This window comes from Chanodichthys erythropterus, chromosome 23 (assembly GCF_024489055.1).
Source record: "Chanodichthys erythropterus isolate Z2021 chromosome 23, ASM2448905v1, whole genome shotgun sequence".
NCBI lineage: Eukaryota > Metazoa > Chordata > Actinopteri > Cypriniformes > Xenocyprididae > Chanodichthys > Chanodichthys erythropterus.
Genome location: NC_090243.1, coordinates 12010942 through 12150267, shown reverse-complemented (window position 1 = coordinate 12150267; position 139326 = coordinate 12010942). Strand labels below are relative to the sequence as shown.

Genomic DNA, 139326 nt, shown 5'->3' with positions numbered 1-139326 from the left:
ACAGAACAAAAAATATGACTTTATTTAACAATATCTTTTCTCATCTGTCTTTCTGCCGAGCTGTTCACGTCCAGCGCTTCCAGGTTCTACATCAGAATGCTGGCTTCATTTGAGTTTCGAAGATGAACAAAGGTCTTACGGGTTTGGAAGTGGGGTGAAGCGTGTATCAAACTGCCAAAGTCACGCCCCCCAGTGGTGAACCATTGAAATTTCGAAACACTTATGACATAACGAAGCCTTGTTTACTGAAATCATGTGACTTTGGCAGTTTGATACACGCTCCAAACTGCTGATTCGAAACAAAAGATTAGTAAAGCTTTGAAGCTTCATGAAGCAGTGTTTTGAAATCACCCATCACTATTGTTGAATAAAGAATAACGTTTTTTTGGCACACAAAAAGTATTCTCATCGCTTCATAACATTACGGTTGAACCACTGTAGTCACATGAACTGTTTTAGATGTTTTTAATAGCTTTCTGGGCATTGAAAGTGTTAATTATCTTGCTGGTAATGGAGGCCTCACTGAACCATCGGATTTAATCAAAAATATCTTAATTTGTGTTCCAAAGATGAACGAAGGAATGTTCAATAAAATACCTCACCTGTTGAATAATAAAAATGCCATCTGTGCATTGCTTTACAACATTTAAAATCCCTCAGTTCTCGCCATCACCGATAAGCAAAGCCAATGTTGATTCTTGTTTTATTACGAGCTCTAGCAGACACTCTTCTGTTCTGTGTTTAAAAAAAGCCCTTTAACTACATTTAAAATTAGTAGCATCACCCTCATTGTTAATTTGGCATTTATAATCATTAAATTATATAATTGGAGTTATATTTTTATTTATTAAAAAACATTGCCCCTTAAATAACCTGTTATTAGCTACTGTAATGTGGCAAAGCTGAAGATTTAATGGATAATCAGCATAACTGTGCATTTTCACAAAGGTGAATAAATACCCGATCCACTGCAAAAATCAAGGACACTGCTCCTACAACAAATGAATGCCATTACTGTACATCTGCAATTGCATGTTGATCTCAAAGCTAATTCACAAATGAGCCTACAGGACTCGAAATTTTAGCTTGAGAGCTGGTGAAAGAGAACGGACATGTATCTGATACATGTATCTTCCCTCAATGGCTCCACTATCTGTGGTGTTTCTGTTTGTAAACCTGCTGGGCTAATGACTCCTGCCGAAGCTAATGAAGAGTAAATCACGGGAAGATTCATCAGCGCTGATTGTGCTTATCAAACACTATTGGATTAATGTGGTCCATTCAGCTGCCCATGTCTGCAATCTGCAGTCCCACTTATTCAAGAGGAATTTTAAGCTTAAAGCCACATATAACAGAAACTGTGATAATGCTTTCATTTTCATAAACCTTGGATAGTGATTTAAATGTAATCTGGCCACATCAGGTAACTAATAAATGAATGGGCTTTCATGTAACTGTTAACAAGCATTAAATGTGAGTCAGTTTAAGTGCAATTAGAGTATTCAGTAAAAAACGGTAGTGAATAACTTGAGTGACATTTACATGCAAAAATCCATTACCATGATGCTAGGATGTTGTGTGTGGTTTCCAGGGCGTTAGTTCATGGTTACTAATGTGTTTGAGTGTTATTTAGCATGTTGATTTGAGGTTGCTATGGTGTTACTTACTGGCAAAAGTATGAAGTGCGTTATTGTGGTACTTAGGCCCCATTTACACACAAGACAAGAATTTATGATCAGGCCAGAGCCTACGTTAACAATTTTAAGCTCTTAACTGTAGTAGTAGTTCACTTCTTTTCTCCATTCTGTTATGGAATACTGGCATAAACATGTAGCAGGATAATAATGGCAAAACATTGGTAAAATCTTTCTAGACTGGCAGTAGCTGATATATTCTGGTCAAACGTGTAATAGTGCTGTAAGAGCTCGCCTCAGCACTTACCTCTGAATTCAGACCCGCATTGCTCACATTTCAATTACAGATCACATTACTCCCATCATACCTTGCTAGAATACCAATTCATGGGATGATTACCTTTCTTCCTCCCTATCATCTGGAAAAAAATGAGACTTTCAGACCGAACATCTCATGGAGTTTCTTGTCTCTTGAGTGTTGAATGGTTTAGCATTTAGATAGCAGCCATGAAAGAAATTAAAGATGAGGGACAGAATGAGAGAGAGAGAAAGAGAGAGTATGTGCTGTTAAGGATTTTATTCCTAATACTTCATTCTGGCTGAGACTGAATCTCCTCAGAGAACTGAATTACAATGAAACCTACAGAATAAAAGTAATGTAGAATTGTGTAATATTACAGTATCAAGAACAGGATTTCTTGGGCAAAGATAAACACATACCTCATGTTGAATCGAACTGGATCTAATGGACCTATAAAAACATTCAAACAAAACTGTATCATAAAGTTTTCCATTATATATATATTTTTTTAAATGGTTGAATTTAAAGAAAACAATTCAAAAGCACTGTTCCAGACCATATTGTGGTGCCAAATGTATAAAATGTTGTGCATGCCCAGTCAAATACCTAAATGCTCATCAGAGAATCCAGAAAAAAAGTATCATGGTTTCCACAAAAAATATTATGCTTGTGCTGCTTAATATTTTTGTGGAAGCTGTGATGGGTTTATTTTCAACATTGATTTAAGAAATGTTTCTTGAGCAGCAAATCAGCATATTAGAATAATTTCCGAAGGATCATGTGACACTGAAGACAGGAGTAATGATACTGAAAATTCAGCTTTGCCAACACAGGAATAAATTACATTTTAAAATATTCTGCAATGGTGAGCATAACCCAGATAGCAAGCAATGATTGAAATAATGTTAAATCAATGTTAATGTGTCAACGTTAACCTCATTGAATCAATATCACTTTTGCACCTGCAATTAATGTTGAAAAAACATTGACATTTCAACCAAAAGAAATCAATGATAATGGTATCGAATCAGTGTTACAGTTCAACATCATGTTTGCACTCTCAGAAAATGAAACACAACTACAACTGATTAAAGCCACACAGCCTGAAATCAATTGAAAATAAAAGAAGACATTAAATCTCTCAAGAGATTTTACATCATGGGAAAAAAAAAAAAATACTTTGACTCACACAGACATCAAGAATCAGCATATGAACCTCAACAATGGTGACATCTTTCATGCTGCAATGCATGCTGGGAGCCACCAACTCATAGACTGCATCCGAAAACTGGAAAATGCTGCCTTCCAAGGACACATTTCAAGGTAGTAAGACATCAAGGCACATCCGAATCCAATGTTAGCTTCACTTCCTGTCTCATGAGATACCTTCCTCAGATCGATTTTTGAAAGAAGCATAGATGTATCCTTAGCTGCCTTTGATATCCCACAATCCTGTGCTTTCCATTCTGTGACAGTTGAGCTAGAAAAATAAAGATGGCATCCAAAAGTTGCGTTTGATTGCTGCTCAGTTTGTGTATAAATGTACGATTTTGATCAACATATTTCAATTTTGATATCATTTCTATCGAGAAATTACTACTGTAGTAATTAAATATTTGTTTAGTTCTCACCAAAGCTCACGCTATATTGCTGTAGATCATTAAACTGTTACACTTTCTCAGAAGTCTGTCCGAAATCAATTTCGTCAGGTACCTTCATGCACAAATGCTGCCGTACAAGTCATTCTCTTATAAGATAGTGAGACAGCAAGAACTAAGTTTTCGGACGCAGCCATCGTATACAACTCATGGCTCCCAGGATGCATTGCAGCATGAAGCATGTCACCATTGTTGAGATTCATTTGCTGATTCTTGATGTCTGTGTGTCTAACATTTAAAAAGACTTTTACACTTTAAAAGTCAAGATTCTGAATGTCTGATCTGCAGCAGGAAAATATTGTTGGTGAATGTAACCTATTAAAAACAAATATACACCTTGGGTCAGGAGTACAATTAGTAAATGATTTTGCTTTATCATCATCATCATCATCATCATCATCATCATCATTTCTGGTTTCTTTGCAACAAATTATGTTTTGTTAAACACTGTTACAAAGACCACAAACTCACACAAAAAGCCAAGAGTCAAACTGCCCAACTAAAGGAAACACTGACCACCAAAATGGTGACCAAATATTTTCAATAAAACATTAACATTACCTCTGTTAATTCTCAAAGAACTTCTGTTGAGATCTTGAGAAATATATTATCTTTTATTTTCAGTTGATTTCAGGCTGTGTGGCTTTAAGTCAGTTGTAGTTGTGTTTCATTTTCTGAGAGTGCAAACACTGATTCAATGCCATTACTGTTGATTTTGATTTTTTCCACATTAATTGAGGGTGCAAAAGTGATATTGATTCAATGAGGTTAATAGACTTTAAAATATTAAAAACCAAACCTGGGGCCTCATTTATAAAATGTTGCACAGAAACCATCCTAAATTTGATCTTAGAATGCGAGATGCAAGAATAGCTTAGATTTTGAAACAGAATTTGTTTCAAACTTCAACTTGGTTGCTCCATTCAAAAAAACAAAACAATAGAACATAAAAAAATTGTAAATAACGCAGTGTAATTGAAATTAAAAGAATTAAAGGGGGAAAAAAACCTGAAAATAACACATACTTGATTGTTAGAGAGCCAAGTAAGATCAAGCTATCAAACTGAAAAAACAAATAATAGAACTATAATAAAGAACAAAAGTCAAGTTTCCTTTAGGATTAATAATAATGTTAATAAATAATGAACATGAAATATTAGGGGACAAAAAACTAACTGAACTGAATTCAAAACTTCAACATTTTAAGTCAGAAAGTGATATTGATAATGTTGACACATTAACATTTATTTAACATTATTTCGATCATTGCTTGCCATCTGAGACTTTAAAATATCAAAAACCAAACCTGGGCCCTCATTTATAAAATGTCGCGCAGAAACCGTCCTAAATTTGATCTTAGAATGGCGAGCTGCAAGTAACCTGCAGTAATCTGACAAGAAAAAGCACGTCTGCACGGACCCTGACACGGCTCGAAGCACTTTTCCATGTCAAAAACAGCTTTTATAAATATGAGCGTTGGCGTGGATTTAAGCGTACGCACACTCTAAGATCAAATCTGTGCGTATGCACGCTTTATAAATGAGGCCCCTTGACTCTAAATGTTTGTGTAAAGTAAGCTTGCATGAAATCAAAAAGTTTGCTTCTGAGGCATTCCTCTGCACCAAAAACTCAAAATATTTAAGGCAATATTAGAGGAATTAGTGAGTGACAGCAAGACATTTCAAAGAGATTCTCCTTGAAATTAAGGCACAAAAGAAGACATTCTTGAAGATGACTGTTGTTGAACAAATACTAAGGGAGGATGTGCAGGGTGTCAAGTATGTCACATACAGTGCATGCTCATGTTGATGGTGGTGACAGGTCAGAAAATGAACGTTCAGTGTGTGTGTGTGAACAGCAGGTGGGTTCATGTTGAGGTCAGGGTCAGCTCACTGTCTCTCAATGGAGAGCTTAAGTTTGCCTTTGGGGACAGCACAAATCTCTCCAGAACCCCACTTACATTTTACATAACTCATTCATTCTGACATGAAATGCCCTTCTGGAAGACACTGAAAACATCTGACACTGCTGCAGGTGTGGGTTTTGTCTATTTGTGACGTGCGTGATTATTTTCAGTTAGAATTACAAAAACTCAGTTGCTTATATGATAAATAATATATGAAATGGATGGAGGGATTTCATTGCCAAAAAAGAATAGATCTATAGACAACCAAACAAACAAACTACATTTGTTTGGTTTCCTCAAAGTCAATCAAGTCTTGAGGATTCTGTGTTTGCCATGTTTTCAGAAGGTTTTAAAATTGTTCTTTGGTCCACTGGGGAATATTTGACCGTCATATCACCTCTGTGGTGAATTATTTACTTAATCTGACTTCACACCAAATTCTGCACCGCTTGCAGATTGAGAAAGAGCTTGTGTTCTCTCTCTCTCGTTTGTGTTTCTGTTTCTGTCTTTTTGACATTGATATGCTCAATAATTTGGTGCTGTCTTTTTTTTAAATAGTTTTTAGTACACAGTATAAATAATGTGCACAGATTGGTATATGAATATTATTAATCTAGTTCACATATCCGGTTTTCTATTCCTTTTATTCTCCATTTAGAATTTGTTTTAAACTTCAACTTGGTTGCTCCGTTCAAAAAAAAAAAAAAAAAAAAAGAACATAAAAAATGTGTAAATAACGCAGTGTAATTGAAAGTAATTAAAAGAATTAAAGGGAAAAAAACTGAAAATAACACATACTTGATTGTGAGAGAGCCAAGCAAGATCAATCTGTCAAACTGAAAACCAAATAATAGACATATAATAAAGAACATATAATTACTAATAATGTTAATAAATAATGAAGATGAAATATTAGGGGAGAAAACAAAGTCATTTAAGTCAGAAAGTTTTGAGACAGGCACTAACATAAGAGGCCATGCAGTATTTGATTCAGAATGAAGTGATGCATGTCTTTTCAATGGATGAATCTAGCAAATTCTCATATGAGAAATTAAAGCTCTGCACCCTGCAAAGCAGAAGATGTTCGCTTTGTTCACATTTATGTTCACTTTCAAATGAAAATCGCCTAAAATCTCAAAACTACTCATTAGACACCCACCTCCTCTCAAAAGTCATCTAACCCCCACGTAGAGCAAATTATAAAACAAAAACCCAAACATTTTCTCACACTATATCCCTCTCTAACCCTTTTCTTGTTGTTGTTGCCAAACTGCCCTTACCTTTCACATGATGAATGTCAAAATTGTATTCCTGCAATGGCAAATTCCATCTTATCAGTATTCCACATTCTGTATAAGAAAACTATAGGCCTGGTCTGTAAATACTATAATCCGTACAGGATGAAACCTTGAAATGCTGAAGGGCAAGAATAAGGTCAAAGCCCCATTTTCCAAGGTGGAGTATCACTGTTGTTTAGAATTACACTTCTATGAATATAATAAATAACCACCTTTCCATACCAACAGAATCTGTCTGCAACACAGCAGCACCTACACTGAAACAAGTTGCTGGTTCAGACATAAGGGGTTGCTTCAGGATTGTCGAATTAATACCCAGCTAACAATTTTTAGTTGCCAGAATGTTCCCAAAATGTTAGTTTTTGGTTCTCAGACCGTTTTTTTAAGGTTTGTTTTTGGTTAGGTAAGAAAGTTTTCATAACGGAAATAGAATGTTAGTCTATTAGTTATTTTAACGTTCCTATAACGTTATTCTAGCGTTCTCCTAATGTTATCCTAACATTCTTGTATTTGTTTCAAACTTTAGCTCGGTTGCTCCATTCAAAAAAGAATAATAAGAAGAACTAGAATAATGTTAGAATACTGTAAGGGGAACATTAGCGGAATGTTTGTAGAACGATAGAAAATCAGAATAACGTTAAAATAATATTAGAATAACGTTAGAATAAGGTTAAAATAACGTTAGGAGAATGTTATAATAATGTTATTGGAACGTTAAAATAACATTAGGGGAATGTTAGAATAATGTTAGGAGAACATTAGAAAAATGTTAAAATAACGTTATGGGAATGTTAGAATAACATTAAAATAACATTAGAATAACATTAGAATAAGGTTAAAATAACATTAGAATAACATTAGAATAAGGTTAAAATAAAGTTATTCTAAAGTTGTCCTAACGTTATGGGAACGTTAAAATAACACTAAAATAACATTAGAATAACATTAAACGTTAGAATAACGGTAAAATAACATTATGATAACGTTAGAATATGGTTAAAATAATATTAGAATAACGTTAGAATAACGTTAGGGGAACATTAGGGGAACGTTTGGAGAACGATAGAAAAATGTTAGAATAATGTTAAAATAATATTAGAGTAATGTTAGAATAAGCTTAGAATAACGTTATAGGAACATTAGAATAACGTTAAAATAACATTAGAATAACGTTAGAATAAGGTTAAAATAATGTTAGGAGAACGTTAGAATAACGTTAGGAGAATGTTGGAATAACGTTAGGGGAACATTTGGCAAATGAAAAACGTTAGAATAACGTTAAAATAATATTAGAATAACGTTAGAAAAATGTTAAAATAACGTTAGGAGAATGTTAGAATAATGTTATAGGAATGTTAAAATAATGTTAGGAGAACGTTAGAATAACGTTAATATAACATTAGAATAATGTTAGAACAAGGTTAAAAATAAAGTTAGAATAACGTTAAAATAACATTAGAATAACCTTAGAATAAGGTTAAAATAACGTTATTGTAACGTTCTCCTAACATCCGAATAACGTTAGGAGAATGTGAGAATAACATTAGAATAAGGTTAAAATAGGTTATTCTAATGTTGTCCTAACGTTATAGGAACGTTAAAATAACATTCGAATAACATTAACGTGAGGTCGAATTTATTTTTTAACGTGCGAAAGTTTCGCATGCGAATTTCGGACTCAGTGTGCAATGACCTTAAGGTTAAAATAATGTTAGGAGAATGTTAGAATAACGTTAGGAGAATGTTAGAATAACGTTAGGAGAACGTTAGAATAACATTAGAATTATTATTTTTCATTATTCTAACATTGTCCTAACGTTAAAATACCGCTAAAAATAACACTAAAATAACATTAGAATAACGTTATAGGAATGTTAGAATAACGTTAGAATAAGGTTAAAATAATGTTAGAATAACGTTAGAATAATGTTAGGGGAACATTAGGGGAATGTTTGGATAACGATAGAAAAACGTTAGAATAACATTAAAATAATATTAGAGTAATATTAGAATAAGGTTAGAATAACGTTATAGGAACGTTAGAATAACATTAGAATAACCTTAGAATAAGGTTAAAATAACATTATTGTAACGTTCTCCTAATGTTACAGGAATGTTAAAACAGTGTGGTTCTCAACTCCAGTCCTCGGGACCCACTGCTCTGCACATTTTGTATGTTTCTCTTATCTGACACACTCAGTTCAGTTCATGCAGTCTCTCCTAATGAGCTGATGATCAGGTGTGTTAAATAAGGGATACATACAAAATGTGCAGAGCAGTAGGTCCCGAGGACTGGAGTTGAGAAACACTGTGTTAAAATAACATCCGAATAACGTTAGGCAGAGGTGGGTAGTCCAGGGGTCAGAAAGTAAAAGTCCTGCCATATTTTTATTCCACCCACTGAAGCATTAATGAGATAAATAAGTGATTAATTGAGTGATGATTGAGCATTATTGAAGACACCTGATGATGACAAGCAGAATCACCAAAGGAGAAAATCTCAATTTTTAAGTTTCGAGGTCATGGTTTGTTTTAGTTGAGCTCTTGACCCTTGACTTTTTTAATATTAAGTTTTGTTTGGGAAATTTTAACTTCATTAAAACCAACCAGACAAACAAAGTTAAAAGATGATCAGGTGGTGTTGGTTATGTTTTCACATAATCATTATTTGATCTGAATCATTGAATTAATTTAGAGCCCAACCTCTGAGTTAGATTTACATTATTGATTACAGCAGAACTGTGATTCTACAGCACAAGATCAACTTTATCAATACTTTTTTTTTTTTTTTTAAGTTGTTCTGATAAAAAAAAAAAAAATCATTTAAACACTCAAACATCAAGAATCAGTCTGTGAATCTCAACAGTGGTGGCCATCATAAAGCATGTTGCAGGGCATTCTGGATGTCACCAATCAAAATTCATCCATGTCTCCCATCATGCATTGCTGCATGAATAAATTATGAGCTGAATTGTCTTAGTAATTTTCTTTATTCTCACTATTTTCATTTTGCTGTTTTTCTGTGACTTTTTAGTAGCTTGTTTTCTGATTCAGAGTTGATCAGTTTATCAGAATATGTTGTTTGTCACCGTTGTTGAGATTCATACGCTGATTCTTAATGTCTGTGTGTGCCTATTTTTTTTCTTTTTGTGAGAAGGACAACTTTTAAAAAAGATCTTCTGCTGTAGAATCACACTACTGTAACCAATAATATAAATCTAACTCAGAGATTGAGCTCTAAATGGGTTCAGTGATTCAGATCAAATAATGATTAAGTAAAAACATAACCAACACCACCTAATCATCTTTTCTCTTTGCTTGTCTGGTTGGATTTAATTCAGTTAAAACTGCCCAAACACAATCTAATAATAAAAAGTCAAGGTCAAGAGCTCCTACCCACCTCTGACGTTAGGAGAACATTAGAATAACATTAGAATAAGGTTAAAATAGGTTATTCTAACGTTGTCCTAAAGTTATAGGAACGTTAAAATAACAATCAAATAACATTAGGAGAATGTTCGAATAACATTGTAGGAATGTTTAAATAATGTTAGGGGAATGTTAGAATAACGTTAGGAGAATGTTAGAAAATCGTTACAATAACGTTAAAGGAACGTTAGAATAACGTTAGAATAATGCTAAAATAACATTAGAATAACGTTAGAATAAGGTTAAAATAATGTTAAAATAATGTTAGGAGAACGTTAGAGTAACGTTAGAATAACGTTAGAATAACAATAGAATAAGGTTAAAATAACGTTATTCTAGCGTTGTCCTAACGTTATAGGAACGTTAAAATAACGCTAAAATAACATTAGAATAAAGTTATAGGAATGTTAGAATAACGCTAAAATAACATTAGAATAACGTTAGAATAAGGTTAAAATAATGTTAGAATAAAGTTAGGGGAACATTAGGGGAACGTATGGAGAACAATAAAAAAACGTTAGAATAATGTTAAAATAATAGTAAAGTAATGTTAGAATAAGGTTAGAATAAGGTTAGGAGAACGTTAGAATAACGTTAGGGGAATGTTTGGAGAATGATAGAAAAATGTTACAATAACTTTAAAATAATATTAGTATAACGTTAGAAAAATGTTAAAAATAACATTAGGAGAATGTTAGAATAACATTATAGGAACGTTAAAATAATGTTAGGAGAACGTTAGAATAATGTAAGAATAATGTTAATATAAAATTAGAATAAGGTAAGAACAAGGTTAAAATAAAGTTAGGAGAACTTTATAGGAACATTAGAATAATGTTACCAGAACGTTAGAAATTCAGGAAACCAAGCATTACATGATGATTATTATAACAAAAACATAACCAACACCACCTAAGCACAACTTTTCTTGTTTTTTCGGCAACATCAAATGTGTTTTAAATACACACGGTTACAGCAGCCAAAAAAAAAAATGTCAAGGGTGAAGAGTCCAATTACAGCAAACACTGATCTCCATCATGGTAATGTCAAATGAAACAAAACAACATCTGAAGTTAATTCTCAGTAAGAACTTTTGTAGACATCTGACAGAAATAAAGTCAATCTGGTTTGTAACAAGTGAAGCTATTTTATTGTTTAACCCTCCTCTGCTGAGATCTTGAGAGATTTAATGTCTTTTGATCACTTGATTTTTTAGCTAAAGCTGTGGCTAGAAGCCAGTTGTAGTTATTGCGTTTCTGTAGTCTTTTTTCTGTTCGTGTTGTTTTTTTCTTCTTCAGTGATTCTGCTTGTTAACAGCAGGTGTTTATCACTAATTCTCAATTATCACTTAATTAATAACTTAATTATCATTAACTTCAGCACTGCTTCTGTGTTACTGTACAGTGTGGACACATACAAGTGTTCATTTAAAACGGAAGACTTTGCTGTGGGGTTAAAAGGGTTAAAATTGTAAGATTAAGAAAAACAGAGTGAAACAATATAACAGTCATCAACTGTAAATTAATTTACGGCAACATACTGTAAAAAACAGCAATTTATTGGCAACCACAGCTGCCAGTAGATTACCGTAAAATGAAGGGGGAAAAAAAACAGTAATATTCTGTAAAAAAAAGAAAAAAAAGAAAAAAAAGTCAGATTTTCTAAACAAAACAAGTTAATTTCACTGAAATATTAGTGAAAGTTAATAGAAAAAGTTATGAAGTAAATAACTGATAAGGAGAGTAAATATTGAACTGTAGTTTTTTTATGTTTTTGTACAAGATTTAACCAGAGGTGGAGATTCCAGGGGTCAGAAAGTAAAAGTCCTGCCATATTTTTATTCCACCCACTGAAGCATTAATGAGATAAATAAGTGATTAATTGAGTGATGATTGAGCATTATTGAAGACACCTGATGATAACAAGCAGAATCACCAAAGGAGAAAATCACAATTTTTAAGTTACCATCATCGAGATCAGGGTTTGTTTTAGTTGAGCTCTTGACCCTTGCCTTTTTAATATTAGATTTTGTTTGGGCAGTTTAAACTGCATTAAAACCAACCAGACAAGCAAAGTTAAAAGATGATCAGGTGTTGGTTATGTTTTCTCAAAATCATTATTTGATCTGAATCACTGAACTCATTTAGAGCCCAATCTCTGAGTTAGTTTTACATTGACTACAGCAGCACTGTGATTCTGCAGAAGATCAGCTTATACAATACAGATTTTTATTTTAGGCACACACAAACATCAAGTATCAGCCTGTGAATCTCAACAACGGTGACAAGCAACATATTCTGATCAACAGATCAACTCTGAACATTAGAAAACAAGCTACTAAAAAGTCACAGAAAAACAGCATAATTTTAATAGTGAGAATAAATGAAATTACTAAGACAGTTAAGCTCATAATTTATTCATGCAGCAATGCATGATGGGAGCCATGGATGAATTTTGATTGGTGGCTCCCAGAATGCACTGCAACATGCTTTATGATGGCCACCACTGTTGAGATTCACAGGATGATTCTTGATATCTGTGTGTTTAAATGAGCTCTGCTTTTTTTTTTTTAAATCAGAACTCTTTAAAAAAAAAAAAAATTCTGTATTGTAAAAGCTGATCTTGTGCTGCAGAATCACAGTGCTGCCGTAATCAATAATGTAAAACTAACTCAGAGATTGAGCTCTAAATGAGTTCAGTGATTCAGATCAAATAATGATTTTGAGAAAACATAACCAACACCTGACCATCTTTTAACTTTGCTTGTCTGGTTGGTTTTAATGCAGTTTAAACTGCCCAAACAAAATCTAATACTAAAAAGTCAAGGATCAAGAGCTCAACTAAACAAACCCTGACCTCGATGATGGTAACTTAAAAATTGTGATTTTCTCCTTTGGTGATTCTGCTTGTTATCATCAGGTGTCTTCAATAATGCTCAATCATCACTCAATTAATCGCTTATTTATCTCATTAATGCTTCAGTGGGTGGAATAAAAATATGGCAGGACTTTTACTTTCTGACCCCTGGAATCTCCACCTCTGGATTTAAAAGTCCAATCCGAATGAAAATGTTCCATATAAACACTTCATTCGGAATAAAAATGCCCAAACCGAATGAAATTGTAATTGGTTTGAAAGGGGTGGGATAAACCGAACTAAAAAGCCTGTGATTTAAATGCGTTAAACCGATTACATTGCGTCTACGTCATCACGTCAAGCGATCAGGGGTCGTCAGAATGCACAGTGGTGGCGGCAAAGTAAAAATTATGTGTTTGCAGTTAAGAAATATTCCTTTTTCAGTTGACGCAAATGAAATAAGTTCACAGTACTAACACTGTATAAAGTTTTTAAACTCAACTGTTTGAAGCAATCGGTTTCCCAAATGAAATAAGTTAATTGCCATGGTAGTATTACGATAACATACTGTAAAAAAAAAGAGGGCTGTAAATTAACAGTACATTACTGTCAACCACAACTGCAAGTAGATTACCGTTATTTTACAGCACAATTTTTTACAGTGATTAGGGAGCATTCTGTAAGTCATTTCTTGGTTGTTTAAAAATAACCTCCCTGCAACGTTCTGGGAATGTTATTTTATGGTTGCAAAAAATAAAACCTAAAAAGAACATTCCCAGGACATTGTTATTTGGTTCTCAAAAAAACAAAACAAACAAACGGCAGCCAAATACTAATGTTAGGGGAATGTTCTGTGTTTGCTGGGTAAGTAGACTTAGATAAAAGCAAATTGACATAATAGCATTTATACATATATATAATTTAAAAAAAACTGAACTCATCTCTTTTATAAAACATTCATATAACTCTAGATCATGTTAATGGCACAAATTATCAACATTATATTGAAAAGTTCCTTGAAAGAATCTGTAAGTATATAAAGAATTAAAAAAAACACACACACATAGGAAATAGGAAATAGTAATCAGACTCTCTAATTTTAGAAAACTGTATGGAATGGGCGTCTGCCAACTTTCCAACAAGATGGAATTTCACCAGCAAGTGGCAATTGTCTTTGTTCAGTCATGACCCGACAAGCCCCACGAAAATGGTTTTAAATTACAACATACATGAACAACCTGTGAAAAAGAGGTGAGCTGGATGACAGCAATTTTATCAGCATGGTTCCTTCTCCGCGGTTCCTCGCAGAGACCTTATTGCATTGAAGAGCATGTGGCAGAGAGAGTGGACTCGGCAGGCGGCCCCATCTGAGAGGAGGATGGGTGGCAGGGATGCCCATCCATTGAGATGAAAGCCACTGCTTTACTGATTAAACTTTGCAGGTTCCAGTTCAGTCTCAGTGACGCCATGTCAATTACTCACAACTCTTTCCACCACCTGCTGTCTTCTATCCTCAAATTGCTTGTAATTAATGCAATTTTCCTCATCTGGCACAATAAGGGTTGAGCTGAGGAAGCCTCACATCATTAGCTCACGCTCAGAGAATTGGGCAGTGGATTTAGGTAACGTGCCCTTTGTGACTAGATTTGCTATTCAGTCATGCTGTGTTGCCTATATGCCTAACAAAAGTAATTTAATCAGTCGAACACATCATTGTTTGGTCGTTTTTCCACTCTTTGTTGTTAGAAGCTGACCTAAAGCCTGTATTGATTTGGAAGCTGATGACTGTTTATTATGCCACATTGTCTAATGGGCATCACAGCTGTTTGGCATCTTGCGTTTTAGAATGACATGTAAAACACATTGATCACAAGCTTATTGATCTTGTTTGATTACTTTGCCCAACAAAGCAAAGCAAAAAGTAGCACATGCTGTTATATTTAAATGAGCAGTATTGGAATTACAACACCAGGAGAACAGCTTGGGTTTTTCTGTGCCTACAGGATGACCTATGACCCTGGCCTTGCGTTGCTGTGTTTCAATGCACTAGCATTTGCATAAGTTGCATATGTCCTTTACAGGCCAGTGATCTCAATACTCATCTAACTTGGGTCAGTCAAACAATAAATCAGGAGCAAGATTATTAAACTGTTATTAAACTGTAATAAACTGTTTCTATAGCTAGAAAGTTTGAGCATGGCACCAGCGATGCCAAGGTCATGAGTTTGATTCCAAGAGAATGCATGAACTGATGAAATGCTTTGAATGCAATGGAAGTCACTTTGGATAAAAGTGTTTGTCAAATACAATACCGTTGAAAATGTAGGCTCAGTAAGATTTTATTTTTTAAAAGAAATTAATACTTTTATTTAGCAAGTATGCATTCATTTGATAAAAAGTAACAGTGAAGACATAATGTTACAAAAGATTTTCATCAAAGAACCTTGAAAAAAGTATCAAGGTTTCCACAAAAATATTAAGAGTAGTAAACATTTATAATAATCAGAAATGTTTCTTGAGCATCAAATCAGCATATTAGAATGGTATTAGAAAAATATTAGAAAAAATATTGATAGATTGTGCGTACTAATTTGTTCCCCCGATTTACTAAATCGTGCGCATAATTTACTAATTCATTCCCTCGATTTACTAATTCGTTCCCTCGATTTACTAAATTGTGTGCACAATTTACTAATTCGTTCCCTCGATTTACTAAAACGTGAGCATGATTTAATATCTTGTTCCCTCGATTTACTAAACCGTTCCCTCGATTTACTAATTTGTTCCCTCGATTTATTAAATCGTGCGCACAATTTACTAATTCATTCCCTCAATTTACTAATTCGTTCCCTCGATTTACTAATTCGTTCCCTCAATTTACTAAAACATGAGCACGATTTAATATCTCGTTCCCTCGATTTACTAATTCGTTCCCTCGATTTACTAATTCGTTCCCTCGATTTACTAAATCGCACACACAATTTACTAATTCATTCCCTCAATTTACTAAATCGTTCCCTCGATTTACAAATTTGTTTCCTCGATTTACTAATTTGTTCCCTCGATTTACTAAATTGTGTGCACGATTTACTAATTTGTTCCCTCGATTTACTAAAACGTGAGCACGATTTAATATCTCGTTCCCTCGAGTTACTAAAACGTGAGCATGATTTAATATCTCGTTCCCTCGATTTACTAAATAGTTCCCTCGATTTACTAATTTGTTCCCTTGATTTACTAAAACGTGAGCACGATTTAATATCTCGTTCCCTCGAGTTACTAAAACGTGAGCATGATTTAATATCTCGTTCCCTCGATTTACTAAATAGTTCCCTCGATTTACTAATTTGTTCCCTCGATTTACTAAATCGCGCGCACAATTTACTAATTCGTTGCCTTAATTTACTATTTTGTTTCCTCGATTTACTAAAATGTGAGCACGATTTAATATCCCGTTAACCTGATTTACTAAATTGTTCCCTCGATTTACTAAATTGTTCCCTCGATTTACTAAATCGTGTGCACAATTTCCTAATTAGTTCCCTCGAGTTACTAATTCGTTCCCTCAATTTACTAAAACATGAGCACGATTTAATATCTCGTTCCCTCGATTTACTAATTCATTCCCTCGATTTACTAATTCGTTCCCTCGATTTACTAAATCGCACACACAATTTACTAATTCATTCCCTCAATTTACTAAATCGTTCCCTCGATTTACTAAATCGCGCGCACAATTTACTAATTCTTTCCATCAATTTACTTATTCGTTCCCCCGATTTACTAAAACGTAAGCACAATATAATATCTCGTTCCCTCGATTTACTAATTCATTCCCACGATTTACTAAATCGCGCACACAATTTACTAATTCGTTCCCTCAATTTACTAAAACGTGACCACGATTTAATATCTCGTTCCCTCGATTTACTAATTCGTTCCCTTGATTTACTAAATCGCGCGCACAATTTACTAATTCTTTTCCTCAATTTACTAATTCGTTCCCTCGATTTACTAAAACGTGAGCACGATATAATATCTCGTTCCCTCGATTTACTAATTCATTCCCACGATTTACTAAAACGTGAGAACGATTTAATATCTCATTCCTTCGATTTAATATCTCGTTCCCTCGATTTACTAATTTGTTCCCTCAATTTACTAATTTGTTAATTTAACGAGATATTAAATCGTGCTCACGTTTTAGTAAATAGAGGGAACAAATTAGTAAATGGTGCGCACGATTTAGCGTACTATTTTTTTCTTGCATGTCATGTCCAGGGCTCTGTACTTAAGAGGCCGTATGAACTGAGACTTAATCAGTGGAGGGTATTTTCACAAACCGCCTCTCTTAGATCTGCAGAGACAATGGGCGCATTTACCAGACTGAGATGAAGGATTCCCTCTGAGCTGTCTCAGATGACAAATCAGGTTTAGACATACTCCATGGGGCCAGACATGAAGCACTTCATCATGCCAAGAATTACAGAACATAACAAAACGAAGAGAAAAAAAAAAAAAAAAAAACAGAGTGAAAGGACAATAGCATATTCAAAACCAAATATAAAGTGAGCTGTTAAGACACTTTAGTGTAGGCTGCACTATCCATAAAAGATGTCACACAAAGCGACATTCTTTTTTAGATGTGTAAGCTCTCATTTTTAACATCAAAAAGAACAAATAGAGAAACTAATTGCTTGTAATCCCCTTCCTAAAATGTTGGATTAATAGGGCATATAACCCTTTTCATATAACCCTTTTAATCTTTCACCTCATAAGTATTTTACAGCAGCAAAACTGTCAGGATCATTCTGAGATGATTATGTTGATTTGGGCTCCCATTGAAGACTATCTTTCATGTAAAGTAATGAGGTTTCATTGACACATAATGTGTTTCTGCATTCAAATACATATGGACGGAACATAACTGAATAGACACATTTTTAAAAGAAAAAAGAAAAATCACATTACAATGACCAAAGGTTTCTAATTTACAAACGATTCAGTTCAGAAAAACAAAACCATTAGCAATATAAAAAAATGGCCTAAATGAACACTGCAACAATATTACAGTAATATCCGAGTCCTCCGAGGTCATTTTCATAACAATCGATGACGCATAAAGACGCCAGCAGCGTTTTTATAAAACGAGAGAGTGAGTCAACGGAGTGATAGGAGAGACATTACATTATTTATATATAGTGATAATGACGGCGATTGTTATGAAATGCCAGACTACTGAATGGCTACTGGGTATTCCAGAGAGCTATGTAAATAGTGTACATATGTCCATCCTTATTTATTTATCTTGTTTTCCCTTGTTACTCCAAACATGCACACATTTCTTCCTCTTATACATATCCTCATTCACATTCATGATGTTAGAGCGACTGATAACCATCTGTAGCCATGTCAGAAGGAAATGTATTGCATTTTACCGCTTGATAAATGCAGCCCTGCATTACATTTCTATGCTTATATCTCAAAGACAGAAAACTATTACACATCAGCACAAGGTATCAAGGGATGAGAATGTAATTTCAGAAGGGGTAAATGTCTGGCATTATCCAAGCTTATCCAAAGGGGTTCATCTACAGAGGGAATAGAAGCCCTTCAAAAAACAGAAAGCAAATATTGATATTTTCAAGGGAAAACACTGATGATGGTTGTCCAGGTGTTTGATTTATGCTTGACTTGCCTCTGATCAATGTGAGATGTCCCCTGTGTCTCTGTGCTTTGATTCCAGATATATGCCATGGTGACTTCCAGCACCAGTCACAAATTTATTGTGTTTTCAGAACCAGCTAGATTATTTTTAGAGAGGACCTATTTTTCTTAAGAGTGTAATGTTGAGCATGAAAAAGGTCTACAAAGTTACAAAGGACAAAGTGCACTCCAAAGGGTGTTCTCTACATCAGTAAGCACCATTTCTGAACTCCCTGAAACATCTCTGTTGTAGTCTTGAGTTTTCTTCCGGGGACGAACATGTCACAATGTTCCTCATTTAAAAAATCTCCGCCCCGTACACTGTAAAAAAAAATCCCGTTGTTTCTACGGAAAAATACCGGCAGCTGTGGTTACCAGAACAATACTGTAAAAATGACATCAAACCGTAAACATACTTACGGAGTTACATGTGAATTTTACATTTTAAATCTGTTAAATTTACGGTAAAATAATGTATTTCATTAACTGATATAATGCTAATTTACCAACCTAATGAAGTACTAATATCTGTTTTGTAACTTTATAATACACTGACAGTCACCAAACCCGGTGGTGATGAGAATCACATGATGAATCAAAGTTCATCACAAGCAGCTTTTCCACAAGCTGAGGAGGACAATACTAATATATAGAAGGAGCACACAGTGTCATTCACACACACACTAAACACCATCATGGTAACATACATGAAATTTTAAAAATGCAAAAAAAATTAATTTAACAACATTAGATGTAACATAAAACCCTAACGTACATAACTGATTAGAAAAAAAATGAGAACAAATAATAAGAAAGAGTTATTTCAACGAAAATATATCAAATGTGAAGTATCACGCAGGGAATTGTGGGAATGTCAATATACGGTTTTTCACTGTAAATTTTACAATGAATTGTTATTTTTCACTTTCAAAAACTGTGAATTTAACGGTATTTTACCGTAAAATTACATTAAATGTACCATTAGATCTATTACAGTTATTCACCGTATATAGTACGGAAACTTTCTGTAAACCAATCAACAGTTTTTCACCGCAGCATTTTTACAGTCTTTTACTGTTAAAATCACGGTCATTTTTTACAGTGTATAAGCAAATAAAGAAGGCAAAGCCTGGTTGAGTTGTGTTAATAGTATGTTGTCGCTATGTTCAAGAGATGCTGCTTTTATCACCCCGGATCTAACGTAGTTCTGGTAAGGGGCATGATGTTTCCAAAACATGCTCGAAGCAGTTGACCAATCACAACACACTGATCCAGCCATCCAATCAGAGCACATTGTACTTTTCTGAAGTAGGGGCTGCACTGAGACAGAAACTAAACAGTGTTCCTGACAGACTGGGAAGAGAGGTGCTGCAACAATGTAAAATATGTGAAAAATCAAGCGTGCTGTACAAGTCCTGAAAGTGAAGCCAAAGCATCTCGATCGCCCCCAGGTGGTTGGTCCCAGTATAGGTCCTAAACCCCACCCTCTTTATGTAATTTAATGGGACGTGAGACAAACTAAACAAATAAATTACATGTCAAATAATTTTTTTCCAAAGATGGTTTCTGTCATTTTATGTAATTTTCATCATGCTGATGAAAGTTCAAGTGTTTTTTTTTTTTTTTTTAAATAAGTTAAATTTAGTTAGATATTTGATACTATAAAAATGGGGGTGTGACATCATGATTGACAGCTGTGATTGACAGCAAAGTAGTCACTGAGGCATCAACTGACTTTTTTTCAGGAGTAGATTGGAGCTTTAACTTTAATTTCTACATTTCCATAACCGTTTATTTAGCACCGACATAACGAGCTGTTCTGCAGTAAACCTTAGGATTCTGCGGGAACGTGGGCGGGACCTTGATAGCGTGCACCTTCACTTCATGCTGGACTGCAACTGCTTTCATGTTGCTTGTAATGCCTGGAAATGCCATTTGGAGCAAAAACATTTTATTTTGTTTAATGTGAGCATGAGATTCCCCATGCAAATATGGGTTCAGTTTAAAGCAAATCCACCGCTTCCAAACATGGCTTGAACATATTGTGGACAATATTATGTCCTGTCTTCAGAGAAAGCATGATGAAAAAGCCGATCCAGGACAACAGACTGATGAGGTTCCTCCCACAGGTTCCCATCAGCTCCTTGGAAACGCTTTTATCAGACAGTGCACCGGCGGTCTGACAGCGACAGACAGCACTTCGGCAGTCAGCCTGGGAGGCTGATGAAAAGGTTTGTGAGATGACAAAGGCAGCGGAATAATATTTGATGTGCTAGTGACAGCCCACAGTGTGTCCTGGTGAGATTTCAAGGTGATTTCTGCAAATGAGGATTGACCGAGAATTTCTCCATCTTGAAATAGACCAGCGACCAAGCCCATGGCTGTTGGTTAGCCAGTTATCCGAACACCTGACACACACTTGATATATATGAATACAAATTGACCAGCCTGTTTTAGTGCATCATGTATACAAATAGCATTTGCATACACATGACAAACTTGCTGACTCTCTGTCTCGTGTATCTACAGGTGGTGATATATCAGTCTGTCTGCAATAATGTGGTTCATCCATTGAGGCCAGATACACCAGTCTGAGACAGAAGATGTAATCAGATACCTTCCATGTGCACTGATGGACTGAATAAGCAGAATGGATCAGCTCCAAATGGAAAGCACAGGGATGGAATAAACCTGTCAGCCCTGCACCCATCAGATCTGGAGCCAGCACATTATGATAAGGCTTGGACATAGACACATACAGACAGAATGGCAAGGCCTACAAAATGTGTCCTTCGGTGATGAACCCAAGAGATAATAACAGAACATTTCCTGCATATTTATCTATACCTCTCTGTGCATGTAGATGTAGCATTGTCCAAACTCCTTGCAATATTAAATACATTTAGACTTTTCTGTCATAAAAATTTCAAGAAACACTATATAAAAGGCATTTTCCAAAATCTTACAGTTTATTAAGGAATATGAAATGGTTTCTTTATATTGTTTTGCACATATGAAATTGAATTTGCTATTGATTTTTAAATTATTTTGTTTTCTTTGGTTTAGCATTAGTGCAAAGTCTAACAAGTGTGAAAAAAGCAAAACAAAATAAGACATTAATAATATAAATAATTAAAAAAAAGGTGTTATCAAGGTTAAAAAACTCATGAAAACTAAAAAAGGGAATATACTGTGATGTACTTTCAATGTCAAACTTCAGAGTAGTAAGAGGCTGTTAAAATGTGCATGTTTTAGCATATGGTTTATGAAAAATGTTTCTGGTGTTATGCTGTTAAATGTTCATGTAAAAATTTCCTTTGGAAAAATGATAATTTATTGAATTTAATCTGAACAGTACGGATCCCCTTAAGGGACATGATGGAAAAAATATATTTCAAAACTTTTGCGTTCTCTCGCAAAAACTATTGCGTTCCCCTGAGAAGCTTTGCGTTCGGTTGCAAACAATATATATATATATATATATATATATATATATATATATATATATATATATATATATATATATATATATATATATATATATGTAATTTTTTTTTTTTTTGTCCAACACCATGTCCCTTTAGGGGCTCCGTAGAACAGTATTATTTTATTTGAACAAAACATATACCAAAGACCAAAAATTTAGGATTGGTAATGTCAACTGTTAAATAGTATTATATAAAATAATTAGCATTTAAAATAAGATTTAAAAATTAAAGAAAAAAAAAAAAAAGAGTTGAATCCAAAATTTCTAAATTGCCACTTTTTTTTTCCACAATTTTTTTTTTTTTTTTTTTTTGAGGATGACCCTTATATTACTAGTCAGAGTTTGGACACCAATCATTGTTTATTTTTACTATTTTTCACATTTTGAAACAGAGCAGCCAACATAAACCCTTTTCACTAGATACAGACAGAAGTGATAAAAATCACATTCGGATTAAGATTCCATCTCTAGCTAACGAGTTTAATATAAACCCCGGCAGAGGAAAGATCTATGTGTGAAAGCCCTGATCTCTGCACTGGACCGGGCCGAAGGCCTCCCATCTCGCCCCTCTAATTGCCATCAGTTTTTTTATAATCACGTTTAATGGGCTGTAGAGAGAGTCCTGTCACTGACCCTTCTCAGACCTCCCTTTTCTCATTAAAGCAGACAGAGGAAGAATAGCCAAGTCTCTCCTCTTCTCCAACACACTCTGCCAACAGCTAAATTTATCAGAATGTTATTAAATCCTGTCATTCAAGTACACTGTTTGTTTTTAGAACTGCATTTCCATTAATACTGCTGACATAATGATATTACATTATCACTGAGGTAACAAAATTGTTGTAGACTTTATCATGTTTGTAATCCAAACAAGAGGACGTATGTCTTGAGAATCACGCTAATTGTGAATAGCAGCTGCTGAAACAGTGATTTATTGCCAACTGTGGAAGACCACATAACAATAACTGCCATAACCACGGCTCCTGCCGATTTTATGGAAGACACAAAACATGTTCTCTACATTTATAGGGATCTTGTAAAAACACATTCACCTTTAGAACACTTGTTATTCACACAGAAGCAATATTCTGATTTTATATGCTCACATTCACCAGTTATGTAAGCAAAACCAGGGCATAGTTGTCAAATTTTTAATCCACTGAATTAAATAATACAAAATAAAACACTATTTTTATTAAATGTATTTATTTGGCATAATATTATACATAATATTATACATATATACAGTACAGTCCAAAAGTTTGGAACCACTAAGATTTTTAATATTTTTAAAAGAAGTTTCGTCTGCTCACCAAGCCTACATTTATTTAATTAAAAATACAGTAAAAACAGTAATATTGTGAAATATTATTACAATTTAAAATAACTGTTTTCTATTTGAATATATTTCACAAAGTAATTTATTCCTGTGATGTTCAAAAGAACAGTGTTTATCTGAAATCTAATCTTTTGTAACATTATAAATGTCTTTACTGCCACTTTTGATTGATTTAATGCATCTTTGCTGAATAAAAGTATTCATTTCTTTAATTTCTTTTCAAAAAAATCAAAATCAAAATTCTTACTGACCCCAAACGTTTGAACGGTAGTGTATAATGCTACAGAAGCTTTGTATTTCAGATAAATGCTGTTCTTTTGAACTTTCTATTCATCAAGGAATCCTGAAAAAAAAAAGTACACAACGGTTTTCAACATTGAAAATAATCAAAAATGTTTCTTGAGCAGCAGATCAGCATATTAGAATGATTTCTGAAGGATCATGTGACACTGAAGACTGGAGTAACGATGCTGAAAATTCAGCTTTGCATCACAGGAATAAATCACTTTGCCAAATATATTTAAATAGTACAAAGTTATTTTAAATTGTAATAATATTTCACAATATTACTGTTTTTTACTGTATTTTTAATTAAATAAATGTAGCCTTGTGAGCAGACGAAACTTCTTTTAAAAACATTATAAATCTTATACTGTATATATATATATATATATATATATATATATATATATATATATATATATATATATATATATACACACATACATACATGCGGAAAGTATTCAGACCCCTTTAAATTTTTCACTCTTTGTTATATTGCAGCCATTTGCTAAAATCATTTTTGACATTTTTGCAGATTTATTAAAAAAGAAAAACTGAAATATCACATGGTCCTAAGTATTCAGACTCTTTGCTGTGACACTCATATATTTAACTCAGGTGCTGTCCATTTCTTCTGATCATCCTTGAGATGGTTCTACACCTTCATTTGAGTCCATCTGTGTTTGATTATACTGATTGGACTTGATTAGGAAAGCCACACACCTGTCTATATAAGACCTTACAGCTCACAGTGCATGTCAGAGCAAATGAGAATCATGAGGTCAAAGGAACTGCCTGAAGAGCTCAGAGACAGAATTGTGGCAAGGCACAGATCTGGCCAAGGATACAAAAAAATTCTGCTACGCTTAAGGTTCCTAAGAGCACAGTGGCCTCCGTAATCCTTAAATGGAAGACGTTTGGGACGACCAGAACCCTTTCTAGAGCTGGCCGTCCTGCCAAACTGAGCTATCAGGGGAGAAGAGCCTTGGTGAGAGAGGTAAAGAAGAACCCAAAGATCACTGTGGCTGAGCTCCAGAGATGCAGTTGGGAGATGGGAGAAAGTTGTAGAAAGTCAACCATCACTGCAGCCCTCCACCAGTCGGGGCTTTATGGCAGAGTGGCCCGACAGAAGCCTCTCCTCAGTGCAAAACACATGAAAGCCCGCCTGAAGGACTCCAAGATGGTGAGAAATAAGATTCTCTGGTCTGATGAGACCAAGAATGAACTTTTTGGCCTTAATTCTAAGCGGTTTGTGTGGAGAAAATCAGGTACTGCTCATCACCTGTCCAATACAGTCTCAACAGTGAAGCATGGTGGTGGCAGCATCATGCTGTGGGGGTGTTTTTCAGCTGCAGGTACAGGACGACTGGTTGCAATCGAGGGAAAGATGAATGCGGCCAAGTACAGGGATATCCTGGACGAAAACCTTCTCCAGAGTGCTCTGGACCTCAGACTGGGCCGAAGGTTTACCTTCCAACAAGACAATGACCCTAAGCACACAGCTAAAATAACGAAGGAGTGGCTTCACAACAACTCTGTGACTGTTCTTGAATGGCCCAGCCAGAGCCCTGACTTAAACCCAATTGAGCATCTCTGGAGAGACCTAAAAATGGCTGTCCACCAACGTTTACCATCCAACCTGACAGAACTGGAGAGGATCTGCAAGGAGGAATGGCAGAAGATCCCCAAATCCATGTGTGAAAAACTTGTTGCATCTTTCCCAAAAAGACTCATGGCTGTATTAGATCAAAAGGGTGCTTCTACTAAATACTGAGCAAAGGGTCTGAATACTTAGGACCATGTGATATTTCAGTTTTTCTTTTTTAATAAATCTGCAAAAATGTCAACAATTCTGTGTTTTTCATGATATTTTTGATATATTTTTACTAGTAGTTGCAGGACACTATAGTTCGTTTATGTAAGTGAGGATAGCTAAATAAAGTAAACTGTGACAAATACCCAACAATTCGTCATACATATAAAAATTTGGAACCAAAAATTATTCAGATGACCTGACCATATATAATATATATATATATATATATATATATATATATATATATATATATATATATATATATATATATATATATATATATATATATATATATATATATATATATATATATATAATATTCTAATTAATAAATATAAAAATTAAACTAATAATGTAATTAATAAGTAAAATTAAAAGTACTTTTTTTGCGTTCACGTTTTTTTTTTTTTTATCAGATAATGCATTCCTTGGGATCTGAAACCATTACATCGCTGTTTTTAGTGCCATGCTCTACTATTTGAGCTACAGGAATGAAATAAAAAAATAATAATTTTTTAAACATGACAAAGTTCGCCTATAACAATATAAAAATACATGCAATTGCATGATTAGACATTTGACTCAAAACAACCTATACTTACTAAAATATATGTTTATGTAATATATGTAACAACTAGCTCCAGTCTTTAACTGGTAGAGCATAGCACAAGGGCAAGGTCATGGGTTTATAATATGATTAATCAAACTTATTTCACCCTGTGCAACTAATTGAGGGTTGTCTGCCAACTTGCTTGGGTGTCTAACTAATACTCAGAGCATCATGTTCGTTTTTGAAGACACATTAGCTCAAATGGGCCTTTTTTTTATGGGTAATTGCTTTCTGGCAAGCTCAGCAGGCCGATCCACTAAAAACCCGCACACTTTCATCCATCACATATCACAGTCAAGATCCCAGTTTATTATTCCACTTTTCTAATTTTCCCTACACCTGAGGGGTTAATCTCTTTCCGTAGTCATAATGGAATCCTTACAATTACACACTCTGCCCCCTACCAACAGCCACCTCTGTGTTTAACACTTCATGGCTTCAAGGTGACTGTTGATTATTTTCTGTATTTTCCCCCCTTCCAGCCTTTTCTTTTATGTGTGCGTCAGGGCGAGGAGAGAAAAGTGTCTATCATATGAAATCAGTTTTCCTCCTCCAAGCTTGCGGGTCAGCAGTCCCACCGGAGCGGGCATATTACATAAATTAAGTTTAGGCTCAATTTTCTTTGCCCTACAAAGAATAGGTCACCTTGAACAAATTCAGCTCAAACTAGCATGCAAGCTAATAATCGGCGTGTCTTCCCAAGAAAAATGGAACGCCAGTAAAGTCGACTTTATCCATTTCACCACCGGTCATAATTCCTCAGCCTGGGTTTACCACCCGAGGTCCTGTCTGACATTATCTTCCTTTTATGATGACTGAGTATTCAGGTTGTGAGCTACACCGACGTAGGAAGGATGAGATTTCCAGATGTGTCATATATTTGTGCTGTTTGCTCATGGGTCTTGGAAACCTGAGACCTTCTCATTAATTTTGGAAATACCAAGTAAATCAGCTGGGCAGCCCGGAAGTTGCAGTAGGGGACAGAGAAATCCAACTGACCTTTATAGTCACCATGCTTCACTGCAGTGAATGACTTGTGACATTAATCTGCCGAAAGTCTGCTAGGGAAAAATTGGATGAGGTAAATCATTAAAAGCTTAAGGTGATGGATTTCTGAAGGGGCTTAACTCTGATTCGTCACACTAGTAGAGCCTCCTTGCCTTGGTAAACACGTTAAAAAGTGAGCGAGATAAAGAGAGCGATGGTCAACAGGAAGAGATGAAAGCTTGTGTACGCGCCTCTTTGTTTTACTCAAATGTCTTTACGGATCAATTTTTATATATATAAATATATATATATATATATGTGTGTGTGTGTGTGTGTGTGTGTGTGTGTGTGTGTGTGTGTGTGTGTGTGTGTGTGTGTGTGTCAAATACGTGCTGCACAGGATGTAAGATTACCCTTTTTCCTTTAATAAAGTGAACATCCCTACTTTATTACATTCATTCTCAAAAGGCAAATGGTCTGCCTTACACCTGGAGCGAGTCAGAAAATGTATGAGAAATATATTATTTATTTGTTTTGAAAGATAACTGTAATTTCAGAACAGGTACAATAAAACTGATATGGGAAAAAACAAATCCAAGACAATAATATTACAAAGCAGTGACTAAATCCCCTCTGCTGTAAACAAGACCCGGACAATGAAATTTTAGTGCCGTCAGTGGATTATGAAGAACAGATATTGCATTTTACAGTGTTTACAAGAGGACAGTGCTGTTTATTATTTCCATAAATATATCTCAAAGAGGTCACTGTCGTATTGAATGAGGAGAAATTTTACTCTCGTGCCTTAGAATGTACAACTGCCTCTGGCCAGCACATGTAACTTCACTACAAGTTTCGATCAACAAGTAATACTTAGAATGAAAATGCTGCAGGGCGCATCACAGCCGCAGCCAATCAGAACATATCTGATGAATTCATTTGGGCCAATGAGATTATTGTGGGTAGGGAAATAGAAACCAAATTGAACTTTGTTGTGTGCTGTAAAAAATGTTTGTGCAGTTACACTAAATGAGCTCCTATATGTTGAGTTCAAATGATATCGTAGCCAGCTATAGATTCATTAAAGGGTTAGTTCACCCCAAAATTTAAATTCTGTCATTAATTACTCTCCCTCATGTCATTCCACTCTGTAAGACTTTCATTCATCTTCAGAACACAAATGAAGATCTTTTTGATGAAATCTAAGAGCTTTCTGTCCCTCCGTAGACACAACTGACACTTTGATGCTTCAAAAAGTTCATAAAGAGATCGTAAAACTAATCCATATGAATTGAGTGGTTTAGTCCACATTTTCTGAAGAGACTCGATTGCTTTATATGATGAACAGATTTAATTTAGTCTTATATTTGCATATATAAACATTCATCAACTCATGCATCAGTTGTGGTAAACTCAAGCATGTTTGCTTGACATGCGAGAACCAATGAGGTTTATTCTTGTATGTTAAGCAGCATGTTTTTCTTTTGCAAGAACCAATGAGGTTTGTTCTCGTGCATCAAGGCACATTCTGATTTTGTAGAGTTAAACACGTTCCTGGGTCAATATATTTTGCTGATCCTGGAACAATATTCTAGTTCAAAAATTTAGTCTTAACCCTATCGCCACTCCTAACCCTAACCATAAGTTATCACTAAAATCAGAGAGAATTGGGTGAATAACATTAATGTAGAAGCACCTAACCCTGATTTTAAGCCTAAACTTGACAAACAGTAAAATTGTCCCTCAAATCTGATTGGTTGATTGGAATGTTGTTCCAGGATCAATAAAGATGTTGATTCAAGTTCTTCATTTGTGTTCCAAAGATGAACGAAGGTCTTATGACATGAGGGTAAGTAATTAATAAGAGAATTTTCATTTTTGGGTGAACTAACCCTTTAAGTGTAACTAATTTTAATTTAAACAGTAGTTTTTGCTTTAAACATTTGCTCTAGCATGATAGTTGTTGACGTGCAAAAAAACTGACTGTAAAAAAAGGCAATCAGAGCTAATGCTCACTAAAGTGACCCATGCAACAGCAATGAGAAAGTGAGCTTTCCGCTCTCCCATTATTAATGGATGTGACAAGCAGGGCCAGTGGTGTGATTGCTAAAGACACCGGTCTCGTATCTCTCATGGAGGAGCTCCGGAAGCATAAAAGGAGGAGCCACAACAGTGAAGGACGAGAGAGGACCAGGCCTGGATTTTATGTTAGGTTTTTTTATGTTTGTGTGGCCGGCAGTCCCTCATGACATTTTACTTTCATTTTGTTGTTGATTTATTTTATATTATTAAAGTGTTTGAGCGTTTGCCGGTTCCCGCTTCCTTCTTCCCGTATATATGAACTGTGTCACAATGGGGTTGTGTTAGCAAATAAATCAATATATTTGAATGAATCATAATTCATTTTTTTAGTTCACTTGTATGCACTGAGTCATATTATTCGTTCACTGAACCAAACCGAACAAATGGCAACATCTCATTTGTCAAAAAACTGGGAAATATTGGGTCTCAGTCACTAATAATTGAGTGGATTATTCCATATTCTGGAGATCTTCTCATAAAAAATGTCCGCCTGGAATTTGTTCTCAACCTCATTCTAATGTTAAAGGTGTTACGTTCAGTAAAAATGACATACAGTGAGTCTCAAACTCCATTGTTTCCTCCTTCTTATATAAATCTCATTTGTTTAAAAGACCTCCGAAGAACAGGCGAATCTCAACATAACACCGACTGTTACGTAACAGTCGGGGTGTACGCCCCCAATATTTGCATATGCCAGCCCATGTTCAAGGCATTACACAAGGGCAGAACGTCTGGATGAGCACAGCTGAATCATCAGACTAGGTAAGCAAGCAAGAACAACAGCGAAAAATGGCAGATGGAGCAATAATAACTGACATGATCCATGATAACATGATATTTTTAGTGATATTTGTAAATTGTCTTTCTAAATGTTTTGTTAGCATGTTGCTAATGTACTGTTAAATGTGGTTAAAGTTACCATCGTTTTTTACTGTATTCACAGAGACGAGCCGTCGCGATTTAACACAATTCATAAACACAACTTCATTCTTTATAAATCTCTCCAACAGTGTAGCATTAGCCCGTTAGCCACGGAGCACTATCAAACTCATTCATAAACAAATGTAAACATCCAAATAAATACTATACTCACAGGAATCGATGTATGCATGATGAACACTTTGTAGAGATCCATTTTGAGGGTTATATTAGCTGTTTGAACTTTTTGTTTGCTGTTTAAGGCAGTTGAGAGCTCGCGGGGGCGGGGGAGCGGGAGATTTAAAGGGGCCGCACACTTAATCGGTGCATATGTAATAATGGCTCAAAATAGGCAGGTAAAAAAAATTAATTAAAAAAAAATCTATGGGGTATTTTGAGCTGAAACTTCACAGACACGTTCAGGGGACACCTTAGACTTATATTACATCTTTTGAAAAGGCACCTCTAGGGCGCCTTTAAAGAATTTGGAGTATTCTACATAAATGAGCGACTGTGTGGCTGAGGTTAGGCATTTACATAAAACTTACCCAAATAATCTCCACCTTTCCTAAATTTAGAATAAACTTTGGTACGAAAGTACACAGTATGCATACTTGTGAATAACACCCATTGAACGTGAATGAACGGGATGAACCGCGGTATCTCGTTTATGAAGGAATCAAATCAATCAGGCATCTGTTATGGTCGAATATCTACATAAAACTTATTTTCTCAGCCTCAGTGCATTCACACAGAAAAACACCAGTTCTAGTGCACTGAACAGCCATGGTACATCTATATCGAATTGTGAGAACTGATATTTGACGGACAGGTCAAGATGTAAACAGGCTTGATATTTGCTCATGATTCATTCTTCAATGCTGATACCAACAGCTTGTGATTTTTAGCAAGCCACCAGTCGTCTTGGACACAATCGCTGCCTTGCACATATACAGACCCCTGATCATGAAAGCGCTGTGCCATGTCATATCCGAAGCAAAGGCAGCCACACAGACGCAGCCGCATGCCTCAGTGGCGTATGAGAAGGGTGTTTAAAATGCAAACTTTAAAAAGGGCAGCACAGTAAATATCCTCTGCGGAGCGCTGATAAGGTCAACTGTCAGTCTTCAGGCACCATGAGGCAGAGAATGTGAAAATGGGACAATTCATATCCCCTCTTTAAGCTGTCATAGCAGGGCTTGTCATGCATGCCATTACATGGGGCCGGACTGTAACAAGCTCCCTGGGATGTAAAAAGATATGCACATAATAAAAGCGCCCTCGCCAGTCTGCCAGTGATTGACTGTGAGTGCAGCCGTGGGCGACACAGGGCTGTGCCCACCTATGGCTTGTGAATAGTTTTTCTATTTATAAAGATATGGAGCCTGCTGTTTTATGGCTGTGTAGAGATGAGATTTAGGGCAGGATAGCACACAAACACTCTCAAGAACGTCTCGCAGGAGCCGTGAGAGAGATTTTGATCCACAGAGGGAGAAGGGGCAAGTTCTCACTTGAAAACTTTCACTTCTTTTGCCCTTTTAAATACACACTCTCAATGTGTGCTGTAAACATGCATTGTTAGAGAGTGTTCAAGCAAAAGTGAACATGATTTAGCTGCTAGATTCCCTCAAACCATGCCTGAAGCCAGCTTGTCCAGCTGTGGTTATGAAGTATGAAGGCCAGAGATCTGTGTTTTCTAACAGTGCAAAGCTGTTTGAGGCATCGCTGATTCCTTCTTTACTCCTGCCCTCTCACAAGGCCGCAGCATGGCATTTTCTTCGAAAACGGCACAATAGCATTGTAAAAAAAAATTAAAAAAAATTAAATTGTAAAATTTTGAGTTCATTGAAATAAAAAAAAAAATTAGTTAATACAATGAAGGCGATTGACTTAATCAACAGAAACTTAAAATATTATGTTATCTGAACCATATTAATTATGTAAGTTGATTTGACAAAAATGTTTTGATAAATCATGAAAATAATTTTTTAACAGTATATGTTTTACAAGAAAATAGTATTTTCTACTCAGTTCAATGTTGCTTGCTGTTTCTTTCTAATTATTTGTGAAATTTACTGGAAAAATCTGAGTGAAAAGTATTTCCTACACCATTTTTTCAATGAACAGTACCTCAAACTCATTGCTTCTTTCGTGCACTTGTCCTCTGCCTTTTAATCTTAAAAACAACATAAAATGGCCTTCAAAATGCATTTAGCTTGTATGACTCTTTTTTTCAGAGAGAAATCATATCCATTGTATTTCAAATGTATATTTAGCGACAATAATCTAATAATAATTACAAATATTAATTTATTACTAATAGACCATTGTGGAGGGAAAACTACTAATTCAAATGTGTCAGCAACAGGACTGGCCAAAAAATGTGTGCACTGATGCCCAGGAAATCTAAACAGACATGAAGCCAGCCAATCACAGTAGAGTTTGAGAAAGTTCTTGGCTGCAACCAAATATGCATATTTTATGTTCCCAGAACATTCTCAAAGTTCCTAGAACGTTCAGAGACGGTCACGATGTGGTTCATTTAAGGGTTGGGGGACGTTATTTGGTGGACCTTCAGGGAACATTCAGGACATTCTGGGAATGTTTAGGGGACTATTACTATAGAACGTTCTGGTAACTTTTCAAAAGTTCTCTTTGTAACGTTCTTGCGTGACCATAAAATAACCAAAATAGAACGGCCCCCTAAACTCATATCGGGAACGTTATTAAATGACCATGAGGACCATGTGGGAACGTTCTGTTAATGTCCCAAATATCCTCTTTGTAACATTCTTATGTGACCATAAAATAACCAAAATGGAACGTACCTCTGAAGTCATATAAGGAACCTTGAACTGCAGCACTTGCATTACCAAAAGAGGATGTTTTAGGAACATCCCTAATGTTCTGTAAAGGTTTGGAATTTTCATCACCTTTAGAGAACTTTTAGGGAATGTTGCGTAAGGTCATGAAAATGTCGCCTTCTACGTGGGTACTTCCCTAATATATAGTAGCAAAACAGTACGTGAAAGGAATAAAACTATGGGCGAAAAGTGCCCAGATTTTTTGCGAGATTCTGAAGTTCGCATATAGAATATTCTTTTTAATAGTCGCAAAGCAAGAACTTTTTCAAAAGAATTACCTACTCATGCGACTTCTGATGCAGCTCTTGCTAGTTTTCAATGCAGTATCCATTGGAAGATCAGCAAATGGACTGTGGGGTCAAGAAGTTAAAGTTTAAATGGTTAGAATGGCTTTGTTAGCACACCCTAATGGTAAAAGCTGCTGAAACTATATCATCAGGTTTTAAAAAGCATTTTGTCTATTGACAACCATTTAAAATTAGCCATTCACATTTACATTTGGCAGACTTTTTATCCAAAGTGACTTATATTGAATTCAAAATAGAGCGCTGAAGACTTGGCCGACTAATAGTGGAATTATCATTTACATTCCGGTCTCTGGTTTCTAGTCAAAGTTGCGTATTTTCAGAGCTGATAATGTAATGTTAAACTTATAAAAAATTACAATACTCCCCATGAAAGGTTAAGTGCTGCAAGCCATGATTGTGTTCTAATCAGTCTTTGGCATAAAATTCAAGGCATATGGCGCTGTATACGAACATGCTTTTCAGATTTGCTGGTGCTCAAAATACACACTTTCCAGGAATTATTTAAGTTTATTGCTGTTGTTGTGGCAGCAGAAAGTTTTTGTTGTGGCAACAAAAGCACAACTTAACCCTGCACTGTAATGTTCAAAAAGTTTCTGTTTAATTCATTCAGTCGCTCTTTTTACCCCGTTTTAACAATAAGTTCCTTTGGAGACCAGAACAGAATAGCATACAAATGGAAGTTAGAATCCATCGTGGCGACGCTCATTGTTTTCTTATGAAAAAGGTGGATACCTAGAAATCAAACCATGTGAAAAACTGTTTGTTTTCTCATTGAATAATTGCATCACTATTGCTAACATTTCATTATATTATGGTAGATGTTTTACCAGTGCCTGATTCTTTTTTAAGGCTCTTAAATGAAGCATAGTTTTTACATCATGATGGTTATGAAAATAGCATATTTTGAATATGCTTAATTTTTTAGAATAGCATGCCCTAATGAACTGTGCACAACAACATGAGGGACATAGTATATTAAAGTAAATATGGTCAATTTTGATTTCACAATGTCTTTAAATTTGAACTTTTGACTAACGGTACAGTGTCAGATTTGCACGTTCAGGCTCAATTGTTATGCAGAGGCACAATCTGTTAATGTGAAAACAGCTCCTGTGTGGCATCAGACCCCATACATTTCATTAAACTGTCATCAGGCTTGAAACACAAGCCTGAATCGCAAGGCGCCACAGTCTAATTCTGCCCCCCTCCCACTGTCTACACTCACTGTCACTGATATTAAACAAATATTTTCACTCTGGTGGGGGGAAATCTAGCAGCAGCAGGCAGAATTCAATGTGCCTTTGTCTTGGAAGAACAAAAGCCAAAAGAGGGGAAATTAGTTTTTAGGTGTAAAAACAAGACAGAGTGAATTGGCTTCCAAGGATAACTGTTTAAGTTTGTGCAATGGTAGATTTATATGATAAAATGGACCTTGGATTGGTAGTAACAAAAAAGGTGTTTGCTCTTTTTTATTAGAGCTGCCAATCAATATAAATCGAATTAATTACATGGCTGATATATATAATATATATGATTCAAAGACATTTCATTACTGGAATGGACAATGTGATTTTACAGTATTATTTTTTATAATAAATGCTATGATTAATACTTCTAAATATTAAATTGGCACGTCCTAAATTATATATCTCCATCTTTGTTGATGCCAAACGGCGTAACTTAATCCAGCATCCGTCTTGAGACGCCCTCCAGCAGTCTTCCTCACGCTGTGCATCACAAGCAGACGATTGTGGCCCTATCTTTGTTATTTGTTTAAGCCTCATAATGAATTCTCGGATGGAAGAGACACAAATGATGATAAATTCCTGTCTCTGACTTTGTGGTAATGCCGTATTTACTAGAAGTCAATCAATTTGCCATAGCAGCGCGTCTCGGAGGGAATGCATTGTGGGAGAAGGAGCAGAAATGGAGATTGATTCTTTAAGGGTGACGCTCTCTCAATCACCCAGCTGTTGCAGATACAGACTAAAGGATGATGGATGACGCTGCGTCGTTGGTTGGCCGGTATGTCCAGTTAGGGCTAAAGAAGCACACCTGTTCTATTTTCAATCCTTCCTGTTCAAGGAAATTGATTGTGAGGTTTTCTGTTTATCCTAGTAGACCATGAGCACATATGACCTCGAAATGGTGGTCAGCCTCCATCCTCAGTATGTCTAACTAGGATTTCTGACCTTTTCGTTTCATATAAATAAACTAAAAGGCATTTATATGACAGGTTTAGTTATTAGTTATTTGAAAAATATCATTTTCTTTTACCGTCTCTGCAAAATGTTTGATAAACAGATTTTTTTTTATATCATCATGCAACAGTGGTGGCCAAAAGTGATGTCTGGAGGAGGGGATATTTGTTTTAATGACCCTACAAGTTTGATTAAACCATGAAAATATGGGGAAAATATTTGTTTAAGAAATATTAAAATATGAGGAAAATATAAACAAAGACTATAGAATAACACAAGACGTGTCACTCGTATTGTTTTGAATGGGAGAAAGTGTAACGCGCAATATAGCGGAATAAGTCCCGCCTTCTAAATAAGAGCCAATCGCCGACTGGTAAAGTCATCGCGTCACTTCAGCGGCCGTTAGAATCACCGGTTTCTATAGAAACAGTCAGACGCGCGCCTCCGAAGAGACGCGCATTTAGATCTGCGCATGCGCATTAGCTTGATCCAGCCTGAAAAATACATTTTTTTTGGTCATGATTCGAGTGTTTAGAAATTAAATTTATGAGCCGGTTGTTGTTAAATTTCATTGGTGATTTCAAATATGAAATTTTATAGTAAGGTTGGCGAACAGTTTTGGAGAATTTGATGTTTCCCCATTCAAAGAGATTGCATGATGCCCAGGATGCCCGAGAGGCATTTCAAAGATGGCCGCCGATTGAAATGACTTGTCTTAAAGGGACTTTGATATAACCAATCCCATATATTTCACTTCAATCCCATATAACTCACTGCAGAATTAAATGCGCACCTTGACTCTCGTTTCCACCAAAACTCAAAACTTTTGATGCCAAATGTCGGTTTCAATGGTGCAAAATTAGTGGAAATCTTGGACTGAAGACAATGTGAAACATGTATTGTTCTCTGATGAGTGTGAAGAAGCCCCAAAAATGCTTAACATCCGGACTGTTGCGTGCCCAGAGTGAAGCATGGTGGTGGATCAGTGATGCTTTGGACTGCAATATGGCATTTCCTACTGTGCTTGATGGGCACGTCACTGCCAAGGAATACCGAACCATTCTGGAGGACCATGTGCACTTAATGGGGGTGCCGATTTCAGCATGATAATGCACCAATACACATGGAAAGACTTGTGACAGTATAGTTTGATGAACATGAGAGTAAAGTTGAACATCTCCTATGGCCTGCACAGTCAACAGATCTAACTATTTTTGAGCCACTTTGGGGCATTTTGGAGGAGCAAGTCAGAAAATGTTTTCCTCCACCAGCATCACATAGTGATGGTCACTTTTTTCAATATGTTCTTTTGTGTTCCACAGAAGAAAGAAAGGTGGTTACATTTAATTTTGATGGTCCACTTTAGACATTCTACTAACTATAAGTAACTTTGCAACTACAAGTCAACTAACTCTCATTAGAGGATTAGTAGTAGACTGTTAGATTAGGGTTAGGTGATTAGTAGAATTAGTATAATTTTCAATGTAGTTGAAAAGTTACTTATAGCCAGTAGAATGTCAGTTGGGGACCATTAAAATAAAGTGTTAGCAGATATTAAGCAGACAGTCTACTAATACTCTAATGAGAGTTTGTTGGCATATAGTTGTATTTAGTAAAATGTCTAAAGACCATCGAAATAAAGTGTTACCAGAAAGTCAGGTTTTGGTGAGTAAAATATGAGGGAAAGCCAAAAGGAGCAGAAAATATCACATGGCAGAGAAAGACAGACTCTAATGAGGGAAAATATGATCAATATGTCCGACCTCGCGTCAATTCGGAAAGGTCAGAGATCAAGTAGGCTTAAGTTCTCTCATTAGCACTTTAAGTGGAGCATCATTTTCTTGTGTCTCTCTATTTCTTTAAGGTTAATTGAGTGAGGGCATGTCCTGTCACTGAGCTCAACATTAACATATTCTTTTCTTAAAACCGCAAATCTCTTGAGGCAGAGGGTTGGCCCCCCAGCACACATTTTAATTATATTAGAATAACTGTGATTGATGCTTTTTTTCTTTTTTTTTATCTGAGACCCACGTCGAGACTTAATGTCAACATTCATTAAGCAGCCCTGCATTTCAATGAGCAAATATTTAACCTGGGCTACGCTTTCATTATTAACTGATTCTGCCAGATCTTATGAGACCTTCTTTTTCCTTTCTCCTCCTTTGTAAATTTTTTATGTTTTCAGGACACTGAAGCATCTACCTCTCCAAGTTCTTCAGTTGTACGCCCTGGATTTGTGGTCTAGTCCTGCCTTTAATGGCAGCAGTAACAGAGGTAGCCTAAGGGATCACAGATGCGTTATAAGCAGCTCCAGATAGTCAGACTACTGTCAGAACCCACCCAGCCCGCAGGTGCACATCCACGGACATACAGCTGCCAGAGAGAACTGTCATTATGAGAGAAAAGGGAAAGCAAGAGAGATACAGACAAAGAGACAGAGGAGAAAACTGTCTATGTTCACAATGGAACTGCATCCTTTTTACAATGGTATGCTTTGGAATACCATTGAACATTAAGAAATAAATGATAAAAGTGAAATAACTATTTCTTACTAATATTAAAATGTGTTAATATTGTATATATAAAATGTTTAAATGTTCTAAAATGTTTATGCATATGGCTATTTTTATATGCACCCACTTTTACATTTTAAATCAGTTAAAAAGTAGTGCACTACTGAAATAGGGAGATGATACACCCAAAGAAAATAATAAACATGGTTATTTAGGGCCTGAGCACAGATGGTGTGAGGACCCTATTGGAATTTATTTGCATTTTAAATTGACGTTTGTGTAAAAAGTGCCTACACTTTGGGCAATTTAATCAAATGAAAACTTTTGGCAATTTAATCAAATGCAGATAACATTGAGGTATTCTGAGCAGTGTGTTTTGTAGTATACAGAGAATACACAATATATACAAAAAATGCATATATAGGCCTATTGCAGAAATGGTTCAAATTTATTTTGACCATAGCCAAAATATAGAAGATTTAGTATTCTATGAACAAACTTTATTTTCTCCAGTTCTAAATTAAACATAGGAAATTGTGTTTTCTCTCAGACTAGACAAATGAAATACAAATCGTTACCAGACATTTCAGTCTGATGCAATTTTATGCAATGTGTGTATGTGTGTACTCAGCAGTCATGGAGAGCTTTTTGTGTCACCTGTGAGGACAAAGAGTAGACTGCTTAGCTCACGCTTCGAAGAAAAATGATATCGGTTTTAATCCCCACGACTTGACAGATGCTGCGAGATGAAGGCAGCTCTCACATACACAAGAACACCATTGGATACAAAACACACTATCATAAATCAAGAGGTCTCAGGGTGCTTTTTTCAGCTAATCCTAGCCTATTCTCACATTTGTATTCCCTTGCAGGAACACAAACTGAATTTATTCATTTGGTTCTTGCCATACAAGGAGTTGCTACGGATTGAAAAATGAGCGACTTGTCTGGTGTGGGTGTCTTTGTTGTAACCATGGTAACATGTACATGTCCATGCTGTTAACATGTGCTCTTCTTGTGCTTGTTATAGTTCAGGCAACCATGTCTTCTTTTCAAAGTAACACTCTCTTAAATTTCCACTTACAAAATGCTTTTTGCAAATTTTACCCAAAAGGTTAAAATATTTCTTATCATAACTGCTACTTCAACTGAAATCCTTGAACACAAAAACATTTAACCCAAAATCATGCATTTTCAGACTGAATTTACATTAATAGGCCACAAAGTATGTAAAAAAAAAGTACACTTATAGGCCTCAACATGATAAATAGCATAACTCACCGTTCTAAAACCAATGATCTGGCTGACAAGACATCATTTTAAGGCATCATATAGGCATACTTCGAATTCAAAGCCTGTTCCAAGCACTTCTTTTGAACTGAAAGGCAGCACCACATGTATGCTTTGAGGTTAAAACAATCCCAGAACGCACTGCAACAAGCTCATTAAAAAGTGATTTTTCTATTACGAATATATCACTGTTTAATTCAGTACAGCAAAGTATGAGTAAATTATCTGTATCTAATCACAAAGTGGTCTATTTCACTCAAAATGTGTACTTTGTGGGGGGGTTTTTTTGTGCTAACTAGAGTGTGTTGTTGTTGTTAGCTTAGCAACATGCTAACATTAGCCACTACAGCTGTTCTGTTTGTAATCCTAAAATAAGAAAGACAATCAGCATTTTCCAGTCTGGATACTCTGGGTTTTCAGTTGTTTATATTTTATAGCGGCTAATGTTAGCATGCTACACACCTTAACCATGAATTTTGAAGCTGCTGTATTAAAAAAAAAAATTGCTAACAAGTTGCTATGAAAAGGACTAGCCTACAATTACCACAATAAATATGTTTACAGCTGGGTGAATCAAGCATTGTAGTCAGAGTTTATAGCAGCAACCTACGCATACAATTCAGTTTTAAGTGATTAGGATGCCGCCTTACAAGGTCGCTGAATATATTTGGTTTTGGAACAGAGATATTGACTCTAGCTGTTGGTTTTATTCTGCAGGATTAATTAAACACTGTGCTGTAATAAAATGAAAGGTGGGAATCTTTGGCTGCAGTACAGCTTGACTGTTGGCTTGCCTCCATGACTGTCTGTCCTTGAAGCAGCTTCAAAGAGGATAAATAATAGCAAAATATGTTCATTAAGTTCAACTAAAGTAGGTTAGAAGCAGATGCTTGGATTACTAAAGACTGGTCATGAGGAAAAATCATGCTATTTTCTCCAAGAATAAAACCTTGTTCTCATTTGACTCTTTTGCAAAAGTTTCTGCTTTTCTTCTTATGTCATCACACCGTTGATTAAGATCAAATGCTTGCCGTTTTTCAGTACACACACCCACACATATTATTTTTATTCCATTCATACATACAACAAAACCTGAATCAATCTTTGCTTGAATTTAATTATAAAGAACCTAGCCAAGGTAGCTGAATTTAGAGAACAAGCTCTAATAAAAACAGCTGTGGAGGAGCTTAAACTGGGAGCTGTATTTAAGGAGGCGAAACCCTCACTGCCATTCAACGAAGCCCCTCCAGATGGTGGCCCACTGTTTGAGCAGAGCATGATGGGAATAGCAAAGACCTCTGCTGTGTTTGTTTTCAGTTAGCATGGATCTCACGAGCATCTACTGGAAGAGGTAGAAGGGAAGGGAGAGAGACGAGCGTCTGACAGTCTGTTTACCTGTGTGTTGATTCACTGTCGCTCTGGGGAGTCTAGGTTCAGGAACCATTTTCTGGTGACAGATGTTCAATGTTTTCCTTGGAACGGACCTTTCGTTCCTGATATTTCTGGATTGGTGATGCTTCAAATAAAACTTAACGTATTAGTCCACTTTAAAATGAAAATTACTTTACTCACCCTCAAGTCATCCTAGGTGTATATGACTTTCTTCTTTCTGATGAACACAATCAGAGTTATATTAATAAATATCCTGACGCATCCAAGTTTTATAATGACAGTGAACGGGACCAACGAGTATGAAGCTGAAGAAAGTGCATCCATCCATCATAAACGTACTTCACGCGGCTCCAGGGGGTTAATAAAGTCCTTCTGAAGCGAAGCGATGTGTTTGTGTAAGAAACATATCCAGAACAAGTTATAAAGTAAAATATATAGCTTCCGCAAGACCGCCTTCCGTATTCAACTTACGAAAAAAGGGTTGAGTTACATTTTTTTTTCGTAAGTTGAATGCTGAAGGCGTAGGACGTATCATAAGCATTTTGAACTGTGAGAGGTGTTACACTTTCTTCTTAAGTTGAATACGGAAGGCGGTCTGGCGGAAACCTGATATTTTATAACTTCTTAAATATAGATATTTTTCTTACACAAATGCATCGCTTCAGAAGGACTTTATTAACCCCCTGGAGCCATGTGGAGTACGTTTATGATGAATGGATGAATGGATGGATGGATGGATGGATGGATGGATGGATGGATGGATGGATGGATGGATGGATGGATGCACTTTCTTGAGCTTCATACTCTCTGGTCCCATTCATTCCCTTTATAAAGCTTGGATGCATCAGGATATATATTAATGTAAGAAAGAAGAAAGTCATATACACCTAAGATGGCTTGAGGGTGAACTAATCCTTTAAAGCAATTTATTGTATGAAATAGTAATGCTATGTATAGTTTAATATTTTATAATGTTATATTATATATTATAATATACAGTATTTTTAATTTTTTTTTTCAAGTTAATGTAAAAAAAACAAACATTTTAAAAAGTGCTTGTGTAGTAATATATATATATATATATATATATATATATATATATAAAATATCAAAATTAATGTGAATTTATTAATTAGTATATATATATATATATATATATATATATATATATATATATATATATATAAAATTTTATAAATAAATTCACATTAATTTTGTTATAGACACAGACGAGAACAAAAGGCTAAAAATATTAACATATTTATTGGACACAATGTTCAAAATGCATACAATTCAACAAGAGCTTTATGAAATAATAACCAAACCGGTACACTAATCATCACAATGTTGAAAACTCAAAACAAAAGATACACAGAAATTTAGAGGTAACATCTTCAGGTACTGACCGAGGACCTGGTTTGCTAAAGTCAATGACTCCGTGACCCTTCATCGAGTTATCTAATCATGTATCCATTACTGACCTTGTACAAGCCAAAGAAGCTTTTTACACTCAGGCCTGAAGTACTTCAGTTTAGAAGTGGGTGGCAAAGTGCCTCAACATAAGTATACCAGATATGATTTAATTATGTAATGCACAGTGCGGTTACCCGTACAACAAAACAACAGTCCTGACTGGCTAAGTACAGACTGAGTTACAGAGGCCGACTGCAAAACCGTCCAACAATTTTGTAACACTGATGCTTTCGGCCACAAGAGAGTGGCTTCCTACAGTTTAATTGATCATTTCCATACGCATCATTAATATTTTCCATACAACACTACTCGTTTCGTCCACCAAGTGACATATATTTATTCTCAGTGCTAATCCTGGCTGATATACAAACCTGGCAATCAAAGTTTAAGAAGTTGTGTGTTCACTCACGGTGATGTATCCTGGCTAAAAATGTCTAGCCAAGGTCCTGATGCAATGTGCAGTAACTCAGTAACAGGTAGTGTGGACTTTGTAAACTGCCAGACCAAAGTTTGCATGATAATAACAGTACTTCACAAAATGGAACACAAACAATTTGCGTTTATTATTTCTGAAAAAATCAAAAGGAATGTCAAAAATGTTTCAAGATAATGTTTACTGCATTGAACTGTGAGTGTTTGTGTTGTGTAAATAGTGAGCTAGAAACTAAAAACAAGAAAAATGAGAACTCACAAGAAACCCAGGATTCAAAGTGAATCATTTTGGGGTGGAAGATGCTTTTTGCAGTGCTTCATTAAATTATCGCTGTTAATGTTGCCGCATGGGAAATTACAAATCTGAATAGGCACATATGTTTCAGTAATCTGACAATTAGGAATAGCTCCTAATTAAGAATTACTAAAAGCACAGAGCAGATGTGCCCATTATTACAATTATAACCTTGACTTTCATCAATAAATATTCGGAAGAAATAAACATTCTTCGTTATGGTTTCAATTAAATTTAACTCAATGAACTGAAGGAACACTTTCCCAGAGAAGTCACAGAATGAGAGAACAACACTGTTTTTGTTGCTTCTGCATAATTTAGAATGTGTCTGCCAACATTATAATACTGCGTATGAAAAAAAAAATCATGTTTGATCATTTTTATTTAGCATTTTACTTACAATAATGCTAAAGTTGTGCTTATTAAATCACCCAAATAGTTTGGCAACTGCCAAAAAAACAAACACACACACACACACACACACACACACACAAAAGAGGGTTCGGGGGACAGTATTGTCTTGTTTTCCAATAAATTGCTTTTTTTTTTTATTATTATTATTATTTTTTTTTTTTTACATCCTTAAAACAAGATATATTCATAAATATAAAATAAGATACACTACCATTCAAAGGTTTGGGGTCAGTAACATTTTTATATTTAGAGTCTTATACTCACCAGGGCTGCATTTATTTGATCAACAATACAGTAAAAACATTAACATTGTAAAATTAATACAATTAAAAAAAAAAAAAAAAAAAAAAAAAACTTTTTTTAATATATGTTAAAATGTAGTTTTGATCAATTTAACACAACATATTGGAATATGAGTATTTCTTTAAAAAAAATCTTATTGACCAGTAGTGTAGTGTACAGTAGTGTAGTAGATTGTAGAAAATATTACTTGTTTTAAAGAATATATCACAACCATTTTTTACCCCCTTCGCCGGGAGTTTGGTTGACAAGCGATCTAACCAATCATAACGCCGAATCCGCCATTTTGTCCGACAAAGCAGTCAGGAGTTAGAAGATTAACCTCGGTGGACTTGAACTTGAAAATGGTGTGTATTTACATATTTTTCGCGTTTTAAACATCATTCTTTCTCATGTTCATTCATGTTTATTTGATGCTATAAATGAACTAGTAGGAAGAGATGATCGGTTCACGAGCTGCTAGAGCTCAAGCAATCTGTCACGACACATTAAAGAGCCACAAATCGTTTTTTATTGCTCGAATTTCTTAAAAAAAATTACACAATTTGGAAGCTGGGACTTTGTTTAATATCATAAGTAACCTGCTCTATCTTGTCTGTCGACGTGTTGTCAGTGCTTTGCTCCGCGATATATTTTTCACTCTGTGTGGCCTGACAGCGCCATGGTTTGTCGGACAAAGCAACAGTAACTAAGGCATCCAAACCCCTGAACCTTTCTCACCCGCGAACTCGTACTAGATCGATGTACTCCCAGTTACGGGTTCTGACGTCACATAGCCCGCGAAACAACAATGGCAGCCCCTACGGATGCGATGTTTATGCAAGTGTATGGTAAAATAAAAGGTATAACAGCTTCTCTTGCCTTATGCGCCGTTTTCCTCCTCTGTTTCCATCAAATAAGCAAGGAGTAAGCACCTTTGGCGATAGAAATAATTGTTAATGAGCATAAGCCCCGTACGGTCCGCCATGTTGGTTTGTTTACACTTTTACGCGTGACTTTACTGGAACGCTACAAAGTCATGAGTCGTGATTTGAAGTTGTGACTTACGGGCTCAAAAACCTGCCTAGAACGCAGCATAAATTGACAAACTTTATGTATAGACCCCATTAAAGTTTCTTAGAATCCTGTCAGGAAAATAAAAGTATTATGTCATATATTTAGATATTTAGATACTTTTCTTACGTTTACTGGAAAACAAGACAAATGTAAAAATACTGAAAGAAAATGTTTTTGCAGCATGTAAATGAAGGACTTGTGATGACAAAACATAAATAAGAACACTGAAACTGAAAGGCATCTAACAGGAAGTGAATCCGTAGACGACAGAACTGAGTAGGCTGTTCTGTCTGATCTGCTGCCATTTTGAATCGTGTATCAGTGAGAAAAAAACAATCCTGAGAATGCTTAGCTTTCCCCAACACCATAAAGCTAAATTATCCATTACATTCTACAGCCACACAATCCTTGTCTGTTCAAAGCTAGAGTTGAAGGTTAAAATAAGAGTTACCACCTTGCCTTAATTTACAACTGACAAAAACCTTCAAAACACTAAGTCATTACTGTACAAATACAATAACCAACACTGTACAATGTCTCAATTTCTACTGCAATACAATCTTTTCTTCTTCAATCACACCATTTCCAAGTGCAAAACAAAGCACTGCCAAGAAACATGGGGCGAGAAACCAGAAAATGGAGGATGAACCAGCATCTGTTGTGGACAACTTTCTACACGGGATTGTGAACATGGTGCATGGAAATTGTATGCTAAAATGTTTAAGCTCCACCATTTTGTTATCAGATCATATGGAAATGTAATCTGAAGGTACCTAGTGCTCTGTAACCATCAGAGCGCTATGCTAAAGGGGGTCCAACACAAATATAGATTCAACAGTCCACCGAGTGCAGCTCCATCAACACCAAGACGATTTAGGGATAAAGTCTCCCTCGTTAAATGCTCAACACATATCTCCTTCCAACAAAGACGCCCATAGCGGCTCACGTTCGTGGTGAAACGCTTGTAATGATGCGAGATACTTTAAATATGCAATGAAATTAGAAGAAAAGCCACATCAAATGGAGTGGCTCCACATAAACGTGTCCGAAAGTTGCTGCCAGTGTGAAGGAAGGACGACATCTGCCCTCTTCGTGACATCGTCACGCTCTCCTGCCTCTGAAGCAACAATTGCTTTTCATTCCTTAAACGTCTCTCGTTTCTCTGTTGCTGCACATCGGATGTCAGAACTTGTCAAAAGTGACAAGCGTGGGCTCTCCAAACTCTGGGATCTCCACGGTGGAATTGACGTATTCCAAAGACGCTGCTGAGGGCTTGACGGGAGCAGGCCGGAGAGGCATTTGGGGTCAAGGAGCGGCCCTTCTATGTACGGTTTAAATGCGTATGTGTGAAAGAGAGATCAGTGCTTCTAAAGGCGAGCTGTCTCTTGCTGAACGTTTCTAAACTATTTCCACATACACAAGTTTTCAAGGACATCTCGCTGAAGGTTTTCTCATCCTCGCTGTTCACGTTAAGTCTCTTACTGAAGAAAATCATACTTGTATCGCTCGCAAAACAGTTAAAAGATTCACAAGACACAATCGGTGTTTCTTCTCAAGGTCTTTCTTCTGTACAATGAGGAGTGGAGCGTGATGTTCACAGTGCTGTGATGTCACATGGTGTTGATTCTTGTCCTTACTTCACTTGGATCGATTAATATCCACTTTTAAAGTCCACAATCTTTGAGCATCCAGAGCAATCTACTGCTTTAGAAGATTTCTGGATGCTGATCACAAAAGGGAAGGTACTCGCCCATTCTTCTGTAGGGCTGAGGAACTTCAGTGCTGGTAGAGAGATAAAACAGAGTCATTTTGCAGCAAGACGCTTCCATGTGGAAAGAACGCTCCCAATCTCCTCTTCGGTGGAAGCGGAACAGGTCGAGGCCGTTGAGGTGAGGCGCTATACCTGAACTTGAGTCCCATGCTGTGCCTGAAGACACTGGATACTAGACAGAATCTTTTTCTGATGGCCTGCCAGTGCTACACCCATCTTATCCAGCTCACTGTGAGAGAAATGAAGAGACAGAAGAAAATGCCTTAGCAAACGGTGGCTTTGTTTGCAATAGCATACTACTCAAACTATTTGTACAGTATGCAGATATATTGTGCATACACTCTTAAAAATAAAAGGTTCTATATTGGCATTTATGGTTCCATGAAGAACCTTTAACATCTATGGAAACTTTCCATTAATCAAAAGGTTCTTTAGATTTTTAAAATGTTCTTTACACTAAGAAAAAAAAAAAACTTCTCTGAAAGGTTCTTTGGGGAACCAAAAATGGTTCTTCTATGGCATCGCTGCCTCATTTTGGAATTTTAATTTTTGAGAGTGTAGCTGGAAGCAGATCACACATATTGTACTGAACAATACAATGTACTCCACTCAACTTTCCATTTCCAGTGTGATTAAACATAACTACAGCAATATAAACCATTTATTGATGGACTCAATATTTGATTAGACTGCCAAAATGTATATTTTTACACAAAATTGAATTAAAATCGATAACTTCCAAGTTCCTAGTAACTTGTAATGAGGTCATATGACAATGTAGCATACTACTGTTGCATACTTATTTTGATCATACTGCCAAAATGTAAATAATTTTGCGAAAATGCAAAACAATTCTATTTATTTCTGAGATAAATTAAACATGCCAAGCAATGAGCCCATATGACAACATTATAGCATACTATTGTTTGTAGCATTTAACATTGCAAACTGCATACTCTTTTACATACTTTTTAGAAAATAGTAGGCAGTATACAGTGTATAATGAGCAGTAAGCATTAATCTAGTATTAAATTTCAAACATATCTTGTCTTTTCGGAACGCCATACTACCGTACTATTTTTTCCCGTATATAAATGCTCAGTTTTATTCTCAATATGCAGTAAACTAATATACCGTTGTGAACAGTGTCTTGAAATGCAACCAAACATCTCATACTAATATAAACGTGAGGTTAATATGTAGCTGTTGTTTACCTGCTGCTGACGTACAGAACCGAGTCCAGGGTGACGTAGCCGGCGCTAGAGAAGTGTTCTTTGTACTGACCCATTTTAATCAAGTCCAGCCAGTCTTCCACTGTGCTGACCCCAGCATCAGGAGTCACTGGGTCCTCCCTGTGGATGGAGGAGGAAGTGCAGTCAGAATAGCAGCCTTATATAACCATGTCATTTCACATCTAGTATGACATGTCAGAATTGTCTTGAAGAAAGCTTTCTGTATTGCTGTGTGGGGATGTCTGATGTACACTACCAGTTTAATGTTCCTAAAAGAAGTCTCTTATGCTCACAAAGGCTGCATTTATTTGATTAAAAATACAGTAGTATTGTGAAATATTATAACAATTTAAAATAACAGTTTTCTATTTTAATATACTTTAAAATGTTCCAGTGATGGCTAAGCTACATTTTCAGCCTCATTACTCCAGTCTTCAGTGTAACATGATCCTTCACAAATCATTTCAAAACAATTGAAACATTCAAACAAATGTAATTATTCCAAACTCTTGATCGGTAGTGTACGTATCCATTTTTTCTTGTGTTTTTGGTAAAATTCCATTTTACCAAATTTATTCAAAACTCATGCTGTTTTATCAGCTTATACTTTTAACATAAGTGTTGCCATAATGTGATCATTGTAAAATCGCTCAAAAAAAAACAAATGAGTAAGAAACCAGCTTCTTTTATATGTTCAAATCTGTGTACAAGCTTATCAGAAGCTTATCATTGTCTGGACATATGAGGCTTTCCAGATCCAGAAGAGAGGCAGATTGCACCACCAAACCACATCTCTGTCACTCTCTCCCTCTCTGCTGCATAGCGTCCATTATAACACACACAATCCTGAGTAATTTAGATCTAAACCCATTGTATTTAATGGCAGGGACATGGGGCAGGGGCTTCCCAGTGATTTTTGGGAAAATTCAGTTTGCACATTTGGCTTTAACTGTGGCATGCAAAGTCTAAACAATCCAGCGCCCATCTGCCTCCTATTTGGCAGCCTTCAAAATGCAGCAGAGGGATAGACAAGCAATCAGATATCAGCCAATATCACCTCAAACCCCCCTCTCCACTGAGGGAAACATGCTCTGGAAGTAAGAAATTCGTACAGATGTACATCTGGCTTCAATCTAGATTAGCCGGATATCTGTTTCATTATTGGATTATTGTAAAAAACACCTCCGATTTTATCACACACCTGAGAAACATCATAAAGCTCTTCATGAGCTATATATTACAGGCCGTTCGTGCCGAACAAACCACCGTACACATCCCAACGGATCACCTCTATTGAATTCAGATCTAATCCGAGGAGGGCATTTGGCTCACCAGACTGCAGTGTTGGCCAGCTGCTTAAGGCTGCTTGGGTTCCGTATCAGCCTGTCCAGGGTGTTGACAATCTGCCCAAATTTGGGCCGATCGCTGCGGTTCTTTTCCCAGCAGTCTAGCATGAGCTGGTGAAGCACCACCGGACAGTCCATTGGAGCCGGTAGCCTGTAGCCTTCATCTATAGCTTTTATCACCTGGAGGGAAGAAGATTCCACATTAAAAATCATACATTTATTAGTAGCGTATAAGCTTCATGAATACTGAGCAGATTTATTCATTCGCTTAATGCATTTAGCTTTTGTGTGGGGTTAGATTAATTCATTTTTTTTTACCCATCTGTGACTGTGAAGTGAGAATGAGATTTCGGGTGAGACGGTCTTTGTTAGCGTAAAGGAGAGCTGTTTAATTTTGTCCCTTTTATGAAATGATATCGCCGTAAGGGAAAGAATAAACTAGCCTGATGGAAACATTTGTATTATCTTAACTCTTGCCTTGAAGACTGTAACCGTCGAAACGCACCATTGCCTGTTACCATGGCAAAGGAAGGAAGACAGATGGATTTTGTGGTTTACGCCATGAATGGAACTTTCGAATTCCGTTCCCTCGACTCAATAAAAGTGCATCCGCTAACAAGCATGCAAATGTTTTCGTGCTCCAGTTTAACATGACGAGTCTCGAATCATTCCCAAATGTCTCAATCTCTCTCCCGAGCAGCCTCTTTCCAAATCCCAAGCAAAGATCTCTTCCCAAGGTGAAGATAAATAAATGAAAATGGTTTCTGGTGTGGAAAATCTGCCAAGAACCCACTGACACGGATTCAAATTCCCTCTTTTAAAGCGGCCTGTGAATTGAAATCTGGAAATGTTCACCCTCCAGATGCATTTAATCTTTTTACCTTTGTTAGCCTGGGAGTTTTTTTTTTTTTAATTCCAGTCCCACAGAAGTGCTCTGGCAAAGGTATTTTATAACAAATCGATGAGGATTCTCACATTAAAAAATAATAATGCTGGCCAATGGCAATGATTACCAGTGTTGTTATTGTTAACTAAAATTAAAACTAGTAAAAATCCTTTTCACTAATTGAAAGAAATATAAATAGTCTATATGAAAAACTTCATCTTAAAAAAAACTAGAAATGAAACTAACTGAAATAAAATAAGTTTATTTCAAAATTATTAAAACTAAATAAAAAAAATATCTAATAAAAAGGCAAAAAAAATTAGGACTATTCCAAAAAGTGAAAAATATTTAAAAAATAAAAGCTTATTTAAAATAATAATAAATATTATAACATTATATAAAAAAATTGTAAAATAACATTTAAGGTTATACCTCACACAATTCATTCTTAGAGGGTAAGTTCACCCAAAAATGAAAATTCTGTCATTTATTACTCACCCTCATGCCGTTCTACACCCGTAAGACCTTCGTTAATCTTCGGAACACAAATTAAGATATTTTTGTTTTAATCCGATGCCTCAGTGAGGCCTCCATTGCCAGCAATGACATTTCCTCTCTCAAAATCCATTAATGTACTAAAAACATACTTAAATCTGTTCATGTGAGTACAGTGGTTCAATATCAATATTATAAAACGACAAGAATATTTTTGGTGCGCCAAAAAACAAAAACAAAATAACAACGCTGATGGCTGATTTCAAAACACTGCTTCAGGAAGCTTCGGAACGTTATGAATCAGTGTGTCGAATCAGCTGTTCGGAGCGCCAAAGTCACGTGATTTCAGCAGTTTGGTAGTTTGACACGCGATCTGAATCATGATTTAACACGCTGATTCATAACGCTCCAAAGCTTCATGAAGCAGTGTTTTGGATTTGTCATCGGATTTCAACAAAAATGTCTTAATTTGTGTTCCGAAGATTAACGAGGGTCTTACGGCATGAGGGTGAGTAATAAATTACATTGTTTTCATTTTTGGGTGAACTAACCCTTTAAAACCTCCTGATGTTTCTATTTAATTTGAGACCTTTGTGCAATGCAACTGTGGTAATATTTAAATTCAGAATTTACTCACATCCTGATTGGACATTTCCCAGTATGGTCGTTCCCCGTAGGATATCACCTCCCACATGACAATGCCGTAACTCCACACGTCACTGGCTGATGTGAATTTCCTGTAGGTGATTGCCTCAGGGGCTGTCCATCGAATGGGAATCTTACCCCCCTAAAGCACAAAATCAGATGTTAGCAGTGTTAGGAATTAGCATCACTACAAATTGCAAAACTATTAAGTGATCACCAACAAGCTACTAGCATTGCTACTTTTAAAATCATGTAGCTTTACAGTAGTGACGCTATTTAAGTTCTAGAACAGCTTAAACAAAGTAAGCTATTTTTCAATGCAATTTGGTGGAAGTCCAGTCTTTCAAATAAAGGGGTCTTTTTCATGCTCAAACAGCAACATTACACACTAAAGAAAGATTCTTGGTTGAGATGCGATTGAAACTTGTGGTAAAAAATGGTTGACCAATCACAACACACTGGTCCAGCCGACCAATCAGAGCACACTGTGCTTTTCAGAAGGAGGGGCTTCATGGAGACCAGAACTAGACACTAGTGTTACTGACAGACTGAGAAGAGAGGTGCTGCAACAATGTAAAATATGTGGAAAAATAAGGTGTTTTTTGAACATTCAAGCAAGAAAACCTATTCTAGTAGACCCCAAAAACAAAATCAAGACTTTTTAAAAAAAAAATTTAGCCTTTAAAAGATCCGTTGATCTGGTAATTTTGCTCTAAAAAGCTGGTCCAAACTTTTTTTAATTTTATACTGATCATCCAGCAAAACCATTTACAAATGCATTTATAGGCAGGGAGTAACACACACACACTCTGAGTGAATGTTTAGCCATCCATCAGTCTGGATAGCTGCTATGACAGTCCTGCGTGACCTCATTTCCAAACTACGGGTCAGCAAGAACACATCTCGCAGTGTCAGATTTTTTGTCTACACAATCAAATTATATTTCTTGTTTAAAAAACAACAGGCTAAACCAATTAACATATCACAACAAAAAATGTTGCATTGTAAATCCAGTTAAAATAAGACCAGAGACCCAAAAGTGCAAACATCCTGAGCAGAAGCGTGATCTCTCACCCGTGTAGTATACGCCGCCTCTGGATCGTCCTCTAGCACACGCGACAGCCCGAAGTCAGACACTTTACACACCAGGTTTCCGTTCACCAGAATGTTCCGTGCTGCCAAATCCCGGTGCACGTAGTTCATCTCTGAGAGGTACTGCATCCCCGCGGCTATCCCACGCATCATTCCCACCAGCTGGATCACCGTGAACTGCCCGTCGTGTTTCTGAACAAAATGAAGAGTTCTCATGTCAAAATCTCATCCCTGCGGCCTTATTTTCTGCCATGTTCAACCTCTGTGAATCCTGGCACAGTCGGTCAGGTTTGAATTTGTCTCATGAGTAATTCATAATTCATTGGCTTCCTAATTAAAAGTGTTGCTCACATGTTGCAGGGCACGAGCTATTAACTGCAATGACTGTATAATCATTCAGGCTTTTTATGCGAGCAATGGCAAGTAAGTAACCAACTAACCAAATTATGATGTTTCATTATACCCTCTGGCATGAAAACAAAATGTTTTGATTTTTAACTGCTGTTGTATAGTAATATTGAGGCAATAACGGGATGCTGGTGTGTTAGTGCAGGGTTGTTTTCAAATCAAAGAGAGAGAGAGAGAATATTTAACAGAATTTTTTATTGGCATTATGACTTCATTCTGCTTTTTAAAGATGGGTATTTAATTTAGGCAATTAGGCAATTATTTAATTTCAGAAATAATGTTGCCTTTATAATATCATTCTTAAAGGTGCCGTAGAACGTGTTTTCAAAAGATGTAATATAAGTCTAAGGTGTCCCCTGAATGTGTCTGTGAAGTTTCAGCTCAAAATACCCCATAGATTTTTTTTATTCATTTTTTTAACTGCCTATTTTGGGACATCATTAACTATGTGCCAATTCAGGCTGCGGCCCCTTTAAATTCTCGTGCTCCCCGCCCCCGGAGCTCGCACTTGCCTTAAACAGCATAAACAAAGTTCACACAGCTAATATAACCCTCAAAATGGATCTTTACAAAGTGTTCGTCATGTCTAATCACGTAAGTATAGTATTTATTTGGATGTTTACATTGATTCTGAATGAGTTTGATGGTGCTCCGTGGCTAAAGCTAACATTACACACTGTCCGAGAGATTTATAAAGAATAAAGTTGTGTTTATGAATTATACAGACTGCAAGTGTTTAAAAAATGAAAATAGCGACGGCTCTCATCTCCGTGAATACAGTAAGAAACGATAGTAACTTTAACCACATTTAACAGTACATTAGCAACATGCTAACGAAACATTTAGAAAGACAATTTACAAATATCACTAAAAATATCAAGTTATCATGAATCATGTCAGTTATTATTGGTCCATCTGCCATTTTTCGCTATTGTCCTTGCTTGCTTACCTAGTCTGATGATTCAGCTGTGCACATCCAGACGTTCTGCCCTTGTGTAATGCCTTGAACATGAGCTGGCATATGCAAATATTGGGGGCGTACATATTAATGATCCCGACTGTTACGTAACAGTCAGTGTTATGTTGAGATTCGCCTGTTCTTCGGAGGTCTTTTAAAATAATGAGATTTATATAAGAAGGAAGAAACAACAGTGTTTGAGACTCACTGTATTTCATTTCCATGTACTGAACTCCTGTTATTTAACTATGCCAAGGTAAATTCAATTTTTAATTCTAGGGCACCTTTAACATTTTTCTTTCATAGTATACAAGGGTTCACATACAAGGAAAACATATCTGCCTTAATATTTTAGGAAAGGACAGTATTTGGCATCAAAAAGTTTAAAAAAATCCTGTGGCTAGTGTCTCCTATCTTCTAATCTAGCTTGACCAGCTTTATCAGAAAGTCCATGCTGGTCGACTATCTCCACCAGATAAGAACATCATGGTGCACCAGCAACACGAACACCAAACCAGCAAAAATCATGGTGGTCTGAACTGGGTAGGAGGACACAAAGAAAAAACAGGCGTTGAGAGGTGTGAACACACGAGCTGTCAAACCAGATCTGGAAGAGCCAGACAATTTCTTTGTGTTCCTGTGATATTTCACAGCATTTCCTTTGGTGCAAATTGGCCTTCATCATTGGCAGCAAAATAGAGCATGCTCACCTTCAAAAAAGTGTCCAGAGATCCATTTTCCATGTACTCTGTCACTATCATCACAGGCTTACCTAAGGGACAGAAAACAAGGAGACAAAACGGGAAGTGTGAAATATTGCTGAAAATAGAGAGAGAGAGCCGAAGCGAGAGAAAGACGTTTCTTTTTTTTCTTTTTTTTCACAGGCAAACAAGAAAAGACGCAGCAGAGAGGCAGAAAGAGGCTGGCGCTTTGTGTCCTATATTTAATTAATTTCCAAGTTGACAGAGAAAAACATGCAGATAAAGAGAGCGGACACCTCCCCCACTTCTCGCGACTTCACAGACCCTCGTCCCAGCTTTCCTTTTCCTCTACCTGCTGCCTGTTACTCATAGTGACAGCCCCTAATCAAAGCTCTCAATAACAGTCAGGCAGATAATTAGAGCGAGCTGTCCACTGAGAATATCTTTGTCCAGAAATACCTAAAATGGTAATGAGTTCCTTTAGGAGGAGGGATGATGAAGGGGGTGTGGGGGGAGGTTTTTAGGGGGTGCTGTGATTAATTGCCCTGGGGGTGGTGGTGGGGAGGGGTTGAAGAAGACGAAGGGGTGTAAAGATCTGCTAATGGGAAAAGTGTTCACCTCTCCACTGCTTCAGACACAGCTGCAAGAGGCACATATGGGAGCTTGCACCTGCGTAGCTCAAAGTGATTAAAAATTCTCCCCTGATTCCACCCAAATAGCACACTGTCAATCAGAAAGACTCCCTTCTCACCTCACATGTGACAGGGAAGAGTACATGCTAATTCATCCTGATTATCAGAGATGCTTGATGGATGTAACGTACGGCAGGAACTTTCACCTCGGGGCACCAGACACACGTCAACATGAGAGGACGTTTACCCCTAGAGATGTTCACTATTTCCTTGAGGAGCCCTTTATGTTGTGCTGAGCCTAGCAGCTAAAAATTTGGACTGGCAACGAAAAAGGTTATACAGTTGGTTTAAACTGCAGAAAAGGTGATCCTTGAGACGTGATATCGAGGGAACAAACCTCAATTTGCTCCATGGGGATAGTTGCTGTAAATTATCAGTGTAAATAAAATTTTTACTTTTATATAAATAATAATAAACAAAATATTATCTATATTATATGTAATATATATTGTATTATATTGTTTCTGTAAAATTACAGGGTATTTTTTAATTTAAAGTTTTGTTTTTCTTTTGGCTTAAAATACTATAAATGAAATAGAATGAAAAGAAAAAAACTGAAAAAAAAAATCATGATGGCCCGGTTAATATGCGTGCATTTTCTTATTAACTAAATAAATTCTCATTTTATACATTATTATATATCTTATATTTTATCATATTTTGATATTTTTAGCAGCGGTGCTTAAATTATTACATTATGCTTTTTATGGAGTGCCTCAAGGATCGGTGTTTGGCCCTCTGCTATTTTCAATTTAAATGCTGCCACTTAGTAATATTATAAGAAAACATGGACTTAGTTTCCACTGCTATGCTGATGATACTCGGTTATATATTTCATCACGAACAGATGAAATCTGTGTGATCAGAGTGTGGTAAAGATATAAAATATTGGATGACCAGTAATTTTCTTCTATTAAATTCAGATAAGATTGAGGTGTTACTTATTGTACCAAAAACTTGTACACAGAATCTCTTAGACTACATTTTGCATTTAGAAGGATTACTGTTACAGCAACTTGTACTTCGAAAATCATATTTCAAATGTTACAAAAACAGCCTTCTTCCACCTCAGAAACATCGCTAAGCCACGGAATATGTTATCTGTTTCTGATGCAGAAAAGTTTACTGTAGATTACTGTAATGCATTACTAGCCAGTTGTCCTGCATCCTCAATAAACAAGCTACAATTAGTCCAAAATTCAGCTGCTATATTTCTTGCTAGGTCAAGAAAATATGATCATATATCACCAAATTTATCATCTCTACACTGGTTACCTATTACTAACTTCCGTATCAATTTTAAAGTATTGCTACTGACCTATAAGGCACTAAATGGTTTAGCTCCTGTGTATTTAACCAATCTTCCACCGCCCTACAATCCTTCACGCTCTTTAAGATCACAAAACTCTGGACTTCTAGGATATCTAAGTCCACTAAAGGAGGGAGAGCGTTTTCACATTTGGCTCCTAAACTCTGGAATAGCCTTCCTAATAATGTTCGGGGCTCAGACTCACTCTCCCAGTTTAAATCTAGATTAAAGACGCATCTCTTTGGCCAAGCATTGACATAATTCATCTCATAACCATATACTTGAGTTATATCAGATCAAATGCACATGACTATCTTTGCTTAAGGTTATGAACAGCAGCTATGCTAATTATTTTCCATTTGCTTTTCATGTTTTATCTCGGGATGCCCGTCCCGAGGTGACTAGAGAATACATCAACTTCAGCTTGGATCCAGCCTCTTATGAAGGCTTCAGATGACCAACATCTGTGAAGAGATGACCCCAACTTCTGCAAGGACTTCAGATGACGCAAACTCATCCCAACATGCACCATTTCAAATTTTGCTATATATCCTAATCATTGTTAACATGTATTCATTACTTGAATGAGCTCATTGTTTCTGCCTTAAAGGTGCCCTACAACTTTTTTTTAAAAATATGTAATATAAGTCTAAGGTGTCCCCTGAATGTGTCTGTGAAGTTTCAGCTCAAAATACCCCATAGATATTTTTTTAATTCATTTTTTTAACTGCCTATTTGGGGCATCATTATAAATGAGCCGATTCAGGGCTACTGGCCCTTTAATTCTCATGCTCCACGCCCACGGAGCTCGCGCTTGCCTTGAACAGTGCATAAACAAAGTTTACACACCTAATATTACCCTCAAATGGATCTTTACAAAGTGTTCGTCATGTATGCGTCGGATTACATTTACATTTACATTTACATTTATTCATTTGGCAGACGCTTTTATCCAAAGCGACTTACAAGTGAGGAAATACAACAAGCGAGTCGTCATGACGAGGCAAATAGACAAGAAGTGCTCATAATACAAGTTATAGGCAGTGCTCAGATTATCCTAAGCTACAATAGAGAGGGATTAGAGGAAGTGAAAGGATAGGAATAAGAAGTTTTTTTTTTTTTTTTTTTAAGAAAAATTATGTGAGTATTGTATGATTATGTGAGTATTGTATACTGTTATATTGTTTACATTGATTCTGAACGAATTTGAGGCTGTGCTCCATGGCTAACGGCTAATGCTACACTGTTGGAGAGATTTATAAAGAATGAAATGAAGCTCTAGCGCAAGTTCTGCTGGGAAGACTCAAATGTTACGTCACTTATCAATTCAGATCTAACCAATCATTATCTAACACTTGGAGTATAAAAGATCAGCACTTACGCTTGTCTGAGTTCGCAGATGCTGACGGAAACTTTCAGTTAACGGAGCGTCAGTCGCAAACCAATTTGCTATGTCTTCTAACAGATATACCGTGTGCGATTATTCAGATTCCGAGGAGGATTTCGTTCCACCATCTCCTCTTCCCCTGCGTCGTAGTACGCGCATTCAGTGCCGCGACACCTCATGGGTTCAGTGGCCCTCGGACAAAATAATCAACACTCTCGAGGCTGTCGGAATCCCGGTCAGCCAAGGATTATCCAGAGAAGACTTGCTTCTCATGGCCCAAAATACCCTAGGCAGTCCACCTATCACGGCCGACACCGCTGCTTCAACTTCAGCGCCGTCAGGCCACACCAAACAAGTCGGAAAGAAGAGGGCCGCCAAGTCGTCTTCTCCACATTCAGCCAAAAGATCCTCGCAGTCTGCACGGATAACATCTCCTCCGACCGTTTCCGGACCTGTGGATATTAATTCGCAGCTCATTCAGGTTGTTCAAAGCCTTTCTGACACCGTTAAAGGCTTAGAATCAAAGGTTTCGAAATTTGAAAATTCCTTTGCGTCCTCTAACCTTTCAGCAAATTCTTTTCCAAGCGCTCTAGCAACTCCAACGGATTTTCCTCCACCTGCCGGATTAAACTTTTCATCGTGTGTGCCTTCGACCTCTTCTGCCTTGCCAGCTTCTCTTACGATCCAGACGCCATTCCAACATGCTTCGGCCGTGCCCGCTACGCCAAACTTCAGTCTCTCCACGGCTGTTCCAGCTCAAGAGTTTGGTAGGAGTTTTGTTTCACCTGCTGCAGTAACGGTGTCACCCCAAATAAGAGCTAACATCATCCAAGGTAAGAACATAAACCTGGCAACCTTATTGCTTCCTTCACCTGCAGCTGACAGACAAATGGTTGACTGTGGTGACGTGGCAGTCTTTCTCAAAACGTCCGATCCCAGATTACAACGAAATCTCTCATTTGGCGAATTCGTTATTGCTTTCAGCATCTACCGAGACATTCTGTGCCAAGTGTTCCCAGATCGAAGGGAAGAGCTCGATCTTTACCTAACCATGATGGCGGATTTTAATCAAAGATATGGAGGAACTCTATTTTACGAATATCACAAATCTTTTTCTGCCAAATCCGCTTCTTACATTTGCCTGTACAACACAAAACTGAACTGGTCAGTTACCGACACCGAACTGCTCGTCCGTCATTTTGGCGGTCAAAAGATCTTAGCATGCACTATATGTAGCGCTCACGGACACTCGGCTTCATTCTGCCCTAAAGCATTCGCTACTAAAGACCCGGCCGCTGTCCATAGTGCTGAAAACGTAAGCGCTCCTCTCGACCGTAAAGGTCGCCCTATTGTGGAGTTTAACGGCATTAGCCTATGTAATAATTTCAATGAGTCTGTGTGTTCCTTTTCTCAATGTAAATTTGCTCATATTTGTAGCTTTTGCAAGGATCCACACCCGAAATCAGTCTGCCCTCGCCGGTACAGGCCAGCAACCCGAGGGAAGACCCAAATTCAGAAAAAATTCTGAACAGACACCCATCAACACCTATTAATATTCCAGTCCTCTCTAGCTACCTCTCTTCTCACCCCGATCCAACTTTCGTTGATTACTTAATCACCGGTCTGTCTCAAGGGTTTCGGGTGGGCATCCTTTCCCATCTTACATCTTCTTTTGTGACAAAAAACCTTCGATCCGCTTTATCAGAGCCTGATGTGGTTTCAGCTCTGTTAGAGAAGGAAGTAAATAAAGGTTACGTTATTGGCCCTTTTGCTTCTCCTCCCTTTTCTCCTTTTCGGATCAATTCTATCGGCGTTGCTACTCGTAAATATTCTGGTAAAAAACGTCTCATCTTCGACATGTCTTCTCCTCATTCTATTCATACCGCAAGTGTTAACGAACTAATCCCTTTAGCTCCGTTTTCTCTGCATTATGCTTCAGTCGACCATGCCATTCATTTAATCAAGATAGCCGGTCAAGGCGCTTGGCTGGCTAAAGCCGACATTACTGATGCTTTCAAGACTATGCCCATTCACCCCTCCGACTGGCCATTATTCGGCGTTAGATGGGAATCAAAATTTTACTTTGCAGTGAGGCTCACGTTCGGGTGTAGAAGTAGTCCCCATATTTTTAATTCTCTTTCTGAAGCCCTGTGTTGGATCCTGCTAAACGCCTGTAAACTTCCATTCGTTTTACATTTGCTCGACGATTTTCTGCTGATCGATTTTCCTTCTTCCCAATCTTCAATTCTCGACACGCTTAAGCAAGTTTTTAGTGATATCGGCGTTCCCCTTTCAGAGGAAAAAACCATGGGCCCCTCAACTTCGCTAGAATTTCTCGGCATCTTACTCGATACTGTCAACATGCAAGCCTCTCTTCCAAACGAGAAGCTTTTACGAATTAGGGAGTTTCTGGAAACTTTTTCTTCGTTACCTTCCGTATCTAAGCGCGACATGCTTTCTCTGCTCGGTCACTTAAATTTCGCTATGAGTATTATTCCTCAAGGCAGGACATTTATTTCTCGGCTGTTAACTCTCGCGCACTCCGTGCCAAAATTAAGCGACCCAATTCAGGTAGACGAAGGGTGTTTGTCTGATCTCAGCTTTTGGTCTCGCTTAATAAATCATTGGAACGGTATTTCCTTTTTCTATAATGATGTTCCTGAATCATCCATAGATTTGCAATTGTTCACTGACGCTGCCCCCTCTATCGGTTTCGGGGGTTTTTTAAAGGGCAATGGTTTGCCGAGGAATGGCCAAAAGCATTTCCCAAGCCTGAATCAGGTTCCGTCTCTTCCGCTCTTCATGAAATCTACCCTTTGGCGGTAGCCAGTGTTCTCTGGGGCTCCGAGTGGTCTCGCAAACGTATTATGATGTTTTGCGATAACGAAGCCACGGTCGCTATCATCAACAAAGGTAGATCTTCCTCTCTGTTGATCATGCCAGTTCTAAGACGTTTAATTTGGCAATCCGTCGTTCATAATTTTATTATTTTGGCCGCGCACATTCCTGGTCACCGTAATATCATTGCGACTCTCTTTCTCGCTTTCGTTTCCAGGCTTTCAGACGGCTCTGCCCTTCAGCCAATCAGGATCCAACACCATGCCCTCCACTAGCAAGGATCATATTAAATTAGACCAATTGCTCAAATCGGCTAGTCACTATATCTCCAAAGGCGTGGCTCCTTCCACACTTAAAGCTTATACTTCAGCATGGTCTTCATTTCTTATGTTTTGTTTTTCCCTTCAGATTTCTTTATTTCCCATTCTAATATCGACCGTCTGTGCTTTTCTAGTTCACAATTTTGAAAATCGCAAACTTAAAATTTCTTCCATCCGTAGGTCGCTCGCAGGCATTCAATTTTATGCAAGATATTTTAATCCTAATTACCCAAGTCTTTTCTCCGTGCCATCCATTCGCTTATTACTCAAAGGGATGGCTAACTCGTCCAGCAAACCTCCAGATCACCGCCTTCCAATTACTTTGTCTATTTTACAAAGATTAATTCTTTCCATCCGCAATGGTCTCTTTTCCCCTTATATTAACATTTTGCTGGAAGCAGTGTTTCTATCAGCCTTCTACGGTTTCATGCGCCCAGGGGAATTTACTTCAGATTCTAAACATTTCAATCCTGCCCTTGGTCTGTCTTTTTCTGATTTAGGTTTTTCACCCAATTTCTTTACTCTTTTTCTGAAGCATTCTAAGAATGATTCTCAAGGATCTGGTGTCACTCTAACCTTTTCTAAACTTAATAACAGCTTCTGTCCTTTCAATTCCATGATCAAATATCTCAAAGTCCGGCCTAAAACTCTCGATCATTTTCCCCTTTTCCTCTTACCTGATGGAGCACCCCTCACTAAAGCTTGGTTCAGGACTCATTTAGCTACCACCATAGAAAGCTGCAGCCTTTCCCCCTCGCTATATACTGGTCACTCTTTTAGGATCGGGGCTGCCACCACAGCAGCCCAACGAGGAGTTTCATCTTCAGCCATCAAGCTCCTGGGCAGATGGTCCTCCTCTGCATTCGAATCCTATATTAGACCAGATTCTAAAACCATCCTCGAAGCTCAACAAGCTCTCTCAAGTCAAGTTTAAGGTAAAATCATGCAAATACTGGTGGTGGTGTTTTCGTATTTCATTTAATCATTTCCAGCTTCTATAGCTGTTCAATTTTTGGGGGCTCGTGCGGCCTCATCTCTGTGTGGCCTATCGTGGCCGTGTGACCCATTGCGGCTTTGTCTCTGTGTGGCCGATCGCGGCCTCGTCTCTGTGTGGCCTATTGTGGCTGTGTGGCCCATTGCGGCCTTGTCTCTGCGTGGCCGATCGTGGCCTTGTCTCCGTGTGGCCTATCGTGGCTGCGTGGCCGATCACGGCCTTGTCTCTGTGTGGCCTATCGTGGCTGTGTGGCCGATCGCGGCCTCGTCTCTGTGTGGCCTATCGTGGCTGTGCGGCCGATCGCGGCCTTGTCTCTGTGTGGCCTATCGTGGCTGTGTGGCCGATCGCGGCCTTGTCTCTGTGTGGCCCATCGTGGCCGTGTGGCCGATCGCGGCCTTGTCTCTGTGTAGCCTATCGTGGCTGCGTGGCCGACTGCGGCCTCCTCTCCGTGTTGCTTGTTTTCCTTGTCGCTCTCTTCCTTTTACGTTTTAATATGTTTTTCTCTGTTTCAGGAACTGCAAGATTCTTCTCGGGTGGGTATTCATTCCCCCTCACAGTTTTGAGGGGAAGTGGGCTCCGTCCCGGCAGTCACGTCTCACCACCATTTTTGGGGGTTGGCTACGCCCCTGCCTTCAGCTTCAGGCAGGATACGCAACGTCTGCAACCCTCAGTATCGTGAGCTACGGACGGGGCCTACGCCAAAGATCATAAACTTTCTATATATTCTGCTTACCGTTTGGTAATAAATATCAGTGTTACGTCATTTTGCCTCCTGAGTCTTTCTGGTAGAAATGAAGCTCTAGCGCAAGTTCTGCTGGGAAGACTCAAATGTTACGTCACTTATCAATTCAGATCTAACCAATCATTATCTAACACTTGGAGTATAAAAGATCAGCACTTACGCTTGTCTGAGTTCGCAGATGCTGACGGAAACTTTCACCTCCATCCTCCCCACCACCACCAGGATGGTCCCTGTCCATACTCCTCGGGGGTTGGCTACGCCCCTGCCTTCAGCTTCAGGCAGGATACGCAACGTCTGCAACCCTCAGTATCGTGAGCTACGGACGGGGCCTACGCCAAAGATCATAAACTTTCTATATATTCTGCTTACCGTTTGGTAATAAATATCAGTGTTACGTCATTTTGCCTCCTGAGTCTTTCTGGTAGAAGTTGTGTTTATGAATTATACAGACTGCAAGTGTTTAAAAATGAAAATAGTGACGACTCTTGTCTCCATGAATACAGTAATAAACGATGGTAACTTTAAACACATTTAACAGTACATTACCAACATGCTAACGAAACATTTAGAAAGACAATTTACAAATATCACTAAAAATATCATGATATCATGTCAGTTATTATTGCTCCATCTGCCATTTTTTGCTATTGTTCTTGCTTGCTTACCTAGTCTGATGATTCAGCTGTGCACAGATACAGACGTTAATACTGGCTGCCCTTGTCTAATGCCTTTCAAAATGTTGGGAACATGGGCTGGCATATGCAAATATTGGGGCGTACACCCCAACTGCTGCGTAACAGTTGGTGTTATGTTGAGATTCACCTGTTCTTCGGAGGTCTTTTAAACAAATGAGATTTATATAAGAAGGAGGAAACAATGGAGATTGAGACTCACTGTATGTCATTTCCATGTACTGAACTCTTGTTATTTGACTATGCCAAGATAAATTCAATTTTTCATTAGAGGGCACCTTTAAATTAATACATTATTAGTTAACTGCGTGATTTGTATATGTACATTTCTGAAATTACATAACTAAATAATTGTACATGCATTTTCTGTAAAGCTGCTTTGAAATGATATGTACTGTGAAAGGTACTATACAAATAAATGTGATTTGAATTGAATTCTTTAGCCTCTTTAATTCAATTAGACAGTTTTGCATGGTAAAACCTTGAAAACATTGCATCCCCTTTAAAGCACTGTTGTTACCGCCATTGCGTTGTGACTTTTGCCCATTTCGAGCTGCAATACACAAAGTAAAAAGAAAATGTGAGTAGACGACCTTGAGGACAAAGGTAACAAGACATCTGCCCTCTCAATTTCAAGATACAATTTAAGCCTGCAGACTGGCGATTTACGGGTGAGGCTACAAGCAAAGAGTCAATTGGTGTCATTATGGTTTTGTAATCTCTACTTCAGCAAAGCACAAAGAAATTGAATCCAGTAAAATCCTCATTCAGCCTAACAAGCTATCTAAAGCACATAGCCCTAAGAGATGTTACTGTTTGTGGTTTGAAACGAATAGAGCTAGCAATGTGTCCTAGCTGTCACTGTAAGTAAATCACAAATGTATTGGTCACGCCCTTTAGAAATGATGTCACACGACAAGCGTGGTGAAGGATATCCGAACAGATCGCGCATTAGCTTATCAACGTGGGACAAATTGCTTTGACAGTGAGCTAGTTGGATAACGTGGCCTCCCTGCCCTCAACCTACAAAAATGAAATACAGAACGCATTCAAACAAACCACAACATCTCCCTGACACTGCAGATGTTCGCATTATCAGATCAAATCGACATGCATTTCCGTACTCTAGCTGTTTGGCTTCTTAAGAGATGGCTGACGGTTCTACTGATAAGTTTGTTAATTAAATTACCTAGCTACTTATCCATGCATTCACATTTAAGTGAGATTGATGCTGAAGCAGTTTTAGGAGAGATCCAATTAGAAAGCATTCACACACACACACTCAAACGTCCATGATTAAAACAAGGCAATGAGTATATTACGTCCTGCTATGGCCCGATCTATTCTAAGCGCCTAACTGCTGTTGAAAGGTTGTAATTATGGTCATTATCACAAGAGCAAGGAATGCATGTATTTAAGGCAATCTGAAAAAGGTGATTTACATTAAAAGAGCTGCAACTTCTGCATGTACTCTGTACTTCATCTGCAATCTCATGCTGCGGGGGCTTTTGATGAAATGACAGCAATTTGTCGTGAAATATCAGAGGATAAAGGAATGTTCCGGTTCAAAACAAGTTAAGCTCTAGCTTAAAAGCACACATTACTCTGAACAAAGCAATACTTTCAATGATTTAGAAATGACATTCTCTTATCTATTGTTCGAGCTGTTGACGGCACAAAAAACTTTTCTTGAGGACTCAGCTGGAATGAACCTGAAAATACAGCCGTAGATAGCGAACGTTATCAGATAGTAGACCGTAGTCCGCTAATCTGATGGTTAGATGTACAATGGGTTTATAATAGAGACGATGACAGCTCTGTGTTTTTGTAAAGATGGGGGATAAAGAACTGAATGGGGCATTAAGGTCTATTCGGATTCCATTCTCTGAGCTGCTGACACATTTGCATTACAAAAAGCTCAATCACGGTCTAATTTTTTCCGTCTGAGGTGGTAATGATAGAGCGCCTCTCCGAAAGCTGTGTTACGTGACAGATGCTTTTCATATTACAGCGCAAAACTCTTTGTCTATCTCGCCGTCGCTCCATCAGGCAGCATAAACACTCCTCAGCCTCTTTAATGCATCTCCGCTCGGCTCCATCAGCACCGTGATTAGTCTGCGTGTACGAGGAGGGGGCAGGATTGACAGCTGCTTCTGTAATGCAGTGCGAGAGGTCGCTGACCTCTCCTGTCCCCATCCCCTACGCCATCAGGCTGATCTGTGACCTGTGAAATTACTCCAGCTATCAAATCTCACCCAATCAGTGGTGGAAGAAGACACGTTCGCGAACAGACACACGCACACACGTGTGTTATATTACTTTAGTGGAAAAAAAAGAGCAAGATGGAAGATACGTAATCTGATAGTTTCATTGAGTGTGTTTACATATGTGCGTAGAAAAGGTTCTCGTGCAACTCTCCACAGGTAAATTCATACATAATCACACCTAACATTAATGTTTTTTATATACATTTATATTGTAATAATTTCACATTTAATCTCCAAATTAGTGTAGAAACAACAAAGACAGTATATTTTAAATATTTGATCTAATTGAATAAAGTTATCAAACACAGTCTTCACTGCATAAATTATAAATTAAATATAGAATAATCCTTATTAAAGCTATAAAAGCCATTTAGTCAAGAGCAGGGAGTGATTCTCTTTTTCATTTGTTGTTTGATTAACCTTAATGACAGACTGCAGCAGGTTTATTAGGCTGCTGTCACTTTAAAGGAACACTCCACTTTTTTTGAAAATATGCTCATTTTCCAACTCCCCTAGAGTTAAACAGTTGAGTTTTACCGTTTTCGAATCCATTCAGCCGATCTCCGGTTCTGGCGGTACCACTTTTAGCATAGCTTAGCATAGTTCATTGAATCTGATTAGACCGTTAGCATCGCGCTTAAAAATGACCAAAGAGTTTTGATATTTTTCCTATTTAAAACTTGACTCTTCTGTAGTTAAATCGTGTACTAAGACCGACGGAAAATAAAAAGTTGCGATTTTCTAGGCTGATATGGCTAGGAACTATACTCTCATTCCGGCGTAATAATCAAGGAACTTTGCTGACGTTCCATGGCTGCAGCAGTGCAATGATATTACGCAGCGCCTGTGAGCCCCTGCTTGCACAGGGAACGTGCCTTGCAACCATGGAGATGTTTGTGAGAGACGCTGCTTAATATCATTGCGCCTACTGCAGCCATGATACGGCAGCAAAGTTCCTTGATTATTACGCCTGAATGAGAGTATAGTTCCTAGCCATATCAGCCTAGAAAATCGCAACTTTTCATTTTCTGTCGGTCTTAGTACACGATTTAACTAAAGAAGAGTCAAGTTTTAAATAGGAAAAATATCAAAACTCTTTGGTCATTTTTAAGCGCGATGCTAACGGTCTAATCAGATTCAATGAACTATGCTAAGCTATGCTAAAAGTGGTACCGCCAGAACCGGAGATCGGCTGAATGGATTTGAAAACGGTAAAACTCAACTGTTTAACTCTAGGGGAGTTGGAAAATGAGCCTATTTTCAAAAAAAGTGGAGTGTTCCTTTAAGACCTGACATGGATCTGACACGCATCCTATTTCCTCACAACTCTTTACGTTCATTTAAGACAGAGGATAAAACAGCCATTTTGGTATAATTTTGTGTTTTTGTCCGTTCAAGCTCAATGCGGCGAGACAGCACACCACTGATTTCTCTTTTATTTGTCACGCTTGAATGGTTATTCATGCAAAAAGCGTGATCATAAAATGTAACTCTAACTAAAGGATCATGGAAAAAATGGATGCTGCAATAATTGCATTAAATATTTTTAACGCATTAAACTGAAAAAATTAACGGAGTGTGAGTGGAGACACTATTTACACTAGCTCTGCCCACCAATGTCTGGTTGGGCCACTCATGTTTTAAAAAATACGCACAGAATTTAACAACTTCAGTGGTGCAGCAGTAATGAGTAAGGTTCACAGACCTGGCTTTTAACACGATCGACGCGGGTTCGAATCCGCCTTTTGCAGAGCTTGCTCTTCTCCATTTTCCCATCACATATCACATCAGAAATGCATTTGTTTACATCAAAAATTAAAATAATGTTCTAAAAGTGGAAATAAACTGCCTAACGGGTGTTTAATAATAGTAAAAGTATTTATTGGATAGGGTTTGGGGAAGGTGTTTGGAAGGTTTTTATACTCTTAATAAAGCAGCAGCATCCATTTAATCATTTTAATAAATATAATCATTTACACTATGATATTATTGCATCCTGTTAATGTACAAAAATACTGAGCTGCAAATAGTATCTGCCAATATAAAGTATAGATAATCTATCGCTATTTTCAGCGTGTAAATAGCATATCGCTAAGAAAAATGCTCCTATTGTCACTTAGTGTAAATAGAATATATTGCTATTTTCACTTAGTTTCTTTTTTTTTTTTAAATATAATTATTTTTTTAAACTAACCACTCCAGCTGCAACCCTCTGACATACTGTCAAATAAAAAGAAAATAAAATAAAAAATAAAAAAAGAAGAAGAAACACTTTTCATAAATTCCTATTTCTATGTAAAACTCACAAACAAATATGTTGGCATATGGTTAGTGAATGAGACCTATTGTGAGAGCCAAGTCTGTGTACCTTTGAACATTCCAAGCCTACAAAAATTAAAATGTCTTACCGACATATTTGTTAAATGAAGACTTTCATAACATCATAATTATGTTCTAACAGCACAGAATTAAAAAGAAGAAAATTACTGTATTTTTTACATAATCAGAGGTGAAAAGCTGCTCTCTACCACCAACATTAATATTAACTATTTGAACCGAATCAAACTAAAGGCCACCATTAGCATTTTGCGCATGTAAGAGGAACTGGGAGGAAACGTCGAGAGGATTAATGTTAATATTTGTGACATTGAATATTCATGATCCCTCCCAAAACTCACATCCAATTACATGTTTGTATTATCGATATTCATGCAGCTGGCATGAATATGGATGGTCCTTTTGTTACAGCGCCTGCCAGTCTAATCCACAGAGGCTTGAAAGAGGAAAAAGATCTGTAGAGGAAATTACCACTCAATAGTGACCAAAACACCTGTTGCAAGACACTGCTTTTTTTAAACACAGACAATAGGAGCCCTGAAACACACACAATGGCGACAGCATTCTCAATAAGTTGGCAAATTATAATGAGCATCCTCATTATCATCTGGGAGCAGCGAGCATCAATTTCAGGTTCTCAGTAGTGGCGATACAAGCAATCAGAGGTAATACAGACCCAATATGCCTTCATGAACAGTGAGAATGAACGGTTTTTTCCATTTATTTTTCCTCCAAAAAAATTAAGCTAACTCTCTCTCAATGATAATGTGTTATCTATGACCTTTTTGAAGACATTATCTCACCAGCTAGTGTGATAATGCATTGCGATAAAAGCATATTCAAAAGCATATTGTCATAGCACATTTGTATTCTGAAGAAGTAGGGCAGAAAATCACAGATATAAACATTGGCATACATATTTATTCGAATGAATATTCATGATCCTTGCTATTTTGTTTTTGTTGAAGATAAGATTGTAAGGTCAATTATCTCGGTGTGGAAAACACAGGGGGTACAAACTATTTCCAGCAACAGACTTTGCATGCGTTTCGAATGTGAATGCTTACATCTGGTGACGACTCCCTCCAGTCGAATGATGTTGGGATGGTCGAACTGGCCCATGATGCTGGCTTCACTCAGAAAGTCACGTCTTTGCTGCTCAGAGTATCCGGCTTTAAGACTCTTGATGGCCACCTGGATCTCCCTTTTACTGGGCAGCCTCAGACGCCCACTACAAACCTCTCCGAACTCACCTGGGAGTCAAACAAGAGCCTGTCAACAAATTGAATTTAACCCTAAATCCCTTATTTAATTTCATTACATTCCCCTGGTGAGCAGTTCAGTTGGTTTACACAAGTAGGGCATGTTCTTGAGCAATTCATTTCACTTACCAGCCCCAATAACTCTCTCAATTCGGATGTTGGAAACTTCGATTTCTTTGGCGAAGTCTCGCACCGCCTGGTTCGGGTCCTCATACGTGTGCGGGTGAATGTACGTGCGGGTTTCAGGAAGTTTGACTGCAATGCAAAATTGTAGGATAACGGTTGGGTTGTTTTACAGTCACTTTAGTTACCTAGACTGAACCATCCATTTTCCTAAAAGGAGGGGAGTGCCGCATTTTCAACCTCATTAAACATTGTCTCTGGCAGGCAAGAAAAGTGTCATTAGAGAAAACACACATTAGGCAACTAGAGCGATCAGTGACATCATTTATCAGCAGATGCATTAGAGACTCTGCTCACTAACCAACAACTTGCTGGAAAAGCATTCACTTTCTTTATCCATCCATCCAGAATTATGTTCGCCGTCTGACTGGCCAAAGAGACATACAACCCCTATTTCAGGGGTTCTTAACTCTGGCCGTCGAGGTCCATTTTCCTGCAGCTTGATCAAACTCACCTGCCTATAACTTTTTAGTAAACCTAAAGACTTTGATGAGCTTGTTCAGGTGTGTTTGTTTTAGGGCTCGAGGGCTAGAGTTGAGAACCCCTGGCCTATTTGTTGAGATTTCTACTATTTTCTTCAAATGAACTACATTAGACTTAGAAAAAAGTTCAGGTTTTCAACATTTGCCAGATATTTTGCTGATTACTCTTAAAAAGATTTCTTTTCCAATACCAAAAAACCTGCATGCATTACCTCGTCCATGCTGAAACTGCATTTTCTCTTCCTCAGGGTCTTGCTTTGCTTTAATATATCCACAGCGCCTGGAACAATAGGAAAAGCACAATTAAAACAGACAGACACAATGGAATACATGCTTTCTCTCACATTAATTCAACCAACCAATTCCCCAAGACAAAGAAAATGTTGATAACTGTAGAATCAAATCTACAGCGGCCTGGTCGGGTCACATATATCATATTTTTACAGTGTAGGTTAACCATAATGTGTCTTTAGAGTCCAGTTTTCCCACCTAGTAAAGATTTCACGGATCTAATCCACTCTTTAGCTCTGGGAAAATGCAATCCTGTTACCTCTGACTTTATCATTAACTACATCATTCCTCTCACAGTGGGATCATGAATAAGGAAATGCCCCAGATAATGAATATTCCAATACACTGGGGAGGAAAGGTGGCCAATGTAGGACTGATAATTATGTTCATTATTCATTTAATCCTCTTAGTGACACACGCTCACACATTCCCTTTTTCTGTCATGTCTTTAACAAGAACGTATTGCCAAAAATGTAATGTCACAGGCTGACTAGCCGTAGTAATTATTCATTATGTTGAAATGTGGAGAATGGCTGCAGAATGTCTAAAGACTGGAACATCTGATGGAGACCAGGTGGAAAAAGCTTTCCTAAATGGGTTTCTAGGGGACCCTGGCTCAATAATACAGGTAAATATCCACGTATGAATAGAAATACATGCTGGATTCTCTATTGTGCTATAGCTGATGACAAAATGCAAGGCATTTCTTCTAACTACAGAAAAAGAAAGCTAAGTGGTCCGCAGCAGAGAGAAAGTGTTATGAATTATCACATCAAGGGTATAATCCAGCTAGAGTTGAAAGCCTTTGGGGGGAATTCACACAGGATTCTTTCTTGCATCCAAAACCAGCTAGAGTGCAACAGAATTAAACAGATCGCAGGGGTCTTGAGGTGCATTTTTAAAAGTTAACATTTTAAAAGTTAGACATTTTTAACTTGACAACAAGCAGCGAGATAAGACATAGTGGATAAAATTGCTCGTCTGATGATTGTGTACATAGATCACCAGTACAAAACCGGTGTGAATCCACCTATATAAAGCCTATAATTCAGGAATAAGCACCATTCAGAACTGAATTGAGAATGCTCTCTAATTTGTGATGAGCTAGCAAACAGGAAGCAAAATGGCCATTTAATTTTGGATTTAAATTAGACTTAAAAGTCAGACAGACAAAACAATAGATAGAATGACAGAAAAAAAGAATGACAGATATATAAAAAGATAACCAGAAAGACAGAATGATAGATAGATCAAATCATATGATAGATAGATAGATAGATAGATAGATAGATAGATAGATAGATAGATAGATAGATAGATAGATAGATAGATAGATAGATAGATAGATAGATAGATAGATAGATAGATAGATAGATAGATAGATAGATAGATAGATAGATAGATAGATAGATAGATAGATAGATAGATAGATAGATTTGCCCTGCAATTAGACCATAATGACAATGCAAAATCATAAAATCTCTGCAATCAAACCGCTAAGCCAGTAATACTCCTGTAGAAGCTGTGGGGAAACGATCATGTGTCAGTGTTACCAGTATTTTGGTTCTTGTATTGATTTTATGCAAAGTTAACAATTCTAATCAATACAGGATACAGAGTCCCTCTCTTTCAAGAGCCAAAGCATACTCAGCTGCCCCAGAGCAGTCAAACCATCAGGGCCTGAGGCCAGGGTTGGGGCAAGAGCAGACCTGGGGGTCTATTACATAATGGGAAGGCCGCTGGGTTCATTCATGCCCCCTCTAATCCGCTATGTTGCATCTCCCTGTGGATCAGCGGGGGGTAAATCTTTCCCTTTCAGCTGTTGTACATCCCCGTCTGGTGGGGGGTTCAGACGTACATGTGTGTCGTTTCCTCTCTGCTGCTTTTAATGAGACTGGGGGTCTCAGGAGAGACCCCACCTGTTCATCAGACACACATACACCCACACCCCCCTAAATAAATGCTTGGGGCCTAGTGTGCATCTGTGCACAGGTACAACCCCCTCAACCCCTTCGATCTTTAACCATCCCATGTGCAAAACACAGTCTATTAAGCGTAACATGCTTGCAGAGCTGGAGGGGTTAGCGGAGGTGGGTCGCCCGACTGAAGCATGTGGTAATCAGGGAGAGTAAATCGACGCTCCCGAAACCAACCCCACTTGCTCTCTAACCTGCCCCGCCATCCCTTGAGGTCCCGCAGACGGATCCCTCCCCCTTGCACCTGCTGCAGCGCCGCTCAACACGCCGATGAAACACTTCCAGTGCCGCTGTGGGACACCCAGGAGCTTCTAAAGTGAAGCGTGATCCCACCCTTCAACCTTCCTGTCGCTCATTTAAATGCAATATGCACGTTGTGCCGCTATTTGCATATTCTGTTGTAACGGTGTATAAAAAGGAAAAAACGTGACAGACTAGTGTCTAGAACTCTGCAATTAACGCATTTTTCAACTCCGAAGCATTCCTCAAATCCCTTTTGTGCGGTGATAAAGACGTTTCGCAGCCCTACACCGCTGGAAGCCCTTTTGTCTATGACCCAGTTTCTTTTCCCTTTCTTCTTCCTCTCTTTTGTTTTTCTCTTGCTCTCACAGTGTGAAGCTTGTATCTGCAGGTGACAGTGCAGCGGTGCAGCTTTGTATCTGCTGACAGGGCTCACATCTTTCTCTGTGCCTTTTAGAGAAGGACACTGAGAAGAACGGTGCAAAATTAGAGGGATTCCTAAACTGTCTGGACTGCTTGAGGGAACTATGAGTGTGAGCTGACTCAAATAGTCTGTCATAAGCATTAAGAGAAAGATGTACTGGAGAGAATGAGGAAATAGACATATTTAGTGCTTGTCAAGAAAATAATATTAGCTTTACAGTGCTTCGCTTTCTCTGTAAATACCGGGTCATTCATGTCACCCTCCATGCCTATCCATTGCGGTGTTCAACAGGGATATATTTTCAGCCCTCTTTTATTCTCCCTCTACATGCTCCCTTTAGGTTCAATATTCCAAAAATCTAACATAAATTATCATTGTTATGCTGACAACCTCCAACTATATCTTCCAATCAAACAAGGAAATGACTTTTCATTAGATCATCTCTTCTCACTTCAATAAAGTCAAGACCTGGATGACAATTAACTCACTGCAACTGAATGAAAATAAAACCTAAGGGCTTCTACTGGGTCCTGCTGCAACCAACAACTCCATTAAAACACAGTTAGGTTCCTTAAGTAACAACCTGTACAATCATGCAAACATTTTTTTGCTATGGATACACTATCAGAAAAAAAAAAATAGCATATCATTGGGGCAGTAAACTCAACGGGACATCTTTGTACCTTGTTTAACCCTAAAAGGTTCATAGTAGTACCTTGAGTACATATTGCTCTAAGGTACTATTATGCACCTTTTAGAGGTAGATAAGGTACAAAGTTGTCCCTTTAATGGTTCTGCCCCAGTGGCAAGCTGTTGTACCCTTATAAGTACATTTGTTTTTCTGACAGTATCGTTTGCCAGCTTTTTCTTTCCCTGCAACTGATATTTTGACCCTATATGCACAGAAATTATGTTGATATATAAACTACATACCATCAGACAAAGATACTATGAAAAAGAACCAAATAGCAATGAGTTAATGAGGTACGAGCATAAAACAGTGTTGTTTTAATGTGGTAACTGTCTCCTCTGACCCTCAAACTAGTTCATTACATAATGATACTCCAGTTCATTGAGCTAATGAGGTAAAGCAGCTTCCAGCTGGGTCTTGAGATCTGTTCAGCATGCAGCGGATGGCAGGCCAGCTCCGGCTTTCACCTGCTACAAGGACATGCCAAGCCACTGGCATGGTCAGTACATCCCAGTAGGGTGGCGTGCACAACAGAACAAAATTTAACTGATGTCCTTGCATGTTGCCATGTTCTCCCAAAGGAAAGTTCTAATTTGGCATGATTCACTGAAGCATGTATTTTATCTAGAAAAACTGTAAACAAAGAGTTGATGCATATGCAAGCCCTGACGCTTGCTGTCAACATCATAGATTAAGATCAAGAACTAATAATGACAAAACAAGTGTATATACTTTTGGAATTCCTCCTAAATATACTGCAAATAGTGATTTTCACATTGAGGGGCATGGCAGTCTCAATTCACAACTACATGAAGAAAATGGTAAAGAAAAAATGGAACCTGACATAAATCTTAAGGTAAAAAATGTAAACTTTCAATGTTAAATGTTGCTTTAAATGTTAAATGCTACATGTGATAATTCATGATTTTCTTAAGAATCCTTTTTCCTTTGTCCCACTTTACCAGAGGCATATTGGCAAAATGGAAGCAGGTGATACTGGTAAAGTTGTACAGCTTATAACATAATCTTAAGAGGAATCCTGAGTTTATTATTTAAGGGTTAGTTCACCCAAAAATGAAAATTCAGGTAAAACCACTTGTGACAAATGGATTACTTTTATGATGATTTTACTATCTTTCTGGGGGTTGAAAGTGGTAGTTGTGTAGGCTGTCAATGGAGGGACAGAAAGCTCTCAGATTTCATTAAAAAGATCTTTAGTTGTGTTTTGAAGATGAATGAAAGTTTTACAGGAAATTAAATTAATTAATTTCTTTCTTCTGCCTAACACAAAAGAAGATATTTTGAAGAATGTCAGTAATCAAACAGTTAATGGGACCCCATTGACTTCCATAGTATTTTTTTTCCCATACTATGGAAGTCAATGGGGTTACCTGCTTGGTTACCCATACTCTTCAAAATACCCTTTTCATACAGGTTTGGAACAACTTGGTGTGTAAATGATAACAGAATTTTCATTTTTATTAAAACAAGTTTGATGAGCTCACAAAAAATGACAATGTGGTCCCTAGAGACATATCTGTAAAACGTAAAAAAATAGATTTACAATCAAGCTAATTATAAAAAGAGGAAATGATTGTGTGTTTGGAGGAAATGGACAGACATAAATTCTGAGCTCCTCTGACAGGTGTTTTAAAAACACTGACTCCATCAGTTTAGGGTTCATTACGCTAATTGAAATCCAGAAGAAAATCGAGCTGATTGATGGCGCATCCTGGTCTCATCTCTATCCATTGCACACGCATCCACCTCTATATTCTGGAATGTTCCGCTGACGCGTCCAGACACATCTACAGCTGGCCTGCCATCAAACGAATGGAAATGAAATACTAAGTGAAGCTGCATGCTGAGAGAGAGCGATGTGCTCAGGGGCTACACGGCCAGCTATTTCTGCTTGGAAATGCGTTGGAACAGCCAGATGGAACTGTTTGGAAGAAAACGAACACGCTCATGCAACCATTTCGGAATGGCACAGTAATTCCATGTTGTGTGTGTACTTGGATGTGTTGCTATATTTCTCTGTTAACCCACATGCAAATTGACTGACTAAACAGTCATGGTATGGTATCAAACCCAAGGGTGAGATAGAGGTAATGTCTGCACTAAATCAACCGAACAAGACCCATTAAGCCCTCGGCTGTGCCTCTAAACCATGATCTACACTACTCAAACACAGCCTACAGTACATTCACTCAATTTGGTACAATGATGACACTAGCGGGAAGTAGATTTCATTCAGAGTTACACAACACTGTGGGATTTACTACACAGAGAGAAACCTCTCAGTGTGAAACCTCTTTCTGATTGTGTCTTTCTGTTTTCAGTTCCTTTATCGCAATGGTTGCAAAAACTATTCATATCAAAACTATTCAAATCCAGCTGGAAAGACCCACAGCCTGGATCATTTTGTGGTTGTAATTTGACAGAATTTAATAATTTACTCAGCCATTATGTTTTATAAGAGTCCCTTAGAATGTTCAACCATCAGAGAGCAACTGATAAATGGTGTGTATTTATTTTGTTATGTAATATATCATTTATTTTCCTTCTTGCATGCTTTAGCACACTACAAATCTGCCTAAACTTAATGTGATTGAGTAAAACAGACAGGGGGGAAAAGCATAAACACATAACCACTAATCAAAAATGCATTAAACCCAATAATAACCAATGAATTCAAAATTCCTGCAGAAAACAGGCTTGTGGCTTCTTGATTTCATCATTAAGCTGCAATAATTTCATGCAACATGAGCATTAGTGTTAGGTTTGGTGGCAGTCCAACAGGAAGTCAAGGGAACTGATTCAATATCAGAAGCCTGAGGTTTTCAGATCATTTTCATGGCTGACACACAATGCTCCTCAGACTTGCAAATGTGCACGTATTTGGTTAGTAGGCACCTGCTAGATATACTACGGCATCTGTCATTGTGCTGAAATGTTCCACAGACACAATCATGAGGATCTTTAAAGTCTTTAAAGTGTGTCCACCATTTTTAATTGCTTTTCTGGATATAAGCAGAAAATATGGGGGGAAATGAAAGACAAAGGAAGACCATCTGCCAGCATCTTCACCAGCCAATCATAGCATTTTTCTTTTCCATCAAGCACTAGAACACTGGCCAACTCCAAATCGCTGCCAGCCCAATTTGGTGCAAAAACAAAGTTGAACACACTAAACATGCCTGAACTCTTCATATTTCTCTGACCAACCTAAACTTTGGTGGGCAAACATATGGGCCAGAGTTCCCATTGCTTCTAAACAAAGCATTTCTGAGTTTTTTCAACCTGCATGAACAAATAACTAAAAGAGACTAGACTAGAGCTAGATATGATGAATAGAAATTTCGGTAACACTTTATTTTAGGGTCTTTTAACTAATTGCTTATTAGCATGCATATTACTAGAATATTGGCTATATGTTAGTACTTATTAAGCACATATTAATGCCTTATTCTGCATGACCTTCTTCTACATTCTTAATTAATCTTACCCAATACCTAAACTTACCAACTACCTTACTTACTATTAATAAGCAGGAAATTAGGGGTTTATTGAGGGAAAAGTCGTAGTTAATAGTTTATATGTGTTCCCTATACTAAAGTGTTACCGAAATTTCTTTAACGATTTCCACATTTCTAAGCCTGAAAATCACAAATGTAAAATTCCTTGACTTTTCCAGGTTTTCCAAGACCCTGACTGGTCACAAATCTGAGTTGCTGTATAATTTCTGTCAAGAAAAAACATCTCTTCAGACTCTCCCATGACCCTTCTCAATCTAAGCATTTGAAACCCTAACATCTTGCTTAAGAATCCCACTAGAGTTAAACTTGGCAAAACGACTGATGTATGTTTTCAGCTCAGCGAGAGAATCAGAAATCAATGACCTCAAACTGTCTATAATGGAAAGGCGTCCCTCTGTCAAAGCTCAGCTGAGGTTCTGAAAGCAGTTAAAAGACCCGTTGGTACTGTGAACTGAATACCTTGTTAAGTCCAGTATATATAGCACAGTATAATCCAATGCCAAGGGACTGAATGCAATTAGAGAGTTTAGCTTCACTCACCATTACGATTCATTGGCCTCCACACCACACTAGAAGCACGTCATTCAAGATCAGCATCAAAACTGTTTTTATTGCTTCCATGAGGGTCTTCCCACAAGCAGTCACACATGCATTGAGATGGGGGTTTTGGAAACCATGAATAAGAGGTGGCAGCACCAAGGTTTTGGCTTGCAGGCATAAACTTGGCCGACATAACACATCCTACGGGACCTTTCTGTCACAGTGCATTATGGGTTACAAATTGCAAAGCAGACGGAAATCTCATTCTGTGTTACAACATACTGGATCATATAGCATCCAACAGTCAAAAAATCCCTACTAAATCAGCCTTTGAAATAGGAATGTGAGTACAAGTCAATAATAATAAAAAAGATGTAACGATGCCAGTCTTTATGTAGTATTGTTAGTACAGAATAAATTTGGTACAGTGTAGCTGCCTGATTGGCCATTCTGACATGTAACCTTCTTGGTCAAAATGCCCAACTTGTATTACATGTTTTGCAAACAGACAGGACAACTAACTTAACTTTTATTTTTATAATTATTTATAATATAATTAATAATAGTACATTCATTTTTGCCCTGGTACTGAAACAATCTACAGGAAGGTCAAAAGGGTCTTCACCTACACAAAGATCAGCTCATGACTCATTCTGACCATTTCATGTCATCAAGAGGGTTTATTTTCTGCTTTCTGTTCCTTGTCTCCTCTGATCCACCCATTCCTTTCATTTCCATTTCATTAGCTGCCTCACTCTCAGCCATACAGCGCATCTACTCTTGCTTTTCTCCCTCATGTCTGTCTCTTCAATTGTTCTCTCAAGTGTTTGCTTTCATCTCTACAGATCACGCTATGCAATCAGAGGGCTAAACAATTTTGTGTCCTTTTGATTTTGTGTAAATGCACACATGCACTCATACAAAGGCATACACACAGTGACAGAGGCACAACAACATCTCATTTGCTCAATTCTGTCTTTTTATATTCACAGTTCAGTTCCTCTCTGATTAAATGAAACATGGTTTCTTCATCCTTCATATGGATTTGTTGACAGCTGAACAACTCAGATTAGCAATGATTCATCCAAGTCTGCCAATGTAGAAGTCGCCAATTAACTGCGCTTTCATCATACAGTAGATTCCATACTTTGGATCTGAATATTTATAAAGAATATGGTGCGGTCTAAATCTATAAGAGGAGAAAGATTAAAGAAGAGTAGAGAATTGCTCTTACCGTCCGCTCACAACAAAACATGCCACCAGCAAGACCAGAAGCACTGCACCTCCAGCCACCGAGATGGCCAGTATGGTTTGTTGGTTGGGATCTCCAACTGCCAGCATATCTAAGAGGAAGAAAGAGAAACCCACATTAAAGCAGATATTATCTTCTCTTGTTCTTACAATTATGAAAATTATTATTATTAAGTTATTTTCACAGTTGTTCAATCAATGTATCATCAAGATTTTTTCATGAATGTATAAAGGAAAGTGTATATTTTATGCTGAAGGTCACCATTTCTTCCAACAATTTTTCACATTTTTTTTTTTTACAGCTAACTGAAAATATAGTACAAATAGAACAACATGCAATGTAGTTTTAAAATTAATTAATAAATCATATTTCCAGTTGTCATATTTTCAGTCTATCAATCTATGCCCTTATACAACTACCTATGCTATTTAAGAGTAGCACATAGTAAACACATTTAGAAACTTTATTGACACAATGGCACATTTCATAACCATTTTCAACTATTCTGGCATCATTAACTCTTTCCCTGCCACTGACGGAATTTTCCGTCATTTATGAGATAACGCTTCCCTGCCATTGACAGAATTTTCCATCATTTATAAGAAAACGCTTCCCCGCCATTGATGAAATTTTCCGTAATTTATGAGACAACGCTTCCCCGCCATTTACGGAATTTTCCATAGTTTATGAGACATCGCTTCCCCGCCATTGATGGAATTTTCCGTAATTTATGAGACAATGCTTCCCCGCCATTGACGTAATTTTCCGTAATTTATGAGACAATGCTTCCCTGCCACTGACAGAATTTTCTATAATTTATGAGACAATGCTTCCCCGCCATTGACGGAATTTTCCATAGTTTATAAGACATCGCTTCCCCGCCATTGACGGAATTTTCCGTAATTTATGAGACAATGCTTCCCTGCCATTGATGGAATTTCACGTAATTTATGAGACAACGCTTCCCCGCCATTGACGGAATTTTCCATAGTTTATAAGACATCGCTTCCCCGCCATTGACGGAATTTTCCGTAATTTATGAGACAATGCTTCCCTGCCATTGATGGAATTTCACGTCATTTATGAGACAACGCTTCCCCGCCATTGACGGAATTTTCCATAGTTTATAAGACATCGCTTCCCTGCCATTGACGGAATTTTCCGTAATTTACGAGACAACGCTTCCCCGCCATTGACGGAATTTTCTGTAATTTATGAGACAATGCTTCCCCGCTATTGACGGAATTTTCCATAGTTTATAAGACATCGCTTCCCCGCCATTGACAGAATTTTCTATAGTTTATAAGACATCGCTTCCCCGCCATTGACAGAATTTTCTATAGTTTATAAGACATCGCTTCCCCGCCATTGACGGAATTTTCCATAATTTATGAGACAATGCTTCCCCGCCATTGACGGAATTTTATGAGACAATGCTTCCCTGCCATTGATGGAATTTTCTGCAATTTATGAGACAATGCTTCCCTGCCATTGACGGAATTTTCCATAATTTATAAGACAATGCTTCCCCGCCACTGACAGAATTTTCTGTTATTTATGAGACAACGCTTCCCTGCCATTGACGGAATTTTTCCGTAATTTATGAGACAATGCTTCCCTGCCATTGACGGAATTTTCTGCAATTTATGAGACAATGCTTCCCTGCCATTGACGGAATTTTCCATAATTTATAAGACAATGCTTCCCCGCCACTGACAGAATTTTCTGTAATTTATGAGACAACGCTTCCCTGCCATTGACGGAATTTTTCCGTAATTTATGAGACAATGCTTCCCTGCCACTGACAGAATTTTCTGTAATTTATGAGACAACGCTTCCCTGCCATTGACGGAATTTTTCCGTAATTTATGAGACAATGCTTCCCTGCCATTGACGGAATTTTCTGTAATTTATGAGACAACGCTTCCCTGCCATTGAAGGAATTTTCCGTAATTTATGAGACAATGCTTCCCTGCCATTGAAGGAATTTTCCGTAATTTATGAGACAATGCTTCCCTGCCATTGACGGAATTTTCCATAGTTTATAAGACATCGCTTCCCCGCCATTGACGGAATTTTCCGTAATTTATGAGACAATGCTTCCCCGCCATTGACGGAATTTTCTATAGTTTATAAGACATCGCTTCCCCGCCATTGACGGAATTTTCCGTAATTTATGAGACAATGCTTCCCCGCCATTGACGGAATTTTCCATAATTTATGAGACAATGCTTCCCCGCCATTGACGGAATTTTCCGTAATTTATGAGACAATGCTTCCCTGCCATTGACAGAATTTTCTGCAATTTATGAGACAATGCTTCCCCGCCATTAACGGAATTTTCCGTAATTTATGAGACAACGCTTCCCCGCCATTGACGGAATTCTCCGTCATTTATGAGACAATGCTTCCCTGCCATTGACAGAATTTTCTGCAATTTATGAGACAATGCTTCCCTGCCATTGACAGAATTTTCTGCAATTTATGAGACAATGCTTCCCCGCCATTGACGGAATTTTCCGTAATTTATGAGACAATGCTTCCCTGCCATTGACAGAATTTTCTGCAATTTATGAGACAATGCTTCCCCGCCATTAACGGAATTTTCCGTAATTTATGAGACAACGCTTCCCCGCCATTGACGGAATTCTCCGTCATTTATGAGACAATGCTTCCCTGCCATTGACAGAATTTTCTGCAATTTATGAGACAATGCTTCCCTGCCATTGACAGAATTTTCTGCAATTTATGAGACAATGCTTCCCCGCCATTGACGGAATTTTCCGTAATTTATGAGACAATGCTTCCCTGCCATTGACAGAATTTTCTGCAATTTATGAGACAACGCTTCCCCGCCATTGATGGAATTTTCCATCATTTATGAAACAATGCTTCCCCGCCATTGACGGAATTTTTGGCTTTCTGTAGTTTCACTGTTATATGGTATCCGCTATTATGGATATTACAGACGTCTGAAAGAGTAGAGAATCTCCGGATCAAAACACAGGCAAAAAAGGAGCAGAAGTAAGCAATAAAAGCACAGTTTATGCAAGTTGTAGTCTTTTTTTTTTTATTATTAGACACCCAAATTCAAGTGTTGATATATAAAAATAAAAAAAGAATGCATGAAGCTGGAATACAACTGTTTAAAAGCAAAGCTGTGTTCTTTCTTTTGATTTCTTTAGATGAATGGATGTTCAGATATTCATACAACAAAATATTCTAAGGGCCATAACGTTTTTGTGAAAAAGATAAAAAAAATGCTGGCAGTGGCTGGCAACTTAAAAAAAAAAAAAAACGCTGGCGGAGAAAGAGTTAGCGTGTGTTATCACAAAAAGAAAAAAATCCTTACTAATATTTTAGTAGTGAAACAAAGAGAAGCAATGTAAAATAAGCTGAATATCTGCAGATAATGTTACGATAAAAAGATTTAAGAAAGCGTCTTCTTCTAATTATGTGCACAGAACTGTGGCGTGTACCATATGGTACACAAACAATGAGACAAACACAGCGGGGCATCTGCCTACTCTGAGCTGATACTGCTCACACTTCAGAGGAACACTGACAGAAAATCTACATGCTCAGACTTCAAACACTGCAGCAAGAGAGCAAACTGCAGTGCGAGAGGAGCCTCGTCTATCTCAGGGGACTAATTGAACGTGTTCACATGTATGAATATTTCACAGCCTCTTTCTACGCACGCGGCGGATCGGAAATTCAATCAGCGGCATGTGATGGAGAAATACACAGGTGTGACACAGGTTAGAGTTTCGCCAAAGCAAAGTCCATTCCCAGAATGTCCTTGAAAATGTGAAAATATTCTGCTGTGAATGAAAAATTGTGGGTTTGGTGGCACTTGCACAGTCCGAAGTTATAGAGAGATCTAAAATCAAGGACATTCTGAATGGGTTTCAATAAAGCTAAAAGCCACAAAGCAATGTGCATAAAACTCACTTAACGATGGTAAAATTGTAATGCACAGACTTGAGTAGCTTATTATTTTACAAAATATCAAAATATAATAAAAATGGAAATGTTCAACAAATAATTATATGTTATTAATAATCACAATAAGAAATTCTTACATCAAGCTAGCAACGAAGTTCAATTGATGTGTCTAATTGATTTTATACAATAGTTACTTTTATAAATATTAAAGATATTTTTTAATGAAATCTGAGAGATTTCTGCCCCTCCAACTACTGCTTTGACGCTGATCAATATTTATATGTGAATAAAAGCCTAAATTCAATATATTCATCATATAAAGTGAGTCTCTTCAGAAAATTTGGACTGAACCACTTAATTCATATGGATTAGTTTTACGATCTCTTTAAGCACACTTTGAAGCAACAAAGTAGTAGTTGCGTAGGCTGTCAATGGAGGGACAGAAATCTCAGATTTCATTAAAAATATCTTCATTTGTGTTTCGAAGATGAACAAAAGTCTTAAGAGTTTGGAACGACATGAGGGTGAGTAATCAATGACAGAATTTTCATTTTTGAGTGAATTAACCATTTAAGCAATATCCTTTCGCTACTGGATATTGTCTGCGACATGTTCAGCTGTACAGTGATATGGAGAACAACCACAACCACTGTGGCATGCATGGTATTGATCAATCGGCATACAGGACCAGAACTGTCCATTTCAAAATGAGAATTTTAGTGTCCGATTTTACAGTTAGTTTTCTGAGACTAAAGGAGAATATTGTGGCTAATCGCCAGGAACTTCCAAAGGGCTTCACTTCACTGTTGGATGCTTATACAAGTAAAATATTTCTGGTTTCTGGACGGTTCAAGAAAGATGGTTTTCCACTCACCTTCATGGCTTGTCTCCAACTCAATCTCTCCCCTGTAGTTCCCATAGCCACCATCCGTACGTGCTCGAACCCGGAAGATGTATGTGGTTCCTGGCTTGAGTCCATCCACCGTCATGCTGTTGGATTTGGTCTTCAGGACAGTGTAGTTCTGATCCTGCTGGTTCTATAGTGGGAAAGAACAGAATGATAAACGAACAAGGCAGCTTTCTATGAAGATGAATGTCTCGATCTATCACAATGATACCTGAATCCCTTTCTGTCCTGCAAACCCCAGGAGGCTGCGTGAACTTTGTCGGATCATCCATAATGGATTGACTCACATTCACAGAAACAAACGAAGAACAAGAGAACAAAGCATGCAGATCGGATTCAAATCAGTCAATTAGCAATTAGCTCAGATGGAATTTAGTGTTCATTCAAGCACCTCCTGCCAACAGCTAACACAATGCTTTTCACATAGATGGATTGAACTGAAAAGAAACCGTATATTTCTGAATTTTTTTTTTAAGGGCCTAACAGCTTTTCAGCTTCCAGTAACTGGAATTTATCCAGATAAATTACATCAATCCTACTGACTCAGAGCTGTCGCCCCATTGTCCAATTCTCATTGTCCAATCCTAAGGAGAATTACATACAGTGTGCTCATGTTAATATTTCACAGCTTATCGATATCCATTCATCTTCCTTCATGTAAACCTTCCACTAAAGTGGCACGTGGCGTCTCGCTTAGGGAAATTTAACGTTCCAGACAGGAACGCCACGCCCTGCGAGAGAGGGACTGACATATTTCCTGTGGTGCTATTAAATCTAAGATGGGCCAAACAGGCGGCATCAAACGGATCGCGGACACAGCGGCAGCCAAGCCTGTCCATCTGTGCGCTCCATCTAAAAGCCACATAGCCCATAATCACCTGAATAAATCATCATAATTACTCATCACCCTGTCTTTATGCCACACAGCCAAATACTGCAGTACAGGAGGGTGTCCCCGAGGGATCTAAACAACTAACTGCACAAAATCACGTACTCCATGTATAGAAATGTTACTGCTGAAAGCAGGTCACACTAGAGATGTGCGACACATCTGTACTATATAATAGAGATATTTTAACTGTGCATGCTCATTTCTGCTATCTTTACATTTAGATTAGTTTTGCCGTCATCTAATGCTCACTTCATATTTAAACAGAGTAATAAATGTAATCTAAACCAAAATGTATTCAGAAACCTTGAACATTTCATTCATTAATATAGTTTTTTCACTATAGTTTCAATAATGGTAATAAAATATGACAAAATGAAAGAAAATAATCTTAATTATGTCAGATAACACTTAAGCAAAACATGGTCAGGTCAAAGTGTCTGAATAATTTTTGGTTCCAAATGTTTTCATCAGTTTTACTCGTCGTCCACTGTATGAAGAATTTGTGTGTATAATGTCACAGTTTGCTTTATTTTGCTATCCTCACTTACATACATGAACTTTAATGTCCTGCACACCCTAGTAAAAAAATATATTAAAAAAAATTATAACTAGTGTCTGAATAAGTTTTGGTTATGTATTTTTGACATAATATTGTGATATTGTGTTTACAAATGATTTATTCATTATTTTAGATATATTTTTAAATGTATTTATGCACAATACATTGTATTTTAATATAAGAGTTTTAATATATATATATATATATATATATATATATATATATATATATATATATATATATATATATATATATATATATATATATATATATATATATACGGAACTTGGAATTTTGCCTTACTATATAGTAAATGTCACATACAACATTGCACACTTAATGACATTATTTAATCATCATGTCTCAAATGACAAAAAAATACCTGAAATCAGATTTCACCATTCATAATGAGAATTGGATTTCGAATCACATATGGATGAGATTTTAATTAGATTTCAAACATAATCGCATATGGATTTGTAAATATATCAGATTTCATGTGTTTTTTTTTTATCTGTCCACAAAACAAAATCTGAACAGATTTGAATTGGATGAGGTAAAAATGGATTTTGGCTGCCTGTCTGAACAAAGCCTAAGTGATTTGTTCAGGACAATAATGCCATCAAGTCTAAAATGTGACAGCCTCAAAGGTTTTTGGCAGGCGGGATGCCTATGAATGTTAATTGAGACCGAATGAAGCATGTCTGTGTTAACATTACAGCCTCTCTCCAGGGTACAATAAAAGTGAGCTGCCATATGTCCAATCAGTGCAAGAAGGACTCAAATAGGGCCAAAAGGTCATGGAGATTTGGGTGTGCTGAGGAAAGACAGAAGCGTCTAACCTTTTCATAATAGGTGACTTCATATTCCACCACGGTCCCGTCGGCAGGTTCTGGACCCTGCCATGCCAGCGTTACGCTGTCGGTGCCCTTCCTTTCCTTTAAGATGACGCTCACTGAAAAAGAAAGAGAGAGAGATGAATTGAGATTGATTTCCATGTTAAAGAGGAGGATTAATTACATTTCTAATTAAAGAGTGTGAGAGGGCTGGCGGAGCACGTCTTGTCTTTTTTGGGAGTGATAAATTATTCTGCGTGTGTAGTGAGTCATTTTCACCCGTACTACATAGCTGGCACACAGCCAGAGCACCTCAGCCCATCTACTTACACAACAGCAGCGTTCACAAGCTGCCCTGAGCGGAGAGAGACAGAGGTGCTAATGATGGTGTCAGATTGAGAGTACAAACGAGGGCCTCCCGTTTTAGGCCCCGGCAGCTAGTGATGAATGAAGGAGCTGACGTTTCGATCTTTAATGAGCTGTGTGAGTCTTAACTCTGCGTACACCGTTCTGATCTGCCACGCAGCTCTGACACAGTGACATTGCTAACTGCCGTACACACAAACACTCTTAAACTGATAAACAAACAGCTACGCTGATATCTCAGCATGTGTTTGGTTCACTGATAACGAACAGACGCGCTTCAGGTCAGAGAAATGAAAAGAAAGTCACAGGAGAAGACAGCAGGTGAGTCAAACAGCTAAAAAAAGCATTTATATATAGACAATATGATCTGATGATCATGTAAACACATTAATTTGAAATAAACTGATGTAGGTCAATTTGACTGAAAGAGGTGGAGCAGATCTTCAATAATCCTTTAAAAAACATGGCAGTATGTATGAAGAACTAGAAGGTACTCAAGAAACATACAGACACCAAACTTTTGAATGGTGGTGTAATTTTTATTAGTGTAATAATTTTATTAAGAAATTAATAGAGGAGATTAACGTAAATACTTTCTGCATCAACTAACTAACTAAGCATTATACATTCATAAATGTAGCATTACAACACTTTGCATTCAGTTCTTATGAAGTCATAAATCTGTCAGCTTTATTTGATGTTTTCGTCATTTTATGTTTCCTTAGAATTTGCATTTATAAATATTCTGTTTGCTATCACTAGCGCACCTGGTGATGAAAGATGTGCGCTGAAACATCAGTCAATATCCGCATCATGCAAAACATGCAAATACAGGCACTTCATCATCCCAGAAGCCTGCTCTCGACACACGGTGGATTGTCTCTTGAATATTTCAAGCGGTGTGGACCAGAGGCCAAGTACTCGAAATATAGACCAATCACAGTTACGTATACCTCAATCCCTGCCCACCCACAGTGGCGTTTCCACGGTTACAGGCATGTCAGCTCTCATAAGAGCGAAGGGCTGTTGATCTGGGCATCCTGGGTGACTCTCCTCTCAGGCTTCTCATTACGCTGCCTCTCGCTCCTGTCTATCTCTCTCGCTCTTGTTCTCTGAGGGGCTGAATCATTCTTAACCACAGGATCAGGAGAGCTCGTCTCTCCTCTAGACCAATGACAGGCTTCGAGCCGCACACACAGAGTACGGGTTTAAAGGTCAGATGAGATATAAGAGGACCCATTGAAGCACAGCAGACCAGTGTAAAATTCAAAAGCAGGAAGCAGTAGACAAAAATTGTGACTAAAGCTTCAGAGATTTAAGAGCACAGGCAGAAGTATGTGTAACTAAGGAAGTTTAAAGCTGTTGAAGGGCTGCATAACCCTGACCCTTCTGACAGAGAGTTATAAAATAAATCTACATCACATATCATACCAAGGCCGAAAAAGGAAATGAAAATTGTATGTGTTCATTACATTTAGAACAAAGGGTTTCAAACTTTGCAAAGGACCCATTTTTCTAATGTTATTCTAATATTATTTAATGTTATTTTAACGTTTTTTTATCTTTCTCCAAACGTTCCCCTAACGTTACTCCAACGTTCTACTAACGCTATTCTAACGTTCTCCTAACATTATTTTAACCTTACTCTAACGTTATTCTAATGTTATTTGAACATTATTCTAACGTTCCTATAACGTTATTCTAACCTTATTCTAACATTACTCTAATATTATTTTAACATTATTCTAATGTTTTTCTATTGTTCTCCAAATGTTCCCCTCATGTTCCTCAAACCTTATTCTAACATTATTTTAACCTTATTCTAATGTTATTCTAATGTTATTTTAGCGATATTCTAACATTCCTATAACATTATTCTAATGTTATTTTAGCGTTATTTTAACGTTCCTATAATGTTAGGACAACGTTAGAATAACGTTATTTTAACCTTATTCTAATGTTATTGTAATGTTATTTTAACATTATTCTAACGTTCCTATAAGGTTATTCTAACCTTATTCTAACATTACACTATTATTTTAACATTATTCTAACATTTTTCTATTGTTCTCCAAACGTTCCCCTAATGTTCCCCTAACGTTATTCTAACATCATTATAACCTTATTCTAATGTTATTCTAATGTTATTTTAGCGTTATTCTAATGTTATTATAGCGTTATTTTAACGTTCCTATAACGTTAGGACAACGTTAGAATAACGTTATTTTAACCTTATTCTAATGTTATTCTAATGTTCTCCTAACGTTATTCGGACACACACAAAACTACAAAGATTTGGTTTCTATGTCTAATGTTAAAACTCAATAGTCAACAGAATTAAAACAAAAAAGTAATTGCAATTAATCATATTTCTCAAAAAAAAAAAAAAAAAAACTGCATTACAGTTGCGTTTGCCGCATTTCCACCACAGAAACCAGGGTCTAAATGAAGTTCCAGGTAAAAATTTCCCCCTGCTCACAAGCTAGTACTTTTTCAAAGTTCAGGAACTTTCGGGGGGTGGGACTTGGACGCTGAACATGCTGATTGGTTGAATTCACATAGAATTTTAATTAGGTGACTCCACGCAGCATTTTATTTCAACCACCATTTTAAAAGTCTGTTGTGGTGCGGGCTTCGAATCAACAATGGAGTCGACCGATGGATCGACGACGAGATTCAGGCTTTATTAAGCTTATATGTGGAGGACGAAATCCAGCGGGAACTGGAAAGTCGCACGCAGTCCTACGTCACCGGACCTAATCATCACGGTACTTTAGACCTCGATCGAAACGTAGACAGCAACAGGTCTGGGGGGAAATAGTTCCTGGGACAAACTGTTCCGGGTAATTTTGGTGGAAAAGCGGCTATTCAGAGGCTTCTACATAAAACACAGAGAAAAACCCTTCTTGAATAAACACTGAATGTAGACGTGTGTCATCTCACCTGTCTGGCTGGTGGTGACATTGACAGACACCAGTTGGCGTGGACTGGGGCTGAGATCTGAGACTCCGTTCAGAGCTTCTATGCTGAAGGTGTAATTGGTGTGAGGCTGCAGTTCTGTGACCAGAACCCTGGGGTGTGTCAAGCCAAACTGCCTGGGGTTAAAATGTGGACCGCTGCCGCAGGGAACACACTTCTCACTGTCCCCTGCAGCCCCTGTTTCTCCCGAACACTTCCTGCAGTGGACACTATAGGTAACATCTCCACGTCCGCCACTGTCACGAGGAGGACTCCATTCTAGAGTGACTGCCGTCTCGTTCACCATTGAAATAGGGTTGCCGGGCGCCGAGGGGGGTCCTGATGAACGCACACACAAGTAAAGCGCATTAACTGTACAGTTGTCCAAATAAAATCATTGTTTCATTGATTTCATTTTGTTTAGAAAAGCCACAAAAACACTCAGCTTACTTGTGCACGCCATGGAGCGAGGGTCCGATTCCGCCCTGTAGAAGCCTCTCTCACACACACACTCGGAGGCTTTGTCCTGGTGAGAGTAGCTGTGCGGGGGGCACTTCACACAGTACGCATCCATGGCAGAGGCCTTGTAAAAGCCTGAACGACAAGCTATCAAAGAAGAAAAAATATTTTAAAACTTGTTTTATTGTCAGAAAGATTATTATTATTGTAATAAATTACTTGAATTATAAGAGAAATGTTGATGAGTTCTCATTATATATTTTTTTCTTAAAGGTGCCCTAGAATCAAAATTTGAATTTACCTCGGCATAGTTAAATAACAAGTGTTTAGTACATAGAAAAGACATACATTGAGTTTCAAACCCCATTGCTTCCTCCTTCTTATGTAAATCTCATTTGTTTAAAAGACTTCTGGAAAACAGGCGGATCTCAACATAACACAGACTGTTACGCAACAGTCGGGATCATTAATATGTATGACCCCAATATTTGCATATATGCCAGCCCATGTTCAAGGCATTAGACAAGGAAAGGCAGTATTAAGGTCTGGATCTGTGCACAGACTAGGTAAGCCAGCAAGAACAACAGCGAAAAATGGCAGATGGAGCAATAATAACTGACATGATCCATGATAGCATGATATTTTTATTGATATTTGTAAATTGTCTTTATAAATGTTTAGTTAGCATTTTGCTAATGTACTGTTAAATGTGGTTAAAGTTACCATTGTTTCTTACTGTATTCACGGAGACAAGAGAGCCGTCGCTATTTTAATTTTTAAACATGTGCAGTCTGTATAATTCATAAACACAACTTTATTCTTTATAAATCTCTTCAACAGTGTAGCATTAGCCGTTAGCCACGCAGCATAGCCTCAAACTCATACAGAATCAAATGTAAGCATCAAAATAAATACTTTACTCACATAATTCGAAGCATGCATACAGCATGCATGAGGAACATCTTGTAAAGATCCATTTGAGGGTTATATTAGCTGTGTGAATACACTGTACTATAGTCGAGAGCTAGTGTGGCAGGGAGCAGGCGAATTAAAGGGGCGGTGCGCTGCCAAAATCAGTGTATAGTTAATGATGCCCCAAAATAGGCAGTTAAAAAAATTTATTAAAAAAAATCTATGGGGTATGTTGAGCTGAAACTTCACAGACGCATTCAGGAGACACCTTAGACTTATATTACATCTTGTGAAAAAGCATTCTTGGGCACCTTTAATGAAAAATATTTTATTTTCAGAAACATTTATATTACTATGGAGCCCTGCACATGATGTAGGGAAAATCCATCCATCCATCCATCCATCCATGCATCCACCAACAATAATAGAGCATGAAACATTATACTTGACTTGTGTAAAAATGACTTGAATTGAAATGGAAAAAATGAACAAAAAAATACTATTAAAGAAGCTAAGCGAAGAGAGGAGTTTTGTGAGGTTATGAGGGAGGTTTCCCCTCAGCTCTCGTCACATTCTTCAGCGAGGCATATCTAACATCCCACTGCAGCATTAGCACGACTGGAGGCACGTGGCAGCCGTGTTTGTGTGTGTGTGTCGGGGATGAGTTAAGTTGGAGCTGAGTGAGTCAGTGATTGGTGTGTGTGTGTATGTGTGCATTAGAGCACTTCCCCTCAGGGACGCCGTGCCAGACTCCCATGTTGCCCCTGAACTAAAAGCAAACCCTATATTTCTGCAAACACATCCCAAACATGTCAGTTCTTATCAGCCACAGCACAATGCCTCCAACATATTTCTCTTTTCAGAGCAACTAATACTGAACTTTAGACCGTGCTAATGGAGTGTAGAGTGATGGCAGCTTTGAGAAGCAGTTAAAGGTGGATGTAGTTTTGAGAGGTGTTGCTTGTAAATTTAACTGCACTAAGTGATTCAACCTGTGCTGTAATTAATAACTCAAACACTGAGAATGTCTTGGGCTCCATGGAAACTTCATTAGAGAAGTCATGCTGTAATTCCTACATGTACCATAACAGAAAAATAAAAATGGATCATTTATTTTTCTCCTTTTTTTAATAAACTCTTTACACTGCATCAGAGCCGTGGCAAATGTGGTAAATGTGGAGAACCTTTGAGTCTAACTTGCAACATTTCCTGCTTCCATTTCCTTAGGGTACTTTCCATATCAATACAACTGGCAAAAAACATATTATAAAGGTTATAATCATATCATATTAAAGTTTTTTTTAATATGTATTGTGATGAAATAGTATTATATAATTAATTCAGGATAAATGATACATTTTTTCCCAGTCATCTCAATGGTAAAAAGTGTCCCACTTTACATGTATTCCCCCTAATAATATTTCATTACAATATAATGTGTGTAGGGCTACGCATGAGCCAGAAGAATCACATTTATAATCATTATAAGTAGAATATGCATTACATTGCACACTTTATAATTTACACTCACAACCACATCAACCTCCTCAATCCATTAACAGACACTCTGATTTACCACCACATTAACATTAATTAATGGCCGGAGATGAATCATGATCGATAAGACAGCCGTCCCTCTTAATTAATTAATCAACATCTTTCAGTTCCGCACCAACCAATCAACTGTGGTTTATTGCACTGTTATGGAGCTTAAAAGGTCAAATAGGTCAAAACATTAGCTGATTTGTCATTTAATGATATATAAAACCATTCAAAATGCTGTTTTCTTTCTGACCCAGTCCTTCTTGCTATACGTAAGTGTATTTTTTAGTCCAAAATTAAAGCTGCAAAATATTATGTAGTACAGGTAGGCTTTCTACAATGCAAATGACAAAGATTTCTCCACCTCAATCTAACACCATCGACACAGCCACACACACATACGGCTGCATACACACACATAGAGTGAGAAAACATGAAACCAATAATGCTTTAGTAACGATAAGAACCTCTCAGTGGGAGATCTTTCTGAGAGATTAAAGGAACAAGAATTTGCTCTAAATGCTTTCGCTTCAATCTGCCGAGAGGCAGTCGAGACCAGCAAAATTAATACTGCTCTTAACAGGAAAATGATGATATTTTCATTCTTCCACAGTGTGAAATTACTAAATCCTTCCTTTATCATTGTCACACTGACTGTATTTTGTTATCTAGCCATGTTCTCCTTTTATTTACAGAGATGTCATAATCCACATGATCACAAATACAATAAAAGCCATCATTGTTTTTTAATGCCAGAGCTCAGAGCGTCCCTGTTTTTCTGCTGCACACAAAATAAAATAAGTAGATACACAGATGTGGAAATGCACAAAAAAGCCATTTTCCCAAATGTCTACACTGCTGTACTAACTAAAGCTTTATGCTAACAGGCTTACTGAATTCTGGCACAAATCCGGGACTATTCACTGACCTAAATAATTCTGAGCTGAAACGTACAGTTTCCAGGGTTATTAGGTGAAGTTCTGCTGCATGCGGTGCAAAAATACCCCATTATTCCAGTGTATTAAGCTAAAACCTACAGAAGGTACAATTGTTGAATGTGTAACCTCTGGTGGTCAGTGTGAGGAAAGAGGTGTAAAGTCCCTGTGGTGGTTTGGAACAAGGCCTGAAATGAAACAGCATGTGTGTATTGTGGTTTTGCAACCTCTCGGGGTCCAGTGCCAAACCAGAAAGCCGTTGGAAAGCCCGGCCTTTTGTGGAACCCAACTGGTCTAGTGTCTTATAGCCAATGCATTGGCTACAAGGCAGATTTCAACTAGGCATGCTAACCACAAAAAACAAAAGTATGTTAGAGGATATGGAAATGCTATGAAGGACAGATCCACCAGGAGAAACAATTTGCCCCTTAGTGGAGAGCTGAAATGTTCCAGATTAATTGGTCTGTCTAAAATCATGAGAGCCTGAAAATATCCTCCAGCAAGGTGAGTCTACCATAATGAAATCTAGTCAAACAACCTAAGTGAATTTAGTCAAACAACCTAAGTGAACGCATGATGGTTAATGCTGGTTAAAGATTAAATTCTTGCATATTTTATGATGTAAATTATTTGAGATATATGTCTGTGTTTTATATATATAATTAATCAGAAAGAATATCTGATATCATTTTATATATATATATATATATATATATATATATATATATATATATATATATATTGATATATTGATATCAGATATTCATTCTGATATCATAATGAAGAAAAAAGGCATATTAATTAAATTAAACTTAAAATGGCTTAATCTTATGATTTCTTAAAAAAATAATTTTAAAATGTTTTAATAAAATTGCTTTACTGTTTATTAGTATTTGAAAGTGTTTTATCCACCTAATCAAAGTCATGAAACATGAAAGCAAACTTGCAGAAAACAACATAAAACAGGAAATGACAAAATGTCAACACAAATTATTGATGGGCGAGAAAATAATCAATGTTAAACAGAACATATTAAGATTGTACCTTTGCTCATGAGCTGAAGACACAGAAAAGCGGAACATCTCAGAGAAATCTAAAATGGCTCCCTTATCAAATATTTACATTGGTGTGATTGGTGTCCCCTTGGCTCTAGATAATCAATAGCTTTTATATATGATACCTTCAGACAGAAAGAGCAGCACCATCATGGGAATAAAGAGAGAGAAAGCAAGCGAGAGAAAAAAATGAACAGCGGAGAGCTTGTATTTTTTTTTCTTTCTGAGAGGCAGAGGATGAGAGACATGTTTGGAGAGTGTGTTTAATGCCCTGGTCCATAGGGACAAATGGTTGCTTGCTATTAGTGTATTTCTCATTCTGTCTGCAGTCTCTGGTTCATATTGAATGAGGCAGATCAATAGACATCAACCCACCACCTGAACAGCTAACTGAGACCCTTCTTCATCACATCAGAGATCAGGATTGGCGCCTTACTATGGTAAGAAAGTTAAAATGAAAACTAAATGATATAAAAGTAAAAACGAACACAACCATGATAAACTGAGACTGAAACTAAAAACCAGTTTAAGGCTAAAATAAAATAAATATTTTGAAAAGATTTTAAAAAATTTAAAACAATGAAAGTGGAAACTGAAAACTTATGAAACCTAAACCAAACTATAAGTGAATGATGCAAGTTAGGCAAATTTGATACAAATGATGCAATTTTAAATAAATAAAACTATAATTGCACATGACATCTGTGTGTAGTCAATCCAGATAGGTGACTATGTACGCTAGTCTTCAAAGAAGAAGATGAAGGGAGTTTTTCTTCAGATATGAGAGACAGACAGACTTTCTTCCCGCAGAGAGAGAGAGAGTGAGACGGTAAGAGTGGCATCCCTTCTTCCAGCACTTCAGGTGCTCTTTTCAATTTAACAGCATTGCGGACCTTCTCAGAAAAGAAGAACAGCGTAGCAAAGGTAAGGTCAGTAAAACAGTGACCGCAGGGTCCCGTACCCACAGAAACCGAGCATTCTATTACCTAGGGAGAGAGGCTTATGTACTAGTTTCCATGGCAACATAATTCCAAAATGCTCCCTTCATTGAGCGTGAATCAAGACTTAAATAGTAGAACTCCAGGGAAAACTGAAGATTTTTTTCCACACATACTGTAGCAAAAGATTCATACTAACTAAAGCAAACAAAAGTGCTTGAAAACGATAACACATCTCAAACTCTTTCAACGAACTCCCTTTTAACTCTATTATCCACGTCGAAGGCGACATTCTCAGGACCTTGCGCAACATTCCCTAAAAGTTCTCTAAAGGTGACGAAAATTCCAGACCTTTACAGAACATTCAGGACATTCCTAAAACGTCCTCTTTTGGTAATGAAAGAGCTGCAGTTCAAGGTTCCTTATATGACTTCAGGGGGACGTTCCATTTTGGTTATTCTATGGTCAAAAAAGAATGTTACAAAGAGGATATTTGGGACATTAACAAAATGTTCCCACACGATCCTCTGTTGGTCATTTAATAACGTTCCCGAAATGAGTTTAGGGGAACGTTATATTTTGGTTATTTTAACGCGCGAGAACGTTACAAAGAGGACATTTGTGAAGTCAACAGAACGTCCTATAATAACATTCCCAGAACGTCCTGAATGTTCCCTGAAGGTCCACCAAATAACGTCCCCCGTCCCCCAACACCGTAACCATCTCGGAACGTACTGGGAACGTTACAAGGCAACATCCTTAACACCAGTGGGGACGTTCTGAGAATGTAAAATTTCTGTCAGGGTATATCCAACCTTCAGAGGCATGTTTCATGTGCTTGGCCTTTAAATGGACAAATATGGGCTCCTCTAGACTAGCTTACATTTGAAGTGTAATCATAAGGAATTCTCTTTTATGCATTTACAACATGAAAATTGATGACCAAAATGGCCCAAAAAAAAACAAAAAACGTTGGCGTTAGTGGTCAGTGAAGCTCAGTTTCTTACTGCTAGACTTTGATCTTTGCTCACCTTGAAGTGTAAGCTTGACTTACCAATGCTAAACAGCCTAAATCCAGGAATTTCAACAAGTTTGTGTATGAATATCCATGTTCGCATTTCTGTTGGTAAGCAAATGACCTGCTGAGCCCTTTGACATACAAGAATAAACAAGGTTCTTCACATTAGCAGAACTCGATCTCACCTACAAGAATGGAAGTGTTCTGGTGATTATAGCACTCTATTGATTTAGCATCCAGTTGCACAGCAGAGACTTTTTAAAGACTTTCCCGCCATTTTTACCCTGGCCATTAGGCAATGTAGCATTGATTTTTTGGAGAAGGAAACAAATCCAACCAATCCAGGCTGACAACAGAGCCGACTGGAGAATGGAAGAGCCAGACTTTCCTGCCAGAGTGCTAAAAGGTCATTCGCAATTCACACAGAATCAGCCTGTTTTGGGCATAAAACACTTCTTTAATCCCTTAAACAGGAATATCATGGAGCAAGTTGATCCCAGAAGCAATTGAGGATATCAGACTGCTTTTCAGAGGTCAAAACACTTTACCTTTTCCAATAACCATGGAAAAATGGTTGCACAAATGGCACTCACATAGCACAGCGTCTACCTGGCCTTCAACATCCGAAATACCTGTCCAATTACCCCAGAGGTGTCAAGAGAGGGTTTAAACATCTCTGCTGCTGGATTTCTCCTTTGTCTCAATCTTCTCTCAATCTCCCTGGAGTGCCCTTTCTTTCCAAAGGCTATTTCCTGCATTCCATCCATCATGCACAGCATGACAAAGCCAATCTCCCAGGCTTTGCTGCTACGACTAGCTGGAACATCCTAGTGGCATATAATGTCCACTTGAGGCAGAGACAAAAGTCTACTCAATCTCATGAAACAACTGGTGGACAACTTTATCACGAACCAAAAGCGGAGCTCTACAATTTTCCTCAACAACCAATTCCGCCTACAGCAGATTTTCCAACTTTGAGAAGAATCACACAAAATAGAAGCACTTGTGAAAAATATGATTGCACAGCCTACAAAAAAAGTCAAAGAATGCACTTATTAAATAACTAGTAAGGAATAACTGAGTAGTACTTGGCCATACAAATCTTCCCAGGGCAGTTCTATAGTGGTTACTGATCCAAGTCAAATCTGATCTATCTTGTTCTTAGATATGGTTCCTTCAGTGTAGTCTTTTTTTACTTTTTAGTTCAACAGTAAAAATGAATAATAAATATAAATATAATTAAATTAATATAAAAATAAAAATTTAATTTACAATTAATTTACATAAAAACATTAAAGAAAAGTACAACAGTAACTGTAGTGCTTTCTGAGGAACTAACACACTATCTTAGAAATGCATCAGTACTTGAGGAACAACATATTTGGATGTGGTTTGCACCCAGGCCATACTCAAACTTACAGTATACTGAATACTTCAGCTTTCCTGCAGACTTTATAATCAGTGGGGCTGAAATGAAAAGCAGGTGTGTTTGGAGACTGGCGGTCTTGCTGTTATTTCAGTGGGGTGAGATACAGAGGGAGCCTCTGACCGCAGCTCTTGGGTGGAGAGCTATAAAAAAGCGATTATCCATACATGTGAGAAAAGTAGCAATAAAAACGAATTTTTGTGCCTTTTTTCTTGCTGTCTGTTCTAGCAAAGATACAGTCTCACTATACTTCAAGCTGAGTCTCCAAAGCAAATGCATTATTTCTGAACATGGGCCATTAAAATAGCCGCTGAAGCCTCTTTCTTACTACTGTTTTCTTTCTACATTCTTTTCAAAAAGATTTATTCATATTGATCGATTTAAAAAGCCTCTCAGTGCCTTGTGGAATTTCGCTTGCGATCTAATAGAAAACCGTTGTTCCCTCTAATCATACAAGTTGATAGCAAAAATCCAGATTGTATGTGAGATGTGAGGTTGTGCAGGTCTGTAATCATGAACTGTAGATCAGGTCTTTAAACCAGACTCAGAGTCAGCACTGGAAACTGGCTCCTCTTAAAAGTCAGTCTCTCGTTTTATTGGCTCCATTTCATTACACGTGCAAATGCTTTTGAGTATCTCATTCCTGTCTCTCCTGTGGCTCTGCCTGTTTTTTAAATGTGGGAATAACTTTTAATGACCAAGACATGATTGTGTTTTAAGAAAGCAGCTCGCAGAGAAGTATTTTTTCCCCTTAAAATTGCAGTGAAAAACCATTTTAGCTCCAAAAACTGGAGTATTTACAAGACAAATAGTTTAAAGGGGTGGTTGATTATGATTTCACTTTTTTAACTTAGTGTATAATGTTGCTACGCTCAAAATTCAAAGCAAAGGTATTTTCTTTTAAATAATTTTCTGTTTAAGGACTACAACAAACGGATGGTAGGGACTACAACGAGCTTCTTCCTGGGTTGGTGACATCACTAACCCTCAAATTTACATAAACCCTGCCCCTGAGAACATGCAACAAAGGGTTGAGGCCATGTTATTGCAATACAGTATGTAACACAAATGTAATAGCAGGACATAAAAGCAATGTAAGTTATAACCATAATCAAACTAAACTATACCTGTTTTATCTTAATGCAGCATATATTCTCTGGCTCTGTAGGCATCTTACAACCATTCCCACATGAGTGATTTATAGGTTATCATGACGGATTATGCTAATCAATGACTTTAAGGTAGTTTCTCCACATTAGCTACATAAATGTATCCACTAACCATTCAGAAACGTCCTGTTGCATTCTGCATGTTGTTACTTCTTCTTGAGTCTCTCCATCATTGGCCGACTCCGGTTTGAACATAAAAGGCTGAACAGTTTCTGAAATTTTCAGTGAGTCTGCGTGAGGTAATCAGCACTGCTAACATTATGTGCTAACAGGAGCTCTTGAAACTCCGCCCTCTTCTTGAGAGAAGCAGCTCATTTGCACTTAAAGGGACACACACACAGTGTTTTTGCTCACCCTCAAAAAGTGACAAATTTATCATGCTATAAAAAATGATGTGTGGGGTATTTTGACACTCTGGGGACATCAGAGACTTATTTTACATTTTGTAAAAGTGGCATTATATAACCCCTTTAAAAAACAGCATGGGACTTTATTTTATCCATTGGGAATTGACTGGATCATGAAAGGTGGGTTTTCCAACCCAGAAATAAAATAAAATAAAATAAAATAAAATAAAATAAAATAAAATAAAATAAAATAAAATAAAATAAAATAAAATAAAATAAAATAAAATAAAATAAAATAAAATAAAATAAAATAAAATAAAATAAAATAAAGGGGATATTTGATTAAAGATTACAAAGAGAATTTTCAAAATTTGGACTAATGTGCACCAATATGTCATTGACAATAAGATCTGGAAAAAGCATTCCAGTAAACAGGGTCCATTCTGATTCATGTTGACTTCAAAATCGGAGTCTGAGCCAACCAGCAGACTGTTTCTGCTGGTCGTAAGGCCCTCTTGTCATCTGCAGGCTGACAGATGAATTATTAAGAGAGTTTGGGGAAAAAATAAAATAATGCAAGACGACTGCTGGATGCACGTGTCGGTGCCTCCACGTGCCTTCTTCCTCTTCAAAACACACAGAAAAAAAATGCATCTGAGTGCCATTAAGAGAGGTGTAGAAACAAATCCCATTACAACATCACTGAGGCAACATCAGCAAAGGACACACTCTCAGCACAAGGTAAACACTGTAGTGAGAAGTGTAGACTTTCCATACTGAACAGAAACCGTGTTTAAGTTGTTTCTTTCCCCATTATGTCAATTTTAATTTATATTTTGACCACACTTTGTGAAAAAAAAAGATATATATATTGAACCGCTATTATGTGTCATAATGTGAGCTGTGAACATTTCTATTTAAATGGGATTGATAGGCCTATTGTGACTTTTAAACTGCAGGTGAAAGAAAGAAAATAGGAAGAAATGTCTAGTTTCCTTAACATTTTTCCTTTTTTAATAAAGAAAAACTGTGAAGCCAGCCTGTCAGTTTTACAGACTGAGAAATACAACTTCAACTAAACGCATGCAAAAACATTCATAAATTCATCCTGTAGACAGAAAAGGAACATTCAACGATGTGCTAAACTCCCTGGATGAAATTTTAGAGTTCTGTAAGCTGTCAATGTCCCTGTATAATTGATGGTGCTCTGAGTCTTTGATGTTTTGGCTGTGGAGACTCGTTTCCTGCTCATGTCTTTCCGACAGGGGTCCACACCCAAGACCCAGCAGCAAGAGAAAAAAAAAACTATGGCTACATCTGGTAGCCATCCTGATATTCTCCAGCAGAGCTCACAAAAGTCTTGGTTTAACTGCTTTCTGAGAAATAAATGCACATTTCAAATATCCCCAGCGCCTATGAAGACTAAGACTAGCTACACACTATGTAGCGCTAATTGTCATTAGCGATAGCATCACAGTGTCTGATTTGGGTTTCATTTATATTTTACTCTGCCCAGATCTCAACATGCCAGCAATCTGAAACTCGAACATGTTCTACAGTTTCCTAAGAGACAACAGCACGGCAAAGAAAACAAGTATCATGAATCGTCTGTGTTATCACAGTTGGACCGTGAGCCTAAATTGTAGATTGGCACTTTGCCATCCACTGACAGGTTATTCCATGTTGTTTACTATCGGCTACTAAAGTGTTATTGATCCGAACAGCAGCTGGAGGTACAGAAATGGGCAGATGACATGTGGTAGACAGTATGATGGAGGGCTGAGATGGAGAGACGTTTTAGTCGTCAGCTGATTAACTAGATGCCGTTAATAAAAGCAGCATCATGTTGTGTTATTATTTTTTACACATTTTAAAGTAATTGTTAAATTCAATTCAATTTTTAAAAAGATATATGGTAATCATGTCCAAAAACAACAAATACTTACATTTTAGACTTTTTAGAAATATTATTTTCCTACATTACCGCTCTGCATGCTCATTAATATATGGTTTTAAAGAAACATAACTATGGTCAGTGTCCATACTACTTGGCAGTGTGGCTACATATGAGCAAGCATCTTTTTCTCCTTTAAAAAATTTTTTCCAGAAATAATGTTATTATCAAGGGTACGCGAAATGACTACTGCAGATGTCTTACGCTGTCTTTGCCAATAAAAGCATCTCGGTTGGAAGAAAAAAAAACTGCACTTGATGCAGTTCATATATACACATTCCCAAACTGGCAAGTTAGCAAAGAGCTAGCAATATGCTACGGAGAGGGCTCAAAAACATATGGAGAAAAAAGGTCACAGAGTTGGGCTGAATGTTGAACAGGCAGTTTCATGGTTCACTGAGCTGTAGGGGCTATCAGCTGGTACCAGTGACGCTTAAATGATTCAGTGTATGTATGTATGTATCCACAGTGCAGAAATGGTATATCACGCTTCATGTGTTATGGGACCTAAATATCCACAGGCATGTTTTGTGGTTGGATTCACTGGAAGTACCAACTAAGCAGTCTCTTTTCATCAAATGTTAAAACTTGATGTATAAACATATACAGAGAGATACTTATTTTTATATACATACATAATTTGTGTGTGTGTGACCCTGGATATACAGTATATATCATAGCAATGCATATATGGGAAAGATCCATGTTCTATGAAGATATTTTGTAAATTTCCCACCATATATATATATATATATATATATATATATATATGTATATGTGTATATATATATATATATATATATATATATATATATATATATATATATATATATATATATATATATATATATACATATATATATATATACACACATATATATATATATATATATACACATATATACATTATATATATATATATATATATACACATATATACATTATATATATATATATATATATATATATATATACACATATATACATTATATATATATATATATACACATATATACATTATATATATATATATATACACATATATACATTATATATATATATATATATGTATATATGTATATATATATATATATATATATATAGATATATAATGTATATATGTGTATATATATATATATATATATATATATATATATATATATACACATATATACATTATATATATATATATATATATATATATATATATATATATATATATATATATACATATACATATATACATATATATATATACATATATATATACATATACATATTTACATATACATATATACATATATATATATATACATATACATATACATATATATATGTATTTTTGTGAGTGGATATGCATTGTATTTGGACAACTTTATGCATATGCATTTGGACAACTTTAAAGACGATTTTCTCGATATTTTGATTTTGATTTTTTGCACCCTCAGATTCCAGATTTTCAAAGAGTTGTATCTCGGCCAGATATTTTCCTGTATAAATAAAAAAAATAAAATAAATAAAAATACCCTTATGACTGGTTTTGTGGTCCAGGCTCATACAAATACATACATACATACATACATACATACATAAATAATATATAATAAATAAATAAATATATATACATACACACACACACACACACACACACACACACATAAAACTCTATAGTTATTTATCAGGTAGAAATTGAGAGATGAAGAAAATGTACAAAAAAAAAAAAAAATCATCCAGTAAATAACTGGAAAACAACTGGAAAAGTCATGGGCCTTTGAAATTTCACTTTCAGCATTGTTTTGGACAATGGCGGTCATTGGAGTCAAAAAGGTAGAGAACCTCTGCTCTAAACTGTCTTGTCCATTAAAGGCAAAATGACTCAAATTTCCCAATTTCCTATTGCCCATTCACAGTTCAGCCAACAAAAGCAGCAGAGAAGGTTTATGCGGGTGAACTGAATGGCGACTGTGTCCGTAGAACGTTAACAAAATCACCGGCCGAAGATAAACACTTGCAATTCCAGCATCATGCTGTCACCCAGCAGGCGAGCCTCACGTGTTGGGGATTACAGATGTGGAAATCAAACTAAACGTCTAAGTACGAGATTACTAGAGCCCCTATAAAGATGAACAGCGGCAATGTGTGGAAAGCTCAGGTCTCTTAACCGTGTTAACCTCTCCAATCTAAACTCCAAAATTCAGTTTTGGAGCACACACACTTGCTCATCCCTTAAAGCCGCCTCCACTGTGAATCTCCATTGGGGTGCTGACAATCCCATGACCCAGTTTCTCAGCTCAAATCCTATGGAGGAAGACACTCCAGAGCTCCTCACGGCGAGATTACTGTCACAAAGAGCTCATTTTTGCTGCTCCTGCCCCAATGAAAAGCACTCCATTCAGCCACAACCGTGTGAGCTTAGCGCTGTAGAAAATACGCCTCAGGAGACAGAAAAGAGTGCCCATCTTCAGCTGGCATGCTAACAGTTGAGGGGCCATCGGGTCAGACCTTATGCCAGACCCAAACTCAGAGTCTGGTGTGCACCACCAAGCCACTCAGAACCATTTACATCCAACAAAAGGGCCGTGATTGTAAGCCGAAGTGCTCTATGCTGAGAGATACGGATAAGAATGAACAGCCCCGGTGAAAGGGCTTGATACAAGAGGGTTTATTATCAGAGTTTACAACACACATTCACAGCATAAAAGGTTAAGAGAGGATATTGGGAGCAAAATAGAAGGGGAAAAAAAGGATGAATCTACGGATGGCAGGACAAAGTGTTAAACAAGAAGGGATGGGAGGGGGTTTCTGTTGGAATGCGTTCGAGAGCTGCCACAATAAGACGAAAGGAAAAGAATAGAAGAGATAAATATAAGAGGCAGTTCACTGAGCCGAGGTTGTGGGAGAAGACGTCCGTCTCTCTCTATTTTTCACTGTCTTCTATCACGGCGTTGTGTTCCGAAGGTAAACTGTAAGTGGGCTAAACTGAGGGCTGTTGGGAAAGTTATAAAGAATCCAAGAGAAAATACGACAGGAGAGAGAAAAAAGAAAAAAGAGTGACAGGGAAAAATAAAAAGGATAGAATAGAAAAATAAAAGGAAGAAAAGACAAGAAAAAAAAGAAAAAGAAATAAATAGGGGAATGGGGGAGAAAAAAAGGCCTAAATTTAGCTGTAAGACTTTTGTCCTTCTACTAATGCTGTTTTTCAGTGAATATAAAAGCCTTCGCAGCATGAAAAGTGGAGAAAGCCAGCGTCAGCAAGCACTTCCAGAACCCACAGCGAGACCGCAAGGTGAAAACAGACCACGAGCTGTTTCACTTTAAGTCATTTTGCATGGCAATGCCCTCTTTCTCATGGAGCTGTCGGAGCCGGAGAGCAATGAATGTTTTGTCAGCTGACCGGGCTCTATGAATTAATCTCTTATTGCATTCGGAGTAAATCTTTTATTTTGAGGTTATTTCTGAATTACAGCCCAGTCTCCATCACTCACAGTAATGAATAGCTGTTAAAATGTTAACCTTTTTCCAGTGGTGCTGAATGTTTCTTGCGGTACTGAGCTGTGCAACAGCAAATGATATGTTTCCTGAGTGAGTTTAAAATGAAGTAATCTGAATTGAAAGTAATGAGATAAATGGAGTACTATGACATAATATAAAGACAATTAATAGCCCTTTATTCCCCCCTGATTCTAGTCGCACGTAGCCAGACCGGACTCTATCGCAGCTTTCATTGGCCAAGGACCGCCCAAGAAGACGTTTGACTGACATGTAATGCAACCAATCACAGTTCGCTTTGTTCCGCGTCATGTTTAGAGGCCTGAAAATATAAAGTCGATGACGGCCTGCATCTATAAATTATTATTTCAAGAACGTTGTGCGAGCTTACTGCTACAATGGAGCCACAAACTTCACATACTAATCCAGAGATTAGTTGATCCTGGTAAGCACTTCCCTGCTAAAAAAAACATCTAAAACCAGCCTAAGCTGGTTGGCTGGTCTTAGCTGGTTTAAGTCGGAACTAGATGGTTTTAGCTGGTCTCCCAGCCTGGCTTATCTGTTGTTCAGCTGGTTTAAGCTGGTCTCCCAGCCTCCCAGTCTCCTCGCTAATCAAAACCCCTCTAAAACCAGCTATGACCAGGCTGGGAGACCAGCTTAAACCAGCCTGACCAGCTTAGCTGTATTTTTCAGCAAGGTTGTAAACACAACCGCGTTCTTCTTCCACGATGGGGTTCGGCGTAATAGCATTTGTTTCCAGGCGGACAGTTAAAGAATGCGACACATGCGTCTCCTGGACATCCTGTATAATTCAACCAACCAGATGACGACTTCGAACATCCTGAAGTGTTTCCAGATAAGTGTGCCATATGCATCAGACGGTTAGCCAACGGTCCGTGGGCGTGACGTCTGAGGCTGAGACTACCCTGATTCTGACTAGCAATAGCAATTAGTAAATAAACGGAGCAATTCCAAGAAAGTCCGTTATGGTTCACATGAATCACTTACTGTGATGTAAACTAAAGGCCATTGGCTAATTTTAAAAAAAGCCCTTCAATATACCCCATCCCAACTTCCTGTCAGCAAATCTCTTTCCCACCAACATCATAACCACAATCAGTTAAGAAGGGTTATAAAACCTGACTTGCACCTATCACTTACAACTTAATTAACAGATCCAATCATTGAAATGAGCTGTAGGACTCTATCATCTGTGGTCCAAACCAAAGAGCACTGAATTGGTTGTGATGGATATCCCACCCCATCTCTCTAGCATACTTCCAATTCAATCAAATGGTCCTTGTATCCCTGTCCAAACCCCCTCCCTCCTGATCTACACTTCCACCCACAAAAAAACAGTCCAGAATGGCTGAATGAATATTTAAAAGCTGCAGCCTTCTCAGTCCTGGGGTGGTGTACAGGCAAGTTCCTCTAACGTGGGCTGAGGAGTGACAGGGCTTTGAAAAACCAAAGACGAAGAGAGAAACAAAAGCAAAAAATAAATAATTACAGTGTAGCTCTCATCTTGGCTAGAAAGCAGGCTACATTAATAAAGCCATTAGCACCTTCTGAGATGAAAAGAGGCGTCTAAAGCTCTGAGTCTAAACCCGTTACCATGAACATGTGGTAATAAGGCATGCTGTCTACCTCAATCTCAAGGGGGATAACTTCATTTGTCAGGTTTTATTTAGCATTTTAATGGATCTTTTGTTTAGAATTATGAAAGTGCAAAACAATCCCCAAAGTACTGCTGATTTTTGATTGAGGTACAGTATGTGGTTTACACAAAGGTTATTGCTTTATTAAACAATAATGGTGGCAAAAAATAATTAGCTATCTTTCAATCTACCCATCTATCTAACTGCATTCCTACATCTGTAGCTCAACTACGTCTATTTACCCTCCCATCTATCTAACCATATATCTATCCATCTCTATATCTATCATGTACCTATCTATATCTACCCATCCACATCTATAGCTCAACTACTGGATCTGGCCCATGCTGTCATATTTCAATTCAATAATAATCTAGCAATGATCCTTCTTAATCTCGTCCATCCATTCATCAGATTGTTCTTAAGAATCAAGACAAAACCTTCAACCACATCTGCTACAGTTTTTAATCGTGTATCTTCAAGTTTCTGTTTCAACCAACACTCAAAAAATGAATTGTTGGATTTACTTAAAAAAAGGTAACCACAAAATTCAAAAACATTACAGAAACTCCTCTAAATGTCCAACATAACTGAATATTAAACACTAACTAACAACATCTTTCCCTTTACTGAAAAACACATAAAATAACACTTAAATCCCTAAATTTACTCTCCTAATGCAGTCCCAACAGATCCACTGCCCAGTTATTTATTTGTGTGTTTCACTTGGCAATGTTAAGTTGACTGAACAAACACTTATTAAGTACAGCTGACAATACTCATTTTAGTAGAAACAACTCACTTAAATTAAGTTCATGTAGTTACATGAGTTTTTTAAGTAATGTGAATAAGGATGGTTTGAGTGAAACTAACAACAGTGAAAGTTCATTTTTTTGAGTGAATAGCTAACACAGTAGGACAGCTGAGAGAACCTATAAAGAACCTCTGAATTTGGACACATTTAAAGCCACTATTATGGTTGCAATATTTGTTTCAACGAGAATCATTTCCGATCAAGAGCATGTTTACCCAGTTAGCCACAAAAATGTTGACATATTCTAAGGCCATCATCATTTGCAACAGTAAAAGCAATATTACTTACGTTGGCAGTGTCCATCTACCTCCTCGAAGCCTGGCCGGCACACACAGCGGCCAATGGGCACCAGCCAACCTCCGTCAGCACTGCAAAACATCCGTGGTGCCTCCAGCTCTTCCGCATCCTCCACACAAGTGCCACGCACTTCCACCAGCGCTGAATCGCCACCCGTCACAGTGTCCGGGAACCGGGCCAGATTGAGCACCGCCAGCGGACATCTCTTATAAAAGACTCTCACAGACACCAAAGCAATGCAAGCACCCAGGTCTTGAAACGCCAGGTACAAGCCTCTCTTACTGAGACCGCTGATGTCTCGCACTTCTGTATTCAGCTTCATGACACGATCCCCAACGTCCGTCTGCGTGAAGCTCTCGTCGGCCGCTATAGTGTCGATCTTGACATACTGGCTCTCGCGAATGTGGCGCAAAGGCGCTGCGACAGCATTGTTGGATTCATGGTAGTATACGTTAAACGTCTCCTTACAGGTTCCAGGGACGCCCGGAAGGCTGTTGCAGTCACGCAAAGTGAATTTGATCTCCACATAGACACGTTGAGCGCCCTCTCGCTGGATCAGTCCAGTGCGCAACCAGTTGTTCTGATTGGCTTCCATTACATTGCACACCTGGTACGTCCTCATAGGTATGTTCCTCTCGTCCATAACACTGATCTCCTCCCACTGACAAACAGACAAAAAGTTGATCAATTCAAAGAGATAGACATCCTTTAATGTTTTGGTAATTGTCCTGTGTACTTTGAACTCGTACAGTTCTGAAAGATTTTGACAGATGCATGATGGGCGCATTACGAGAAAACGCTTCATTTAACTGTCATCAAGAGGAAAGTGCATCTGACAGGCAATTAGCTCAAAGTTACTAACTGAATAGTTTCAGTTGTTTTGTTCATGCATAATTCAACTCATTGTTGATGCAGAGAAAATCATATAATTGTGCCTTGGAAACTTCAATTGTTAATATGTAAAAATCAACAAAGGCTAACGAAAACCATGAAAAATAACATGGTTTGTTGGTTTGGCATTGATGTCAGTAAGTTTGTGGGTAAAAATAATGGCACAAAAAAAACAGCAATGGTCAAACAGTCTTAATGTTTTTCACATAACACAAATCTTTCATTTAAGAATTGTAGTATGCATACTGCTGGAAATGCCAAACCTTGAATTTTTCCCCTGCTTTATCAGCACCACACAAATACATAAGATATTTCCCTTTACAGGCACTCATGAATCTGAGCGTGACTACTTGTGCCAAGGCCACTATTACAATCCATCTTCATCTTGAGAAAATGGATTTGAATGAATGACACGAAAGCGTGGGATGAGAACCAACTCCCACAGAGGTGATCGTTACTCAGCGGGTTTGCAAGGTTGTTCAAAATGAGATACTCTTCTACGACCCCCCACAGGAAACAGCCTGTATGTTCACAGAGGGGAGCTGTGGACTATTCAGGGTCGAGAAGATCAAGCACTACACTTTAAATTAGGGGTGTAAGATCTGGGCTGGTAAATGAAAGCTTTTAAGTTGAATCCCCACAAGGGACAATCATTAGATGTTACAGAGGTTGCATCCCGTTCAGAGTGAAATTAAAAATGCTTTTTAAGCAATTCCTGAATTTGAATTGAGGTAGTGACTTGAATTTGAATGTACAGAAAGTAAAATTAAAATAAAATTGAAACAATAACTAAATAAAACAAAGTTTGCCATGACAAGTCTAGGGGTTTATAGGCCTTAGAGAGAGTCACAATGACAAGCTAGGGTAATATAAATAGATACATATCTAGATAGCTAAAACAAACACTTGATTTTCCTGACTGTATTGTCTATGTTGAATTTATTTTAATTGTAAATCTGTAAATACATCTTATTTGGAGAGACTGAAACTTTAAAACATTTAAATATTGGTTTGTAAGTAATGGCATTTGGATACACCAAACATTATCCCCAAACCTGAGACAGTGGCTCCCATATTCAACTGATTCCTGGTAGGAAGGCCCAGGGTGACTGGCACAATCATAGAAGTCCTAATCATCAGAGGTTTTTTTTTTTTTTTTTTTATGGGGGGGGGGGGGGGGGGGTTTAGTTGACCACTATATTTCGCTTTCACAGATACTCACCCCCTCTGGTGGATACGCTTCCCAACCCAGATCTCCTGGGGCGGACATAGAGTCAAGCAAGGTAACTGTAAAAGAATGAAAAGAACAGAGATTTAATTTAAGGCCAGAGTGCTGGTAAACTTAGCACAGAACATATTTTTATAATTTCTTCAGATTTTCACAAACAACAATGGGGTTTTTACACAGCATGATGTCATGTAAAGCATGAATCATTCAAGGCTGCAGTCTTTCTGAGAGCTCTAGAAACCACTTCTAACAGTCTAATCAACACTTTACATTTGAGGTTATTCATTCTAGTTTTATTAATATGGCCAAGGCATTGTGGATTTATTTTATTGACCTAAACCTCAACAACTTCTAAGACTAGTCCCAATAATCTAAAGCCGTGTGGGGTTACATCACTTGTGACCATTACAAAACATGTGATTCACAGCTCCTCACTCAGTCTTTTTGAAATCTGTTCTCACATCAATATTTTCAGAGGTTGATGATGCTATTTATAACCGTCTTTCAATCTCCCAATGGTCGGAGCCCTGAACTTCCCACTTTGAGCTCCGTTCCAAACCAATTACATCCCTGGCAACCGGGGTGATTAATTCTTAATCACATCCAAACCTCAGATGTTCCTCCTCTTTCACGCTGAATATCAACCTCTCCCGCTCCTGGCACATGTGTGTGTGCCCTTTTGTGACAATTTCAAAAAAAAGGAAGAAGGAAAATAGGAAAATCAAAGACCATCTGGATCCAAATTCTAATTAAAATTGACTGCCAATGGGTTTGTGTGACATACAAACAGTGTGCATTTTTAAATCGCACTTTGATGGTTGGTTGATGTGGAAACAGGGATTATGTCTGGTTTTATGGGTCATATATGGAGCAATTGGGCAAATTTGATGACTTGACACTCGAAGAGAAAACCATATGTAGAGTCAAAGCAGGATATTACTTCTTAACCGAATACAGATTACGATGCCATTAACCGCTGGTGCTCGTGTGGCTGTTTTCTGATGAAGGGGTAAAACCAGACAGGGCAATATATCAGCCCAAATGATCTGGAAATCATTCTCCTTGGCCTTTTAAAGACACATTTAATAAAACAAACAAATGAATACAGCCACAGGCCTCGCACAGCCCCAATAATACAAGCAGCAGGTAACATTTAACTCACAGCAAGGCAAAATTTATTCCACCTGAGACATCAGTTCTGACTCAGAGAGCATTTTTAAACAACTGCCGAACAGTCCTTGATGAAAAGACTGCTTAAATCACAAACAACCGATCTGCTCAAACTTCTAAGGATGGTGCAAGTTGACTCTTGAACAACCGAGGACTTTGCTTCACAAGTTCAACCAGCAAGACTACTTGGTCAACCAGTTGCTCCTGAAAGATCAGGTGCAACCAACTTAACTGACAATGTTTTGCAGGCAAACATAACTGTTATGCTCGTCTTTCAGCAAGATAAGTACCAAACAGGCACTAACTAGAATAAACCAGCATGAAAGTCAATCCTTTACAGATCTAGCCTGGGTAGCGTTTCCCAAAAGCATCGTTAGCCTAAGTTGATCGTAGCTCCATTGCCACCAATGGAGCTACGATCAACTTAGGCTTACGATGCTTTTGGGAAACGCAGCCCTGGGCAGTAAGCATTTTTTCTACTTGCTCAGTTGGGATGGTAGCTCAGATTTTCACTCTCACAAAAAAAATTAAACCTTGATTTATGAATTTAAAACTATAATACAGGGCAAAACATAATTGGTTTGTAATTTTCAGTCACAAGCAATTTTAGCGATTTCAACGTTCAATGTTAATTTTACCTAACTGACAAGTTTAGCTAATCTTACCAAGTTGACAAGTAGAGCACGCAATCAAATATCACAGAAAACTAAATGCTTAAAGAGTCTAGTTCTCTTTCCCACTTCCTAGTTCAGAGAGTCTTTCAATTCGTTGTTATTCAAAAGGTGAAAAATCCCTTTAATCTATCTGTCAAAGAAAAAGAGAAGGGAGTGCTTCACAAAGTTGGTGTTCCTGCTACTCTAAGGTAGGATATAATCAGGCTTACTAAGAAGACATGACACTACCACACATAAACAATTGCAAGATTTTAGGTACAAACCCTTTTAGGTACAAAAGCAGTCAAAATGATGCATCAGATATCTATCAGAGTCACTGAGGGAGAAGCGTCCCCTCCAATATTCAGATTAGTGGTTGAATGATACGTTTCCTTTTCACTGGCCAACTTTATTTAGACCCCATTATCTGGAAAATGGTTACAGCCTTGAACAGGACCAGGCCAATACATGTGATGTTTACTAGAACAGCTGGTTAGATAGAGGATAGGGCTTTTCTTCATCATTAGCTCTCAGCTGGCAACTCTGGATGTGGCAAATGCTAGAATCCCCTCGGGTGGCCAAGAGATCTCAGCACCTCAGGGCAATAGATGAGATTAACCATTAGACCTAACACTGAAAAGAGTGCAGTGGTCAGCAATCACCTCCAATTTAAACAGGCAAGGGAAGCAAAAACTGAAAAATGGAAAAAGGAGAAGGGTAGGTCAAGAAAGAGAGAGGGAAAGACTAGATAAGCAGCTGGATAGATGCCTTCAGGGAATTGAAAAGGACAATGGGGTCACTCTCGCTCATGCATAGCCACTGTCAGGTACTTCTCAAGTATCCTTATTTAAAAGGTAAATCAATCTTTGAGGATGTTATTCTTAATGCCTTAATAAAATGTGTATCTATTAAGTGTATTCTCACCAGTTTTTTTATCTACTTCAAGGCAAATTGTGTAGTTTCTGTGCCCTTGCAACACCAACTGAAAAACAGAATTGTAAGAATTGTGTTCCCCTTCTGTCATTGGTTAGACAAATAGATAGCCCCGCCCCAAACTCACACCATTGTTTGAGTCTATTGCTATGTCAGGTTGATCAGAATTCTCAAACAAACAAAGCATTTGACAATGTCACAGTGCGGCTACTATATAGCTGGTGAAAAAAAGGTACATGAAATAGTAGTAGTTGGCGAAAAGTACCTAAATAAGCATCTGCTTCCATTGAGATTTCCAAGTATGCATCTGATGAATATTTACTATCACATGAAGTCACAGGATAGGAATTGTGAATTCTTATTCAATAAGACTATGACTTACATAGTATTTTTTTCCTACTATGGAAGTCAATGGCTACCATCAGCTGTCTGGATACCAACATTCCTCAAAATATCTTCTTTTTTGTTCAACAGAAGAGAGAAACTGATTTGGAACAACTTGAGGGTGAGTAAATGATGACAAAATGTTCATAGTTTGGTGAACTATCCCTTTAAAGCAAGTGTAACAGACATGGGCTAGTAAGAGCTGTGCGTATAAACCTCACTCCCCTGAACTCAAGAGGCGCGCTAGAGACTGTGGTCTTTAGCTCCCTTGATAGAGCGCCTGACTCCCATGCCAGGGGACTGGGGTTCGAGTCCCACTTAGGCCATGTCCACACTAATACGTTTTCGTTTGAAAACGTACATTTTTCTCTCCGTTTTGAAAACGCCGTCTTCGCGTCGTAGTGTGGACTGTGAAAACGGAGGCTTTTGAATACGATGACACATTTTTAGTCATGTGATGCAGTCATATGACCAATTCAGCCAAGACACATCTCCCAGTCTACATTCTCGCTTGCTTTGGCCACTTTATACTCCTGTGTTACTCGCAGCAACAACTCCACCACACTGTCGGTTCATTTAAAAAAACTGCCTTTCCTCGACATTGCCTCAAAGTTTCAAAGAGCCGGAAAGTAAATAAACGCCTAGCGGGAATGACGCAGGTCGAAGCTTTACTCATGCGCAGTAGGGGGATGTAAACGTTTTCATACGTTTCAGTGTGGATGAGCAACTTTTGGAAAACGTTTGAAAATGATAGTGTGGACGCAGAACGTTTTTGGACGAAAAATCCGTTTTCAAATTTATCCGGATTAGTGTAGACGTAGCCCAAGAGTGGGCAGTTCGAATTGGAGGGGTTACACAAGCAACTGATGCAGTTAGTCACTTAACAATGACAACGTGGCAGATGTACGCCTGGAATTCATTCTTACTATACAAACTCATTCTATGTAAAACATAGTTTTTTTTAACCTTCACAAAGTATATATTCAACAAATGTAGTCCAATTGCAATGTTTACACTTTTCACCAAAATCAACCAATAAAATATGGAAAAGTATGATAACATCAACAAAATTACACACTTCAACTTTAAGTCTCCTAAGTCGTCTACATTTGTAATGTGGTTCACTTGTATGGTTCGAAGAAAAGGACTCTAGGGTGACTGAATCACAAAACACAGGGATTGCAAAGACTGATATCTCGGTTTCCACAGCATCCACTCTAAGCACGGAAAGCATATCTATTGTAAGAGATTGGTATCACACAGCTGTCTTGACAGAAGTGGTGGAGTGTATTTGAAATGCAGTCAGCAGTTCCTGTCAGTCACTGCTCATGTGGAGTCAGAGGTCTGCTCTACAGGGAGGTGGTAAAAGAGCCTCCATTCTGCCTCAACTGACTGATGAGACCTGCCACAGAGATCCAGCCTGTCCGGCACAAACCATCACACTCATCTGACTCAATGCCCAAAAGAACAGCCATCCAGTTACAGCCTGACACCCATGAGAGATCTCATGATGTCCACTGACAAACCTGTTTAACACGTGTGAATGAAGATGTTTTGGTATTTTCTAAGCAGGCATATTTATGTGCATCCAAGCTTGTTATGTGGATGGGTTAAAACAAGTGGATGGAGGTTTTTGTTTTTATGCTGCCTTCACATCGGAATTATCGTAAATACAAGTTTCATAGTTTAAAATTGGGCATGGATCTCTTGCCATTACAGTTGAGTATTTAAATTGTATGCATATTGTATGTATTTTAGACTGTGAAAACAGTATTTATTTTACCAAAACAAGTTGACAATCTAGAAAACATCATCTTTGGACAGGAAGCACATCAGCTTGTGAATTACAATGAACACAAGGGCCATTTGCCAATCTAATAACATGTGTAATGTGTGTCAGGCACGACTGACTTTCCATGCCAAGGTCTGTTTAATGATGAGAGCTGTAAAAAGACTGCTGCCAGACGTGGCATGAAATGGTGACCCGTGTGTGTTAGTTAGTGGAAGACAGCAGGGAAGACACACTTGGGATGCCTCATTAGAAGCACAGACACGGCCCGGACCACACCTGCCGCAGCGGTGAGTGTGGATGTGTGCGTGTGTGAGGAGTTGCACAAAAGCAATAAACCTGCACCCATGTTGGACATCAAATCCCAAGAGGGCATGAAACAGGTTACAACAACACAACAGCACAAGTCATAATTAGAAAGATTAAACTGAGCCGCACCCGAAGAGGATGACGTCACCTTTGAGCTTATGGTTCATAAAAACCCTTTATAATTAAGAGTGATTAAAGAGATTCGTTTCTCAGAACAACGCTGATGAGTAAGATGCTCACTGGACCATCGTTCATCTTTGTGTAACAGGATTAGGTGATTGACAGCAGTGTTTGCCTATCAGTGAATAGTACCTCCTATTTAAAGGCCGATTGGCTGTTACCTGGGATGCGTCACGTCCGTTTTCCTCTCTTGTTTTGGCTGTGTTGACGGTGGCTGTGGAGTGCAGTTTCTATATTCTGGTGCTGCTGCCCTTTTTGTGCTGCTTAGTGGGTTTTGATGACTGTTTGCCTCTCAGGTATGCAATGTTAATAGCTCGTTGCGTGGTTAGTATAAAGTGAGTATAGTATATTTAACATTTTTTTGGTGTAATTTAGTATACATGACTTCCTGTACCCCATGGTGTTAGCGGTGGGTATGACGGTGACAAGCCCATGCCTATGAAGCATTTTATTCGGCGTGATATCCTGATGGTAAGTATTTTTAAGGCAATTTATATCTGGGTGAGCATAATATTACTCTTTTTAACATCTCCTTTTGTTCGATGTAGGATTCTCCCTCTCGTTCTATGTTGTGATTGTTTGCTGCCGTGATCGTTTATGCCGTGATTGTTTGCTGCCGTGAGCACTTGCTGCTGTCTTCGCGCTGTTAACAGAGCGGCGGTCCATACAGCCGCGCCGACGAAGTCATCAAAGTTTATTAAAGGGGACTGCTGGTTTGATTCTGTTACGTGCCTTTCTAGTGCCCTGCTTCACGTTTTGGTTTATTTTATTATTAGTTATCATGGTTAAATCAGTTAACCTTTTTCTTTTTCTTTAAGTTTGTGGACATTTGTTTGATGGTATTGCTTTGATTTTTCTTTTTTTTTGTGAAACTACAATCTGTCGATATGTGCATGTTTAATCTATGAATGCAATTCAAATCGTGTGGTGATCTACTGTATAGAAGTTGGTGTTTGTAACAATTTCAGGTGATTAACTATCTGATTTTCTGGTTACATTGTTGCTTCTCCTCACTTCTGTTTGTTGATACCACTTATGTGAGGAGTTGCTGCATTGATGATTATATTGCCATTTCTGCCCAGTTTGTTTTTATAGTTATTTATTTTCTTTCTGATTTATTGCAGGAGCTGGGGTCCCACGGGTGGTTTGATCTTCCTCCTTGTGGTGGTGGTTCTCCTTCATCGTGTGCGGTGTACACCTTGAGTGTTTGATAGTGTGATTAGAGTGCACGGGTGTGTGTGCGCGTGGAAGTGTGCTCTTGTGAAACCAAACTCTACATTGATCCCAGCCGTTGGGAACCTCAGCCCCTGCTGGTATTACTCCGTCTTTGTTTTACATATACATACACAAATACATACTACCTCAAGTTGGTTTTGTTTGATATCTTTTTCTTTTTGTAATTTGTGTTCTTGTGTTTGAAGTGGGGTTTCGTGTATTTTTCTGTGATTCATTGTTTTGTATTTTAATTAACTTTTGTATTAATAAACATTTTTGTATTTTTTTTATACTCATGTCTCTGGCCTCATTTTGAGGGAACCGAACCTGTGTGCTATATTCCCCAATTTGGGTGGTTTGAGTATTTTCCCTGGGGTTAATCCTTAGGGTGGCGTAGTCGGACTTCATTATTAGTGAACAAAACCTTGGGCTTGTGTCTCAGAATTACACCGCCCCGCCACATTCTGGCGTAGTCGGCAGGGTCCCCTCTTGTGTAGTCCAGAGACGTGGGTTTTGTTTGTATATTTGCTTTTTTTTTTTTTCTCTCTCTCTCTCTCTTTCTCTCTCTTCTGGTAGGAACCAGACAACAGCAGTCCCTCTTTGCGTGTGCAGTTGCAGATATGGAGGACGAATTGCGTGAGTTAAGAGATTTGGTAGCTCAACTGAAAGCTGATAATGAAAGGCTGCGGCAAGAGCCAGTGTCTGTTGCGCAGCCAGGTCCATCTAATGTTGCTATTCCTGTGGCTGAAAATCCCCCACTTATTGGTGCTGGTGCATCGACAGCGGAGCGGTTTGTTTTCATTCCTCGGGATCGCAAGTGCCCAAAGTTTAGCGGTCGGTCGGGCATTGGCATCAATGAGTGGGTGGAGGAGGCTCAGGCCTGTATGCGGCTTCGCCATCTGTCTACAGCTGATCAGGCATTTTTCTTGTTTGATCATCTGGAAGGAGAGGCGAGGGAAGAAATTCGTTATCGATCGAGGAACGAGAGGGAGGATCCAGATCAAATTATTCAGGTATTGCGTGAATTGTACGGTTGTACAAAGTCTTATGTAGCACTTCAGGAGTCGTTCTTTTCCAGAAGACAACAGGATGGGGAGACGCTGGTGGAGTTCTCCCTGGCCCTGATGAGTCTCCTGGAAAAGGTTAAAAGTCAGTCACCTCACGGCATGCCTAACGCCGAAGTGTTATTAAGAGATCAGTTTGTTGAGTATGTTAACGATTGTGCTCTTCGGCGTGAACTTAAGCAATTTGTGCGTCGTCAACCTACTGCTACATTGTTTGACATTCGCAGCGAAGCTCTTCGTTGGGAAAGAGAGGGTATGCCTGGGGGTACGTGGTCGGAGCCAGTCTGTTCCATCCGCTTATGGCATCCAATATGGGGTACAGGGACATCAGCATGTTAATAGTAGTAGTGGTTCAGTAACGTCAGAAATGAGTGAACTACGGGACATGCTCAGAAAGCAGCAACAACAATTAAATCAGTTAACCCAAAGTATGGCTCAGCTTCAAAATTCTCAGTCACGTTCACGACCATTTAAGGCTAACTTAATTTGCAGAAGGTGTCAGCAACCTGGCCATTTTGCCAGAGATTGCGATGGGGAGCGGAGATCTGCTTCACCATCAGCCCGTGTGAATTCTGCCGTAATGAAGGGTGGACAGTCATCCGCGCAGCCGTCGGAAAACTAGTTCCCACCGAGTTGCAGGGCCACAATTTGGTTGGGAAAAGGATAGGCTCTAAAACTGTAACTGATTTTGATTTTATGTCACGCCTTATGTCTACTTGTCCACAGCTTATTGTATCTATGGGTGGGGCTCAGATACCTTGCCTGGTGGACACTGGTTCTATGGTGTCCACCATTACTGAGAGTTGGTTTGTGACAAATTTTGGGTCGTGGGGTCAGGAACAGCTTAGATCGTGTCATTGGTTACAACTTCGAGCTGCAAACGGTCTTTCAATTCCTTATGTTGGTTATTTGGAATTAGATGTGGAACTCTGTGGGCGAGTAATTTCAGGCTGCGGCATACTGGTGGTCAGAGATCCTCCCGGTGGTGTGTGTGCAGAAGTTCCTGGGGTGTTAGGTATGAACATCCTGAGCCGCTGCTACCGGGAGCTCTTTGGCCAGCATGGCACAGCTCTCTTTGACTTACCAGTGGTATCACAGGCCCCTAATTTTGTTTTTCAGGCCTTACAGCATTGCCACCAGGTTGACGTTCAGCCAGTTTCAGATGGCGGAGGGCGAGTTAGAGTGCGGGGACGTCGGGCGTGGCGCATCTTGGGTGGCACCATGAAATTGGTTGCTGCAACCTGTTCAGTGCAATATTCGAGTGGTACAGTACTGTTTGAGCCACCAGTTTCTGGTCTACCGGCAGGTTTGCTAGCCTCTCCTGCTCTCTTAAGGGTGGACGGTGGTACAGTTTATGTGCCAGTAGTTAATGTGGGTACTGTAGATGTGGTATTGTACGCTAGCACTGTTATTGGCACTGTGAATAAGGTTGATGTGATTAGTTTGCCCCCGGAGGTCGCAGAAGTTAAGACCGTTACAGCTAAGGTGAGTACACAGTTTGTGCAGGTTTCCCCTACTGTGCAAGAACAGATAGCCATGTTAGACTTATCTGTGTTGTCAGAAGAAGAACAGGGTAAGGTCAGGGCACTACTGGAGAAGTATGTGCCTGTGTTCTCTGCAAACGATGGGGATTTGGGATGCACAAATTTGATATCCCATGAGATCCCCTTGTTGGATGACATCCCTGTTAGGCAGCGGTTCAGGCGTATTCCTCCATCCGAGTATGAGGTGGTCAAGGCACATATCAATCAATTGTTGGAAACTCAGGTAATTAGAGAGAGCTGCAGTCCCTATGCGTCGCCCATTGTTCTGGTCAAAAAGAAGGACGGTAGTCTGCGCATGTGCGTGGACTACCGTCGCTTAAATTCAAAGACTAGGAAGGATGCGTTCCCTCTACCACGTATAGAGGAGACTCTGGACTCGCTGGCTGGGGCCCGTTGGTTTTCTACCATGGACCTGGCCAGCGGGTACAATCAGGTACCTGTAGCTGAGGGGGACAAATCTAAAACTGCTTTTTGCACCCCGTTTGGCCTCTTTGAGTGGAATAGGATGCCATTTGGGTTGTGTAATGCCCCAAGCACCTTCCAACGATTGATGGAACGGTTGTTTGGGGATCAGCAGTGCCAGTCCCTCCTCCTTTATCTTGATGATATTGTTGTCTTTTCCTCCTCGGTAGATCAACATCTTGCCCGGATGGAGGTAGTCCTGAGCCGCTTGCAAAGTGAAGGGTTGAAGGCCAAATTATCGAAGTGTGCTTTTTTCAAAAGGGAAGTGCATTATTTGGGGCATGTCATCTCTTCAGATGGAGTTTCCACTGATCCAGGGAAGGTGGAGGCGGTTGCACAATGGCGTTGTCCCACCAGTGTTGCGGAGTTGCGCTCATTTTTGGGATTTGCTAGCTACTACCGACGGTTTGTGGAGGGGTTTGCCAAGTTGGCTGCCCCTCTTCATAGGTTGGTGGCTCAGCTAGCAAATCCCAAGCGGCCGAAGCAGGGTGTTCAGGAGTTTGCTGAAGCCTGGTCAGCGGAATGTCAGTGTAGCTTTGAGGGGTTGAAAGGTAAGTTAACCACAGCTCCAGTGCTTGCTTATGCTGACTTTTCGCTACCTTTTATTTTAGAGGTAGATGCCAGTCATGGAGGACTAGGGGCAGTCCTCTCACAGGAGCAACAAGGTAAAGTACGCCCTATAGCTTATGGTAGCCGCAGTCTTAGGCCCACTGAGCGCAATACATCCAATTACAGTTCAATGAAACTGGAGTTTTTGGCGCTCAAGTGGGCCATGACTGAAAAATTTAGGGAATACTTGCTGGGCCATAAATGTGTGGTTTTTACTGACAACAACCCCCTCAGCTACCTGACTTCTGCAAAGTTGGGTGCCATGGAGCAGCGTTGGGCTTCCCAATTGGCATCATTTGATTTTGAGATCAAATATAGGTCAGGGAGAAGCAACCGCAATGCTGATGCCTTGTCGCGTCAAAACTTTTCAGGTACAGGGGTGGTACATGAGTTTTGTCCTGCTGTGGCTGTTCCAGTGGCATTGCAGCAAGCTGCCCAAGGTGGATTGGTGACCTCGGTCAATCAGGTTACCTCATTTCCTTGTACTTCAATTAGTGACATGAGTGCTCAGCAGGTAGCAGACTCAGTCATAGGTGAGTTGTTGGTTTTTTGGAGGCGCAAGTTGCCCCCAACTCCTGAAGAGCGTAAGAAACTCTCCAGATTGGCAGTTATTCTGCTCCGTCAATGGGACCGCCTAGTGGAGACTGATGGAGTGCTCTATCGGCGTGTATTGCGCTCAGATGGTGGGGAGGAAATCTTCCAGGTATTATTGCCTGCAGCCATGAAACAGGATGTCTTGATCCAGCTTCACCAACAGCATGGGCATCAGGGGGTAGAACGCACATTTCAGCTAGTGCGGCAGCGGTGCTATTGGCCTGGCATGTCTGCAGACATTACCCGCTGGTGCCAGGAGTGTGAGCGGTGCCAGTGTGCCAAAGGCGTCCCCTCTGCACCTGGTAGTTTCATGGGACATTTGTTGGCTGCTCGGCCAAATGAAATTTTGGCCTTGGATTTCACAGTGTTAGAGCCCTCAAGGTCTGGCCTTGAAAACGTGTTAGTTATGACCGATGTTTTTACAAAATACACCTTGGCAGTACCCACTAGAGACCAACGGGCAGAGACTGTAGCTCAGGTTCTTGTGGTAGAGTGGTTTTGTAAATTCGTTGTGCCGGGTCGTATTCACTCCGACCAAGGTCGGAATTTTGAATCCGTCCTACTTCAACAGCTTTGCAGTTTGTATGGAGTCGAGAAGTCACGTACGACCCCATATCACCCGGCCGGAAACGGTCAGTGCGAACGTTTCAATAGAACGTTGCATGATCTGTTGCGCACTTTGCCGCTTTCCAAAAAGGGTGATTGGCCACTTTGCCTCCCACAAGTACTCTTTGCATATAACACCACTCCCCATCAGACAACGGGGGAATCCCCGTATTTTTTAATGTTCGGGCAGGAACCCAGACTTCCGGTTGACTTCTTGCTGGGCAGAGTCCAAGAGCCGTTGGCCGGCAGCGTTAATAGGTGGATTCTGGAGCAGCAGGATCGGTTGCAAGTTGCGTTTGAGAGTGCTCGTGAACGTTTGGGTGCTGCAGCCGATCGGCGAAAGGCTCGGCATGACCAGCAGGTAAGGGGAGCACCACTGAAGGAGGGTCAATTGGTATACCTCCGTGATCATAGTGTGAGGGGTAGATGTAAAATCCAAGACCTGTGGAGTTCAGTGGTGTACCAGATCATGAGAGCACCCAAGGAAGGTGGGGCAGTATATACCATTGCTCCTACCATGGATTTGGGAAAAGTAAAGCATGTGCACCGGTCCTTGCTGAAGGCCCAGATCTGTCAGGATCTGCCTACTGGGTTGCCTGATAGTCCGGTGGCTGAGTCTTTGCAGCCTCCGGAAGAGGGGTATGATGATGAGGAGGATTTGTTTGTCTTAGTGCCAGAGACACCACAACTTGGAGGTAGGGACGAGGCTACAGGACATTGGTCCTTCTCTTCCTCAGACCTCTGGTGTCCGGCAAGCTGTGGAAACCCCTAGGGTAACAGAGGTTGAGGTGGGCTCACAGCCAGTTGTATTGCCTTCCAACTCATTAGAGGTAGGTGAGGTTACGGTAAGAAGGACTGGGAGGAGGACGGCAGGTCAGCACTCTAATTTGCACCACCTCCCTCGAACAGTGGGGGCAGGTTCAGTGGCCAGTATAGTGAGTAGTACAGCTGGTACCCTGTTCCGGCCTTGGAACTGAGTTCCCTAGGTGGGATTTTGTTTGATTCACCGTCGGGACGACGTTGCAGAAACTGGGGATGGAATGTAACAGGATTAGGTGATTGACAGCAGTGTTTGCCTATCAGTGAATAGTACCTCCTATTTAAAGGCCGATTGGCTGTTACCTGGGATGCGTCACGTCCGTTTTCCTCTCTTGTTTTGGCTGTGTTGACGGTGGCTGTGGGTAAGTGTGCTGTGTTTTAATATGGTGACTTAGACATTGTTGGCGTGCATAATCTGAAAACTGTTTATTTAATTAGAGTGCAGTTTCTATATTCTGGTGCTGCTGCCCTTTTTGTGCTGCTTAGTGGGTTTTGATGACTGTTTGCCTCTCAGGTATGCAATGTTAATAGCTCGTTGCGTGGTTAGTATAAAGTGAGTATAGTATATTTAACATTTTTTTGGTGTAATTTAGTATACATGACTTCCTGTACCCCATGGTGTTAGCGGTGGGTATGACGGTGACAAGCCCATGCCTATGAAGCATTTTATTCGGCGTGATATCCTGATGGTAAGTATTTTTAAGGCAATTTATATCTGGGTGAGCATAATATTACTCTTTTTAACATCTCCTTTTGTTCGATGTAGGATTCTCCCTCTCGTTCTATGTTGTGATTGTTTGCTGCCGTGATCGTTTATGCCGTGATTGTTTGCTGCCGTGAGCACTTGCTGCTGTCTTCGCGCTGTTAACAGAGCGGCGGTCCATACAGCCGCGCCGACGAAGTCATCAAAGTTTATTAAAGGGGACTGCTGGTTTGATTCTGTTACGTGCCTTTCTAGTGCCCTGCTTCACGTTTTGGTTTATTTTATTATTAGTTATCATGGTTAAATCAGTTAACCTTTTTTCTTTTTCTTTAAGTTTGTGGACATTTGTTTGATGGTATTGCTTTGATTTTTCTTTTTTTTTTGTGAAACTACAATCTGTCGATATGTGCATGTTTAATCTATGAATGCAATTCAAATCGTGTGGTGATCTACTGTATAGAAGTTGGTGTTTGTAACAATTTCAGGTGATTAACTATCTGATTTTCTGGTTACATTGTTGCTTCTCCTCACTTCTGTTTGTTGATACCACTTATGTGAGGAGTTGCTGCATTGATGATTATATTGCCATTTCTGCCCAGTTTGTTTTTATAGTTATTTATTTTCTTTCTGATTTATTGCAGGAGCTGGGGTCCCACGGGTGGTTTGATCTTCCTCCTTGTGGTGGTGGTTCTCCTTCATCGTGTGCGGTGTACACCTTGAGTGTTTGATAGTGTGATTAGAGTGCACGGGTGTGTGTGCGCGTGGAAGTGTGCTCTTGTGAAACCAAACTCTACATTGATCCCAGCCGTTGGGAACCTCAGCCCCTGCTGGTATTACTCCGTCTTTGTTTTACATATACATACACAAATACATACTACCTCAAGTTGGTTTTGTTTGATATCTTTTTCTTTTTGTAATTTGTGTTCTTGTGTTTGAAGTGGGGTTTCGTGTATTTTTCTGTGATTCATTGTTTTGTATTTTAATTAACTTTTGTATTAATAAACATTTTTGTATTTTTTTATACTCATGTCTCTGGCCTCATTTTGAGGGAACCGAACCTGTGTGCTATATTCCCCAATTTGGGTGGTTTGAGTATTTTCCCTGGGGTTAATCCTTAGGGTGGCGTAGTCGGACTTCATTATTAGTGAACAAAACCTTGGGCTTGTGTCTCAGAATTACACCGCCCCGCCACATTTGGAACACAAATTAAGATATTTTTGATGAAATTCAAGAGTTGGGTTTTTTTTTATCCTCAATAGAAAGCAATGAAATTACCACATTCAAGGTCCAGCAGTAAAAACATCGTTAAAATAGTCAATGTGACTACAATGGCTCAACCTTAATGTTATGAAGCGACGAGAATACTTTTTGTGCGCTAAAACAAAACAAAAATAACAACTTTATAAAAAAAAAGTATTACACAAAAAGTATTCTCGTCGCTTCATAACATTAAGGTTGAACCTCTGTAGTCACATTGACTATTTTAACGATGTCTTTAACACCTTTCTGGACCCTGAATGACGGTAATTACATTGCTTTCTATGGGAGATAACAAAAAAACTCTTAAGGCAGGAACACGCCAAGCCATTGGTCGGCCGTTGGGCAGTTTTTGTTCGTCGGCCAACTACGTTTTCTCAGTGTGTTCCACACCGTCGGCTGAAGTTGGTCCTCGTCTGCTTTTTTTCGGCCAATTTGACATGTTGAATCGGCGTCGGAGCTCATCGGTCCGTTGGGCCATCTGATCATTCTGATTGGCTGTCCAGCTACTGCCACCTGCTGGTACGGAAAGGCATTTCATCTTATGCAGGCGCAGAACGGACGTGCTACTTGGCCGTCGGCTGTCAAGCGTTGGTTTGGTGTGTCAGGGCAACTTTGGACCCAGACACTGCCGACCTGAGCCAACCCTGCAGTCTGCTTTCGTCACCACTAGTTTGTCGCCATCGGCTTAGTATGTTCCTGCCTTTAGATTCCATCAAAAATATCTTAATTTGTGTTTCGAAGATGAACGAAAGTTTTACGGGTGTGGAACGACATGAGGGTGAGTAATTAATGACAGAAATTTCATTTTTGTGTGAACTATCCCTTTAAAGGGAAAGTTCACCAATAATTAAAATTCCTTTATTCCCCCTCATCATTCTAAACTTGACTATGACTTTCTTTCAAAAGTTTTTTTACAAGTGTCTGCTTATTCTTTGTCCATATAATGAAGTAAATGTGGTCCTTTTTTTTTTTTGTATCCTGTTAAAATGCTGTTTTGTTGTGTAGACACAATTTGAGGCATCATTCTAAAGCATAATTAGTTCAAGTTAGGCATCAAAGTTTACTTAGGGTTAGGGTTTGGCTTAAATCCCAAATGAGCAAATTTCATAAAACAAATTTAATTTATTTTAACATACTTATTTAACTTCAATCAAAGGAAAAAAGCTTGTCTTAATATGCATGCAACAGCCATTTTCAAATTCGGAATGAGTCTCGGAGCAATTAAGCATTACATTAACGAAATGCAGGGGTCCAATCTAATAAAACCTCCCAGGAATCATAGCACACGAGCTTCAAACTCCCTGGAGAGCAGACCATCAGTGATAAGCGTAGTACTGTTAATGAGATACGCACAACAGAATTTACACCGTCTCAGACATTAAAAAACATTAAGGCCGAGTATGGGAACAGAGAGTAGAGAGCATGTTAATGAAGGTGAGGAAGTGGGCCGCACAATGAGGACAGATCAAAGCTGTTGTCGGCTAAAAGGGTCTTGTGCATGTGAACACACAAGGGATCTGTTTTAATCAAGTCTCATTACTTTGCCACAGCGAAAATGTCCTAAATGCAAACACGCAAAACACTCATATAAAAGCGTGGATGATAAAACACAATGACCTTTGACCCCTAAAGGAAAGGTGGGATGTAAGTTGATGTTCTGCCTCTGATTGACAAGGGAAAGGTTCATATTAGATTGAAATGGAACATAATTATATTCTAGAGATGTCTCAGTTGTTTGTTTGTCCATACATTGAAAGTCAATGGTCTCTAATGATGTTTTGGACTCATAATTTCATTGCTAAGACAATAACAGTTCAAATACATGAGGGTGAATAAATAATGGCAGAATTTTCTAAAGAACTACCCCTTCAAAAAGACAAGGAAGAATATATTAAGATTACATTTCTCCTTTCCACCAGCTCTGCGATAAACACAGTGAGATGCAATATGACACTGATACGCTCAAGTCAAGGTAAACAGAGCAATAATGAATCGCCTCATTCAGGAGATTCACATGGCATGTAACCCAGCAGAATGCACCCAGCTCTCCAGCTTAATACAAAGCACTCATGTGCCTCCATCTTGAAATGCCACAGGCATCGAGACTCGTTCTAACGCATGAGCCGTCTGGTCTGCAAGAGTTGGGATGCAGCCGGGGGTGATAAGGTCTAGGGTGTGCCATTCAGAACAGCAGGAGACAGAAATAGTAATAGCTCTCATGTTAATGGTTTTGACTCATAGTTGCAGATAAAAAAGCTCTGGGAATTTGAGTTGGCTGATTCAACTGAATTAATGAATCAAGGCTCATTGGAAATACGTGCCTCCATCTACATTTTTATAACTACACATATATGGGTCATTGAGGAATAAGGTTTTTAAAAGTGTAAAAAAAAAAAACACAATGGAGATATAATTAATTATGAAGTTTTATTAAGTGTTAACAATGAGATTATGTTGTTTTTATAATCAATTAACACTGTTTTTGTCATTTTTTACAAGATGGACAAAATTTGTCACCAAAAAAGTCAATCAGTATAACCAAAATTTCGGTTTTACCGAATGACACTTTTGGTTATACTGAATGACGATATTTTTAAACAATGCTAACAGACTGATATCTTCCTAGCTAGCTAACAAAAGGACAATCAAACTTTTTTTTGTTTAGTACAAGTTTTTAAAATATTAAAACATTTTCCATGTTTTATAACAGTTGTACCGAATGACCTGATGTTTCGGGACATGCGTATGAGCAAGTGAAAACATGAATTTTTCAAATAGTTAAGAGAGAGTTAGTTACTTTGCTTCACTACCATGTAGTCCTTTGCAGGTGTCTGAATGATGTCACATCCTGTCACATAATAATGTCCACATGACTTGATCCAAAATGGTCCCTATATATTGGTTACTTTGAATGACATTAAAATTAATTTTTCACATTCATTTTTCTCATAACAAAAGCAACAACTTCTACACCTAATTTTAATACCATTTTGCATATTTGTTGATATATGATGTTATAAAATCCTGCCAGATGTATAAAAATATATACATTTATTACATCTTAAGATAATTTAATCACAAATGAAATCGCTGTATTTACCTTTGGACAGTTAAACTAAAATGACCTTTTGACAGTTCAAAATCTTTAAAATACTGTACCTTTATATGTAGCAAAATATAATTAAAACCTTTTGGATTCAATAAAAGAGATTTAGTTGTACTACCTTACATACTTTGGATGTCATATCTTTGTTTTTTATTATTATTAAGGCCTGTGGACAAAAAAAAAGACCCAGTTTCCAGCTGAAATGAAGAATGGAGGACTTAACTTATACAAATTATGATTACATGGGCAGAATATTGATTAATAAATACTTATTTTTGTGCAATTCCCTACACAATACTATGTTTTGACCTTAAAAACACTCTTAACATAGTGCATGATTTGTAAACTAATACATTTTATGATTGCATCACATAACCCTGCTCCATTTGTATGTCTTTTCTGACATAGTAAACTTGCTTTGTACCTCATCTGGTACAGCATTGCACTTGTAATGAGGAGCGCTGCAGTATCACTCCCGTGAAACACAGGTCACAATAAAAAGAGAGCTTGAAGACTTGTAAAAGCAAGCTAAAATGTCTTAGTTGCTTCAGCAAATGCGTTTTTATCGCATGTTTGCATTTGTTAGAACTATCGGTTAGGTTTATAGTAGGGGTTAGTGTAGGTGGTATTTCATTTTCAAATACAGAAAGCAATAACCTTTTAGCACCACTTACCAGACAGTTTATTTCCATACAGCAACCAACATTATAAAGTGCTGCCAGATTCACATTCATCTGTCTCGGATAAAAACATAACAACACGCTTTTAGTGCCACTCATTGGATATTTCTCTTTGAAAGTGTTGTGAAACGTGCAAGAAGCAACGTAATATCTTTTTGCAGAAATTTTGCCACATGCGCATATTTCCAATGAGCCTGGGCTGGAAACAGAGGTTGGACATCAGATCAATCCATTAAATCTCATATCACCATGCAAATTTTTTTTTGTAATGCTAACTCTAAGTTTCCAAACCTAAACTGAGACGTTCAGTAATATAAACAGCATGGCAGGTACAGAATGGCAGCACTGTTGCAACTAATTAAGATCTTTAAATGTATCTTAATTTAAGTAAATAACAGGCGACCAACTTGAAGTATCAGTGTATACAACCTTCTTTCTACCAACTAGAGAAGAAAAATAACCAATATCCCTGGAAAACAAAAAGAAGGCCACAGGTTATACTAATCAACAAGACTTCCTCAGACAACCCTCAAACAAGAAAGATGCAAATTCAAGCAGTAGCTAAGAGATGGTGAGAGGGAGAGTGAAAGAACGAGAGCAAAACAGAGCCTCTGAGCACAGCTGAATTGAACATAAAAAGTGTGTTTTCTCATGCTAATTTCCCTGCCGGAGTGCCGGGGAGGGAAACAAAAGCAGACGAGAAACCGTCACTAAATGCTATAAGAACATGCACAAAGGACGAGCTAATGAGGGGGACCTTAGCGCTAACTAGAAAAACAAGAGGGCAGCAGAAGGCACTTATTAAAAATGAAAAGATCTTTATACAGTGTAAAAGATTGTCACTGGGTACTATGCTTTAAATTTACAAATAGTTAAACAACCCTAGATCAGTGGTTCTCAAATCATTTGGATCCAGCATCCAGATTTTACAATTAAATCAACACTGCACCAGAACTGTTAGCCATTCAGAAGTAAATGTATATTACCATAAATTGCTGACACCCAACAATATGCAAAATTATTAACATTATAATCAGTTAATTTGACAGTTTTTACAGTTAGATTTAGAGTTCTTTTTGTATCTGTTTCAGGACAGAACTTCAGCCCATTTTTGGTCTACGACCAGCCAGTTGAGAAACACTGTTATCGATAAACAGTTTTTACTACAAGGTGAAAGTTTCAGCTTGCGTGAATGAACCTTTTTTTAGTGATTTTAAAAATGTTTCTGCAACATCTTGGTCTTTATTATCTCCAGAGGGGTGTTAATATCCAAACGCTGCAGTAATGTCTTCCAAAAACAGAAAATGTGCTGAGGAAGTCAGTCATTTGGACCCTGAATAGAAAAACCAATGTAGTCATTAACATTAAATATGTGCTGATGCGTTTTAGTTTAGCCAGAAGACAGATCTCAAGCATATGTCGATATGGGACATGTCTACCATCCTTAATGTAGAAAATGCTTACAAGACACAAAAACTGCAGAACAAGAAGTTAATGAACAGTTCATCAACACTGGAACACAGATGTAGATCTGCTCACACAACACAAACATTCACAGAAACCCATTGTAAAATAACCTCAGGGATACCACCAGCTGGTGGTTAGAGGAAGTGCACACCTCTATAACATGCAATTTAGATCCTCACAAATGACAACCCAATGTAAAGCTGAAAGATGTATTTATTTTAAATCTAATAATTATTGAGACATGCTAATGAACAAACTGATATAGCAAACCTTGCATAATGTTATGTAGACTTGACTCCCATTGTCAAATCCCAGCAAAGTGTAATTTCCCAAAGCCTCAGTCAGCCAAAGACATCATGTCTAAATGCTCTGCACAAAATCCTATCTGATAGATTCCGCCTAAATGTGTATTAAACCCACCATTGAACCTTCCTTCTGACAAGAACACAATGGGTGGCTTAATCCTAATCTTATAACAATGAAGAGTAAACCCGTTTTAATCCAGTGAGGTTAATTTATTGTCTGATTTTTGAAGACTCAGAGTTAAATAAGTCAGTTGTAAACTGACATCCTGCATCCTTGAACATATAGTCTGAAAATCATGCCTGATATCCTTCTATTTAAGATATTAATCTTTTAAATCACAAATGTTACTGGGTCACTTGAAAGGTGGGGTAAAAAATCAAACCTATTTCTTATTGAATATCCTCACTTATAAAGCAACTTTGGCTGATGACAGTTTCAAAGAAGTTAGATCACTCTCAAGGGTCAAATTTGATATATGGGTCTGGCGAGGTTAGAATAGCACAAAGTCTCAGTGGGAGCAACTATCTCTGATCTCTCCTAATTAATTGTTTAATTAAGCAAATAAGTGTCTCACATCCATTTGTCATTGCTCATGGCATTGCCTGTCCAAACCATCCCTGGCAATGCTAAATGCACATCAATCCACAACACATGAATACAGTTTGAATTGTCTTAAAGAACTGACAATTTCTCTGAATTCTATTAGGATTTATTTATATAAACCATAATTATATGCAGCACTTGTGACAGCCGCTTAAGATGTGTTTTGAAGACAAACTACCAAAAACAGAGTCCTAAAAATGAGCTTTTAGGGCAGCATTAGATATTTTGGTCAAAAACACATCCTTGTTTTCATTCCTTTCAAACTCGTTAAATGTTGCTACGATAACATTTTTGTTGCTTAAGCAGAGAGTAGTGATCATCATGAATAACGACAACGTATATTAATGTTTTCTATTCTAACTCTAACTCCTGTCTTTAAAACATTCTATTTTAAAGCGATTGCTCCGGGAAAGAAACAATTGTGCCTGCATTTGCCTTAATTCATTAATGATTAATAGGCGCAAAGTCCAACGAAATCCATGAACATCCAAAGCGCACGAATATGACAGCGATTGTATGCCTTACCTTCATTATCCGGATAATTCCTCAAGGCTTGACACAACACTAATATGTGAAAAGGAGCAAGGAAAGAGTAAATCCTAAAAAGAGCCATTTTCAGGCGGCTCCACGCGCCCGCATCCCTGTGCGTAAACTTGGGCTGGTGAGCCGATGGCTGCGCTGGAGAACTGAAGTGAACTGAGCTGGGAAAACAGCGCTCCTGCTCGAACTGGAAGGAGGATACGACACTGGCTTGAGCTGCTCTCTCTGACCACAGCGAGCTGGATGAAGGGGGCGTCACGCGTGTGTGTGCGTGGCGTCAAAAGTAGGCGTGTGTGTGTTTGCTGACTTTTTTGCTCTTTATTGGGTAAAAAGTGATAGTTGCTGTCTGGATTAAAATTGGATGGATGGATGGATAAAAAGTTATAGTTGCTGTCTGGATTAAAATTGGATGGATGGATGGATGATAGATGGATGGATTGATAAAAAGTAATAGTTGCTGTCTGGATTAAAATTGGATGGATGGATGGATGGATGGATGGATGGATGGATGGATGGATGGATCATGGATGGATTGATAAAAAGTAATAGTTGCTGTCTGGATTAAAATTGGATGAGGGATGGATGGATGGATGGATTGATAAAAAGTAATAGTTGCTGTCTGGATTAAAATTGGATGGATGGATGATGGATGGATGATGGATGGATTGATAAAAAGTTATAGTTGCTGTCTGGATTAAAATTGGATGGATGGATGGATGGATGGATTGATAAAAAGTAATAGTTGCTGTCTGGATTAAAATTGGATGGATGGATGGATGGATGGATCATGGATGGATTGATAAAAAGTAATAGTTGCTGTCTGGATTAAAATTGGATGAGGGATGGATGGATGGGTGGATGGATAAAAAGTTATAGTTGCTGTCTGGATTAAAATTGGATGGATGGATGGATGGATGGATGGATGATAGATGGATGGATGGATAAAAAAGTTATAGTTGCTGTCTGGATTAAAATTGGATGGATGGATGGATGGATGGATGATAGATGGATGGATGGATAAAAAAGTTATAGTTGCTGTCTGGATTAAAATTGGATGGATGGATGGATGGATGGATTGATAAAAAGTAATAGTTGCTGTCTGGATTAACGATGGATGGATGGATGGATGGATAAAAAGCAATAGTTGTTGTCTGGATTAAAATTGGATGGATGGATGAATGGATGGATGGTGGATGGATGAAAGGTGATAGTTGCTGTCTGGATTAAAATATGGGTGGATGGATGGATGGATGGATGGATGGATGGATGGATGGATGGATGGATGGATGGATGGATGGATGGATAAAAAGTGATAGTCACTGTCTGGATTAAAATTGCATGGACGGATGGATAAAAAGCGATAGTTGCTGTCTAGATTAAAATTGGATGGGTGAATGGATGGATGGATGATGGATTGATAAAAAGTAATAGTTGCTGTCTGGATTAAAATTGGATGGATGAATGGATGGATGGATGATGGATTGATAAAAAGTAATAGTTACTGTCTAAGTTAAAATTGGATGGATGGATGGATGGATGGATGGATGATGGATGGATTGATAAAAAGTAATAGTTTCTGTCTGAGTTAAAATTGGATTGATGGATGGATAAAAAGTGATAGTCACTGTCTGGATTAAAATTGGATGGACGGATGGAAAAAAAGCGATAGTTGCTGTCTAGATTAAAATTGGACGGATGAATGGATGGATAAAAAGTGGATGGATGGATGGATGGATGAAAGGTGATAGTTGCTGTCTGGATTAAAATATGGGTGGATGGATGGATGGATGGATGGATGGAAAAAGTGATAGTTGTTGTCTGGATTAAAATTGGATGTATTGATAGATGGATGGATAAAAAGTAATAGTTGCTGTCTAGATTAAAATTGGATGGATGGATGAATGGATGGATGATGGATGGATGAAAGGTGATAGATGCTGTCTGGATTAAAATTGGATGGACGGATGGAAAAAAAGCAATAGTTGCTGTCTTGATTAAAAATGGATGGATGGATGAAAGGTGATAGTTGCTGTCTGGATTAAAATATGGGTGGATGGATGGATGGATGGATAAAAAGTGATAGTTGTTGTCTGGATTAAAATTGGATGTATTGATAGATGGATGGATAAAAAGCAATAGTTGCTGTCTGGATTAAAATTGGATGTATTGATGGATGAATGGATGGATGGATGGATGGATGGATGGATGGATGGATGGATGGATGGATGGATGGATGGATGATGGATGGATTGATAAAAAGTAATAGTTGCTGTCTGGATTAAAATTGGATGGATGGATGAATGGATGGATGGATGATGGATTGATAAAAAGTAATAGTTGCTGTCTGAGTTAAAATTGGATGGATGGATGGATGGATGGATGGATGGATAAAAAGTGATAGTCACTGTCTGGATTAAAATTGGATGGACAGATGGATAAAAAGCGATAGTTGCTGTCTAGATTAAAATTGGACGGATGAATGGATGGATAAAAAGTGATAGTTGTTGTATGGATTAAAATTGGATGTATTGATGGATGGATGGATAAAAAGTAATAGTCACTGTCTAGATTAAAATTTGATGGATGGATGAATGGATGGTGGATGGATGAAAGGTGATAGTTGCTGTCTGGATTAAAATATGGGTGGATGGATGGATGGATGGATGGATGGATGGATGGATGGATGGATGGATGGATGGATGGATAAAAAGTGATAGTCACTGTCTGGATTAAAATTGGATGGACGGATGGATAAAAAGCGATAGTTGCTGTCTAGATTAAAATTGGATGGGTGAATGGATGGATGGTTGATGAATGGATTGATAAAAAGTAATAGTTGCTGTCTGGATTAAAATTGGATGGATGAATGGATGGATGGATGATGGATTGATAAAAAGTAATAGTTACTGTCTGAGTTAAAATTGGATGGATGGATGGATGATGGATGGATTGATAAAAAGTAATAGTTACTGTCTGGATTAAAATTGGATGGATGGATGGATGAATGGATGGATAATGGATGGATGAAAGGTGATAGATGCTGTCTGGATTAAAATATGGGTGGATGGATGGATAAAAAGTGATAGTTGTTGTCTGGATTAAAATTGGATGGATGGATGGATGGATGGATGGATAAAAAGCAATAGTTGCTGTCTGGATTAAAATTGGATGTATTGATGGATGAATGGATGGATGGATGGATGGATGGATGGATGGATGATGGATGGATTGATAAAAAGTAATAGTTGCTGTCTGGATTAAAATTGGATGGGTGAATGGATGGATGGTTGATGAATGGATTGATAAAAAGTAATAGTTGCTGTCTGGATTAAAATTGGATGGATGAATGGATGGATGGATGATGGATTGATAAAAAGTAATAGTTACTGTCTGAGTTAAAATTGGATGGATGGATGGATGATGGATGGATTGATAAAAAGTAATAGTTACTGTCTGGATTAAAATTGGATGGATGGATGGATGAATGGATGGATGATGGATGGATGAAAGGTGATAGATGCTGTCTGGATTAAAATATGGGTGGATGGATGGATAAAAAGTGATAGTTGTTGTCTGGATTAAAATTGGATGGATGGATGGATGGATGGATGGATGGATGGATGGATGGATGGATGGATGGATGGATGGATGGATGGATAAAAAGCAATAGTTGCTGTCTGGATTAAAATTGGATGTATTGATGGATGAATGGATGGATGGATGGATGGATGGATGATGGATGGATTGATAAAAAGTAATAGTTGCTGTCTGGATTAAAATTGGATGGATGGATGAATGGATGGATGGATGATGGATTGATAAAAAGTAATAGTTGCTGTCTGAGTTAAAATTGGATGGATGGATGGATGGATGGATGGATGGATGGATGGATGGATAAAAAGTGATAGTCACTGTCTGGATTAAAATTGGATGGACAGATGGATAAAAAGCGATAGTTGCTGTCTAGATTAAAATTGGACGGATGAATGGATGGATAAAAAGTGATAGTTGTTGTATGGATTAAAATTGGATGTATTGATGGATGGATGGATAAAAAGTAATAGTCACTGTCTAGATTAAAATTTGATGGATGGATGAATGGATGGTGGATGGATGAAAGGTGATAGTTGCTGTCTGGATTAAAATATGGGTGGATGGATGGATGGATGGATGGATGGATGGATGGATGGATGGATGGATGGATGGATAAAAAGTGATAGTCACTGTCTGGATTAAAATTGGATGGACGGATGGATAAAAAGCGATAGTTGCTGTCTAGATTAAAATTGGATGGGTGAATGGATGGATGGATGATGGATTGATAAAAAGTGATAGTCACTGTCTGGATTAAAATTGGATGGACGGATGGATAAAAAGCGATAGTTGCTGTCTGGATTAAAATTGGATGGGTGAATGGATGGATGGTTGATGAATGGATTGATAAAAAGTAATAGTTGCTGTCTGGATTAAAATTGGATGGATGAATGGATGGATGGATGATGGATTGATAAAAAGTAATAGTTACTGTCTGAGTTAAAATTGGATGGATGGATGGATGATGGATGGATTGATAAAAAGTAATAGTTTCTGTCTGAGTTAAAATTGGATGGATGGATGGATGGATGGATAAAAAGTGATAGTCACTGTCTGGATTAAAATTGGATGGACGGATGGAAAAAAGCGATAGTTGCTGTCTAGATTAAAATTGGACGGATGAATGGATGATAAAAAGCGATAGTTGCTGTCTGGATTAAAATTGGATGGATGGATGGATGGATGGATGGATGAAAGGTGATAGTTGCTGTCTGGATTAAAATATGGGTGGATGGATGGATGGATGGATGGATGGATGGATGGATGGATGGATGGATGAAAGGTGATAGTTGCTGTCTGGATTAAAATATGGGTGGATGGATGGATGGATGGATGGATGGATGGATGGATGGATGGATGGATGGATGGATGGATGGATGGATGAAAGGTGATAGTTGCTGTCTGGATTAAAATATGGGTGGATGGATGGATGGATGGATAAAAAGTGATAGTTGTTGTCTGGATTAAAATTGGATGTATTGATAGATGGATGGATAAAAAGTAATAGTTGCTGTCTAGATTAAAATTGGATGGATGGATGAATGGATGGATGATGGATGGATGAAAGGTGATAGATGCTGTCTGGATTAAAATATGGGTGGATGGATGGATAAAAAGTGATAGTTGTTGTCTGGATTAAATTTGGATGGATGGATGGATGGATGGATGGATGGATGGATGGATAAAAAGCAATAGTTGCTGTCTGGATTAAAATTGGATGTATTGATGGATGAATGGATGGATGGATGGATGGATGATGGATGGATTGATAAAAAGTAATAGTTGCTGTCTAGATTAAAATTGGATGGATGGATGAATGGATGGATGATGGATGGATGAAAGGTGATAGATGCTGTCTGGATTAAAATATGGGTGGATGGATGGATAAAAAGTGATAGTTGTTGTCTGGATTAAATTTGGATGGATGGATGGATGGATGGATGGATGGATGGATGGATGGATGGATGGATGGATGGATAAAAAGCAATAGTTGCTGTCTGGATTAAAATTGGATGTATTGATGGATGAATGGATGGATGGATGGATGGATGATGGATGGATTGATAAAAAGTAATAGTTGCTGTCTGGATTAAAATTGGATGAATGGATGGATGGATAAAAAGTGATAGTCACTGTCTGGATTAAAATTGGATGGACAGATGGATAAAAAGCGATAGTTGCTGTCTAGATTAAAATTGGACGGATGAATGGATGGATAAAAAGTGATAGTTGTTGTCTGGATTAAAATTGGATGTATTGATGGATGGATGGATAAAAAGTAATAGTCGCTGTCTAGATTAAAATTGGATGGACGGACGATGGACAGACAGACAGACAGACAGATAGATAGATAGATAGATAGATAGATAGATAGATAGATAGATAGATAGATAGATAGATAGATAGATAGATAGATAGATAGATAGATAGATAGATAGATAGATAGATAGATAGATAGATCACTGAAAAAGCAACAGTGGTGAATGACGTCAGGTGGACATCGACCACAATCACGAGTCTTTTCAATGGCGCAGTGGAGGATGCAGGACTCAACTCAATGCTTTTCTGACCTTTAAAGATGGTGCAGAAAGCAAAAGCTTGTATTATCATTTCATCTGTACAGGTCAGTACATCTACCTTTGGTTGTTTCCCCAAGTGTAGAGTGTAAATGCAGACATTGGATATGGGTCACTTTTAAACTAAGATGTAAGCTGGTCGTCAAAAATATTGGATATAGTCAACAAATCGGAATTAGGCATCATGACCTGCAGTGTAAATGCAGACATAGATATAGTAGATACCTACCGGTTATGGTTTTGAGCTACAGTACATCATCCATTGTCAGTGGCAATTACTTATGGACATCTAGATCAGAGAGCTGGGGTTTTTTTCAGTCACTTCACTGTCCTACCATTCACTTGACCATGCAAGACATATCACAGGCATGGCGATGCAAACTAAACAAACAGAGCAGAGCCCATTAGACCAAAACCTCAATGTTTGGTATTTAAAGATGAAGGTCAAATCAATAGTCTAACTGCTCTTGGAAAAAGGCCACCACTTTCCTCCCTCTGCCAGCTGGTTCCTCCCACGCAGGAGCCCTCATAAGCTCTATCACCTACCAAAAAAAATGCCATCACATTTCATGTGGCTGAATGTGATGGCAGGGAGCGTAAATGAGATGTCTCTACTGTGTAAACCCTCTCCAACAATGGCTGACAGACAATCAGGCACACTGCCCGGGGTGTGTAGAGGAGTGCCGGGGGTGTTTATGATGGCGCAGACAAGCCTGTACACACTAGCGCTGAAAAATAAATGCAGAGAGGTTTCTTAATGCCACTGTCTTTTTATCTGCACTTCTCTATCTTTCTCTTGCTGTCTATCACACTATTGGTGACAGGCACAACAGTCTGGAGAGAACATGTGCATGCAGCAACCGATATAAGAAGCTACACTGTAATGCATGTGTGTGCTTTCCATAAAAATAAACCTGCATGCCTTTTATTTTTCTTTTGCATGTAACTTAAAGCTGCATCGGTGTGGTGTGGATACTGTACTTCAGAATCACAGATTGTAGTATTGGATGCATGACCAAAATAAGAATTTTGAACAAAATAAATATCATTTGAACAAGTAACATGTCTGCCACTTTTGGCCACAAGTCTTTCGATGCAATATAGGAGTGTTTGGTGATAAACAGAAAATTATTCACTCATAATTTCCTTTTCCATGTATTTGAGAACCACTTTGATTAGGCTAGTCAATCATTTCGAACCAATTTCTGTCATGAATTGACTTCATATGGGCCGCGTTTATGATATTTTATGGCGATTTTGCATAATTTTTAAGGTTGCAAGCTCCAAAACAACATAAACGTGAATAAATGATGATAGAGTTTTCCTTTTTAATGTACATATTTCTTTAAATGTTGTATCTCCTTACTCTAAAATAACTATGGGCCTGCTGAATTTTTTAAATTACCCCCTGCATGCATCAGTGACCTGTCAGATGAACCTTCCTGTTTGGGGAAGATGTGGTCACGACGTGTCTTCCACAATGTCTCACAATGCACCACATCCCCAACATAAACCCGTTTCATTATTTAGCAGAGAAGTGAGAAGCTGTACCCATCAGCCTGAGAGAATCCAAAAGCTGCGGCGGATCCGAGATCTCCAATGCCCGCTCTTATTAATGAAGTGGGAGGGACTTTGACAGGTGTAACAGGGCTGACAAATACATATCAACCTTCAACCTAAGACCTCCCGTTGGTTAGTGCAGATAGCTTGAGTCTAATGAGGCTTGCTGGAAAGCTCCAGAGGCCAAACAGAGCACGAATGATCATGTCAGCTGCAGCCGAGAGCCACATGCTTTCATATTTGTCTATCATGGATGTGTAACCATGGTGGAAGAGGCATAGGAAGGGGGGTTTACGGTGCAGCTCTTGAACTTTGAGCAGAGGCCCCTCTGGATCTCCAGAACCCTGCTGGTGCTGCATATGGGAAGAGCATTTAATGTGGAGAAAAATACCTCCTGAATGGGTTTCAGTGGCTTAATTGTGATGAAAGGATTCTTAGAAAAAGTTTTTGTCCTTCTGTAGGCAGCCATACTTGGACTATGAGTTCAATTCACTGAAGTTTTTAATGTTAGTGAGATGGTTGTGGTAAACACTTAAAGTTTGCTGATTTAAGTGTGAAGTTAATTAAAGAGGGTTTTTATGTACATACTGTATATTTATCTATTTATATATAAATATAATACTATATAGTTTATATGTATATAAATAAATCAATTTATTTTAAAGGGGTGGTTGATTATGATTTCGCTTTTTAATGTTGCTGTTAGAGCATTAACAATATCTGGAAAGTTACAACGCTCAAAGTTCAAAGCAAATGGAGATATTTTCTTTTAAAGAATTCTCAGTTTAAGAACTACAACAAACGGCTGGTAGGGACTACAACAAGCCTCTTCCTGGGTTGGTGACATCACGAACCCTAAAATTTACATAAACCCTGCCCCCCGAGAACATGTCATGAAAGCAAGATGACAACATAAGTTAAAACCATAATAAAACTAAACTATACCTGTTCGATCTTCATGCAGCATATATTCTCTGGCTCTGTAGGATTTTACAAGTTCCCACACGAGCGATTTATAGATTATCATGACAGAATATGCTAATCAATGACTTTAAGATAATTAACTTCATATCAGCTACATAGATTTATCAACTAACCATTCAGAAACGTCCTGTTGCATTCTACATGTTGTCACTTCTTTTTGAGTCTCTCCATCATTGTCC

General features: G+C 38.1%; 1 protein-coding gene and 1 long non-coding RNA gene across 2 annotated transcripts; one reads left to right on the top strand and one right to left on the bottom strand.

The window, feature by feature from the left end:
• Positions 1 to 43958: 43958 nt before the first annotated feature.
• ek1 (eph-like kinase 1) lies at positions 43959 to 130565 on the bottom strand. Its single transcript, XM_067378664.1, has 17 exons — positions 130419 to 130565; positions 109432 to 109496; positions 107310 to 107979; positions 89756 to 89911; positions 89291 to 89644; positions 85988 to 86100; positions 83662 to 83824; positions 78822 to 78930; positions 70099 to 70166; positions 69351 to 69476; positions 69027 to 69212; positions 54391 to 54452; positions 52297 to 52506; positions 51215 to 51364; positions 49183 to 49376; positions 47833 to 47970; positions 43959 to 46847 (listed from the first exon to the last, which is right to left on the bottom strand). Exons 1-17 carry the CDS (start codon positions 130504 to 130506, stop codon positions 46745 to 46747), a joined length of 2955 nt encoding a protein of 984 aa, XP_067234765.1. The 5' UTR covers positions 130507 to 130565; the 3' UTR covers positions 43959 to 46744.
• On the top strand, positions 114973 to 117392 carry LOC137014318 (uncharacterized). The gene is made up of 3 exons (XR_010893839.1): positions 114973 to 115151; positions 115231 to 116168; positions 116647 to 117392. It is a non-coding gene; the product is annotated as an uncharacterized lncRNA (long non-coding RNA).
• Positions 130566 to 139326: the final 8761 nt, after the last annotated feature.

Coding starts and splice junctions, on each gene's coding strand:
- ek1 (XM_067378664.1), bottom strand. CDS start 130,506: ATGGCTCTTTTTAGGATTTACTCTTTCCTTGCTCCTTTTCACATATTA. Junction 78,931..83,661: donor GTTGGAGACAAGCCATGAAG/GTGAGTGGAAAA, acceptor TCTTCCTCTTAG/ATATGCTGGCAGTTGGAGAT. Junction 70,167..78,821: donor TGTTTTGTTGTGAGCGGACG/GTAAGAGCAATT, acceptor CTATTGTTCCAG/GCGCTGTGGATATATTAAAG.